Raw genomic sequence first — 139,762 nt, 5'->3', positions numbered from 1 at the left:
TATAAATATAAAATATTTGTTAATTTATAATTTTAGAGATAAATTAAGGAAAATAAATAGAAAATTCGATAAATTGAGAAAATTGGTTCAAAACCATGGGTAGACATGAAACAACGGCCTTATCAGCCACTGTCCACACAGCTTTTCAGATGAACAGTACTAATAATGGTGCTGACAAAACCATCATAAAAATCAGATTTAGTAATTTGGCTTGATTATATGATTAATCAGTAACTTTACAAAAGGAAAATTAGAAAAGTATTATCTATATTGAATTTATTGAAGTAATTATGATTTATTTAAAATATGAGAAAGGTTAGAGAGAGAATATAAAAAGAGATACGAGGTGTCATATTTTATTTTAATTGATTTAAAAAAAAAATTCTTTCATATTTTATTTTGAAATATTTAAAATATGTTAATATAAAATAATATTTTTTTAAATGCTCAATATAATGATATAAATATGGATAGTAGTTTAAATGCAACTAAAAAAAATAACAATGAGGAACGAAAAATTAATAAATTAAAAATTAATATGTGCGAATATCTTTCAGGGTAACGAAATCTTGATCGAATATGTCGACTTTCCAGATGGAACCTAATATAATGTTAAAATGATAACATTGTGAAAGATCGATAATGGATATTTGAATTTGATTGTTGAAGGTTCTGCGATTCATCTCTATCCAAAATATCCATTGTAAAATATTTGGGATATAGCCTCATTGTCTTAGGCATGTAAATATAGTCGCCTCATTCTAAATTTTCCAACACGCATCAATGGTTCCCGATAAATAACCCAATGAATACTAGTAATACTCTATAAAAGATATTCCAAATACCAACAAAACACCTTACAATGTAAAAGAAGATGAGGGATCATCTTCACCTCTTTGAGATACAAACAACATCAACTCACTAAGATAATTTAAATCATTCATCTATCATATCTCAACGTAGATCGCACCTTACAAAAAAAAAAGATTAACAAGAACTCTCATAATTTCTTCCAACAAAACTCGGTTCAAACAACTCAATGAAAAAGAGAATAAGAATCTCATACATTAAAATTATTCATATCCTTTTTTTTATATATAGATGATGTTTGATCAGATTAGATTTAATTTTTTAATTCAAACCAAAAACAAGTATATAACTTTTAAGAATTAAATAGAAGACATTTAATATATAAATAACAATGGGCAATTAAATAAGAGAAAGTAATTAATGATCAACTAATTCTGGTGTTTTTCAAATAAGAGAAACCTCCTTATCCATACAACATGATCCATCCATCATCTTACATAGAAACAAACTAAAACTTACTAAAACTTCTCCATGTGAATTCTAATATTAATTTTTTGAAAACAACAACAATTGACTGAAGAGTGGAGAAGCAAGGGACATAATCCTCTAGACCAAGTCTATCTTATTATGCTGCTGCTGTTGTTGCTGTTTTTTCTCCAATTCAATCGATCCGTTTGTTTCCATGACACGTTTCTTGTCTTCTTCCACTTTGTTGTCACGATAAATGAAGTATAGGACCAGCTGGACCGCTCCTAATAAACTTCCAAAACCATTTGGAACCTACAAATTAATTACAACCATAAGTGTACAAATTGAATTTTTTCAAGAAAAAAAACATTCTAATAACTCACCGCGACAAAAGGGTCTTTTCCTAGAAGCCCATATACGAACCACGAAGTACCACAAAGGAAGACGAATAGCGAAAGGAAAAATGGCATGAACTCGACACTCTTAGTCTTAATCACCAACCTCTATACAATTTGAAGACCATATTAATTGGTAACAAATTGAAAAGAATGATATACATATATAAGTGTGTTTTAATTAATTAATAACTTACCATGATGGAAAGAGGTGAAGCATACATAATAATGGAGAAGATGGCTGCAGCAAATCCGGCAAAGACTTTTCTGCCGTTGCCGTGGAGGGCAAACATGGAAATAAACGCGACGGCGGCGAAGACGGAGAGGATGAAAGTGAGGAGGCCAAGAATCTTGGCTTTTTCTTTCTTTGCTGCGAAAATGAGGAAAATGAGGACGTAGATGCATTCTATGCCGGCTCCGGTCGCATTGATTGTCGACACTAACACGTTGTTCTTCGAAACAAAAGGCAATCCATACCTGTCCAAACCCAAAATTATGTATCAATCATCTAGGTCCAAAATGAAAGAAAAAAAAACAAGGATATATAGTAAAAACAGAGATCTAATGATTATTGTTTTGAAATAGGTAAAACAAAAAAACTGTGATTTTCAAATTATTGAGGTCACATGATGTCCCTTATAGAATTTTGGGATGATTTACCATACTACCCTTATCATTTAAATATCATTAATAAAATCAATACTTTGAAATATAACCTATGATTAATCTATGGAAAAAGGGTTTTTAAGGGTTTTTTCTCAAAATAAAACATAATATATCAAACAACCACCCCTAATCAAGGGTATTTTTGTCAAAAAAGAAAAGAAAAGAAGGTAATTAGAAGAAGAAGAAGATACCAACCAGGCAGAGAGGAGACAGTTGAGGAGGGTCATGACATATGGAATTCCGGAAAAGTCCTCAGTAGATTTGTTTATCAAGATTCTCTTGAAAGTAATCCTGCAAGAAAGAAAGAAAGAAAGAAAGAAAGAAGGAATGAAACAGTAACCAACTTGTTCATGCTTATTGCTACATCATCATCATCATCATAATCCCCTGTTTCTTGATATATTCACAGAGAGAGAGAGAGAGACTTACACTGGAGCCAAGAAGAGAAGAAGGCCATTAACATTTCCTGAAATGAAAGAAAGAAGAAGAAGATGATGATTAGATTACATGTAAGTAGTAGAGAAAAGACATGGAAGAAATAGAGAAGAAGAAGAAGAAACCAAAAATCCCAAAGACGAAATGGACAGTATTCCCCATTAGTTCTTGAACTTGTTCAAGAGTGAGAGAGAGAGAGAGAATAGCCCTAATTGAATCGCAGAACTTCTTCTTATAGCTAGCTCAAAGGGAATGGGGTAGTTTTTATTTTTTACTTCTTAGGCACAGTTAATTTACATGGAGTAAAAACATAAAATAAAAAAAAAAAAAAAATGAGTTACACAGACCTTGCTAAATAAAAACCCTTAAAATAAATGGATGAAACATCCTTAAAATCTTGGTATTTTAATAGATAATAAAAAATGATTAAATGGATTTAACAATAGCTAGATTGAATACCAAACAAGCTAAATGGAGGTGATGGTAAAACATGTATTATTTATTTAATACATGTAAATATAAAATGGTCCTTATCCCATTAATTAAAAAGTTTTTGTGTTTAGTTGTGATAAATTTAGATGGACTAGACAGACAGACAGACAAACTTACTACATACTTACCACCGGTCCGAAAGGTGTGACAAACTTTCTTTTTCTATATATTTAGTAGAAATGTTTTAGTTCTATTCATTCATTCTGTCCATTGCAATACACTTTGGCCTTGTTTGAGGAAGTGGTTTTTTGGATTTTGTCTGGGTTTTATCCAAAAAAAACCTTTGTTTGATAAAAAGTAGGAAAAAACTGGTTTTTAAAATTTAAAGACTAATTTGCCCTTTAACTTTAGAAGATATGGTGTAAGTGAGAGAATGATGGTTTAGAGAGAGGAGATAAAATTAGAGGGTAGTTTTGGTATTTAAATGATAAAATTATTTGATTTGATGGTTGATAAGATGTTTGAGTTTTGGGATAAAAACTGGGTTTTATCCCAAAAACCTCTTCATCAAACGAGGCCTTTGACTCATGGTTGTTTGATCTTTAGTTTTTTTTTTTTTTCAAAAAAATATTATGTTTGATACAAAAAAATTATAACTAGTTTTTAAGGGTTAAAAGTAAAAAAAAAAAAAAAAAAAAAAAAAAAAATTATTTTTAAAGATAAATTAATTTTATATAATTAAATAAAGAGTAATTTAGTATTTAAATGTATAAAATGGTTGATTAGGGCCTTGTTTGAGGAAGTGGTTTTTTGGATTTTGTATGGGTTTTATCTAAAAGAACTTTTGTTTGATAAAAAGTAGGAAAAAACTAGTTTTTAAAATTTAAAGACTAATTTACCCTTTGACTTTAGAAGATATGGTATATGTGAGAGAATAATGATTTAGTGAGAGAATAATGATTTAGAGATAGAAGATAAAATTAGAGGGTAGTTTTGGTATCTAAATGATAAAATTATTTGATTTGATGGTTAATAAGATGTTTGGGTTTTGGGATAAAAACTGGATTTTATCCCAAAAACCCCTTCATCAAACGAGGCCTAGATGATTTAAATTATAGATGAAAGGATGGTTGAGTCTTAGGATAAATTCTCGAAGACCCCAAAAAAATAGTACATCAAACGAGCCCTAATTTATTTTCAAATATTATTATAACCCTAGTAATTTGACTTAATTTATTTTCAAATATTATTATAACCCTAGTAATTTGACTTAATTTATTTTCAAATATTATTATATCCCTAGTAACTCAAATGTTAAGATCTGTTTTTAAAAATTAAAATTCATGATTTCGGTTTGATTATTATTTAAAAGCTTAAGTTAAAGTCCCTATTTCAACTAACTAACTAATATAATTTTTTTTAACATAATATTTATTTTGGGTTCAACGTTCATCTTAGAACTCTAAAGATTTGTATAGTGAGAAAAAATTTGAAAAAGAGAAGTGTAATTTATCTTCTATATTTGCTTACCTTTTTTCTAACAAAGAGATTATCCAATTTCCTAATTTTCTTTTTTTTTCCTATTGCTCCTTATATTCAAAACAATATTTTTTCAATTTTATCATTAATCATATTAAAAACGTTTTAAATTAAAGTCATTACCATTACCGACGAATATAAGTCATAATTAACCTTTTAAATTAAATAAGTAATATTTATTAAAAAATGAATAAATGGTTCATGTTTTAAAATAATAAAAATTATTTAAACACAACGACAAAATATGACATTAAATAAATAAAATGTTACTCAATAAGTTATTGAGCATCTAAGTCTTGAGAAAATAATTAACTCCCAACTGATTCTACCGGTTTTGCTGAACGAATTCAGTAAAACGTCATAATAATAATAGCATTATGAATTATACGCATTGGACGATTACGATAATTGAAAGTTCGACAATTTCTCTCCAATTAGATAGTACATCAAAAAATAATTGAGATAGTAACCCAAATTTATAAACCTACCATATTAGCCGCAACAATTCAAACTTCCTAACAACTATTCAATTACTCGGGCATCACCCAATGAACTCTAGTAATACTCCACGAAAGACTCCATATATACTAGTTACTCATCGGCAAAAGTAAGTGAGTTATCGATTCAACTTATTCGTGACATATACGACAATGACTAAACATAATACAACATTTTTTCATTTACATATTATCCGTAAAAATTTTACCATGAATAACAAAAAATATAATATTTATTACTATTAATTATTGTCTATTTAAAAAAAAAAATCAAACTAGTCATAGGACATCACTGTATTAATTTTTTGAGATGGGTTAGAACTGATGGCAAATAGAACAATTGATATGGTGCACTAGAAAATTATTCGAACATCTCTAGTCTAGTCTAGTCTAGAATATAAATGTTGTCGGTGTAAATATTAAAATTTATTGTTCTATTTCTCACCATTTTTTTTTTCTAACAGAAAGTTAGTAAAATAAAATATATTATAATTTGTAACGATAGACATATATATATATATGGCTTGATGGTTCTTGTGGTAGATTCAGACTTCAGTCCCCATTTTATTTTATTTTATTTTTTAGATGTCAATGCATACACAAAATTATTAATATTATTATTTTCTTTTATCAACTCTTTTAAGTTGAGGTGGGTGATTTTCTACCTAAATATCTCAAGTTTGATTTTATTAAAAACGTTTAAACAAAAATAAAATTTATGAAAAATGTTAGTTTAAGTAATAGAATAAATTCAAATTAAAAATAAAATATTTGAAGCCTCATCAATCATCTCTCATTTTTTGTTTCCACTCTTAATTTTTATTTTCTTTATTCAATTCTAGTCCATTGGTTCACCGTATTATTATTTAATCTTGATCACAACTGAAATATTCTCGAAAATAAAGCAATATCTAGAATTAATTAGGTACCACGTTTTTAATTTTTTTTTATCACATTAGAATTTTGGTCCACATATAATCAATCATGTGACTATTTATATTTTTCAGAATTGTTCAGCTCGATAAAATCTTATCCAGTAGCCATGTATCTAATTATATATATTTTTATCATTCTTTTTGTATATTAATATTAATAATAATAAACTATAAATATGAATATATATAAACAAGAAAAATGATAAGAAACGAAAGATTCAACGACCTGCACAGTTTTAAGTCTATAAATTAACGTGGCATTACATGTGGATAAGAGAGAAATTTTTTTCAAAATGTCCGAAACGCTTATTTCAGGTCCCGAAACTGCTTCATAATGTCCCGAAACAGTCATTTCGGGATAAAAAATTATTTTTATTTTTTTCTTCCCGAAATGAGTGGTTTTGAGACATGAAATGAATGTTTTCGAGACGTGTGAACAACCTGGCAGGCCACCTCGAATTCGTGGATTCACTTTCGTTAAATATTTAGTTGAGTTTATCTTTCTTTATAAACAACAGGACACCTATTATACTTAGGAATGATTCACATATTAATCTAATTGCTTCACAATATTATTTTTGCTCTTTATACTTTTTATGTTTGTGATATTGTTTTTGGTCCTTTATGTCGTTATTTTTTTGGGATTTTAATAGATTGTTTTTTTTTTGATTTTTTTTTTATTTATGACCTATAACACGGACATCTGATTAGGGATTGTTTGGTTAGTTATGGTTTATAGATGACATATGATGGACCCATTCATTCAGAAGATATCCACTAGACGGAAAACCCCAAAGTTTACCCATATAAAGTTTTTGGAACTTGTAACTAGTAAAGTACCCTAAATATTGCATTTTTATTCATATTTCAATTCATAAATATTTCATTTTGGTTTAGTTATTTTTATGTTTTTCATCAATTTTTTATTTCTAAAAAGGGTGGGATGGAGAGGGATAATCAAGCGCTCATCACTTACTATGGTGACGCAAAAGTTTAATTACAAGGATCGTATCATATTAGCCTAACCGAAGGTTATTGAGAAGTTTTCTATGGTGTAAAGTGAATCGATAATGAGTTCTATAGTTGAATGAGATTATTCATTTTTTCCTTTTTTTTAATTTTAGATTATTCCCACAATTGTATCTTGAGATAAATTTCTCAAATAGGTTTGATTTGATTTAAGTTATTTGAATTACCAAAATTTTAGAAAAAAGGTTTCTTTTTTATTTATTAAATTAATTAATTCAAATATTTAAATATTTTTTATTTTATCATTATATATTAATATCATTTAGGTATTTTAATAAAAAAAATTCTCACCAACTCAAATTATCATTAATCATTACTTTTTTTTAAAAAAAAATCTCAATTCAAACAAAATCATATATTCATCATTTATTTATTTAAATAAAGTTATCAAATGGACTCATTATTTATTTATTTTTTATATTTTTTTAAAACTAGATGACTACAAAAAAATATTAGGTTTATAAAATGTAGTTTCATGAAATTTAGGTATATAGAGTGGTGACAGTCATTATAATGATAGCTCCTAATTTTGGGCCCTTTGATAGGAATTAGGAACTAATATTCAAGAATTTCCTTACAATGGGACACGTGTAATCAGGATTTGGGTATTTCATTTTATGTTTGAGAAACTATTTTATTTTTCAAATCAAAATTTTAATTTAAATAATAGTATTAACATCTACATACTATAATTTTTAAAAATTTGAAGTTATTTTGTGATAATTATATATAATATATATTAATTGATATTTAAATAATCATTTTAAAATGATTAATTTACACTAAATTGTTTAAACACGTTAATAATGATTGATTGGCTAAGAATACAATTTATTCAAGATATATCTACCTTTCCCTTTTGCTTTGTCCCCTAGCTTTCTTTCAATCATAATCTCTCTATCCCAATTAAATTAATTAATAAGTTAACATGAGAATAAATATCAAATTCTAAAATAATTATAATTTTGTTGAGAAAACAATTTAAATATTAGCTTATTTAGTATATTATTTTTCTTTATATCTTAAATTTTATAAACAATAGTAATAATAATATTAAAATGAAAGTAAATATAAATTAAAAGGCAAGAATTATATTAGTATAACAATATAAGTTATTACAATAATAAATTAGGTCGATTTCACAATCTTCCTGTACAAGACAAGTCCGCCTAAGGTATAAGACGAAGATCAAGTTTATTGAGGGGAAAAATTGTACTCAAATATCCTACACTACACTCGATACATGGCTTAAAGATGTGTTAGATCGCTTGAACTCTAGGTCGGGCATGTGTTTATGTAACAATGACACTTTATTATGAACAAAGTAAAACGGTTCAGGACTTTAAACCTAGATGACAAAAGAGTGAAGATAAATTTATCCATAGTTGTCGTTTTCTAACTAAGATCTATACATATCCATAATGAGTCACTCTCGTGTCGATTTTGACTTTTGAACAACCTAGCTGGCACAAAGGTATAGAAGGTATGCTTAAACAATAAGAATGCAATGGATATAAGATGATGGAATTAAGGGGCCATGGGTATTGAAAGCTAAATTGCCTTGAAGGGTAGGATGCATTGCCCAAGGCTAATGGTTGTAAAATCAACAACATGGCAATTGAATAATAGTACCAACTTGATATATATTCATTAATTGAATTTCCTTGTGCTAACTCTTAGCATGCTATTATATATATATATATATATATATATATATATATATATATATATATATATATATATATATATATATATATATATATATATATATATATATATATATATATATATATATATATATATATATATATATATATATATATATATATATATATATATATATATATATATATATATATATATGACAATTCAAACACTTGTAGCATTTTGTAATTAATTCTTTTAGATTGTAGAGAGCCCACCAATTGGTTTCCTTTGATCTAGGTAAGTTATTAATTAAATTTGGTTGGACCTACCCTCCTCTTCTTTATAATTTATCATTCCTATTTCTTAATAACTTTTAACCTAAAACATTTCTCAACTCGAGTTGTCCTTGTACATGGTATGATAAGAGAAGGCGACGCATAAATATAACCATATTATCGTAACTCGTAAGAGATAATTATCAAATTATAGATTTCGGTTTCATTCTTTTACATTAGGATATGCTTAATTATGAGAAAGAGACTTATCCTTGAAACGCTATTTGACAACAACTTGTATTATCTAAAATGTTGTTCTTTGTCTGGATTAAATTTTATGGTTAAAAATCAAGTCTCCTAATGTCAAATCATTTATGTTTTTATACCTAATTGAGAAAAAAAATGGCTAAATTTCCATTAGATATTAAATTAAATACATTTTATTATTATTAGAACTTGCTAGAATTTTAAAATTCAAACCCATCTAAATATAATAGCCATCAAATATACTTCTAGAAAAATCAAACATAGTTAAAGGAGAGGGATTTTTAATAAAGTTAAATTGATTCTATTTTGTCTTCTTTTTTTTTAAGAGTAAAATATAGGTAGGTTGGAATGCTGGATATCTCATGTTTTCTACATTATTATTATTATTATTATTAATAATAATAAGGGAGATGGATAATTTGGGAGTGATGAAATTTGGAGGGGAAATCCGTATCACCACATAAAAAAAAATCAAAAAAAAAAAATCAAATTGTGCCTCGTCTCATTTCTCTTATTGTATGGGTTTCAAATTAGATTCATTTTAGTTTTAATATTAGCATTTGGGTTTTGTTAAAGTAAATTTATTTTACTAAGAAATAGATTGCTTAAATAATTTCAATTTATATAAGATAGAGCAAATAGAGGAAAATAAAGCTAAATGAAGACATAATTTATTTGATATAATAAAAGGTTCGAATCCACACCCTATAGTTATGAAATCAATTGTTTCGGACCAGGCTACTTAAGCGGCTTAAGCCAAGACCATATGGAGTAACATGACCGGAGGGACCATAACCGAACACCACTTAAGCCAAGACCATATGGAGTAGTACCACGACTGGAGGGACCATAATCGAACACCACTTAAGCCAAGACCATATGGAGTAGTACCACGACTGGAGGGACCATAACCGAACACCACTTAAGCCAAGACCATATGGAGTAGTACCACGACTGGAGGGACCATAACCGAACACCACTTAAGCCAAGACCATATGGAGTAACTATAACCAAACATGTCAAAAGATTGTCCTTTTTCAGTTGGCATTTAAGGCAATGCAACATCACAAACCTAGAAAAATATTCTATCTTGTTTTTGATGGTCATTGACCCGGGACCCAACCTAATTTTGAGAAAATTTCTAAAAACTATTCTTTTGCTAATTTAGAAACACGCCATACATCATGCAAACTATCGTGAGATCTGTGTTCACGGCATATTTTAGCCAAACAGGAAAATATAAAAAAGATAACAAATGAAACAATAATATTCATTTTTTCTATCATTTTTCTACATGAAAGGCAAGCCAAGACTGACCCGACAAAACAGCTCAGGGTAGAGGCATTGGAGGCTTCCATTTTCTGAACTCAACCAAATCTCTATTCACCACGGTTCCATTATGCAACCAAAAGGTCTCAGTTGACTGGTGAAATCGCCTCACTTTCCTCTGAAGTTCCCACATCACCCCGTTGAAAGCAGAGCAAGACGACGTTGATTCGCGACCATGATAATAAACCCATAAGCATCTCACTCGTCTACCATTAGAAATCATCCTCTCGATTTCTTTATCTGCATAACAACAAAATCAACAACAACAACAACAATAATAATAATAACAGAAAACAATTAACTTAATAAAAAATAACTGACTGACTAACCCGGTATTGATTCTAGGTACTGCAAAAGTTGGGATCCTATACGATTCCATGGCCATTTAATCGATATCTGCGTGTAATCGATAACATTCTGAAACGGCAACTCCACTTGATCCGATATGACAACAGGGACACACTCCTATAGTCAAAATGAGGGTGTTCATATTGCTGCATTGACAAAAGGAAGAGAAAACCAAAACAAAAAAAATGTACCACAAAGAAAGACTCGTAAAAGCGCAAAGTCCACGAGGATTCGCCACGTGGTGCTAGGCAGAACTTAGCATTGGCTAGGTGTTCAAAGTACTGACTCCTACCCAATTTATTAGGGCCACTGAAAGCCAACTCTGGTGATTCCAACTGTATTACAGCACAAATAAACATAAATTACTAATCACTTCAATATCCTTAATAAAAGAACAAACTCAAACAAGTATACCTTATCTGGGTATTGCTTAGCAAGTTCAATCAATTGAAGGCGACCAGCCTTCCCCTGAGCTCGGCCCAAAAAGTTAGCCAAATATTTCCTCTTTGATAAAGGTATAGGTTTCACTAACCCAGATCCAATTTTCGTCATTCCATCATCAACATTTCCAGGTATAATGATATCTTTCCACGTATTGAATGCACTCGTATCTCGTTTATCTGTTCTGTCACCCTGCCAATAACAAGGATTAACAACAATTGGTTCATATTTATACGATCTAACCATCATTACAATTGATTTACCTCCGGAGTGAGTATTATAGAGCGATTTAAGTATGTAGCCCAGGATCTAAACAAGTGAGCTCCAGCACCACTGTCAACGAATAAGATAAGAATCATAACAACTTAAATTAAGCATCAATTGGTACTGCAATTGTTACCTTGGAAAAACGAAGATATGATCGCGGCCTCCAGATAGCCTGAAATACGGCATTTGACTCAATACCTAACAGTAAAACGATGATCAATTGCAGAGAAAATGAAATAAAATTGACCTAAAACTATAGAAAAGAAGTATGAATCACCTTCACATAAGTCTGGTTAATCTCTTTATCAGTTAAACCACCCATCATACGGACACATTTAGCATAAGCAGGCACAAAGAAAAGATCTGCCTCCTCTTTGATTCTTGTTCTATACCTTGATTCTAAAAGCATCCTATGAATTTTAACCTACAATTGATCTAAGAAACATCAAGAAATGAATAAACATCACTGAATCTAACTAAAGATGCATCAAAAATAGAAAATTTTGTCACCTGAGTTCCCCATTGACCTTTAACACAAGAATCGGCGGAGATCTTGCCGTCGCGGCCGCGCATTAGAACTCCTAAACCATCAATCTCGTTCTCATCGTAAACATATACTTTGAGTGAGATATCTGAACCGTATCCTCTTTCCGGCCAAGAGAGAGATCCGGTTTCAGAAAAATGAACCGCGTGACGACGTTCTTGATTTGATAAATCGGCGGAATTAGGGTTGCAAGACGAGAAAGAGGATTGATCGAAGAATCTAGTGAGGAAGAAGGTAGTGACGACGATAGCTAGGGCACCGATCTGGTGAATACGCGTGCAAGGAGTGGTTTGATTATGGCCGAAGAGTCTCTTGTTGTTGTTGCTTAAGCTTCCCATTTTTTTCGGTAAGAGTTATTCCTACGAGACTGATGATAATTCAATGTATACATACATATCTTTAGCTATTAAACCTTCATCAGCCATGGCCGCGAAGGCGGATGCTTTTTGATACTTTCTTCCTCACTGCACCAGATTGATTTGCAGAAGTGAAGCAAAATATTTGAACTTGGGATCAAACTTATATCAATTGTTTAATTCATTGATTTAACTCTTTTTTGAACCATTTAAGGTTCATATATACCTAATGTCATTTGTGCAAAATCTACAATTTATTCTAACAATTGTACATGGGTCCAACCAAATATCAATTAGTGTACTAAGATAGGAATCATAGGATGACAATTATAGTTTTATCGCGCTTTTTATATGAATTGATTTATTAGAGGTTATTTTTCTCTAGTTTAACGGGATGGAATAAGATTATATTTGAATTCCTCTTTTCGAATACTATCCTAATTGTGTAGATTTTTTTTAAAAATGATATAAAAGTGTTCGTAGAGATTCCCAAAATCAAACGAGACGGAGAAAATAAAAAATATTCAAACCAAAATGAAACAAGAATGATAAAAGCGTTATCTCCCTCTCATTCATTCATTGTCAAAAAAAATGAGTTCATAGAATTATCATCCAAACAAAAAATGGTTTCTATATTTTATCAATCTTTTTTAGAATTATTAGAAGAGCCTTTATAAATGGATGTAACAAGACAACAAAATAGTCTTAAAAAAATCCAAAGCCTTGGAAAAAGCTAAAAACCATAATTTGTGTCAACCTAGTAAGAAGGATATTTGACAAATGTTTTATTAATAAACAAAAGAAAGTATTAATGTAAAATAAAACCTAGAAACTTAACCCTTCATTTATACATGAACTTATCTTGCACAAGGATGATATTTACAATCATTATACATTTACAACTTACAACTTTTTCACAAGTTACAAATCATTTAAGAAGACAACTGATATTTGAAACTAATGTTCTAAGTTGCGGTTAGAACTAGAGATCTAGATCTTCCCACCACCAACTTCCCCACTTTTCATGTTCATCGTACAATTCTTTCATCCGCAACTCATCATCTTTCGAAAGTCGAAACCATGGGAATCCTTGACAATAGCACCAACAATACAAGTCTTCTGATCAATTTCTCGCCTTCTCCTTAAGATCAAACAAAACAAGGCAACAACAAGAAACGTGAATAAGAAAAACCCCATAAACGAGAAAAAGACAATAACTATGGCATTCGAATCATTCTCGGGGGATGGAACTATGGATGTAACATTATATGACATTTCTTTTGAAAATTGAATTATAATTATGTGAATGACCAATTGCACTTATTTATACTTGGTTTATTGCAATGCTTCAAAGTATTCCAAAACTTAACCTACATTCTAAGCCTTCTCAATGAAAAATAAAATACTTACAAATTCCGTCCTGTTTTACAACATAAGCAAAAAGGATCTCGTTCCATGTCTCGGGCAGTCCGGGCAGGCACCAATGGCTACAATCTGCAACAGTCGGGTTATCGCTCCAAATACCAACATGGGCATCACTCCGAAATGCACCCATTTGTGTTACACGAAGAGAAGTCACAGAAACCGACAAATCCTTCAACGATTTCATTACAATATCAGAGAACAAATTATGTTCCCGTCCTCTTGTTCTTACTAGAGGCTGTTTCGTCACTTTGCAGGTCTTCCCACTACAATCAAAGGCCAATACATCATACATAATGAATTTATTTTATCTCCAAAAACTAAAACATAAGCAGCATTCATACCTCCAATGAGAAGATTCGAATGTTCGAAAGAATACCATCGTCCTATTTGGTTCAATACTATTTTGAATCCAATTCCCCCAAGTTGTAACTGCTGTTCTAAAAGCATCATGAAGAGACATTCCAAGCTTCAATTTCCCACCTATTTGGAAATAACACCCCCTGTCTGAAAACACACATTAGCCAAATTCAATCTATATACGAAAAAGAACAAGATTACTAAACTAAACATGACTTTACATTTCAAAAAGCTTTGTTGGTGTCCACCAATGAGCTGAATTAAAGATCAAGAAATCAGAATCAACCCATTCATTACTCAAATTATCCAATTTATCGAGCTGAATTGTCGATCTAACCCTCTTCGGAGAATGCTTAGGTACAATCGCGTTAGGCTGCACAAGGAAGATAGAACGATAGAATTCTATCATAAGATTGTATGTACTGAAACGAACAGACAAATGCCTTATCTGTTTAGTAATCTTATTCCCATTTACTTCATACACACTTCTCTTATCTTCTATTCCTTCCATTAACATACATATCATCGATTCCCATTGAGTTCTACCCAAAGAATCACCAACAAACACAACCCTTTTCCCTCTAAGCTTCTCAAGAACACTGAGAACATTCAACTTTGGAATTTCGCAGTTGTTTGGCTTCCATCTCCATTTCAAATAACCAATATCGTTTCTCCCATTAGCTAAACAATTAAAACCCTTTTCTGCAAACGGGCATTGAGATGCATTGTATAAAGGGTAATGTGTTTCATCATAAACCCATCTCCCATCAAAGAAATCACATATACCCTTTGAATGATTTGAATTAAGAATCTCATAGTTCTTGAGAAATGGTTGATGGGAATTGGATGAAAATAGGTACCAACAAGAAGATGCTAAAAAAATTGACAGAAATGATCCAATCAGAAGAAAAGTCCATATTTTGTCAGCAAAATGAGTGAAGGAAACTAAAACCCTTTTGAGATTAGGCCTCAAATACACTAGTGAACTCAAACCTAAAACACCCTTCATCGATCGATGTCACGAATATGCAATGATGGTTAGGTTAATATATAAATGAAACAGGAAATCGTGAAAATGAAGTTAAAACTTAAAAGAAAACCTAGAATTGAAAATTTTCTTTAGAATCTCTTGGATCTAGCAGAAAGTGAAGGTGACGGTTGAACCAAGAAAGGAGTAATGAACACATGCAGTGGTTTTTAAGCAACTGAATGAAATGATTTTGAGTAGAAGCTACAACAATGGCTGCAACTTCAAGAAGAAGAAGAAGAAGAAGAATTTGCATGTCATTGTGATTGTCACGAGATTTATTTATTTTTTTCAAATAATTTTTTTGCGAGAAATGGCAACCATACATTTGGATCTTAGCACAAAAAAGAAAAAAAAATGTTGGACGTGGATACTTGTTGGTGAGAGAAAACACTTTTTATTTATTTATTTTGTTTCCACGTGATTATCTTCTTTTTTTGGATGGGTCAAGTCGGGTTAAGAGATCCATAATCCATGGATCTTCTTGTTACTATGTTAAGGTTTAAGCCTTTAAGGGTTTCATTCATTCAATAATGAATATGAGTTTTAGGTTATTGCATTTTATTAATTATAATAATATAGACTATAGAGAGAATAAATAAGGAAAAAAGCTCATTTAGACGTATGTACTTGTACAACTAGCTCACTTAGACGTACGTACTAATAAAAGATCATTTAAACATATATACTATCAAAAATTGGCTCATTTAGCCTCTTTTAGTAACCATGGTTAACTTTTATTTTTAAATTTATATATTTATTAGTTAAATATTAATATATTTTCTCTCTTTTTCTTTTTCATTTATTATTTCATTTATTACTAATAAATGAACCCTTTATTTTTATCTTTTTTATAATTTTTTATTATTTCTATATGAGTATTTATGATTGATTATTTTAATTTTATTTTATACGCATTCATCATTAATTATTTTAACTCTATATTTCTTCTTCTTTTTTATATATTTTTTTTATATTCACATTTATTATTAAATATTAAACAAAACAATAAAAATCCTTCAATACAAAAATATATTAATTAATAATTAAAAATTGAATAATAATAAAAACTCATTCATCAAACACTAAAAGAGTAATAATCAAATATTAGACAAAACAATTCATTTACTACTAATATAAGTCGTGAATAAAAATTAAATAAAAGATTATTAATTTCATTTTTATTTATATTAAATTAAATAAGAAAAAACCCTTTTTTTCATTTTTATTATATTAAATTAAATATAAAAAAATCCTTCAAAAAAATATAACAGTAAAACATAAAATTTATAAATAAGTTGTTAAATTTAAAAAAAAATGAGAATTTAAGAAATATGAGAAATAAAAACTAATAAAAAAAGATGAAATATAAAAGAGAAATTAATATTAAAATAATAAAAAATTTAAGAAAAAAATAAATTACCTAATTTAATTAATGAAAAAGAAAGAGAGAGAAAATATATTAATATTTAACTAATAAATATATAAATTTAAAAATAAAAGTTAACCATGGTTATTAAAAGAGGCTAAATGAGCCAATTTTTGATAGTACATATGTTTAAATGATCTTTTATTAGTACATACGTCTGAGTGAGCTAGTTGTACAAGTACATACGTCTAAATGAGCTTTTTTCCAATAAATAATAAAAAATGAAAACTGCTTATTCGGTCAAGCTGATTTTATAACAAGTCAAATCAGACAGCAATAAATTAAAATGCCGTGAAAGTTAGGTTATAATAATAACTATATAGCTCCAGTTGGCACACAACGTGGCTGGATATAAGTGTTTATATTTTAATCTACTTCTTCAAATCACTATTTATTTTTTAATTAATGCAGTTGATAAACGAGATCACTTCTTACAAATTTTTTAAATAAAGTTTTAGAAAAAGTTGTCAGCATAATATATGTTAATAATTGGTCAAATTGGGATCTTATTAATGATTAACGGAGATTTTAAAGGAGATTTCGTCCATATCTTTATATCATGCTATACAAAGTTTTAACAATTTTAAAACTAAGTAACAATTTATAAATAAAATTTATAACACTAATTTAATTATCGAATTTCAGCGAGACGAGAGTTTTGAATTTTGATAACCGATTCTTTAAAATTCGATAGTCAAAACCCTCAATTTGCTAAGTTAAATTAGTGACAATGATTTTTTATTTATAAATGTCAGGTATATAATAAATTAATAGTGTTTAAATTGTTTAATTTATATAACTTTGACAATAAATAGTCTAAATGAATAATCGACTTTTTATAATTACTTTTCTCGATGTCAAACTTTTGTATAAAATTACATTCTTTTAACGTTACATTCTTTTTTTTCAACTAATATTTTTAATTTAAACCTCTTAGTTAATGATGGCAATTTAAGACCGCCCCACGATAATCGAACTGAATTGCCTCATTTGAGGCAGTTTTTTTTCGGTTTGATCGATAGTGGATCAGAGATGGGGCGAAAATGGTATTTGTGTCTCCCGCACTGACCCTCCCCGATCTCACCCGAACAAAGGAAAACTATAAATACAATTAAATATATAAAATTACTAATATATTTATTTATTATATTTTATAAGAGTTTTAAAAATATTTCTTTATAATAATATAAAATTTTAATATATTATCATATATATTATATTAAAAGATAAAATTTATATAATTTTTTTTAAAGAATATAATATAAAACACATTATAGTAATTTTGTTTGTAAATAAAGTAAATAAAAAAAATATAAAAAAATATTGATTTTAATAACACTCCTCAGTATATGAAAACCACACACATTTTAACTAACTCTCAACTATAAAAATAATAATTTTTACATTTTAAATTTTTATAATTTATCAAACAAATTTACATCCACATGTAAAACTCACTTCAATGGTCCTAGGATCAGCTCTACGATGAAAACAAGTTATGCAGTCGCCTATGGCCCTTAAAAAAGTAAGGCAAACTATGCAGTCGTCTAGGACAAGTCGCCTAGCCCCTAATGCTATGAACTTTTGTTGACATTGGGAAGAATAGATGGGCTACATCCAGCTAGAACCTGGAAAATTTAGAAACTTATTCTTCTTAATCATCTTCTTGACTTTAGCAGCACTACTCCAGCTTCCAACGTCAGCATAAACATTAGACAGCAACAAACTGCCGCCAACACTTTCCGGTTCAAGCCCCCGCAAGTTCTTTGCAGCAATTTCTGCCAAATCTACATTCCCATTCTGTCTACAAGCCCCCAACAACGCTCCCCACACAAACAAATCGGCTTTCATAGGCATGTTCTTAATCAACTCATAAGCTTCGTCAACTTTTCCACCTCTTCCAAGAAGATCAACCAAACAAGCATAATGCTCTAACCTCGGCCTAATCTTAAACTTACCATTAATCTCACAAAACAGTTGTCTTCCTAATTCAACCTCTCCTTCATGGCTACAAGCTGTTAGAACCGCTGTCAATGTCAAATGGTCAACTTTCTCCGGCTCCTCCTTTACCATCCTGTTGAACAGTTCTATTGATTCTTGCCCATGCCCGTTATTTGCGCAGGCGAAAATCATTGTATTCCATGTCACACTGCTCCTCTCCAGCTCTGATGTTTTCGAGAATAATGATCTTGTTTCGTATATGTAACCGCATTTTGCATACATATCTAGTAAAGCAGTCCTTGTATATGAATCTGATTCAACCCCAATTAAAATAGCATAGGCGTGAATCTCCTTCCCATGTTTAACGTTTGAGGAATTCGCACAACCGGATATCAGACTGCTTATTGTGAATGAATTGGGATATATACCAACTCCTATCATTTGTCTGAATGTGGAAAAAGCTTCTTTATTTCGAAAGTTCTGAATAAACCCGGAAATTATCGAGGTCCAGGATACGATCCCAGGCTCGATGCCATCTGCACGCATAGATTGGAATAATTCGACCAACATTTGATCATCCCCTGCTTGGGAAAAACCAGAAATCAATGTGTTATATGTCCAAACGTTTGGTTTTGGCCCGAGAAGCTGCATTTTCTTGACCAATGAGAAAGCTTCTTTAACCATTTGGTGTTGAACATATCCAGATACCATTGAATTAAAAGCTACTAGATCTTCTCCATCTGAACCATCAAATACCTGTCTTGCATTTTCGATATGACCGCATTTTGCATACATGTCTATCAATGAGGAAGTGACAAAAGGGTCAGTTATGAAGTCTTGTTTAAGGATTAGAGAATGTAGACTTGCCCCTGTTACTGAATCATGAAGGTTTCCACAAGCTTTAAGAACACTTGGAATGATAAACTGGTTGGGCTTTACTATTCCTTCCTTTTGCATATTAAAGAAGAGTTGTATAGCTTCCTTGTGAAAACCATGTCGAGCATATGCGCCAATAAGGACGGTCCAACCGCGGATATTTGACTTGGGAATTTTGTCGAACAGGTGGTGGGCATGGAAAATCTGTTTGCATTCGACGTAGAAGATGATTAGCTTGGAGGCGAAGTGGGTCAGTTGAGCCATTCCATTTATGATTAATTGAGCGTGAAGAACCTTTCCGGGTCGCAGTCGTTGATAACGTTGGCATCGTTCAATGAGATTTGTGTAGAACTCAGACGATGATAATTCAGGCGGTGTTTGGAAATGGGAAACAGATGACATCTCAGATCATAATTGTACGATGAATGGAAGAATATGAGAAGCAGAAAGATGTTACTGGAAACTATAGTCAGGAATAGAATAGAACCCACAAACTTGTAACATTGTGAATTTGTGATAAAAGCATCAAAGAAGGAGGAATTAGTAACAAATTATATTTATCCAATCTCTAATTTAAACTGTTATATGATTAATAACTATTGGATTTTGATCGAATTGTTACTAATCTAATTTAACATTTATATTTATATAATTGCTTAATAAATTTATTTAATTAATTAATGTTTAATATTTTTAATTAAACTTTTAACATTGTGATCAAACATCAAACAAGGACTAGCAAATGATTAACTTCGATCCAAATTATAGTTATCCAATCTTTAAACTATTATATAATTTATAATAATTGGATTTTGATTGAATTAGTACTGTTTTTAGGATATAATTTAACATTTATATTTATATAATTACTTAATAAATTTATTTATTTTACTAATTAATTAATATTTAATATTTTTAATTAATTTTATTTACTTATAATAATATTTTATTTACTTTTTTTTCTTTTTAAAACTTTAATTTATTAATTTTAAATATTTTAATTAATTAATTAAAATTTGATACTGAGTAATAATAATAATAATAATAATAATAATAATAATAATAATAATAATAAAGCATTGCCTAAATAATAATAAAAAATATAATGGTATGGTGAAATAAAATCTAAAAAAATAAATTGAAAAATATATATTAATTTGAATAATTTGAATTATTCGAATTTAATTAAATTCGAACTCATTTCAATCCAAAATATTTAATGTATTTCGAATTAAATTTCAAGATTAATTTGTTTAATGTCATTCACACCTAAATATGAGTAATTCCCTCTTTTAACTTAATAACGCGACAAAAAATAGATAAATAATCTAATCTCCCTAAGGTCTTGGGGTCTTGGGTTCAAGTATATGTAATACAATAAGTTTCGTTAAAATGTGTCTGCGAATTATGCGAATTATTGTTTAACCCGTGTTCTCGCGTAAATTAGTCACACTAAAAAAATCGAAACTAGGGTTATAAATGAGTCAAGTCAAGCTCAAGCAAATTTGAGTTTGAGCTTGACTCAATTAAGAATTTATTAGCTCGAACGAACTTGATTTCGAACGAACTTGATTTTGAACGAACTGACTCGACTATTTAACTAAAAGTTTGGCTCATAGACTCAAAATTGAAATTAAACTTTTAAATATTTATGAAGAAAAAATATTTATTTTAAAATTTAATATTAAAATAAATAAAAATATATCGACTCAAAAAGCTCAACAATTCATCTAACAAATATTATTATATGAGTTTCACCAAAACTTAATCAAAGTCAAAACCCACCTTCTAGTTAATAATATCATTTTCTATCTTTATATAATATACTAATCACCTAAACTACTTAACAAATAGTATTATTTTCAATAAGTTGGTAATCTTTTTCGAGTGTATTTATTTGAGTGGAATAAAATAAGTGGCAGATTTTGCAACGTTGGATGCTTCTTTATGAATCGGTTCCTAATCCCTGCAACTCACTCTGTCTCTCTCTCTCTCTCTCTCTCTCTCTCTGTCTTACTTTTTTTTTTTTAATTTTTCTGCTAAAACTCTCTCTCTCTCTAATTAACTGCTCTAGCAATGAGAACGCCATGGACTGAAACTTTCCTTCCGACGATCGCTAACCGCATCGCCAATTTGGAGCTGCAGCAGCAGCTTTAAATCCAACGCCAAAGTGGCGTTTCGATTTCACCCTTTCCTCAACTCCTTCCGGAGCACCTTCAGAACAAACAGATTGAAGATTCCTTCTCCGCAGCAGCAGCAGCAGCAAGAACACTCCTTTTCTGTCTCCGACCGCCGCCATAAAACAACTCCGGTGAGTCACCGTTGCTGCCAATTCTACTCACTATTGAGAAATCCCCAAATTCCTATAAAATCTGGTTTTAATTTTTGTATTTATGTGATTGAAGATCCTTGAGTTGAGGAGTGGATTCCATTGGTGTTCATTACTCCATTTGAGGGTCAAAATGGAAAGGATCTGGAATACTGATAGAGTTTGTAGTTTTCGGTTAATCAATGTAAGGATTATGATCAGATCATTTCTCACCTTCATTTTAGCTACATTTATTTGGTGTCTATATCTGTCCAAGTCCTCTCATCCAATTCTGAAGGTCTATAAGATTCCCAATTCAGATCATGCAGAAGAAGAGAATAAATGCAATTTCTTTTATGGGAAATGGGTATATGATGAAACCTACCCTTTATACAATGCCTCTCTTTGCCCTTTTGTGGAACAAGGTTTCAATTGCTTAGCTAATGGAAGGAGAGATATAGGTTATCTCAAATGGAGATGGCAGCCTAATAACTGCAATATTCCAAGGTTTGATGTAAGTATGATACTTGAGAAGCTTAGGGGGAAAAGGGTTGTGTTTGTGGGCGATTCCTTGAGCAGAACACAATGGGAATCTATGATATGTATGCTTATGACAGGAGTGGATGATAAGACAAGTGTTTATGAAGTCAATGGGAATAAGATTACCAAAAAGATAAGGAATTTGCGAGTTCGTTTCAGTTCCTATAATCTAATGGTGGAATTCTATCGGTCGATTTTCTTAGTTCAACCTAGTACGTTTGTGTCGAAACGTGCTCCTAAGAGGGTGAAGTCGTTGATTCAACTTGATAAGTTGCAAGATACTAGTCATGAATGGTTAGGTTCTGATGTATTGATCTTCAATTCAGCCCATTGGTGGACACCAACCAAACTTTTTGAAATGTAAGTAATTTACATTTTCGTGTTTCTTGTATTGAATTCGATTGGATTGGATTGGATTGCTAAATGATTATGTGTACTACAGAGGATGCTATTTCCAGGTGGGTGGAAAAATGAAACTAGGGATGCCTATACAAGTTGCTTATAGAACAGCACTAGCAACTTTGGGGAATTGGCTTGAAAAGAATATTGATTCAAAGAAGACACAAGTGTTCTTTAGAACTTTTGAGTCTGCTCATTGGAGGTAAGGCTAAGACTTAAGATCATGATTGAAAAACATAGTAATAATATGGTTGTTTTCAATTTTAGTCAGCAGACCTGCAATGTTACAATGGAACCATTATCGGAAGCGAATGGAATGGAAAATAATCCGTTTTCAGATATTATAAGGGACACGATGAATAATTTGATGATACCGGTTATAGCTATTCATGTAACTCCAATGAGTGCTTTCAGGAGTGATGCACATGTGGGTACATGGAGTGATAATCCAATGGTTCCCGATTGTAGTCATTGGTGTTTGCCTGGAGTACCCGACACTTGGAACGAAATTCTTTTTGCTTATATTTTGAAGCCTGACAAAATGAAGAGTTTCGACTATTGAAGAGAACTTTTGTAAGTGCTTTTACTTCTTATACCTATATATATATAGTTTGGCTAACCTATTCAAAATAACTTGCTTTTAGGTAATAGTATTGATGAGTGTGTTGTTTGGTCTTACACTTTCATTTGGTTTTGTCTTTATTTTTAAACTGTCAATACTCAATAGGGATGGATATATTAGAAGATTCTTTATATTTGTTCTTTTGATTGAACAAAGACCTTCATTGCAAAGAGATGACCAAGTAACTAGTCCATTCCAGTCTGCCGGTTGTTGAAGGATCTTTTGATGAAGAGTTGAGAATCCAACATACTGCTATCTTTAGCAGAATATACCTGAATTTAATAGATCTATTGGATTTGATTTGATTCCAGCAAAGATATATAGTTAATGTTGTATATATATATGTTTTTTAATGTCAATTGTAACTAGATTTTTTTTTTCTTTCATCTAAATTGTCACACTTTGGAGATCCCTTACCAGTTGATGATTGATATGATATCATTGAGGTTAATTTATTGTGACAAGTCTAATACCACTTATTTTATTTTCTAAAATTTTGTAATGTTTAAATAATAGTCACTTCAAATGAAAAAACTCAGACTATAAAAAATTTATTGCAGCACTTTGCAAGAGGTAGGTTACAACCACAAAAACAACAGGAACATTAATCAAACATATAAAATAAGTAAATAATCTATCACCCTATTATTACATTTAAGTTTGTTATATTTTTTAAATCTCAACCATTTACATATAGACTTGGGTGTTAAATATATATATGCAAAAAGTTTAATCTTTCCACATCGAACATCACTGTCTTTCTCCCTCAAATAAGATGAGAAGGAATAACACAAGTTTTCTCCATTGATTCCTTAGCATGCATGTCAAGTCTTTGAAAACTTTCAAGCATTGCTCTCATTCTCCCTACTATATATCTGCAAATGCCCCAAACCCATTCCTCACAACACTAATCAATATATTCTTCTCATACTCATACTCCCTCTTAAAGAACATAATAAGTAATGGCCTCCACTATCATAGTCATTTTCTTTTTCTCTTTTATCGGGTTTTTCTCATGTGCAATTATCGCGGGGGCTGCCACGTTTTTCTTCATCATTAGGAGAAAGCAAAAGAGAACCGAGGAAAAGAAGACTGGTATTGTTCGTGCAGACGAACACTTGAAAATAAAAGAGTCCATTATAAAGGGACCCCATGGTTCGGAAGCCATGACGATTTCAGTTGACGACGACGTTCATTTTGAAGAGATGGCGAAGAAAAGCGAGAAGAAGACTGTACAAGTTTCGGGGAGAAAGCCACTGGACTTGGAGGAAGGAGTATCCAGTGTCTCAAAACACTAAAAATAATCACGATGGTGATTTGTTTATATGATGACTTCTTATCTATATATATTAATTTGTGTAACAAAATAAACTTGACCCCATGGCAATGCTTAATTTGTGTAATAATATAAACTTACCTATTCCATGCATGTATAACCAACTTTATTTATTTATATATGTATATATAAAGTTTCCTATATCTTTATATTTATTTATATTGCTACAACCATAAAAGATAGGTTCATACAAAACAACGCACCTACATGCGGATTATGCACCGCAGGCCCTCGCCACGCATCATGTATTCAAACGCCTTGTTGATTTCTGAAAACGGGACATCGTGTGTAATAAACTTGTCCGCCTCTATTTCCTTTAATAGATTATAGAGGAAAGTTAATATGATTTATCTAAAAACAAGACATACGGACCAAGGAAATTAGAAATTACCCCGTTCATATATTGTTCGACGAGTTTAGGAAGATCAGAACGCGGTTTGTAGTTGCCATAGAAGGTACCCTTTAGTGTCCTCTCATTCAGAAAGTTGACGGGGCTGGTTTTGATCATATCGTCCTTATTGGGCACACCTACTAAAACAGCGACTCCCCATCCCTGTTACAAATGTACATAAAATTCATTTTATCCTACATTATTATTATTAATCATGAATATAGTTATATAATTAAAGCAAGATATATGATTTCATACATCATGGACGCATTCAAATGCAGATATCATTGCGGTAACATTTCCAGTACATTCGACGCTGCGATCCACTCCCCCATCTGTCATTTCAGCAATAACCTGATGATATTTGTAACATCTCAATTTCAATCTCTATACTACACTTTGGATCATTAATTACATTATCATGATCATGATGGAAAAAAAATCACACAAAATACTTGTTTTCAAATAGGCTAATTATCAACCAACCTCTTGAATAGGCTTGCTATGGTCTTTTGGATTCAGAAATTCGGTACAACCAAATTTCTTAGCTGTTAGAATCAAAGAGCAGAGTTATCAACAATCATTTAGCAAAACAGGACACATATTCAACCAACTGTCATCAAATTTCTAGTTACTCACCTGCCTCGAACCTATCCGCATTCAGATCAATTCCAATAATCCTCGAAGCCCCTGATACTCGTGCACCTTCAGCAGCCTGATATTAGTGAAGCAAGTTAACGTTGTAAACCTTATAGATTTGAAGTCGAAAAGATCATTAGTTTCTCACCGCAAGGCCTACAGCTCCCAGTCCAAATATAGCAACTGTAGAACCCTTTGTAGGTTTTGCAACATTAACCATGGCCCCAAATCCTTTAAATTATGAATTCCATGTTAAGATATAGAACAATCAATTCTTTTGATGTGAACATTAAGGGTTATGACTTAGTTATATTGCATACCAGTGCATAGGCCACAGCTGAAAATGCAAACCTTGTCTAAAGGGGCATTAGGATTGATCTTAGCAACGCAGCCATAGTGAACCACAGTGTATTCGCTAAACGTGGAGGTGCCAAGAAAGTGGTGAATTGGCTTTCCGTTAATGGAAAATCTCGACTTGCCATCATTAATCATAACCCCCCTGTCCGTGTTGATCCTCAGGAGGTCACACATGTTGCTTTCCTCAGACTTGCAATGACGGCATTCTCCACATTCACCAGTGAACACAGGAAGAACGTGGTCACCTGGTTGGAGTTCGGTCACGCCTTCTCCAACACTCTCAACAATTCTACATCCCGAAAACAGATCTTAATGAAATACTCTAACTCTTTTAAAAGTTAAATTGATGATTGATCAAAACATAGAAGATAAACTTACCCTGCAGCTTCATGGCCGAAAATTCGAGGAAACAGTGGTGTTTGTCCCTGCAATTCAAAAAGAAGAGCTGGTCATACAATAATAGGTTAATATCTTCTCTATATTTGAGAAGTTGTTCACATCATCAAGCTATTTGATATACTTAGTCACAGAAAGCTGATAACATTCACATATCTCTGTCAGATTATTCCAAATGAAAACAAATCAAAGACAATCAGATTGCAAATTGCAGCTTCAAAATAGGCACATTCCAATATTCTTTGATAGATTCTATCAGTTCTCTCTTAGTATCAGCTTTGTTGAACAGGCGCACGGTTTATGCTCTAACTGAGCTTATGTTTACTTTACTATCATAGCATCTAGTCGAGGTACACCAGATCTATGTCCAAAAACTAAGCGATCGGATCTGATCAGATTTGGATGGATATGAACTTATCAGTTAATCTCTAGCATCTTTTAAATTGCTCAAGCTTTATGGACGATTGTTAATTAACAATTTCATAGACAGTTTACAATGATGCTAATTTCGTTACAAGATTAAAAACTAAAGCTGATATTAGAACGTAAGAAGCTAGAACAAACGGTTTCCTTGGATCGAAGACGTACCTTGGCCTCCCAGAAGTAGATGTCAGTGTGACAGAGAGAGGTGACAACAATCTTGAGACGAACTTCATCCTTCTGCGGCGGAGCCACTTCCACTTCCTCAATCTGCAATGGCTTTCCTGCTTCCCATGCTACAGCAGCTGCACGAATCCTTATGATTGTTATCATTATCGTGGAAATTTCACTATACAGATACAAACAGAAGAAGCTAGTACTGGAACTCAATTACTACCTTTGCAACGAATAACCTGACCAGCTGTATCAGCCATCGATGCTATTATCTATCTTCGTTAGTTACTTACAGTGTGAAGGTGTATGTATAATCCTGCTGGAAACGACGACGATGAATTCGTCTCTTTGGAAAGGCCTGGTTTTATTATAACGAGATGTAACCGCTTCGATTCATTCATATCCCCACGAACGTAACAATAGTGAGAGAATGATTGTATAATAGCTCGACACGTGTGAAAAAATGCCAACTGTCCAATAAAAATATAACAGCTTCACACGTGTATGTATATTTATATAAATATTTATTAATTAAATTTCAATATTATTATGCTTAATAATATTTTCAAATTTCTCTATAAAAAAAATCATTTAAGAATAAAAAAATTTATTTTGGTTGTGAACACCTCCTAATGGGTTTTTTTAAGTATAAGATGGTGCATTGTTTTATTCATTAGTATGTTTTTTTTGTGACATTTTGTTAATTGATATTGGATTTTTCATTCTAAATTTTATAATTTCAACGGAACTCTCACTTTTTTTTTTTTTTTTGGTACGTTTGTTGCTCATACTCGTCAATTGTTTATGTGATGTTTTCTCGAATCTATGTACATAAATTTAGCAGAAAAAAAAATGAAGTTGCTAGATCTAGAATTATTTCTCTTTTAAATAGTCATTTTCTCTCTTATATGTATATTCCTTGATTTGAATGAGTGGTGTTACCTACCATCAACTAGACAATTTCACTATTATTTAGAATTTTTGATAGAATTTCGGACAATACATTAATTTGTTTGGCTTGTAACTCTTCTCGAGTTCTCGAAAAAATTTCAAGATTGAGTTCTATGAAAAAATGTCATCATAATTTTTAATTTATACAATTTTGTTGTATTTAATATTTAGATTCTCATTTAGTTATTATTTTTTATTATTTACAAATTAATATTCTTTATATACAGAATTAATGATAATTAAATAATTTTAAAAAATATTTCTAATATTAAAACACAAACAAAATAAAATAAGTTCATACATCTTCCTCATTTGCTCTGTGTTTCTCTTGAAGCTTTAGAAGTTCCCAAAAATGCCCGCCAAAGAGCATCATCTGGTTTATCTTCCATTCTTTCAATGAAAGCCTTAGCTTCTTCATTTCGTCCTCTTCTAACCAACATATCCACCATACAAGTATAATGTTCCAAACTCGGCTTCAAACCAAATCTCTTCTCCATCATCTCAAAATACTCTTTCCCCTTTTCAATCTCCCCACCATGGCTACAAGCACTCAAAACCGCAGTAAATGTTATTCCATCCGGAACTATCCCTTCACAAATCATCCTCTCAAACACAACAAAAACATCCTCAAACAAACCATGCATTCCATAACCAGACATAACAGCAGACCAAGTAATTGAATTCCTCTCAAGCATTCTATCAAACACCTTCAATGCATCACCAACATCACCGCATTTCCCATACATTGTAATCAAAGCATTCGAATTTGCAGTATCAGATGAGAACCCATTAACCACAACCGCCCCGTGTACCTGCCGGCCGAGTTGTAACGACGTCATGCCTGTAATGGATTTGAGAACGGCAGGGAGAGTGTGGCGGTTGATGGATTTGTTGGATTGGAGTAATTGTTTGAATATTGATAGAGATTTGGGGAAGAGAGTGAGAGATGAGAAGCCTCTGATGAGGCAGTTGTAAAGGAAGACTGGTCGGCGATGGGTGAGGGAGAATATGGTGGTGGCGTCGGACATATGACCGCAGGCGGAGTAGGCGGAGATTAATTTTGATCGGATGAAATCGTTGAATGAGATTCCTGAAATGATGGTTCTTGCGTGGATTTGTTTTAACTTTTGTATGTTCTTTGTTGATGTGCAGAAGTCGAGAAGGGAGGAATTGAAACGATATGGGTCTTTTGGAAATGACATCTTCTGGGTTCTGGCTGACGTTGATTACGCCGCCGTCGGGAACTGTTAACAGATCTTGTGTGAATAAATATTTAGGTTTTTAGCGACATGTAATGTAAGCCAAATCAAAGAAGAAACTTTAGACTGAACCACCAGACAAAGGTTTTCCATTTTCTTATGAAGAAGAAGAGAGCTGCGGGATAGGGTATGTTTTCATTTTTGTTATTTTTATAAATTTTACTTTCTAATCATAACCAAAGTTCAATATTTTTTATTTTTTAAAAGTTAAACATGTATAATAAGAATGATATAACTTATAAGCTCAACAATAACCTAACATAAATAAATAAAATAAACATTTACCATCTAACATATTATCGAATTTGTAGATTCTCGAGATAGGCGATAATTTTTTTGATTGTATTCATTAGATTATGTGAAAAATTATTGGTGTGTATTAGAAAACTGAACTGAGTCAGCTAAATTTGTAGGTCTAAAACAAAAAGGTTATATTCCCATTATTTTCTGTTAAGTAATTCAGTTAGAAAAAAATCGTAGAGTTTTTAACCATCTCAAACGACCTTTGCGAATTCATCACAATGTTATCATGCTAACATTATATCAGGTTCGATGTGGGAAATCAATAAATTGAGAGCTTATTGTCCTTTTAGAAGATTTGCGCACACGTTAATTTTGTATTATTTGTATGATTTTTTACCAATATAAGATTTTTGTCATTATACTTAAACAACTATTCATTTCATAATATAATTGCATACAAAATTGTTATTATCGTAAAGGTTTGAGTATTGAATATCAAATGATAGAGTTTCAACTTAGAATTTTTAGTGCTTGTTTCATGTTTGTTAATTGGAAGGTTTTTTTTCTAAGTTGTGTTTAATGGAAAATAAATATTTAAGTTATTTATTTATTTTATTTTTTAAAATAAAGTAATATATTTTAATTTATAAAACAAAATATGATAGAATATACTAATTTTAAATAAAAATACTCAAATAATCACCTTAAACAACCTCTTAATTGAAAGAAAAAAAATTGAACAAGGTTTTTACACTTGAACTACTTTCATAGGTTAAGGAAGGGATTACTTTATGCAGTTAAAAAATAAAAATATAAAGTAATATCTTATGTTGTCACACAATTCACTATAATGAGCAATATCAGGACATACTTTTAATATATTAATAAAGAAAAGGAACCTTGATATATATAATTTAAAACTACATACTCGTGTAAATTTCAAATCCTAGGTAGAGTTCTTTTCGAATCTAACATAGAAAAGAAATCGCATATTTGACAGAAAACATAGATAGAAACTTAAAACGACTAAAATCAAACAAACATTTCATTCTTCAAGATTGTCGAGTTTGGCAAGCTGTGTCCACGAACAACCGAAGAAAACAAATGCAGAGCTCTCGATGGCTGAGCATAAGGCACCATATGAGCAGCTCCTCTAACAGTTGCAAAAGTTAATAGCTTTCCATATTCAGTTACCCAACCCCCTACCTGTTTTTTAATTAGAAATATAACATTAATGTTTCATTTCTTTAAGGTTTAAAGCATACAAATATCAATATATGGCATAGTTTATCAAACCTGTCCTTTGTGAAACCATGAAGAATATGGAATTGTAACCTTCAGCCCGAGATCATGGGCTAGTTCTCGTACAAGTGTTCTTGATCCCAGCAATGGCACCACAGAATCTTGGTCACCACTGCATTTGTATCGGGTTTGGATCAGTTTAATTATTCGAAAGTAAGACAGAAAAGTTTTAAGAAAATATATATTACCTGAAAATCCAGATGGGAATATGGTTTTGGAGTATCCTCTTCATCAAGGGAAGTATGTTTGTGTTGGAATCATTTTCAGTGTAATTCAGAACTCTGTTTAATTTGAAGCAAAAACACAACATTCAACTCAGCACAACACAACCATGAAAAATTCGAAAGATCGAAAGAAAGAAAGACTCACCCACTACACATGGACCAGATGTAAGGTAAATTAGTTCGATTTGCATGAAGAGCCTTTTGAACATCAGGCATGTTTAAGTAAAACACTCTCTCGAATTCCATGCATACGTCAATTCCAAAACTTAGCTTCGTCGCCTGCAAGCCAATTGCCAATAAAAACATGAGCATAACCAAAGCTCACAATTAACAATGATTGATATATAATATTATCAGATGATACCATTTTGCGCAATCTTAATTCTTGTTCAACTATAGATGGGTAGCAGACATCAAGAATAACGTCGTAATTGTTTATATAGTCGCCAACAATGTCGTCTGCTTTAGAGATTGCATTGTTACATGAACTACTCATATTATGCGGACCACTAAAGACATAATCTTTGAAATCACAATCTTTCATGATAGTGAGTCCAATTTCATCTGAAATCATCCCATGTGACCAGAAGTAGGCGTATGTTGCTGGGACGTCTTGATCCAGTTTCAGAAGTGGATTCCCAATCTGCAGTATAATATACATATGATATGTTGAAGAAGATGAAAGAAAGAAACTAAAAAAGGGGGAATTATCGATCTAATCTAGTTCTTACAGCCAGTCCTTTGATGTTGAACTTGAAAGAATTAGGTTTATTAGATTGTTCATTATAGTCTAGAAGAGCAACAGCCAACTGAGGAATGTAATGTCCTGCATAGCTTTCTCCGGTGAGGAACAAAGCTCTGGACTTGAAAGATGGGAACTTTTCGTACCATTTCAGAAAGAACATACGCATATCCATAGCTGCAAATTAATCAACTAAATTCAAACCGTCTCTCTTTTCTAATCAACTTCAACCTTAAATTGATCAAGAAATTACCTGTGGTATCATCTCCACGAACATAATCTGAAGTGGTGTTGGAATATGACCATCCCACTCCAGCTGGAGACTCGACGAACAGAAGATTCGATGCTAAATTCAACAAAATGCATCAATTTGGAGTTCATTATGATACATAATAAACAAAACTAGATGATTATACCTTTGTTCCAAGACATGGAGTTTCTCCTAAGACCACGACCATCACCACTAGGGAAGAAAGGACCCAATTCAGTAAAAGCCCCACCACCAATTGATGAACAACCAGGACCTGAAATCAAATTATATGAAATACATGCAATGGAATGGTATTACAAAACAATTAACTAATTTTGAAGAAATTTGACCTCCATTAAGCCAAAGGGTGAGGGGATTATGATCAGGATTAGTCTCAGCTTCAACAAAGTAATAAAACAAACTCCTCCCAGCTTCAACATCCACATCAACATACCCACTATACTGTCTAAAACTAACCATAGGCTGTCCAGGGAGGTTTTCCACAAGATCCTCTTTTGGGTATCCATTCACGTAATACATCAAACACATGGTGAGCATTAGCATATAAACCCAACTCAAACTCAAACTCAACCCCAAACAAAAACCCATCTTTCTTTTTTCCCACAACTGAAACTTGATTAGGTTTGAGAATTTCAGTTTGTATATATAGACAAATGAATGTAAGTGAACAAACAGAGGCCACGTGAAGTATGGGCGGGTTTAAGCTAGAGAAATGACTCGAATTTTCTATATATAGATTCATGACGAGTTCCATCATTCTGTATATAAAACTATTCCCGTTATGGAATGAGTAATGATTCTGAATTTCAGAGAGAGACGTTGGGAAACAGCGACTGGGAGAGAGTGCAACGGCGGTGAAGAAGATGATAGGATATTCGGAGTAATAATTGTTCAGATTTCCCAAAAATAACTGATTTTTAAAAGTGTAGAGAAATAATTGAAGAAAGTAACCCCTTAACTTTATTTTAAGGTGGGAATATATATAATAACTTTTAAGATTTGACTTGTATGTAACCAAATAGGTTGAATTGTCAAAATGGGGTTCTTATTGGGTTAATTGAGATTTTGAATTTCTTATTTTAAACCTTACAATCTGAAAAAGTTATAAAATCGATATTCAAAATCTTCACAGTAGTTATTTCATTGACATGAATATTTTATTTATTTATAAATATCACGTATATTAAGACAATATATCGTTTTGGTATAATTTTAACAATAAAAAGTCCAAAATTATGAGATTTGAAATAAGAGATATGAAGTCTCAATTCAATGTCAACAAAGAACCAAATTTGATAAAAAGTCCAAATTTATGAGATTTGAAATAAGATATATGAAATCTCAATTCAATGTCAACGAAAAGTCCAATTCAATAATAATAATAAAAAAAAGTACAATTATGATATTTGAAATAAGAAATTTGAAATTTCAATTCAACGTCAATAAAGAGCCCAATTTGATAGATGTGAACTAAGGTTTTATATATTAATTTATGGAGCAATTTCTTTAAGAAGAAGAAAAAAATAAAAATTAATATATATGCTCTAGGCTCTTATGTACCTCAAAACTTGAACTTGGTTTAACGAGAAAACATCAATAAAATTTTTATTTAAATCAACATTGGTTATGTAAGATACTTGACAACAAAATATTTTTAAAAAAATTTATCAATATTTTTATGTTCAAAATATTTTGAACGAGGTTAATTTTTCTGGTGATTGCCCTTGTCTATCCTTCAAGTGTCTTGTTGCCTTTGTACACTAACTATATGTATCTATTGACAAATTTGACATGTCCTATGCTCAAACTTTTTATTTTTTTTAAAATGAACATGGAGATGTGTCTTTTGGTTTTTATTAAAAGACAATAGTTACACATTGACAAGGGAGCATAGAAAATACTCCATTTCAATATTTGAGATTTACACTTCTGGTTTACTGCCATTTGAAATAAAATGAGAAATTAGTTTGAAGAGAAAAAAAATGGGTGAGGGTGAGAAAGAAAGAAAAAAAGGCAGGCAATGGAAAAGAACGAAGTTTGAGCAGGAAGAAAATGAACGAAGGAGTTGCTGGTCTCCGATCTTCCATAGCTCATTGTCTGCAACCACATTGGCCTTTCCGAGGATGGTAATTTATTGATAAATTATAATTTTGAATGAGACTAACAATCTTCGTTGATGCATGTTCAACTCGCTTTGAGTAAAAGACCGTCAAGAGAGTATTTTCTGATTTCAAGTTTAATGATTCGTCATACTCTAGTCGAGAAGGTTAAAAGTTATTAAAAAAGAGATTTAACAAAATGGGAACACCAACTTTTGATTGGATAGTGATGAAATTTCACGATTCCAAAATAGATTATGTATTCCGAATAATGAGGTTGTGAAGAAGGAAGTACTAGAGGAAGCACACTACTCACGGTATACGATTCACCCGGATAGCACGAAAATTATCGAGAATTGAAAAAGAATTAGTGTAAAACACTATGAAAAGAGAAATACTAATAATGTCTCTCAATGTTTTATAACATGTTGGATCTGTCCAACATAAATTTAGGTTTGAAACGTGATAATTAAACTACATCATATGCTCAATTCTCAGTTCTCAATTATGTTGATATATTAAATTTTCAAACTCTACTAATGCATGGATCATGTCATACAAATGCTTCCATTTTAAAAATATTTGATTTCATAGGCATCTACTCTTATCATTTGTATAACATTTTTATTCTTACCTACATGAATTAATAAGAATGGAAAAAATAATAATATAAATTATATGAAATACTTATAATATTTGTTTGAGAAACAAAAAGTAGAAAGTTTAAAATATGTTCACTATACACACATCCCAAGTAGCCGGAATCCTCCTTCCAAGAAATGCTTTAGACAAAATCTTATCCCTTATGAAAATACAGGGTATGTTGATCCAATAATATTAAATTTATTTGAATTAACCCAATTAATTTGTAAGTTATTTAAAAGTTTATGATAATAAATTTTTTTAATATAAAATTATGTGGCTTTTATAGGTACAACAGAAATAATAAAATAACAGAAATTTATCAATTAGTAAAGTGCATTAATTAAAAAATTAAATGAATTTATATAGAAAGATATTATATTATATTATATTTTTATTTATTATTTATTTTACCATCTAATTTTAAAACACATTAAATAATTGTTAATATAAATATGAATAATAATCAATTTTTTATATTTGTATCATTTAAGCATTTTAATAATTTTTAATTTATCTGTAAAAATATAATAGTTACATTAATGTAATTAATAAGATACATAAACTATCACATCCTAAAATTCAGATTTGACCGAATACTTTCTGTCTTGGCCAAGACCAAACACTCTTGTGATTGAAAATTAGGACCGAGACAAATCTGAGATTTAGGACCGAAGAAATATGTGTTAGGACCGAGAAATATGTGTCAGGGCCGAAGAAATATGTCTTAGGACCGAGAAGACCGAGAGAAATCTATGTCACGACCGATAGGGTCCGACCGAGAGAGTCCGACCGAGGGGATACGACTGATTATATTTTCCACCTCATGCTTAGCCACCTCATGCTTATCCACCTCATGCTTAGCCACATCATTCTTAACCACCTCATGCTTAGTCACCTCATGCTTCAAACCCTTACTTATTCAACATACTGGTGACAAGCAGGTGATCAGCCTAGTTTTCCATCCCATGCTTATTCAACAAGCTGGTGACAAACATGTGACCAGCCTAGTTTTCCATCCCATGCTTATTTAACAAACTGGTGACAAGCAGGTGACCAGCCTATTTATCCTTCCCATGCTTATGACCAGCATGTGACAAACAGGTGACTAACCTATTTATCCTTCCCATGCTTATGACCAGCAGGTGACAAGCATTTTCATTGCATATCCATATCTTTAATGATAAACAACTGTTTTTAAAGAACAATCTGTTTTTCAAAAGATAATCTATTTTTCAAAGGACAATTTGTTTTCCAAAATACCACCTCTTTTCTAAACAAGGATCTGTTTTCAAAAGAAGGATCGGTTTCCAAAGTATGAAACGTTTTATGGAATCATTGTGAACAATGATGTATGAGAATTTACGGAATGGGAGGAGGGCTACTCAGGATGAGCTCTGGTAGTCTAATTCCAAAATATGTGCTGATGTTTCTATTGGGACTGAACTTCTGGGATGAGCTCTAGAAGATCCTACCCACACAGACAAGTGTCGAACCAGGTTGTGGACTTTAGGGATAGACTCCGAAGAGTGCCTATCCAAATATGTGCTCAAACTGGATTTCTAACTTTCAGGATCAGCTCTGAATTATAAAGGGTCAATATGTGCTTAAGATCTTACTGTACTTTCACAAATGATGATATACTTTACAAACCAGCATGTGGATCCAAAGAAGTTTTTAAAATATCTTTTCTACAATCTGTTTTATAACTTGTTGGGTCTTTAGACTCAATATGTTTGTGTGGTGTAGGTACACAGTCATAGTCTTTTTAGGACAAGTAAAAGGAGGCTTGGAGTGGGACAAGGTGCAGGAATGTGTGTGAAATGAGGGACCAAGACAGAAGACCGAGCCCTTTGTTGGGTCTATTATTAAATGTCTGAATTTTATAAAAAAGGACCGTGACTTGATTTTATAAACCGAAATTTTGTAACACCACTTTTTATACTTAACAAACGCTTCCGCACATGTTTATGTTTTTCCGTTTATGTATTTACGTTTTCAAACATCCCTCCTCGGTTTAAGTAGATTAGGAGTGAGGGGTGTTACATAATCTATTTTGTATAAAATAGTTAAAGAAATTATGTTTGTAATAACTTGTTTCTTTAAAAAATAATATTTTTAATGGCTTACTAAAATTAATGAATTCAATTTGATTTTATTTGATGTGTTGTCACTTTTGTTTTATGTTTATCTTCAACTTTTGAAAGTTAAAAAGAATTATGTTTTTAATATTTGTTTTCTTTTGAAATAATTTAATGGCTCATTAAAATTAATGAAATTTGGTGAGAATAGACTCGTCTCAAACAAAAATTATCCTCTGAAATGTGTTTTTTTTTTTTTATATATATTTTAATTTTTTACTTTATTAAAACCAGGGCTTATTCTATGTGAGGGTTGTTAATATAATCTTGAGAATTTTGTAATATATTGGTTAACACTATTTCCACTTGGCAAAATAAATAAAAGTATTAATTATTATTGTAATTTTTTTAATAAATAATGTATTTTTTTAAATTGAGAAGGCTAATAACCGGTTCAAAGTAATAAATAATGATTTATTAGAACAAAATGATTTGTATTTTTTCCTTATAATTTAATATTAAATCATACTAACCTAGTTTTAGATTATATATATTTTGTATAGATCTTAACATTAATTATTATTTTTGTGATTTTTTCCATTAAAAATAATTTATTTTTAAGATAAAAAACATAAATATACAACAAAATAGTTAAAATCTGGAAATCCATTTGCAGAAAACTCAAACATAAGTTAATCAAAATGGGAACAAAAATTTATGAAAACTAGGGTTGGTAGCTCATTTGCATATATTAGGGCTCAAACTTTTCCAGGCTAACTTAGTTTAGAGACCTAAAAGAAAATTTTAGCTCTAAAGGAACATATTCTCGAACTCATATAGAGCCTCTAAACGACACATGTTCGCAAACTGACAAACCAAATATCTAAAGCTCTAGCTTTACTCGATTAATCTTCAAGCTTTTAAACGAGCTCGTTAAGACTAACCAACGAGGCTCAAACCAACTTTTTACTGAGTCGAGATTCGAATAGCTCAAGAGCAAGTTCATTTACATCCTTAATGAAAACAAATGCCCTAAAAATGTCCACAATCCACATAACCCATAAGAGCTGAAATCAACTTAAAGCTCAACTACAAGTCCTCACATGAACAAACTACGATTTCAATAGAGATTATATGATTTGAATGTGAATCGAATATAATAAATCATAAACCCTAAACCCGACTCTTGTCATATAACCTTTATCATGCTTCGGAATAGATGCGAACTAACAGTAAAGAATCAAATGAAGTGTTTACCTGCCACTCCCTTTGCTTCTTATTAAGTGGTCTTCCTTTCCCTGCTTTTTCCCTATTAACTCTTACATCTGCTAAACCCCATGTGCAACTTTTATCTTCAACATCAAATGAAATAAGCCTGAAAACACCATAACTAGTCTCCTTCAACAAATCATCCCCAATTGTTACATATTTAACATGCATAGCACGATGCTTAAACCGGTCCAAATCTTCGGGTATCCTAACTGCCCTCTCAACCCCAGGTGAAGATACCTCTAGGGAAATGTCATTAGGAATAGAACCTGTAAGTTCAGCTTCATTCAACCTTTTTCTATAGGCAGATGAAAATGCCTCAATATCACTCATAGTTGGTGAACCAGACCTGTTAAATGAACTATTTTCAATTTTATAGTTCATAGATGAATCAAAACATGGGGAGTTGGGAATTACTTGTTTGATAACTTCTCAATGCGAACTTGAATTGTGGAATTTGGTAATGAACGAAATGCATATATTTTCAAGTCTCCTTCAAAAGAAAGTAAGACTTTTTCAGCTAATATTAAAGCTTCTTTATCCCATGAAGTTCCTGCAAGTGAGATTCCTCCTCCATCTGCTCCATCACCAGCCTTTAATGGATGAATGTTAATTAACTAATGTAAACATATAAATGGTGAGAAACTATTCACTGATTGAACTCACGTAGGTTTCTGCAATCTCATCTTCAAAGTATTCATCATCATCTTCATCATCATCCATCATATCTTCTATACAGTAAAAAAACTTAACCTAATTTGAAGAAATTCATAATTATATAATGCAAATCGGGGGAGGGAGAAAGAGTTACCGTCTTCTTCGAAGATAATTTCATCTTCGTCGTCGTCGAATAATGCTTCTTCAACTATGCTCGGCTTCAGCGCTGGTTCTGAACCTGATTTCCCGTTTTTTGCCTGGAGAAAGATAGACCACCGGCTTCTCGGGGGACGATGAAATCGATATGACAAAGACGAAGATGAGAGTGACAGGTGAAGATTTTCACGAGAACAGATTGGCCAGGAAAATCCTCCATGGTTGGCTAACGAAGAAGAAGGTGGAATTACAGAGGTTTCTGTGATACTCCAACACCAAACGGTTGATAATAAACTCATTTTCTCTCCACTTGTCGCCTGCATACATAAACGCATCGTTTAAATAAAGAATAACGATGGAGAGCTGAAATTTTGTATCATGAATTGTCTCGAAAATGATACGACAACACGTGATTTGACTTAAATTTAATCTGCAATCACGTGTTCTCACATTATTCTCAACACCATATTTTAACTCTCTATCGTTACTGATGCTAATTAGGAAATGTGGATTTAAGATTTGCGGTATTAGACAACGAGACTACTATATTTTTTATTATTTTGGTGGGCAATTTAGTTAGAAAGAAATAGCATAACTATCCGAAATTTTGTTACCTCTCGCTATTATCATTTTTTCAATTCACATCACTTACTACAGCATTACTGTAATCATTTTACCGTTACCATTACAATTACACTCATGGTTTTGTATGTGTTGTATTCTCAAACAAAGACAAACTTCCTCACATGGAAATCCTAAAAGAAAAATCACAAATCTGAAAAAGACGCTGCTTTAAGCAGGCAGTGGCAGTACTGGCGGCGACGGTGGTGGTGGAGCGATGGCGGTTGCATCAGTCCAGTTGGTTTCACCCCAATGCCAAAGCATGCTCTCCCAATAACAAAAGTCCTCAAAACAAATCTTCAACCGAGGGTCTTGAATTTCAACCTTCCAATGTCCATCCGTGTAATTCCCTTTCTCGGCTTGTCTCCTGTCCCATTCAAGAGACGCCTTCTGTTTCGACCGGAGCAAACAATACTTATGCAAATTCTCTGGCATCGCGTCGTGAACCTTCCACCACGTCTTGTGTGCAACATCACTCGCAAACTCGTGTAATATATCCACATTCCAGTTACAGTCATAGTCACGAAAACAAAGCCATGGTTTTAAACCGAGATAATGTATCACATATAAAACAGGTGGATCCGCACCAAACAGGCTTGTTTTCACAGCTTTCTTCTCTTCCTCATCTCCTTCCCAGAAATGCTTCAAGAAGTTCATGTATTTCGGAATCCTATGCCACCATGTGAAGATCTCGTTCAAGTACCCCTGGTCTCCTCCGTTATACGACTCTATCTCGTTTATATGATCCATCAACAGCTCGAATGTATAATTCGACGGCTCGATAACCATCACACCTGAATTAAAAAGGGACCCATTATTACCCGTGGCTGATATCTCAGGCATCTGAAAAAGGAAATCCATGTTTCGTTGAATAAGCAAATCAGCGTCGATGAAGATTATCTTATCATAATCCGTCAACTGCCAGAGGCGGAATTTGCTGTAGTTCCATTCGTTATAAGCATCTCGTTCAGCTTTCGGGTTTCTTATTCTCTCTATGGTTCGAATTTTCCAGCCAGCAGCCTCCAGTCCTTCACGATGATAACTGCTGATCGTGTCGTCCACAAGTATAACCAGGTCGCGCGTGGAACCAGCCATGCGGATGCTCTGAGCTGCGACGATCGCACCGCAGACATACACGTGTGCTGAATGTAGGATGGTGGCGTAAGCTTCTCGCTTTGGGTTCCCAGAATATGTATTCTCTGTATATGTATAAAAAAAAAGTTGCGGAAATTATATTTTATCAGTTTAACCATCGCCAAAAAAATAAAAATTACCTTTAGCTCGCAGAGGAATTGCAAGCTCACAAGACCCAACTGGGAGTTGTATCATCTCTTTTAATCTGTGAAGATTGGGCTCATATAACCACACACTGCTTCCATGCTCAACCAGTTCATTGTAACTGAAAAGATTTGGAGTTGGAAAGCAATCAGTTACTAGAAGTACAAAGAGTGGATGATAGCCTTTAGCGAATGCAGCTAAGTCTGCAACTGCAAGTTGTAAATGAAGACGGGCAACATCTCTTAACCAGTCTCCTGATTTATTACAAGGAAGTTTGACAGCAACGAGATCTATCCGTGGCTTTCCAGGAACTTTAAGTTTTGGAAGGGAAGGACAAACAGGAAACTCGTAGTCTTCTTCCTCGTCTATCCATTCTGGGTACAATGAATTCCACGTGGTGTTTTTTGAAACGGGATCCAAATGGAGGATAACATGTTCTGCATCAGGAATAAGTTCCTTCCAATGGTTGATTTCACTGTTGTTGAAGTTTAGTATGCCTATGCCTTGATATGCATTTGTACCAGTCAAGCTCTCAGTTACCACTGATATTTGGGCCCAATCTATATCCAACGATGATGCATAACGATGATCAACATGAGGTGTTTCCCTTGTCCATAAATCTGCAAGACTTGGCCTACAAAATATTGATTTTTGTCTTAAGAATCTTGCTAATAGCACACAAAACCGAGAAAGTAATGGTCTGATAGATCAAGTAGAAACCTAGATGCATAATCTGATGGATGGTCTGTGTTGTAAACGGATGGTGAGTGGAAGAGTGTATAGAGTCCCCCCAAAACGACGATGACCAGTATGAATTTCAAAGTGGAGAACCTGGAGTTCCAATTCCTATATTGAAAGAGACTACGATGGGCACTCTTGATTCTAAAAGTCTTTCGCTTGTTTGGTTCTTCACTGCACCATGTATATGAAAAAGAGATCAGTGATTGAACAAAACATTGCATGAAGATTGTGTAGAATGTCTAAATAATCCCAAAACAATACAGTCACTAACACAATAGTTTGAGAATCATATCTGAAGAATAGAAAGGGAATAAGCATGTCACGTGTTACATTATCTTGCCCGGTTTAGAATTGAAGACAAAATCCCTCCAAGGGCACAGAATGGGACGAGAACAAAACCAGCACTTCATATATGCCTTCCAATACTCACTATTCCATGTTACAATTAACTTATATTCAGATTATGTTAATCCCCTATTCATTAGAGATTTATCATTATCCTATTTATCGTTTCTAGTTTAAAATAAGTTCAATTCTTAGTTAGTTAGATCAATATTAACAATAGCTATATATAATCCACATACCTAACTAGTTTCCTAAAACCTGATTATGACTCCAAAATCCCTCCCAAGGCCTTTTCGAGACAACTATGTTACGAAAACAACTCCAATAGCTGATCTCAGGACATGTAAAATGCCAGTTGCTCTCAAATTAATCAAGCTAATTAAGCTTGCCAAAGAATTTCTTCAAATATATATATACAGGATCTCATTGAAAAAGGAAATAATCTCCTGATCTGAACTATAATCACTACAACATCCTCTAAAATCCTATTCATTAGAGATTTATCAATATCCTATTTATCGTTTCTAGTTTAAAATAAGTTCGATTCTTAGTTAGTTAGATCAGTATTAACAATAGCTATATATAATACACGTACCTAACTAGTTTCCTAAAACCTGATTATGACTCCAAAATCCCTCCCAAGGCCTTTTCGAGACAACTATGTTACGAAAACAACTCCAATAGCTGATCTCAGGACAGGTAAAATGCGGTTGCTCTCAAATTAATCAGGCTAATTAAGTTTGCCAAAGAATTTCTTCAAATATATATATACAAGATCTCATTGAAAAAGGAAATAATCTCCTGATCTGAACTATAATCATCACAACATCCTCTAAATTCCAGTTTCTAGCATAACTTTATGCAGTAAAACCGACATCAACAATGCACATTACGCACTTAGTTCATAACAATACAAACAGAAGCAAGCTACGCTAGAACACATACACATCAGTCAACAGTCATCTACGTAGAGAGAGAGATAACGAAGAACTTACACGGTTACGGGAAGTCGGTGACGAGCTTCAGCGGAACTAGGAGTACCGCCAATACTTCCTCTCATCTTCAACAAAATTCAAAACTCGTAGAGACGGCATCTGATCTGAGAACGGACGAAGAAATTCACACAAGATTAATCAAAACGTAAGAAATTGAAAACACTGCTCATATATGAAAACACATCAGAGATTGCAGATTGACGAACTCCAATTTGAATCGTTTTTTCTAGAAAGAGAGACCTAGCTCAGGAATTGGCGTTGAGAATGGAGAGACTCCATTTCTGTATCCTGTAGGCAGTTAGTGTGACCAGAAAAATATACAGTAAGTAAATTGAGCAAGGTTTTATAAAGCGTCGGTTCTAGACTTATAGTCTTTCTTTATTTTATTTTATTTCCATTTTAATTCCAATAATATGGTGGTTGGTTTGAAATAAATTCATTAATTAGCTAAGCATTAAGTAGTTTTCATGAAAATGTAAAGAAATTACCGGTAATTTACGTTGCTTTTATTTATTTTCTATTTTAAGTATACCATTATATATAAATTATAAATTACATTTGGTTAAGATACTTATAATTACATAGGAAAGAGGGTCTCTTTATTAGTTGAAATTTATGATATTATTTTTAATTTAAGAAAATTCATGTGATACAATTATTTTTATGGGATTTATTTTTAATTAACTTTATCATATCATAGCATATTAAATTTTATTAAAAAACAATTTTAATGTTCAAGTTGAGTTTGAAAGATAGAACATTAATTCAAACAATAAATATTATCTTATCTAATATCTACTTTCGAATAAAAATAGATGTTTGAAAGAAAAAAAAATATCCAAAAAGATGTAAGATTTCAAATGTGATAAATTATAAGAATTAAAGTCAAAAAATTAAATAATATATCAAATTTGTAAAAATTAAAATTATAAAATGATCTAAATTTTTTTTAGGTGACTCAAAAGTAGAAGTCGTTTGAGTTTTATAAAAATGAGGGGAAAATTAGAGTAGGTCGAACAAATCAATTAATCGGTGTTGGAAAAATTTCTACTAAATATTTTGAGCGGTAATGAAAATTGTCTTTTTCATTAGTTGATATTCAATGTTAAAAAATGTTCTACTAAGTCATTTACCTGTATAGTCAAAATAATAAGAAACTGGTAAGAGATCTTTCATTAGTTTAAATAACTCATTATTGAACAAATGAGAAATATCTTTCGATCTATAACTTCATCTTTTTTACTACTAAGAATAAACATAAACTCGAAAAAATATCACCAGAAATCGAAATGTATAAAGTTATAAGCAACAGACGACAACAAAAATTATGAGTATTATTCGAATTATAAAAATTTGAGACGACAAATCCGATTCGACTAAATATAGTATAAAATAAAATAAAACACCAACTAAAATTTGAACTGTGTAAATAGAAACGAACCACCGGAGAGGCCAGAATAAAAATGAAATATTACATTTCTTTTATAACTTTTTATAGAGAAAAATAATGTTTGATAAGAAAAATAGCAGTTTTTTTTATAAAGTATTATTACAATATAATGAAATATTTTATTTTTAAAAGAGAGATAAATAGTTAAATACAATTTTAATTGAATTCCAACTAAACAAAATGCCTTTTAATAAACCGCGGTTTGATGATCGGTTCAGTTGGACGGGACGGTTTGATTGATATATGAACCTTCTCTACTTCATTCACAATTTTCCTTTTTTCACCATTGATGCAGATCTGAAGCTTCTCTCAAGCTATTCCAATTCAGTCAATCGAGGACGACTACATCTTTCACAATTGCGACTTCTCAGGAGCTATTCTGATCAATCTAAGTCGTCGTCGTCGTCTGAAATAGAAAGGAACGGAATCACAGACCTCTTTCACATCTTCGACCATGGTGTTGGTAACTGCGGTACGAGATTACATCAATCGCATGCTGCAGGATATTTCCGGCATGAAAGTCCTTATTCTAGACGCCCAAACGGTGCGTACTACAATCTCATTTTGGCAAATTAATTTTTTTTTTTTCTATCTTGTTATCGCATATGTTGTTATACTTTCAAGGAATCTGTTATTCCCGTGGTCAGTTAACCTATAGTTGTTGATGGAACGGAATTTTATTTGTTGGTAGTAGGTGGATGTTCATCATTCCAATTGTTATCAGTTTAAATAGGTCAAACCAGCCTTTATATTGGTTTCTGCGGTTGAAAGGGATTACATTTGAGGAATTTCAGATGCTTTATCACCTAAACTCTGATCTCAGTAACTGAGTTACCTTTACCAGAGATGTTTTCTAGGAAAGATGACAAAAAACACAAATTGGTGGTTTCATTTTTTCAAGCTCCAGCTGATTTGGGTTTTCCAAATGATTCCTTAGCTGAAGGGGGTACTGGTTTGAGTGAATTACAATCAAAGGGTCCGTCGTTAATGAATGCCCAAGAAAAATGTTCTTGCAGAAAATAGGAACTTAAACTACTCTATTGATACTTACTACTAATAATTCACTTTTACCTGTATGGTTTCTTGACGAAGCTATAGATTCAGTACAGACGATACTATGTGAGCTAGAGGAAAACCCAAGTTGAATGTATTTGAACGATGTAACCAGGAATAAAGAAATGGATTACATTTGGTGTCAAATTGCTATATTTTGAATTTTGGGCACGGATGAAGCTTCAGTAAGAACAAGATTTGAGAATGAGCTTTTGTCGACTCTTCCATGGAATAGACCATATTCGTTCTTTTAATTCAAAATATTTGTCACTTCCAGACATTGAACTTGTCAGTATTCCCATCAAAAGATAGAGAATGGCCGAGAAAGCAACTTTGGATTGTGGCGAACCTAGGATTGTAACTCCCTCCCCTCAATCCCATGGAAGGGGACAATGAATAATGCCCATAGGGTCCCATTATGATTGTATTACAATAATTTTAGGTGTGATGCATGTGATATCCCGTGTTTGCTCTTTTTTATGAGAAGGAATAAACCACACTGACACCAAATTTTTTGGAGTTAAGTGTCATTGTGTTAGTGAGGCCTTGATATGGATTTATGGTAGAAGATTGAACACAATTTAACTTCTTTAAAAATTTTAGGGCAATTTGTATGAAAAAAGTTAGAGCCCTGAATTGATTTCTCATGAAAGTTCACTCCCATTTCTTTTTATGTTTAATTGAAGGGTTTAGAATATATCCACTCTTTCTAATAGTGCCCTCTAGTTTTTTGTTATTCTGGCTTCAACTTGTGTTAGAGTTCCTTAAGTCTCTCCCCTTTTCAGAAAACTGATATTGCCTCATATGCTGAAAAGAAAACATGGACATAAGGAGAGGGACTTGATTCTATGTGAAGCACTTTGAGTATCCAATTGTAAAGTGGCACATCGGGTTTTGTTCCTAATTTTCATTTTTTTTCATTGCCTGGTAATTTTGGTCGCTGCTACATGAATGGGAGGGATGTTAAGGGGCATGACCTTATGTCATGGACTCCGGTGAATAATATCGGCATATACATCTTATAGTAACAGAAAGTCATTCTAACCCCAGCTTCATATGCCGAGAATTTACTTATCGGAAAACACGTGTTGAGTGACACCATGCTAGCCCCCTTGAGATATATTTCTTGATCATCAGATATGGTTAATAAGTAACAATTGAACATGTCCATTTAAATTGCTTTGCACTAGAAATAAACTTTCTTTTGCAGGATTTATCTCATATGTGGATTTTTCAGCCATTTATAATCTTATATATATTGAACTGTAATGTTAGCTAAGTTCTTAACAAAAAAAACTGTACTATGTGCATCATATGACAGTAGTGTAAGGACTGTCTGTAGTTTTTGTTACTTCTCTGTTACAGAGTGTAAATTTTCTTATGAATGTACCGCAGTATAATTTACTAAAAAATTGATTACATGCACTGACATTGTAAGCATTCTGTAGGTTAGCATTGTGAGTGTTGCATATTCTCAATCAGAGCTCCTTCAGAAAGAGGTGTTCCTGGTGGAGCTCGTGGATTCCATTTCCAAATCGAAAGAACCTATGTCACACCTTAAAGCAGTTTACTTCCTTCGGCCGACATCAGAGAATATCCAGCTTATGAGGCGTCAACTGAGTAATCCAAGATTTGGAGAATATCATCTTTGTATGTTAGAATTATAACATAGATTCATGTCTCTCCTAATGTTGTCTTCTAGTTGTCAGATATGATGTATATAGAATTTCCACTAAGTCTTCTATTCATCTCTTATGCCGTGCAGTCTTTTCCAACTTATTGAAGGATACACAGCTTCATCTCTTAGCAGATTCAGATGAACATGAAATAGTTCAACAAGTTCAGGTAGTTGTCTTAACAAATGCTACACTTGTTCCTTCCTTATTATATAAGAATTTGAAATAAACTCACTGTACCTAATTAACATGAAGAAACAATGGTGTTTTTTATTTGTCTGTTGTGCTGCCATTTACTCTCCTGCAAATATTATCACTGTTATGACATGCCTATACATCTTGTTTTGTGCAATATATGAAACATTTCTTTTTCATTTTTTATGTGGTACAACAAAATAGCCCTTATCCTATTTTTTTTACCTCTTTTTCTTTACAGATCATTGGGGTTGTTTATTCTCTTAGATTTGACTAGAACCTCACATGCATTTATATAGATTTGGAAGAGAATTAGACAAACTGTTTGTTACTATTTTCTCTCAGGAATTCTACGCGGATGTTGTTCCATTGGATCCTTATCATTTCACTTTGAACATTGTGGCAAATCATATGTATATGCTCTCCACAGTTGTAGATCCTCCAGGTCTTGAGCATCTATGTGATCGAATTGTTGACGGTATTGCAGCAGTCTTTTTGGCATTAAAACGACGTCCAGTAATTCGATACCAACGGACATCTGATATTGCAAAAAGGATTGCACAAGAAGCAGCGGTAATAATTTTATCAGAGCAAAAGTAATAGCTGGTATCTTATATCAGCTTAACAAAAACATATAATTATTTGAATTCTAACTACTACTTATTTTACAACCATTCTTTTTCCAGAAATTGATGTATCAACAGGAGAGTGGCCTTTTTGATTTCAGAAGGACAGAAAGTTCTCCACTCCTACTTGTAATTGATAGGAGAGATGACCCAGTCACACCTTTACTGAATCAGTGGACATATCAGGTACTATCATGTCTGGCATCTCTATTAACCTATGATGTGGTTTCTAAACTGGTCCTTTTTATATTGTTTTGTATATTTAGATAAAAAGTATATGAGTTAATTGTGTCTAAAATATTCTTCGCAGGCTATGGTTCATGAGTTGTTAGGTGTTCAAGACAACAAAGTGGACTTGAGTAACATTGGCAAGGTTTCAAAAGATCAGCAGGTTATATTCTTAAACTATGAGTCTTAGTACATTATATTCTTTGTTGTGGAAATAAGCAGAGTATATTGATAAGTGATATTTTCTCTTTTTGACTCTTGCAGGAAGTTGTTCTATCATGTGAACAAGATGCATTTTTCAAAGCCAACATGTATGAGAATTTTGGAGATATTGGGATGAATATCAAGCACATGGTTGATGAGTTTCAGCAAGTTTCAAAAAGTAATCAGAACATCCTGACCATAGGTTCGTGCTAAACAATTTGACATAGATCTCTAACTTTTTTTTGGCTTAAAATTTTTAATGCATCAGAATAACAACTGGCTGTTAAAATCTTATGAGTTTTACAGAAGACATGGCTAGATTTGTTGATAACTACCCCGAGTATCGCAAAATGCATGGAAATGTCTCAAAACATGTGGCATTGGTAACAGAAATGAGCCGGATAGTTGAAGAGCGAAAACTTATGTTAGTATCACAAACTGAACAAGAATTGGCTTGTAATGGTGGACAAGGGGCAGCATTCGAGGTGCTTAAGTGATCTATTAAGCTTTCAATTAATTTGTGAAGTATTTAGCTGTGGATTTTGTTCTCTTCACATTCATCTGATTTTATGTTATGCTCTTGGTAGATATGCAAATGTTGCTTACATAACTTCTAAATCATCATAGATGCTGTATAAGATAGAGGATTTAGTAAGATGTGAAATAGCAAATGATATATCTGCCTTATAGGCCTGTTTGCGTTATGACATTGTTTTGTTGCAGTAAGCAGTAATGTCATCACATAATAATTTCAAATTGCTTCTGTGCAGGCTGTAACCAATCTTTTGAATAATGACTCTGTATCTGATATTGACCGATTGCGCCTGGTTATGCTTTATGCTCTGCGTTATGAGAAAGAAAGTCCAGTTCAACTTATGCAGCTTTTCAACAAACTTGCTGCTCGATGTCCAAAGTATAAACCGGGGGTAAAGAAACTTAATATAACTGCTTTTTAATTGAAACTTATTCTTGGGGTCATTCAGTTAGTTTATTAGCACTACATGGCATCTTGGATTTTGCAGCTTGTTCAATTCTTGCTAAAGCAAGCTGGTACAGACAAGCGAACAGGGGATCTGTTTGGAAATCGTGATCTTTTGAACATTGCACGTAACATGGCTCGTGGGCTTAAGGTATGTCGTCTTGTAGAGAAAGGAAATGTTTACTTTAAAAGTGTGTTCTTTTGCAAATAACATAGATTTATTATGCTACAGGGGGTTGAAAATGTGTACACCCAACACCAGCCACTTTTATTTCAGACGATGGAAAGCATTGTCAAGGGACGGCTGAGAGATGTGGACTACCCATTTATTGGAAACCATTTTCAGCAGGGAAGGTTTGTGTCAAGTGAATACTTCCTGATTCAATTTTGTTCTGGTATCCTTATTAGGGAAAAGGAATATTTTCTTAATTTTGAGCCCTTTCTCACTTTTTGGGCAGGCCACAGGATGTAGTTATCTTCATTGTTGGTGGAACGACCTATGAAGAGGCGCGGTCTGTAGCTTTACAGAACTACGCTAATACAGGAACTCGATTCATATTAGGAGGTTCCTCGATTCTTAACTCTAAGAGGTATCATCTCTCTTGCTTTCACATGAGTTTCAATCTGTCTCAATCGGGGATAAATTTTGATTTGGTGAAAATGATGTACATGTCAGATTCCTAAAAGATCTTGAAGAAGCTCAGAGAATTTCTAGGTCGACCATGAATGTGGTTTGAGGTGGTGGGTCATGTGGAAGAATAGATATCTGTTCCTGGTAAGAGAGATGCATTTATGACCTCATATTCCCAGTTAAGATGCGAGAAGCATTTTTTGGTCATTACTAGTTATGGTTAGATGTCCGACTCTTAACACTCTTATGTATATATATACAAGACCAGCTGGCATATTCATCAGGTTCCTTTGCATATGCAGAGGTTTCATGGCATTGCTGTTGTTGTAGAGTAGTTGTGAATTGTGATTCTTTTTAAAGCGGTTTCCGAGGATAATGTGTTTACCCTATATTGCGAGTTCAGAGTTTTACCATGATTTTGGCTATTGCAGTATAAGAAATGCTTTATGATTATTAGAGTAAAAAGGCTTGATGTACTTCATTTTCTTTGGACATTTAGGTGTAATCTGAGATATGACTTTTTTCATTAACCTCCATTTTCTTAGGTTTGTACTTTTATATTGTTAGTGGTTATATTATACTTGTTAATGAGGTATGTAATCTAGTTTATTGATACAATTTTAATATTTCAAAAAACTAAAATATGGTGGGAAGAAGGAAGCTAGAAACACCCCAAAAGAAGGGAATCTCTGGCTCCATGTTTACCTCAGCTCCCTTGAGTTGTGTTAGTGCTATTGTGGACTCATGTCATTTTTAAGATTTTTTGGTTTTAATTATAATTTTTTATTTAGAACATTGAGTTCTGCTTTTTCTTGAGTGCGACTAATTCCGCGGGTTAAGTAAACAGTCCGCAAATATATTCGGCTAATTTAACCAGACGAGCGAACCAAAATGGAATATAACACTTTTTTTTTTGTTGCTAGTTTGATTTGATTATAATTTAAGATCTTTTTTTTTGACTTAGTGTTAATTTGTTCTTAATGTGTTATTTATGTTAAATACTACTTTTTCAAAAAATTGTAAATTAATGAATAAAAAAAACTGTCCAATTGCTATTTGAGGTTGAAATATAGATATTTTTTTATTATATTTAATTCAAATTATTATAACAGTTTTTTTAGTGGTATTATTTCAAAATCACGGTAAAAGACAAGTTATGAGTCGATAAATGAAAATGTTAGAATATAAGATAATATATATGTAAGATATTATCACAATTTATATTAAATTTTTTGAGTCAATCAAATAATAGTCTTCTGATACCATATTAGAATAGATAGAGAAAATATTTTATTGAATGTTATATTAAATTAGATAGATTATATATATAGACATTACATTAAACTTATAAGAAATTAATATAATAATAATAATATAATATACAATTATATGATATTATAATAATATCTTACATATATATTATGTTATATTCTAACATATATAAAAGATATTTAGATTTAAAAAATATATTTTTAGTACACAATTTATCCATGGTACTTTTCCCATTTCAATCACATTCAATCTTTAAAAAAAAAAAAACATAAACCTCAGCAAATAATAATGAGAATTATAATTCACTACGTTATTCTCTAATCCAAATTATCCCTTTTGAGGTGATTTTTCTCCAGTTTAATCGGGTTGATCAAGGATGATATTTGTGTCTCACTTATTCTATCCCAAACATCAATGAATACAATTAAATATGTAACATCACCGTATATTTACTTTACTGGATTCATTCCATTATCATTCCTATATACAAATACAATGATCCCAAATATAATTCACCAATAAACACAAATATAAAATAAGAATATAGTACAATATAGTAAATAAATGTGTGAAGACCATCAATAGTTTATTACACATACTAATTAATTAAGACTTCAAACTCATTTATTAATGTCTAAATTCACTCAAATAAAATATCATTCCAAAAATTATTAATTACCATTATTACTATATACCTAGTCAATATCAAGATATATACTTGATCACCTCAATTACAAGGAATTTAAATCTTACTTTAAAAGAAAACTAATTAAAATATTTTATTTCCTTTTTCTCATTAATTAATTTATTCACCTCCCAACGTCAGTGTGGAAAATTCAAAATTACCTAATAGTCCCAACGACAAGTCCGAGAACCTACCAGTCACAATATCTGATGTGGAAAGCGCTGGAACCCTAATCTATTTACACGTGTCATATGCATACTTAAATCAACGGTGTAGATCGACCTGTGATAATATGCACCGTGAGATTATTTTTTAGAGAGAGAAAGAGAAATTCGAAGAAGAAGAAGAAAGAGAGTTCCCATTGAACCCCCAACTGCCGAAAGCAAAGATCAGTTTTTGAATATACGTGTAATTTTTACTCTTTACAAGTGTGTTCTTGAAATTTCAATTCTTTGATCAATCAATCTATATATATATATTATCCGTGGCAAGTTTCTCTGCTTGAGATCCAGTCGTCAAAAAGTCTTCTTTGAGAAGATTTGAAGAAGATTTGAAGAAGAAGAAGGAGGTTGGTAGAATCCGAGGCGTATTATTATTGTCTATATCTTTCGTTTTCTTCGATTTAACGTACCGTTTACGTCTTCAATCTGTTTGTCGTCAATGGGATTTTAACGAGTTATTCGCTGGATTTTCTAGGGTTTTTATCTCTAATATGTCTTCTTCCACTCTTTGCTTGATGTAATCCCTGGTGCTTGACTATAGCTATCCAAGAATTGGTACACTATTTATCTTTATTTTCTATTTTTTTTTGGGTATTTGAAGTATCAATTTTTTCTGCTTTAGGGTTATTTCATTAGGTTCTGGTGCTTTTGGGGATTTAGATATTTGTGATTTAGCTCAGTTGGAAGATACAAGAAACTTGTGTTTATCATATTCATGAGCTATTTATATGTTAGCTCATTAATGAGATGCAAGAAATGAGATTCCTTTGTGTGGCTTCACTTTAGGAGCTCTTAGAGGTTTTCTGTTTATGTGTTTTGTTGTCCTCAATCATGACTGTCTATAGATTATATGGTACATCATAGGAATCGGTTTGAATTACGATGCCAGGTTCAAATTGTTGTGAAGGGTATCATGGTTTATTTTTCATTATTGGATGCGAGTATTCTAGGTGCTACCTTGGACTTGGAGTGTTATATTCCTTGAGCGCAGATATGTATTGCGATTGCTTTAATTGTCTTTGGCGGCTATCTTGTTTTTGAGTTGCGTTACGATTTACGTGTACACTTGGATGGATTTTGAGAATATTTTTGTAGGTTTTATTTAGAAACAATTGCGTATGAGTTTTCATCCTTTTATTTCTGAGATATTTAGTTTTATTATAGTTATTGTAGGTGAAAGAAGTTATTCATGAGATAAAATCTGGTAGATGCATTATCATAATGTTTGAAGGAAGATTCGTATGTAGTCAAAGCCTTTGACATCTTAACTTTTTCAGATGTGTTTCACTAAATATGGAAGGATTTCGTATTAAAGTCATCTTGGCGTAATCGTTTAGACATTATTACCATAGGAAGATTACTAATAATATATTTAGGATTGAGATTTATAGTTAACAATATTTCTTTATCCATGCCATTTTAGTAGCTCAGCTAACCTTAACACTTTTTTTATTGGAAAAACGAGAATTAGTCAATGTAGTGTATCTCAGTGGTTTAAGTGCTTGCTTCATAAGCAGGAGGTAGGTTGCTAGTTCGACCCTTGCTTGGCACGTTCAAAAGGAAAAACCCGAGAATTATCATTACCACCACATTAAAATGGGAAAGTTGCATTGTCCTAACCTTATCATTTTTATAGGTGCAATATTTTTGTCTTGGCAAAAGAATCATTTAATTTGGTATCCTAGCTGTTATTACCCCCAAAAGAAATAAATATATACATTTTTTTTGCATGGAAATAAACTTTTTAATTAAGTGAAGATACTGACTTCCCTTTCCAGCTACTGATCTCAAGGTCTTCGCAGCAGGGGATGTAGAAAACGCGTTCCTTGCATTTCACTGATTTATAGGGACTATTTAGCCTGATACAAAATTAATATAACCCCATCATTGTTTTAATTTTTCCATTCTTCATGATCTAGAACTATTTTAATTGTACACTTCTGGAAACATTTTTTTTGGTTTAAATATTCCACTAATTATGCTGTTTTGCTGATAGGTTGAAGGAGGATCTGGGTACTCTTCATTTCCTTCTCGTTTGGTAAAGACATGGCAAATCCATTTGCCATGTGGCCATTTAGCCTTGGTACAGGGTCTTCATTGCTCTACAGCTGGACAATCTGTAGTGCAGGCATATTTGTCTTGGTTGCACTTTTTCTATCTATGTACCTCATCTTCGAGCACTTAGCTTCTTACAATCAGCCTGAGGTTCTCTCCGTTCCTTAGAGTTATTTTACAATTTAAATCTTTTTTTAATTCACATGTTACTCTAGCTGGTGCTCTTTATCTCGGAATTTAGTTGAATTTTATTATCCCATAGCCATGAACTCACCCAGTCGGGATTTCTGCCAATTTCAGGAGCAGAAATTTTTAATTGGACTAATTCTGATGGTTCCTGTCTATGCACTAGAATCGGTATGATGGATACATAACTTCTTTTAATTTTTTATTTCTTTGCCCTTATTTTACTTGTCTATATAATTTCTTTGCTCATGCTATTGTTGTTCTGCCACGTGTATGGTTAGAAATAGTTAGTATTGATAGTAGTTAATATGTTAGTTAGTCGGTTAAATTAGTATTATAAATAAGACAATGTAATTAGAACGAGGGATTGAATAATGATGATGAATAATGGTTGTAGCATTTATCTCTCCTCGGTTCTCATATTATTAGGGTTGTGCGTAAAATGTTTCATGCAATAATGAGTTGTTTGTTTTACTGTTCACTTCTAATATATTTGTATTTCTCTTTTGTTTACAGTATTTGTCCTTAGTGAATTCAAATGCCGCATTCAACTATGAAATAATACGAGATTGCTATGAAGCTTTTGCTTTGTATTGCTTTGAGAGATATCTGATCGCATGCTTAGGTATGCACTTGGAACCCAGTTACTACCCTACTTGATTCACTTAGAAAATTTCTGTCTTAGATTTTATTCTTCTTTTTTAGGCATTTTGTTATTTCCTAAGAAAAGCCTTATAGTATAATTTAAATCTTTTTACAAATGTTTCTTAATGTTGAAAGGCGGAGAGGATAAAACAATTGAATTCATGGAAAGCCTAGCATATACTGCTTCCAACGTTCCTCTTCTGGAGGAAACTTATGCTTATGGAGTTGTAGAGCATCCATTTCCGTTAAATTGTCTGCTGAGGGATTGGCATCTTGGTTCTGATTTCTATCAAGCAGTGAAAATTGGTATCGTGCAATATGTATGTGTTCTATTTTACCTTAGACTCTCAAACAATTCCATTGCTTGTGTCGAAGTGTTCATGACATGTCTTAGAATTTTTCCTTCAGATGTTATTAAAGATGATCTGTGCAATGTTTGCCATGATATTCCAACTCTTTGGTGTTTATGGAGAAGGAAAATTCGACTGGAGATATGCGTAAGATATCCCTATTTTTCTCATCAAATTCTGCTTAGATCCTGCTGACAGTTTTCTTATTTTAACTGTTGTTACTGCAGGTATCCATACTTGGCAGTTGTTCTCAATTTTAGCCAGACTTGGGCTTTATATTGCCTTGTGCAGTTCTATTCCGTCATCAAACATAAGTTGGCACCAATCAAACCTCTGGCCAAGTTTTTGACATTCAAATCAATAGTATTCCTAACATGGTGGCAAGGCATTGCAGTTGCATTTTTGTTCTCCATAGGAGCTTTTAGAGGGGCACTTGCACAGGAGTTGAAAACTCGTATACAAGACTACATTATCTGTATCGAGGTTTGCTCAAGATGATTCTTGTGTTCAAATATAGTATTGATTGTGTCTGGTCTTAAACTTTCAAGAAAAAAATATATGCAACCAAAATTTGATGGAATTATCTTGACACATTCTCACATGTGCTTTATGTCAATTAAAAAATGAGATTCAAAATCATCATTTTTTAATTGAGTTGCTCCATGGCATAATACCAGGAGAGGAGAGTTTTAGTTGTTTTAAGGACTTGTTTGATCTTTTGATTATTTGAATAACAAAGTGGTTATTTCCAAACATTTTTTCAAGAGGGTATTTTAGTAGTTTGGTTGACGCTTTTCATCAAACAATATTTTTTTGTTAAAATATTCAGATTATTTAAGAACATCAAACACATTTTTGAGTGATGTGATTGATTAGTAGATTGTTGATTGGATAGTGGTCATTTGAAATTATTGTCAAATAACCCACATCAAACAAGGCCTACCCTTACAGCATTGCTTACATGGGAATTCTGTACATTTTATATACAATAGGAGTATAGGACAATGATATTGGTTTGTGTAATTCAGTAATTGTTTCTCTTGGTTTGAAAGAAATTAAAAACAGAAGATGCTATTATATTCACAGATGGTTTTGATGTTGTATTTGAAATCAGATGGGTATTGCTGCTATCGTCCATCTTTACGTTTTCCCAGCTGTGCCATACAAACGGGGAGAAAGATGTGTACGAAATGTGGCTGTAATGGAAGACTATGCTTCACTTGGATCTCCTCCAGACCTAGAAGAGGTCCAAGACTGTGAAAGAACCACTAAGGTTCGCATTGCTCGTCACGACGAGCTGGAAAAGCGACTCAACTTCCCACAGAGCGTCCGAGATGTCGTCGTGGGAAGCGGTGAAATAGTGAGTGTTTCAAACTGCCATAAATAATATCCACACATCTTGTTACTGTCTGTGTTTCATCAGTTTGTAATTTGTTTGTTTTTTGTACAGATTGTCGATGACATGAAGTTTACAGTTTCGCATGTTGTGGAACCGGTTGAAAGGGGATTCGCTAAAATTAACAAGACGTTTCATCAGATATCTGAGAACGTGAGGAAGTACGAAGAACAGAGGAAGAGTTGCAAGGACGATAGTTACGTGATACCTTTGAATTCGTGGAATAAGGAATTCTCAGAAGTGCACGATAATCTTGCTGCTGCTGCAGGAAGTGTTAGCGATAGTGGTTTGCCTAATGCTAAAGGAGGAGGACCATTTCGTTCTTCAAAAGCAACATCTTCTCGGCTTAGATAGCATTTGTTGTATGAATCCGCAGCTGTTTTGGATGACGATGATTCAATGTAAGTGTATATTTATTTACTTTCTTTCTTTTAATTTGAAAAATAAATAGTTTTTTTGCTTAATCTTTGTGTTATTTGATAGGATTATCTTGACTTACACTGATGATGATAAAGTTCTAACTAATATGGTGGCTGCTGCTGTTTTTACTTTTTAACAAAAACGATGAAAGCTGAAGTGGAAGAGAGCAGACAGATTTTACAAACTGTAAATGGATTATTACCTTTTTTTTTTTTTTTTTTTTTTTTACATATTGAGTATTAATTGTGTATGTATATATACAATATTCCTTCTGTATTTTTGTTTCTTTTTAAAGAAGAGCTTTTCATTAAACTAAGGTAATAGTTGCATTTACCATAATACACCTTCTATGGAATGTAAACTAAATACTTTTTTTTTATGATAATTGCAAATTTTCTCATATTTTTTATAGTAAGAATAGTATTTGGTTATGACCTAATATATATTTATTTCTTTAAGTTGGTTTTTATTATTGTGATTGAAGAAGTTTGGTTATTTATTATTTGTTGATAGTAAATTGCAGAAGATTTTTTCAGTTGTAGTACTTCTTGATAAAATTAAGATCCCACATTCATTATTCTTATACAATATATATTTATGTAATAATTATAGCTATAAAAAAACTAATAATTTTTATCTATTTAATATAAAAATGTAAATGATATTTTTTTCCAACTCTTTGACCTTGATCCAAAATCTTATCTTATTCCTAATTTAATCGTTTTTACTAAACTGTGATAAATTAAATAGAAAAACAAAAAAATACATTAAAATAATATGAATGACTTTTTGTTTTGAGAAAAAGTCTTAAATGTCTAAAATTTTGATAGTTCGAATTTCATGTGACACTATTTAAAATTCGAGCCATATTTTATAAAAACAACCTAGTTTAAACCTCAAATAACAATTAGACAATTTCAAATACAATTATTTCAATTTCTTAAATAGTTCTTGTTTCACTAATTAAAAACATCTATACGGACTCTACCAACTTCAATATAATATATTAGGTTTTTACTTTTCTAAAAAATATATATATTACGTTTTTAAATGAATTTCATAGAAATCTTTTTAATAAAAATTAAACATTAAGATCTTTATTTTCTTATTTAATACATAAATATAATATATTATAATATTGACAAACTCACAAGTCACATCCCTCACAATATGTGGTATGAATTCGATTAAATGGTAATCATATGACTATATTAAAATAAAAAAGGAGAAAACAAATTGTACAACTCTTCTTTAAATAAGAGAAATTTCAACACTGATTTTTCAAATAAAATTAAAAAGAACGTGGCTAGATTGAGATATCTCAACTCTTCTTTTAAATAAGAGAAATTTCAACACTGAATCTTCCAATAATATTCTAAACAATGTGACTAGATTGGGACATCTTGATCTTGACTATTCATCTACATAATTATTTATCAAAATTATAATTGGACCCACCATTTCAAACATTTCATAAAGACATCTTGTTGTGTCCAATCAAAATAAGATAAGTGTTAATTTCTTAAAATGGTGTAAAATTCAAAACCACAATTAGTACCTCTTGTTAAAATTTTCTCACACAAAATGAATTGTTTATAGTGGTGGTAGGGTAACATTTGTTACATATATATACTTTAATTATCCTCCTCAATTAGAACAACAAAAATGACACTCCAAGAAGACAAATACAGGTCTCACATCTATGGAGAGGGTGAGAAAAACACAAAATGGAGGTATGGTGCCCCTCCAAACTACGACGCCGTCAACAAGCTCTTCGAAGAAGGCCGAACAAAGGTTTTTTTTTCGAAAAATAATTCATGTTATCTCAAATCAACCTTAAGTTCTTCATCAAATGTTTGTATGTTTGTTTGTTTAAAAGATATGGCCGGTTGGATCTCTTGAAGAGAAAGTTCAAAACCTTGTAAAGACATGGGAGATGGAAATGTTCAACAAATTAGATTTTAATGACTACAAAACTGTTGATCCCATTAACTATAGGTTCAGCCTAAATGGTATAACAATGTTTTATTTAATTATAAACAATACAACTTCATTAAATATTTTTGTATGACATTCCAACAGGAAGGAAACTCGTGAATCTTGAAGAGAAACGTCGGGTATTAGGGAGAGGTTACAACGCGTTTATGCAAACCGCCATGCCTCACAAATTTAGAGGTTTTGACCCCGATCAAGAAACCATTGAATCTGCGCATTTGGCATTCATCACGACATTCAAACGCGGTTTTGCCCTCGAGATTCTTCAGGTTTACTCGGGTCCGCCGGTGATTGTTTACAAATTTAGGCACTGGGGATTCATGGAAGGACCCTTCAAGGACAATGCCCCAACTGGGGAAATAGTTGAATTTTTTGGCATGGCAGTTTTTGAGGTATTATTTAATTATGACATATATTTTGAAGTGAAGTAAATAGAGAATAGATTATAACTGATAATGATTATATATTTATGTATGTAGTTGGATGAAAATGAAAAGATTATAAAGGTGGAGTTCTTCTTTGATAGAGGAGAATTACTTGGAAAGCTAATTACAAATGGAGGAGAGACATCTTCAAGTAATTGCCCCTTCTTGAAGAACACTACCTAATGGATGTTTCTTTATTAAAATATATATTCAATATATATCATTCTACTTATGTATACCTATTTGCTTCTATGCTATGGTGAATAAAATAAATGTGTTTCATTTACTTAATTAGTTATTATTATTGAGGGAAAACAATGAACGGGGAAGGTGATACATTTATCATTCTTGTACATCAATTTTATTTTGGAGATTTTTTTTTCGCTTCGATTTCAGATCCTAAAGTATTATATATTTAATTGTATTTATTAGTGTTCAGAGCAGAATCATGATAAGATTGGGACGGGAACACAAGTACTATCCCACCCTATTTAAGTTAACTAAAAAAAACTGTCCTTAACCAGACAATTTAGATCGGAAATCGGAAATCAAAAGACGAATTATAATTATCAACCCTACTCACGAGCCACTACCTACGGGGATAAATATTACATGAATTAATTAAATTGAAGTTGAAAATCATGATAATGAGATTTGTACTAGTTTCATAAATTGAAAAAAATGTATCATTTTACTTATAATTTATTATTTTAATATTTTTTTTGTTTTTGTCTAATATTTCTATAATATTTATACTAAACTATTTTTTATAAGTATTAACGTTATAATATCAATACCGTATCGAAATCACGGTATATTATAAATATTCAATATAATCGGCATGATATAAAATATTGTATCGCGATTTCCCTCTCTCATTGATTGGATGTAGGTCTTCTATATTTAGATTATATACATGAAATTTAGTTCGGATCATTTAAAAAGAGTTGTTTTATTTATTTATTATTAGTTTAGTTTTTGTAGCATGACGAATATATAATGAATATGATAAGAATCGTTTAAGTATAACAATACTAAAAAAATACCCATCAAACATAAAATTAAGAAAAGCATACATTACCCAACAGATTATTAAACTCATTGGTCATCGAAAAGTATGATTAACTTCCAACCAAATTTATTAATTTTTTTAACGAATATTAGGAAACGTCGTAATAATAACATTAATGGGAAGAATGTCAATTTTACATACCAAGATGTAAGAAGGTGTCAAATTTACTTATTAAGTATCAAAATTCTATTTATATATACTAACTTGTCAAAAAGTGTTAAATTTATTTAAACTAACAGAAAAATTTAACGGAGTTAAATTTTTTGAATATCCACCTATTTTTTATTTGTTTTTAATTTACATTACTTTAATTCTTTTTTCATTTAAACAAAACATTTAAATTTTTCCATATCCATTTTTTCTCTCTCTATATCCAATTCTTCATTTTCTTCTCACTATTCCTCTTCATCTCTAATATAAGTAATCTATTTTTTTTTATGAAATCTCTATTAATGAACTAGCTATGTCGACGTCAAATAATAATATTGTGATGGAAGAATAATCAGTTGGCCAAAAAACTGTGACGACGGTGAAGGTGGCGGAACAACCGATGAAGTGTTCGAGATGCAATTCTCTAAACACGAAATTATGTTACTACAACAACTACAGTCTCGCGTAGCCGATGTATTATGCAAGATATGTAGAAGGTATTGGACAAAAGGTGGGGCCCTCCGTAGTGTATCGATCGGCGGCGACTATCGAAAAAACAGGAAAATGAAATCCTGATCTAGGATTTCAAACGGAGTTCATTCCAAATATTTCGGCGGTTCTTCATCAGATATGATTAATGGTGGGGATAGAAGATGAACAATTAAAAGAAATGAAGAGTTGGGAAGAGAGAGATAAAAAATTGATAAGGAAAAATTTGGATATTTTGTTTGAATGAAAAAAAAATTAAAGTAATTAATGTAAATTAAAAATAAATAAAAAATAGGTGAATATTAAATGTGGCAAAATTTTTAACTCCGTTTAACTTTTTTGTTATTTTAAATAAATTTGACACTTTTTGACAAGTTAGTATATATAAATAGAATTTTGATACTTAATGAGTAAATTTGACACCTTCTTACAACTTGGTGTTTAAAATTGTCATTCTTCCCTAACATTAATTATACATTTATCCGTTTTACCATTTAAAATTATTTTTTATATGTCAAAAATAAATAAATACTGCACCTATGCCCTTGAATTGAAATAGTGTCTTCTATAAATTCTCCAAATCTGATGTTTATACAAAGAGATTCACCAAACCCATCAAAACTAGAAAAGAGCACAGATAAGAAGTTTATTACATGTCTCGATCCACTCAATCCCTATAAAGAAAATCACTAAAATTTAATTAAACTTAGATGAATAAAACATAGAGGACAATAAGTTCATTATCTTTCTCAATCCACTCAATTCCCTTAAGATAAAGTCACTAGTATTCAATTAAACATAGATTAATAAAACATAAGGATGATAATAAGTTCATTATCTGTCCCAATCCACTCAAATCCCTTAAGAAAAAGAATCAAAATTTCATCTACTTTGATACAAACAATACTATTCAAACTGGACCCATCATTTAAATTGACATAAAGACATCCTTTTTTTTGTCCAATCAAACTAAGATGAGCTTCTTAAAGTGGCCAACCTCAAAACTTAGACACCATAAATCTTATATATATAATTATTTCAGAATTATTAAAATGTTTTAAACTAATACATACTACTAAATATCTATATATATACAACACCCAATAAGGAATTGTATATATAAGAAACTTGAATTATCCTCTTCTTCACAGAAAGACAAAATAATGGCGGTTTCAATTGTTGTTGAAGAAGACAAATACAGGTCTCACTTATATGGAGATGGTGAGAAAAATACAAAGTGGAGGTTTGGCGCCGCTCCTAACTATGAAGCCGTCAACAAGCTCTTCGAAGAAGGCAGAACAAAGGTTTTGCTTTAAAAAATCATTCTCAAATCAACCTTAAGTTTCTCATCACATGTTTGTTTGTTTGTTAATGTTGTTTGAAAGATATGGCCGGTTGGTTCTCTTGAAGAGAAAGTTCAAAACCTTGTAAAGACATGGGAGATGGAAATGTTCAACAAATTAGATTATGATGATTACAAAACTGTTGATACCATCAACTTCAAGTTCAGCCTAAATGGTAATATAATGTTTTGTTTAATTACATTGAAAACAACTTCATTAATTAAATATGTTAATTCCAACAGGAAGTAAACCTGTAAATCTTGAAGACATGCATCGAGTACTTGGGGGAGGCTACAACGCGTTTATGCAAACTTCCCTGCCTCAAAACTTGAGATGTTATGATCCTGATGAAGAAACTGTGGAATCTGCCCATTTGGCATTCATCACAGCATTCACACGCGGTTTTGCCCTCGAGGTTCTTCAGGTTTACTCAGGCCCACCAGTGATTGTGTACAAATTTAGGCACTGGGGATTCATGGAAGGACCCTTTAAGGGACATGCCCCAACAGGGGAAAAGGTTGAACTCTTTGGCATGGCAGTTTTCGAGGTACTGTTACTTCAATTTTCTAGTGATTAAATAAAAAGACATAAACTGATATTGTGTTTTAATCATAGTTGGATGAAAAAGAAAGGATTGTGAAGGTGGAGTTCTTCTTTGATAGAGGAGAATTGCTTGGAAGGCTAGTAACGAAAGGAGGAGATGATAATTTACAGGGGGAGATCTCTTCTAGTTGCCCATTTTTGAAGAACATAAGCTAATGAGTGTTTCTATCTCTTTTACCCTATCATAGGTCTCTGTTTTAAAGGACAGTGGCTGAAAATAAGAGTATTTGAAATAAGTTTTCTTTAAGTTCTGTAGTATGTCCCTTTTTCTAGCATCCCAAATTGGATTTGAACATCTTATGTTAATTTGTATGTCAATTTACATGTAGTTTCTTAAGCAACTTTTGTTTCAATGATCTTATGTATTGTGTGATGAAAGAATAAAACTGTCCGATTTGCAACTAAAGATTTTATTTGATTTCTCATAAATTCATATGAAGTCAGAAGAACATTGCAATCTAATCGAAATACGCAGTACAAAGAGTAAAACTTATACACTTTTCGACCAAATAATCTCAACATTTATACCACATCAAAAGACTCATCTCATACATATACTTTGTATACACATATTATTGTTGTTGAAAATGTTATAATATGCTAAAAAGAAGGAGAAATCTTAGGCCAAGTGTACTTAAGCCGCCCAAGGAAGGGTATCCGAGTATGGAGGGGAACCACAATATCTAAAAAGGCCTTCAATTTCAGGGCAGCCATTTGGGTAAGGGATTGAGCGATGAAATGGATCCCGTTTTAGTTTTTTGCTTCTCAATGAACCTGAACATCCATATGGGTCATTCTGGAATTGAGCCCTCACCAAGGCCTCGCCTTTTACAGCTGCTTCCTTTGAAGTTGGTGAAGCTGGAGTGCCCGTGTAGAAGAACCTTGCTTCTGGAAAGCCAATGGCATTTCTGTGTAGATGTGCAAATCTCTCCTCTTTGAAATCATAGCTAACAACCTATTATCCCATATAATAATAAAAGGAATTAAGAACTGAAATTGAAAATTGAGTTCCAACTATAATTCTTTTACAAATTCTTTAAAGCATTTAAACATACAAGAGCACATATGATTCTACAAAGGTTATGTTTGGTTTGGGAAGAATTGGGGGTCCAATTTTATATCAATTGTTTGTTTCATGATTTAAAATAAGAAACTGGAATTATAATTTCAAAACAATAAAGATGGAATTGTACCCCAATTCCAAATTCAATTATAACATTGTAAGTTGTAACCAAACATAGCCTAATGGAATTTTTCTAAAAATTCTGAAGAATGGATGATTATATTATGATGCTTAATGAGGGTCATGATTTTGTGGAGTGAACTTACTGTAATATTTTGAGGATATACACCAGTAAGTTCCCTGAATCGACAGACACTGAAGAGAAGATTCTCAAAACTGTCCCTTGCATGTTCTTCGGTGAGAGCTCTCCATCTAACACTTTCTTCCTTTCCTAAAGAGACAACAAACACGATATAAGAGGTCAACACAGATAATCAGTATAAGTTATCGATAATGTATTAAGAAAGTAAACAAGATTGAACTTACCAAACCATCCTTTTGATTCAGCTACTGACCAATAGCTCTGAGCCTCACTTCTAGGTCCAGCATCTTTTCTAGTCTCACCACCACTAAACAAGAGCAAAGCTGCATCATCCTTGGCTGCTGTTTCTATTCCCTCTTGTATATGTTTCACGAACGTGGATGCTTGACCTGGATTCTTCTGATACGACTCCAAAAACCAAGAATCCTCCTTATCAACTTTCTCGCAATTACTACTTGTGTAAACGGAATGACCAGCAACCATTACAAGATTTTGAAGCTTAGCAAATGGATAAACTTCAGAAACAAGGTCAGGTCTCCTGTAACTACTCATTAGTTTGAAGCCTCTTTCATATTGAGACAGAACTATTAGAACTGTGATCCCAAATGACAGGGAAATGAAGAATACCAACAATGGATGCAACTTGTAATAATAGCGAATACGGTTCACTAAAGATCCAAGCATTTTGGTGGGATGAATTCTTAAACTTTTTGGCTTTCTGGATCTTTTGATTGTACCGGATTCTAGGTCAAAATCTCCTTTTGGATATGCATTAAAGGATTTGGGACTGCCTGACCCAAATGTGTAATTATGCATTATAGATTCAGCCCAGATGATGAATTGTAGTAATAATGGATATATGCATACTCAAACTGAATAGGAAATGATCCGATAGAAATAGTGGGGAATTCCTATGAAATGGGAGATTGAGAGAAAACCCAACAAAGATAGAAAATCAAACAAAAAAACCTAACCAGACAAGAGAATGAGACGATTTCCAGACCCGAATCAATCAAATTCACAATTGCTCTAATGTAAGATCAGATCAGTGACTTTAGCAAGTGAAACTTAACCTCCACGCGTATTTGATGAATTTAATGCAAGATTCTTCATGCGAAGTCGAGTATCTCTTCCTCGGATTCGAATCTGTAAGAAGCTGAGAGAATTTCCGAGGAAGCGCGATCCGAGACGACGACGACTTGGAAAAGGGTGGCCATGGATTGGAGACTTTCCTTTCTATTTTTCAATGTCTGAAATTCATCATCCCTCATCTTATGTTCCCGGAACAAATTACTCTTCAAACTTTCTTATTACTACAAAAATATTATCTACTTTATTTTTTAATTTAAGTTTGATTAAAAATTTGAAAAATGTTTTCCAATTTCAAAATAAACCTTTTTAATTATTATTTCTTTATTTTTTATTTCTGTGTATGTTGTTGTTACATCTTTTCTAATTTTTTTATTTTAAACTTTTAAAAATCTTAATTACAAGTATTTTCATTAGCGACATTAACCATATTTCTCAAACAACAATTTAACTATCGAGACATTAATCATATTTTTCAAACCGCAATTTAACCACCGATTGCAACATTACAACATTACAACATTGTTAAGAGAGAAACAATATTACAACTATTGTAATCGCTGATTAAATTGGAGCTCGAAAAAATATGGTTGATATCGTTTATTCTTGATTTGGGAGAAGAAAGTTGTATTGAGATTCTAAAAGTGTAATTAGAGATGTAATAAATAATAATAAAAAATGATTATTTATTTTGAAAATTAAAACATTTTAAGGACTTTTTAATCACTTTATATTTACAAACTTTTTAATAATGATTCATTTAAAGTTGACTAATCATATTATGATCACCACATACTACTAGGGATGACAATGAGGCAGTTCGGGGCGGGGAATACATTTACTATCCCCGAACTGTTTTTATTTCGAGGATTTTTTTAATATTATCCCCGCCCCGTTCAGTTTTATTCGATTTCGAGGATCCCCGCGGGGCACCGTTTTAATAAAATATTTTATAAAAATAAAAAATTATAAAATAATATTATATAAACTAATTTTTAATATAATATATATTATAATATATTAAAATTTTATATTATTACAAAGAAATAAACTTATCATTCTTATAAAATATAGTGAATAAATAAATATATTGGTAATTTAATACATTTAATTATGTTTAATAGTGTTTGAGGCATAATCGGGGTGAGATCGGACGGGGGACACAAATACCATTCCCGCCCCATTCCCGTTCGGTTTCAGGGGAAAAACCGTCCCAAACGGGATAATTCGGTTCGCTTTTCGTGGGGCGGTTTCAAATTGTCATCCTTATCTACTACCACGGTCGTGATTCTCATAGGAAACAAATGTAATTTTTTTAAAGTATTTTTTGAAAACAAGATAAAGTGTTTACAATACATAAATTTGGTCAGAGATAAAATATTTATTTTTTTTTGGTATACTTTTTATAAACGGGGTAGGGGTTTATTTTCTAAAACACATACATTCGGCCGGAGTAATCCATGTATTTAAAAAAAAAAAAAATTGGATAAATGTTTATTTTCTAAAAAAGAGTGATAAAGGAAAGAAATTTAGTAGAGTGAATGATGTTTTATTATATCACTAGTTTGAAAAAATAATAAGGGGACATAAGAAAAAGAAAAAAAATTATTATTTTTTCACATTTCACCCACATCATTCATTCCCTCCCATACATTTCTTATTTTTAAAACATATAAATCTGATCAAAACTAAAACATGTATTTTATTTATTTATCTTTATGTATTTTTTAAAAAATGGATAAATATTTATTTAATAAAACATTTTACTCAAATTTCTTTATTTTTTTTAAGAGGAGTGATAGAGTAAGGGAATTTAGTGAGGGAATTCGGTGAGGGAATGACGTGGCATCACCTTCATTTGTTGGAAAATGTATAAGTGGGAGGAAAGAGAGAAAAGAGAGAAATTATTTGATTTTTTCAGCGAATAAAATTATGGCACGTCATTCCCTCACCAAATTTCATCACTTAATCATTTCTCTTTTTTTAATATTACCTTTGTAAATATCATTGATTATGCAGAAATCGTTGGATTCTCATTTCTCAGTCACTGAAGCTATGGCAACCACAATCACTGCCGCCGGCGTATCTTACCGTTGTCACTCACCTCTACTTTCTCGCATTAAGACATGTTCTTTGTTTCCATCTCTCTCTTCAATGCTTGGTCTCTCTCACTTTCACCATAAGCAACCTTTACAACCGGCCAGAAAGTTCACGACCCGAGCTGCAAGAACTGAGTCCAAAAGGGTCTCTCTCGGCTTCAGACCTCCACAATTCGAGGTTAACCCATGAAATATTCCCTTTTTCCTTACAATTACCGTTAATTCTCCGACAGAAAAAGTCGGATTTTCCATCCCTAACTTACTTTTTTTCTATTTATAGCTGCCGGAGCCTCTTACAGGAGCAATATGGACACTAGATGACTTCGAAGCATATCCTGCTTTACTGGTATACATAATACATTATTCTTTGCTGTAATATTTCTTAACTTTATGTTCTTATTTAAAATGAGTCCTTATATCCACCAGAGAGAACTATAAGAACAGTGATTGATGTAAAAATTGTTTCTTGTAGAACTAAAGAAGCATTTCCTATGTTAGATCATAGATGCAATGCAACTTGATTAGCCTACTTGAAACACGGTGTTTAAAAGAACACTGATGAGGTCATTGAGACATTGTGCAGGTTATGTTTATTTGCAACCATTGTCCATTTGTTGTACACTTGAAAAAGGATATTGTGAAGCTGACAAATTTCTATATGAAGGTATGTAGAATTAATTATTCTCCATGTCTCATAATCCAATATCTTATAACAGATGGGTCAAATTATTTTAACAGAAAGGGCTGGCTGTTGTTGCAATATCATCCAATTCTGTGATCACACATCCACAGGTTTACTTTTCCTTCTTTTCTAGTTGATCTATGTTGAAGGTATTATATAGTTTGCACAATGTCATCGTTTGCAGGACGGACCGAACTTTATGGCCGAAGAAGCAAAACGATATAACTATCCATTCCCTTATCTTTATGACGAGGTCAGCTAAGTCAGTCCATCAGATAAGGTCACAATGACTATTAATGGCTACAACCCAATGTGTTCTTTTTCAGTTTCAAGATGTTGCTATAGAGTTTGGAGCTGTCTGCACACCGGAGTTTTTCTTATTCAAGAAGGTTATGTGATGTTTGTTTACCCATGTCAAATTATAGTCAATGGAAGGGTCTTTGATTTAATTACATTTTACACACCAATTAAGTTGATTATTGATGTTGAAAATTCAAAAGAAGCCTACTTACAAATACCAATTTATTTTCCTTTTTTTTGTAACAAAAACCTAACATTTAGCTTTGAACAGGATGGTCGAAAGCCCTTTGAGTTGGTATACCATGGGCAGTTTGATGACTCACGACCAAATAATAATGTGCCTGTCACTGGACGGTTGGTTTTTATTTAATTTTGGGTTACTTTTGATAAATGCAAGGTCCTTGTTTTAACTGGCTTAGCCTGTGTGATGCTTCTTTATTATAGGGACTTGAGTATAGCTATAGACAATGTTCTTAGTTTTCAACCAGTGTCATCAGTTCAGAAACCCAGGTACTTCTTAATTAATGTCACCCTCTGCCTTTCGGTAAGCATTGCGTATTTATGATAACAATTTTTTTTCTCCATTTGTGAAGTATTGGATGCGGTATTAAGTGGCACCCAGAATCAAAGCAGTAGGGCAATTCTTTGGTTATTTCATGATATATTAATCTACAATGCTTGAGGAGTGGTGCAATTTATTGATGATTGGGGATCATTCTAGGGTTTGTGTAAAAGTTTCTCTTACTATATTTTATGCCCTCTGTATATTCTTGGCGAACCTTCAATTCCAATTATAATGTAAAAGATTATTGTATCCCTCATAATGTGCCTGTAGTGGTGATGAATTCCTACTCATTATTCTTGTCAATACTATCATTACCCTTCTTGTTAAGGCACATTATTCTAGGCAACATAACCTTACACCATTTACGCTCCATTTGTGTTGAAAAAAAGGCAAATATATGCATAAACTTTTTCTATAGTAGCAAATATACCCGTGTACTAAAAAGAGTAAGATCCTCGAATTTCTTTAAGAGGGTGCACACCGCGTCATTCATTGAATGACCACAATTATTGTCTTTCCTCCATTGTTTATCCCTAGTTAATATGTATTGATAATGCTTTTAAATTTTAATCTTCTTAGTTATCCCCTCCATCATTAATTTTTAACTATTATGGGTTAAAAGTAGGAATGGTTAAAAGTGGGTGAAAAGGATTAAGGGAGTTGGAAACAATGAAGGAGAGAGAACAAAAAATACATTCAATTTAGGTAGTGATCGATTTTGCACCCTAAACCAAAGGAGTTCGAGTGTAATTCTGCTCATTAGTACATTGGTAAATTTGCTCGTATATGCTTTGTGTTGTTGATGAACAAAGTATGACATTGATCCTGATATGCATGTAGTTCTTGGTAAATTTGCTCTTATATGCTTTGCCTTTCTGTGATGAAAATAGTGAGAAGCACTGCCTAGTGCCTACTCTTTAACAGCAACTTCTGATGTTGAGCCTTATGTTAAGTTAGAGTCAAACCAAGTTGTGCCTTCCAATAGGGCCATTGTTTAGAATCAAAACCTACACTCATGAGACGGCAGCTTGAAAAGAAAATGTTTGATGAAGTGCTCTCAATTTCCCCAATGAGACTTTATTCAAGTGCACTTTGGTTATATTATTGTTCACCAACTACCATAATTAATCTTGTCCCTCACTAATGCATTTAAAGTAGTTTCTAGTGTCTCCCATCTTCAACAATGATTTTTGTCTTAGAAAACCAGGTTAAACTGGATAAATTTATAATTGTCAATCATTATGCAAAGAAGCTTCGTGTGGGACTAAGGTTTGCTTTTTTATTCATATTTTCTTTCACAGTATTAACTTTGCTATTCAGTGGGCCTAATGGTTTCTGATATCTTCTTGCTAAAATCAATTAATCTCTCAGGAACATGTGGGCTGACATCAGTAATCTTTGCTGAAATTGATGGTAGGCCATAATCATAGGGCCTCAGCACCCATATATATGTATATATATGTGACCATAGCCTCTTATTTTTGTTTTGTCTGTATCCTTGGGTGGGCCTGTTCTGCCCTGTAATTGATGTTGTCATATCAGTAGATCTTGTCCAAATAGTGCTATGAATTTCCATTTAGTTTTGGGTTCAAGATAGAAAAGTAAACATTTTCTGAATTCTGCCAGCAGGTTGCTCGCATTTTTTCCTTCAATTAGATGATTATGTATCTGGTTAGTTTTAGTTGATCAGGATAATATACGGGATTCTTATACTTCTGGACATGTGAATTTTGCTTTTTGATATCAGGAATTGGAAACCAATGAAATCAATCAATGAACTTTACAATTGACAGTTCATTACAAAGAAAAATGAATCAAATACTATGAGGTGAAGAAGTATTTAGGGAAGATTTGTGTGTTTTTATTAGGGGCTCAGATGATCTAGAGAAACTTGAACAAGGAGCAGGCATTTTTAATTTTTCTACAACCTCTTTCTCATTCCTGATCTCATTGATTATGATTGTGATGTCTTTCATCGTTGGCCTCTCTTCTGGGATGGGGTTGACACAGAGCAGAGCTACCCCAAGGACTTGAACCATCTCAGAAATCTGCGTGCTTGATTGCTGAATTAATTGGCGATCAAGAATGGTCGTGACATCTCTGTGTCTAGCTTGTAGCTCGTGATTAACCCAAGTAACTATGTGCGCGTTCTCAGCTGGAATTCGATGATCAATAGGTTCCATTCCAGTTAGGATCTCAAGCAACACAATACCATAACTGTACACATCACTCTTCTCTGTAATCCTCATGCTGTACCCATATTCTGCAATTTGTAGAGCATCGGTTAGTCATACATTTTATTATGCTGCAATTTCCTTTTAGTTTCAAAATAATCTTTTAAGAAAATGATAAGAATTTATGGATGCATAATGTGTACCAGGAGCTATGTATCCATAAGAACCTGCTACTACATTTGAAGCTTTTGAGCAATCTCTTGATTCCATAATCTTTGCAAGTCCGAAGTCAGCTAAGAAAGCTTCAAAGCACGGCCCTACTAAAATATTGTTGGCCTTGATATCTCGATGAACTATTGGTGGAATGCAACCGTGGTGAAGATATTCCAGCCCTTGAGCAGCTCCGAGTATGATTTTATACCTAGCATCCCAATCTATGAATATCTTCTTTTCGTGCAGTATTTCTGCTAAACTCCCATTACTGATGTAATCAAAGAGTAATAATCTAGTCTTCTGATTGTTGCAGCATCCCAACAGCCGGAGTATGTTTTTGTGCCTTATGGATCCAAGTGTCATTACTTCTGCGCTGAACATATCTCTTTCTAAAACCTCACCTTCCTTTACTGGCCATAACTTCTTTACCGCAATGATCTGTCCCATTGGAGTCTCAACGCGATAAACCACACCTGAATAACCTTTTCCAATAATGTTCGACTCTGAAAGTCTTGTTACAATGTCATCCACTGAGAAGTTCAGCTTTTGGAATGGGATGATTTCCCACTGTAAATTGATGTATCTTTCCTCATCGCTTCTCCTGCAAGCTCTTAAGAATAAAAGTATTCCTAGAGTAACTGTTACAATGGCTGCACTTGTGCCGAGAATAACGAAAATTGCTAGTTTTCTGATGAATTTCTTGGAGTGGGTTTTCCCATGGCATTGGGTTCTGTTAATACAGAGTTTTTCGTTTCCAATGAAAGCAGTGGAAGGGAGATCTTGAAAGAATTTGGTTTCAGGAAGGTAACCTGAGAAATGATTAAAGGATAAATTGAGAGAAACAAGATTGACTAGACTACCTAGTATTCTAAGACTTCCCGTTAATGCATTGTGTGAAAGGTCCAGGTTTGCAAGCTTGGAAAGATTTGAAAAGCCTTCAGGAATTGGTCCTGTTAAATGGTTCCAACTCAAGTTCATGAGAATATCAAGTTCTTGAAGGCGACCAATCTCGTCGGGAATTGGGCCTGTGATCATGTTACTGCTTATATCTAACAGCTGCAAATCCTTGCATTTCCCAAACGATTTGGGTATAACGCCAGAAATTCTATTTCCGCTGAGCTCGAGTTTGTTCAGGGTAGTTAGCTTGCCTAAATTCTCTGGAAGGGGACCTGATATTCTGTTATTTGAGAGATCCAAAATATTAAGTTGAACTAGTGACTCAAATGAGGGTGGAATCGAGCCTTGGAGTTCGTTCCTATGCAGATCAACCATTTCAAGTTCAGTGCAGCTTCCAATCTCAACCGGTATTTCTCCTGTAAATTGATTGCTTGACAACTCTAGAAATCTGAGTCTTTTCAGCAGTCCAATTTCTGGAGGAATCAGACCAGTTAGATTGTTCCAGCCCAAGCGTAGCCTACTCAAGCTAGTGCAATTTCCAATATTGTGTGGAATGTGACCCGTAAATTCATTTGATAGCAGAAGTAATTTTGTCAAGTTATTGAGGCTAAACAGAGAACTTGGAATTGAACCGTTAAGGTAATTGTGCGAAAGATCGAGTGCCTGAAGTTTCTTACAGCTGGCCAGTTCGCTCGGTATACTTCCTCGAAGTTGATTTTGCCAAGCAAAGAAAAGCAAGAGTTCCTTCAGTTCCCCAATGGCAGTTGGGATTTCCCCGGAAATCATATTGTTGTCTAACTCAAGTTGCTTTAAGCTTGACAAGTTGCCAATCAAATGTGGAATTGGACCAGATATGTTATTATTAGACAAGAGAAGCTCCTCCAATTCACCTAAACTGGCCAGAGAAGGAGGAATTTCCCCAGTCAGAGTGTTCAAAGACAAATCAAGCACCTTTAAGCCCGGAGAAGAATTGCCTAAACATTCCGGAATCTTCCCACTAAGATTGTTCTGCCAGAGTAACATTCTTTTCAGATTCTTCAACGAGCACAGCTGCATTGGTATTTCCCCAGAAATTTGATTTTCATAAAGAAATAAATTTTCTAAAGCTGAGCAGTTACCTAATTCAATTGGAATTTCGCCGCTTAAATTTGCTGTATAAAGCGATAGAGTCCTGAGATTCTCCAACTCTCCTATAGTCCTTGGAATCTGTCCAGAGATCCCTGTATCCGCAAGACCAAGGAAGAGAAGGTTTCTGCAGCATGATATCTGCATTGGAATTTCTCCATGAATACCCGGATTTCCTCCTGCCCGAAATATTTCAAGAGCCCATAATTGACCAATCGAGTCAGGAAGTCTTCCAGACAAATCGTTATCGAAGATTTCAAGTTCTCTAAGTTCCAAGCAGTCTCCAATATTTGTTGGGATTTCGCCTACTAGATAGTTAGAACTCAGGTAGAGAAACTGCAGTCGCGACAATTTTCCGATCTCCGGCGGTATTCGGCCTGTGAAAGCATTGAAACTGAGATCCAAATTGACAAGTGACGACAAGTTTCCTATTTCGGGTGGGATATCCCCACTGACGTTTCCATGTGAGAGGACGAGACTCTTTAGGTAACTGAATGAGAGAAACTGAACTGGAAAAGTGGTGAGAAGATCGATGTAGCTTCTTATGTTAATTTCCGAAATATAACCATTGCTGTTGCATTTAATGTATTCCCATTTGCAGGGACTTTGGTCGGCTTGATTCCATGAAGAGAAGAATGTGGCAGATGGAGTGGAGTTAAAGGTTGTTAGCCATGAGAGCAAAGCGACACCTTCCTGGTTCAAAGCAGAAATGGTGGGAGGTGAGAACAAAGAGATGTTGAGGAACAAGAAGAATGTTATGACAGAATTTCTGGACATGATGATGATGATGTTGATGAGGTTGGTACTCTTTTGCTACTGTTCTATATATCAGCTGGTTCCAACTATTGAATTCACTCATATATAAAAAACACTTCCCTCAAAAAGTTCTCTTTATAATAATATTATGGCTTCTTCTCCCATTATCTTGGCTTCATCAAAAACAACAATCGTGACGAGTTGGCACTTTGTTTTCGGTTTTCATTTACCTTGAAAGATGTTAACGAAATAACCTTCACATGTTTATTTATCCCAATAATGGGTTTGGTGCCGCCATAAAAAAATTCTTGATGGCATATTTGTGAATTTCAGTGACATAGTATGATCTATCAACTTTACAGTTAGCATGTTCTTGTTTTGGAGTTGGATGAAGAAACATCCAAAGAAATGACAAGTCCAAATCATCACCAGAAAGAAGAGGTAGACATCACAACCTTTCTTTGCACCATAATATTATTATTATTTAGTTGTTGTTTCTTTGTTGTGGTCACAGAATAATCTATATCTCCCTTTATTATCATCATTATGTCCTTATCTTTTAAAATAATGCACTTCCACTCACAATTAGGATGCGATTAGGATTAGGATTAGGATTAGGGATGTCAATTTCAATCGGTCCTTTAGAATTTTGAGTCGATCTCAAATATTTTTTAGTTTTTTTTTTTTTTAATTCTAGACTCTAGGAATGGTATAAGTTGAAAAAAAAGATGATGATTTTGGGTAAGTTTTAGAAAGTAGGATAGATGGACAATAGGATATAATCAGATCATGGTTTTGTATTATTGCCATCTTTTGCCACTATAGGCTAATGAAATATAGTCCCACTCCCACCATTGTTTGCTTCATTCATGCATGAACCTGCCCACCTCTTACGAGGATAGCGATTCGGATTGAGATCGCGTTGTTCATCTTTCTATTTGCTGTTACTTTTGGTTTTTAATTTCTATAAATGGATCATTTTCTTTATTTTGCTTCCTTTGTAGCATCACCAAATTACTGTTGTGAACTTTGGTGCAGAAATATTTGGAAGTCATTTATTTATGATACATTAAAGTACCCTTTCTTTTTTAATTGAGAGGGTAGATGTCAATTTGTAGGGTATATCATAACATCATTATTATAATGTTTTCAGATTTGCTAGATCTTTCTCTTAGGAATGTTTCTAGTTTTTTATTTATTTATTTTGAAAGTGTATTTTTTTAATTAATAAAGTTGTCGACAAAGTATCTCTATTTCTATCAACATCTATATGACAATGATACTTTATCATTTAAGTGTGTAAATATGCTTATAAAAAAACAAGTTCATATTTGTTTTTTAAACAATGTGATATACTTTTGTTTAGCTAAAATTACTTTTTGTTATTGTTTTTTAGTTAATTTAGTTAAAAGATTAATATAATTTTCTAATGAAAAAATATTTAATTCAAGAATTGCAATTAAGGAGGTTGTAATCCAGCTGAGTCAAACCGAATATTTACATGTTCGAGCTGGACTTGTTTAACAAATATAATGTTCGAGCTGGACTTGTTTAACATATATTTGGACTCGAGCACTGTTCAAACTTTTATTTTAGAGCTCGTTTACAAACTAAAAAAGGTCTTCAAGTTAGGTGAATGATACCAACTATTTCACGTTCAATTTCTAGAATTAAATAGGTTAAATTTTCATCTACGTTCAATTTCTTCGGTTATTTATGTTAAACTTGGTTCGTTTAAACTTTGAAGCGAGTTATACTCATTAAAATAACGAATAAAGTTATTATCGGTTTAGTGGTTTCAAAAATTGTGCACAGATAGTTTGAAGTTTTAGATGAATTTATAAAAATGTCAAATATAATTTGAACTGTTTTATAAGTTTAAGAAGTGCAAAACTTGTTTATAACCAAAATTGAGAACACAAAATGAACTTTTATTATTTGTAAAATATTATTTATTTCAAGATTTTATTTTTGTCAAAAAATAAAATTAATTATGTTTGGTTGAAAAAGTAGTTTTTTTTTATAATTTATTTAAAAAATATATTATTTTTCTATTTTTTTACCTAAATATAAAAGAAAAAGACTCAATTCTTTTTTTATTTTTTATTTTTTTTCCTCTAAAATGACAAGTTGTAGGCTGATAGCTATTTGGGCTATATCCCATTAGCCTAAACAATTTAAATTGTAGCATACAACAAATGAGCCCATAAAAAGGCCCATGAATAATCAAATGATTACCAATAAATTTTCATTTCTTCACCCCCTATCCTTATATAGAATGTTATTGACTTTTATTGTAGCAATATTTAAATTATTCATATAATGTGCATATACCATATTTGATAATAAAACTAATGATAATATCTTCTTAATTAACTTCATAAAATTAGGGTTTAAATCAATAATTGAGCTAATCATGGGTAAATCCCCTACTAAATTAGTGGCAGCTAATGATATATCTATAATCCATACCATACAAGTAACCAACAACTAAAATCTCTCGTAATTTCATGGTTAATTGATTCCATCATTTAAGAGTTTCCATAATCCAAAACTTGTATATAAATAAGCCTTAGCAAATGAATATAATCATCAACATCTATCACAATTAATATATTCACATAGTGTTTTGATATTACAATGGAGAGAAAGGGGAGTTTCAGATTGAGAGTGGTTGTAGTAATGATGATGTTTCTTGTTATGTTTTCTTCAATGCAATTGGCCGATGCTAAGTTTAAGAAGTGTTTCGGAAAGTGTTTGTTTCGTTGTCTTTTGAACGGAACGCCCAACCCTATTTGTGCTGGCATGTGTGTGCCTCGATGCCTAATTCATTTCGAGTCCATTCATATCGATTCTTGCACTCTTTCTTGCTCGTTGGATCAATGCACCAAATATGAAAATGGTACTTTTATTAACTTTTTTTTTATAAGATTATTATATATATAGTTTGAATGATCTATCTCTAATGAATTTTGATATATGTATGTAGATGTGGACAAGGTGGAAAAATGTGTGGGAAGATGTGGTACCATTCAATGCTTAACTACTTAAGTAGTAATTTAAAAGTAATGTTTAATTAGAAGTTAGGTTTTATTTTAATCAATAAGTTACGAGGTTAACAATTATGTAATTATGGAGCTTTAAGGCTAGTATTTTTTGTAATGCTAGCTAGCTTATATAATGAATAAAATGTATTTTTCTCTTATTATTGTTTTTTTTAGTAATTTTAAAACAATTATACACAATAATGTTGCACTATAATTGATACAAAAACAAAGCAAATAAATAATATTTACAAATCATCTCAAACACCTTATAAGTTATAACTAATTTATACAAAATATAAAAAGAAAGGAGATAATTAAATGTTGTATAAAATTTTGATATTCTATAAAATAAAAGTAAAAAATTTAATATGACATAAATTATTAATAAACACAAATATGGTATGATTGTAATATATTTTCTTTTATCTACAAGTTTATCTTGTCTAAAAGATAAATGTTACGAAATTTGTCAATAATTTCATTTTTTTAGATAAGTTGTTTAAAAATTAAAAAGAATTTAAACATGGATATTGTGGAATTAGCTAAATTATCCAAATAATTTTATGTGTTTTTAATATTTAAAACAATTTATCCTTAGAATAAAAAAATATCAAATTATATACTAATATAGAAATACAATCTTAATTTAATTAATATCATTATGTCAAATCAATCAAACACACAAAATCATAAATTATTATTAATTATTTCTCTACAAAACTAATCAATTTTACAATGAATAAGAATAACCAACTCAATAAAATAACATAAAATATTTAAAAAATAATATAAAATCAACTAATCAAACAATATCAGTCATTTAAAATTCTATGAAAATACAAATAAAATCCTATAAAATGTCAATACAACACTGAAAAATGTCAAATTATATAATATTTTCTCCATTTAGAATAAGAAAAATAAAATCCTATATATAAATTCTCTTTCAGCTCCTAAAATATCATCTATATTTCATTTCATTCTCTTAAGTTCTCCCCAAAAATTCAAATCCTAGCAATATTCATTCTTATACATTATGGTTTGGAAGATAATATTTGTGCTTCTCCACAACTCTCGTTTTATTATTAGTTGTAGATTGAGCTTTTAAGGTGCTTCTCACTTTTGATATTTTATAATATGGTGTTTTATATATATATATAAATGATTGAGATAGGAGATTTGGGAGAGGAATTTTGAAATGAAATAATGTTTCACCACATTACTAGTTAGAAATGGATAAAGGGTGAAGAGATACATAATCCAATTCACGAATCAAATCGTTGTACAACTTACAATGTCTTTTAGAAATATTTTTTCATAACATTAATTTCTTTATAATTTATGAAATTTATATTGGATCGTTTCATGAAAATGATGGAAACGAGAGCTTTATCTGGCGAGATGAATATAAAATCAACAATAGCTCTAACAAAGTTTAAAAATATAAGGGATATTTCTAAACCACTTGAAAAAACATATGAATCAAAGTACCCACTAATCCTAAATAATAAGAACCCAAAAATAAGATTAAGATCACATCACTATTGCAAATAAAAGGCACACATGATCATGTGACATGTTTACTCCTCTATTCTCTCTTACCCTTTCAATTATAATTTAATTAGTTGCTTCAACTCTATAACTTGTGTGCAAGCCCTAACAACCCCCCATATCTCTCTCTCTCAAAATAGTTATATGATGACCCAAAGATAGCATCACATTAATTATTGTCCCATATCCCACAAAATAGTCCAAGCAAATTTATGATCTACAATTTTAATTTAAACATTATATATATAAATGGGCATATGATTGATTAATTAATTAATTAGGGTAATATATATTATATATAAATTAGTATTATTAATTGTTATTACAAAATTGTAAACAATTAATTATAAAGTACAAATTAAGATAGAGTTATTCAAAGCCTTTTGAGTAACATGAATTGCATCAATAGTACACAAAGGAAAAACATAGCCATGTGATGTGTCTATTATATATCCAAAGATGAGATGTACACCCAATTCAATGTTCACACTCATTCTTCTTAATTCTTCTCTCCATACCATCATATTTATTATTATTATCACTATTTTTATTGTTTCTATTCAAACAATATTTGGCCAAGTTTTCACTATTAGGGATCATGTAGATTGACATGACACAAGATAAATTGTAATAGAAATATTTGAAGGCTACTCAAATCTTTAGTTTTTAGAAACTTATAATTTGATCAAAAGAACGTTCTTTTATACATAGCAATATTTTCTTGATGAATTCAACGAATAAGACAAAAAAAAAATTGAAACAAAATGAACTGAAATTGGTAAATTTGTTTCAAAATGAACTAAAATAGATAAAATTTATAGCCACAACAATGTTGTTACAACAAACTATGTCAAAAAAAGGAATGAAAACTAAGATATATTTGGGTTCTTAAAACAATAAATTATTCACTATTTAGTTTAATTAGAAAATTACTTTATTATGTTTAATGTTAAGGTATAAGTGAATTTTTAAGTTACTTTTATTGATTTTTTTTACTATAATTGTAATGTTGATATATGAAAATAAATAAATAAATAAATAAAACTATGTCTTAAACATTCAAATCGATCAAAGATAGTTCAAGTGACAAGAGTGGTTTCTAAGAGACTAAAGATCACGAGTTCAATTCTCATTTATAACGTCTTAAATTGAAGTATGTGTCATGATTTGGGACATTTTAGTATGTTCCATTTAAAATTGTTATTTTTATGTATTTTAATGTTTCTTTAACATATTTTGGTGTTAAATAATATATATGGTAAATTACTTGGGTGGTCTTTCAATTACTCGGATAACTCACCGTTAGCTAGCCTTCAAATCATTTTTTAAACAAATTGGCCCTCTAAATAATCAATCAGCTTGATAAGTTAGTGATGCTCCGTAATGAAGTGGCCATGATTTTAACCTTTTCGTAACCAGAATTGATTGTCCTCATGATCTGTCTATTATTATGTTTTTGCTGCTCACGTTGCTTTAATCTTGAACTTTAATTATATCTTCTTCTTTTTTATGGTAAACTGCATTATATGTAGCCGTAAATAATTCTTACCTGATTGTCAATATCTACATCCAGTCGTCTACGTTCTAGTCTGTGATCTATGTACAAAATTTTGATAGTTTTTTCTGCTTTTTTTTCTTCTTTTCTTTAAGAACCATGCATCATAACCTTTCTTTTCTTATTGAATAAATAATTTTAGGAAGAAGGGTAAACTATAAATCTTGAATCATTTAGAGAGTAATATATACATTGCGAAGTGATTAAATGATAGGCATGGCCAAGAATAAATGTGTCACATGGTCATTATAGTTAGAGTCGTTAAACAAACTGAAAAAATTGACAGAAAAATAATTGGTGACTCTTTCTAAAAATTTAGAGGCGATCTGTTTTACAAAATAATTTGGTGGCTAAAAGTGAACGATCAAAGTTATTGGAAAGTCACAAAAGTAATTTGATATATATATATATATATACATATATATGTATATATATTTGTTAAAATCTTAAAAATATCATAAAACTGGACAATATATTTTAAATTTTATATTAAAAATTAATGAGCTGAACTTTTTAAAAATAAAAACTTTATTATTGATTTGCAATCATTTATGTTGCTTAGAGGATATATTAATTATAAGGTAATTAAGACATCAACAAATTTTGAAAAAGTAAAGTAAAAGCTAAAATAATAATAATAAAAGAAGAAGATAATAAAAATAGGAATAATAGCCCAACTTAAAATAATTGAAAAAAAAACTTACCTTACAAAACTAATGGAGTTATTAAGACATAAATTTACCTTATAAAATCATGATATTGGGAATGATAAATCACTATTTTATTTTTTTATTTATATTAAACTCCATATTCAACAATGAGCTTTAAGATATTATTGTTTATTGTGTGTTCCTTCTTTAATTATAAAATATATTGAATGAAAAAAATAAATTATTTTGGATGTGAAAAAGTAAAATGATAATCCGTGACGTAATAACGAATATTATTATAAAGTTTTCACTATATTAAGTGAAGGAATTGATATTTAGAAAAAAAAAATTAATGGATTAAAAAAAAATAATATATATATATATATATACTTATTTATTTATTTATTTATTTATTTATTTATTCTTGCTAATGAACAAAAAATAAATATGTTCATTGCATGACAAAGGCTATTTGCATTATCATTAATTACTGTTTTAAAATATCTCTTCTCTCTAGGTAGCTAGTACCTCTCTCTAAATTCACATCGTGGTGACGTAACAATATCTTCTTTTTTTTATTTTCTTTATTAAGCAATAAATAGGTTGGTTAATTAAGAGATTATATATAATATATATATATATATATATATCATATTAAATTCAATAATAATGGTAAACTATCACTATTAAATAGTTTCTTCGTTAAAAATTATTAAGAAAAAATTGAGTTTATTTAAAAAAATTGATACATGGTAATTTTAAAAAAAATTATTTTTTTAGTAAAATAATTTAAAATTTATTAATATATAATGATAAAAAAACTAAAATATTTTAATATTTTAATTAAATAAATTAAATTATATAATTAATAAGAGATTGAGTTAAGTAATATTTGATTATGATTGAATTTTTAGAAAAATCAAATGGTAATAAAATTTATGCAAATACTAAATAATAATATTTATACTTCTAGAAAATTGTTTTTACTACCCTCGTACAAATTTGGTAATTCAATTATAACATTTTTTTAATAAATTATTTTAATAAAAAAAAAATTATTTAATATTTATTAAAAATTAGTTATTTTCAAAAGTGAGAACTAGTAATAGAAATTAACTACTCTTTTGAGTTTTAGTAAAAGTAATTTGAATAATAGTGAAACTTTTTCCATCTTTATTTTCTTATATTAATATTTAATTTATTTATAGTCCAATAGTGACATATAATTAATCTTATGCTAGTGGTCCATTTATACTGTGACATTTTAGATTAAATTTATAAATTATTTTTAAATACTTTAAAATTACAAATAAATAATAATATTTCTTATTTTAATTAATAATTTGAATAACTTAATAAAATAAATCACATGCAATAGTATAATTAAAATTAAATATAAATAATTATTTGTAAATAAGACTTAAATAAGATATTATAAAAACAAATTGAATAAAAAAATATCTTGTTGAGATTAATTTTGTAAACATAGAGAGAATTTTCATAAATTTATCGGGTCATTTAAATCCAACCATATGTATAAACAAAAATTATAAATATTTCAAATGAACAATTAAAATGAAACTATAAATAAATGAATTATATCCTACACTTTCTCCATGTTACTTTAGAATGAAACCAAAATATTTAAATATCTCTATTTTTATTTATATTGTAAAATCAACTAATATAAATAAGTATATATATAACATATGAACTTACAAAATTAAATTAAATAAAAAAGAAGATATTAGTATCCTCCATATGTATAGTTGATTCCCAAGAACGAGTCGTATAAACGACGAACAATAGCAACATCGGAAACAACCCCTTATTTGTAAGGGATTGCGTCGACGACGACTCCGGTTGCGACGAAGGTTTGAGGTGGAACCAAACTAAGCCTTTAAATGATAGTGTAAAATGAGAGGTAAAGAAAAGAAACCTTGAATAAAAAGGTTTCCATTTCAAGGCCCTGAAAAGACTTCAAATCCTGAAAGATCAAACAAGCCCCAATTTTGATCACTTGATGAAATCTTAGCCATCTGATCGCCTTCATCAGACGGTAATGCACCAAAGTCTTGAAACTGCTGTTGTTGCCCTCCAACCATAGGCAATTCCCACCCAAAACTTGCCACATTTATTGGATCATGCCATAAAATATCTTGACCCGTATTCATTATCTCATCACTTAACATACTCTGCAAACACACAGGATTAAACCCATCATCCTCACCAATTCCAAACATTCCTAATTCACTTTGATTATCATGACCCATATCCGGTACCATCCCTTCAAATACCCGACCCGAATCCCAAACCGGGTCAACATCCCCCATCATCATCATCCCTCCTCCGGTTGCATCATCTTGAATTTCCGGAAACGTGTCCGACCCAGAACCACCGGAAAACCCTGGATTCTGATCCCCGTCTGGACTGTCATTTAGAAATTTAGCGAAAACCGCAGCCAAATCTATGTCGGGTCCATCCGACCCGTTTATAGATGGATCTCCGTTAGCTTGGCCCATGCTATTAGTGGATCCAGGCAAATTAGATCCCCTGTTTCCGGCAGCCTTTGAACGGCGGCTTTTCCGACATCCACCACCAACCGGAACATTACGGAGGGAGCCACCTTTGGTCCAATATCTCCGGCAAGATTTACAAAAGTACCTTGGCTGAGAAAGACTGTAATTATTGTAATAACAAAATTTAGTGTTTGATGAAGCACATCTTGGGCAATTTGGAGCTATTTCCACATTGGGTTTCCATCGCCGTTCTTGGCCGATACATGGCCTAGTTTGACATAGAATTTGGATCCGATCATCATCGCCGGCGCCGCCACCATTAGCTTCTGTTGCTGAATACATCTTATTGTTTTAGAGAGTGTGGAAGGAAAGAGAAGAGAAGAGAAGATATGGAGAGAGAATTTGAAGGATCTATATATAAAAGAAGATGGATTTTTTTTTTTAAATAATAATAATAATTAAAAAAGAAAGAAAGATACAGCCCATGTGTGGGGTTGATTGGCCGGAGGGGAATGGCCGGAAGGGCGGTTAGCCGTTTGCAACAAGGAAGGAGCGTGGGGGCGTGTGGGAATGTGATCGTAGGTTTCCACGTGTCATTTCTTTATTGGGTTATTTGAAATATGATTGATGTTTAAAGTCAAAGGGTGTTCTTTGTTTCTATTATATTTCTAGTTAGGGTTTCAAATGACTATTATACCCACCCAAATTTTAGATAATTTCTATTCAAAATATTTTTTACAAATTATATAGTTAAATAGTAATATATATATTTTTTATTTTTTATTATCGTTAAAATAAAATTTTGTTCTTATAACTTTAATAAGGAGTATCAAATTATAATGACACTTCAAATTAGAAAATTAGACAATTCAATCATTTTGAATTGTTAGAAAAAATATTTAAAATTTTAAATTAAATTTAATAAAGAGTGGAATTAGACAATTCAACAATTTCGAAATATCAAATCTTTTTACTTAAAATATTTAAAGCTAAATTGTCGAATTGATGATCTTTATTAGGGTCAACTGGCCAATTGAGTTACAAATATTTTCTTTCAAACTTTTCAATTTAGTTGTAGGAAATAACGAGTACTATTTTTTTGAGTGAATTTAATAAAACTCAGTTGACTTATTATTTATTTGATTTTTATAAATAAATAAAAGATATGACACTAATTTAATTATCTAACTAACATGTACATTTGTACGAGTAATAATATAAAAATTCGTGAAAAAATATTACGGTAAAAATGTGATAGCATTTTAAATTTTATTTTTAACCGTTTTAAGTTTATGGACGGGTCAACCCATAATTCGACTCAAGTATCCATTTACTCTCACATTGCAGAACAATCTCTAAAACAATTGATACAGTTTGATTCTTCAACTCAATTAGTTTGACATCTAGAGTCGACTTCTTCCCCATACTACGAGTGAAAGGGAAAATGTAAAGACTACCATTAAAGTATCTCACGCGAGACATACTATATTCATATGAATTATGTCTCATATCTCTAGAAATATGACAGAATTCTTCCATTATTACTCACTAATAATAGTGAAATCTATAACGCAGAGTCAAAAGAGAATTATAACCAATTAAAAACTAATGATGAATCACCGCGTTCATCAAATTTGGTGTTGAAATTAAAATATAAAGTGTTATTAGTTGGTTAAAGGGTTGTACTTGTTTTTGTTATGTTGCAAGTTCGAACAATACCTATAACATTTTTAATTTTATTTTTAACCGTTTTATGTTTATGGATGGGTCAACCCACAATCCGACTAAAGTAACCATTTACTCTCACATAAATATCCAAATTAACTACAGCTCTCGACCCGGCATTCCAGACACTTTAAAAATTAAGCATCATTATATATATATAGTTTAGTTAGTTAAAAAGTTAAACTTATATTGTTAAAATATCCCGCGTTCATCAAATTTAGTGTTGAATTTAAAATATAAATTGTTATTAGTCTAGTTGGTTAAAGAGTTGTACTTGTTTTGTTAGGTTGCAAATTCGAACCATACTTATAACATTTTTTAATTTTATTTTTAACCGTTTTAAGTTTATGGGCGGGTTAACTCACAATCCGACCCAAATATCTTTAAAAATTAAGGATAATTTTATTTTTAACCGTTTTAAGTTTATGGGCGGGTCAACTCACAATCCGACCCAAGTATCTTTAAAAATTAAGGATCATTAATTATATATATATATATTAGTTAGTTTAAAAAGTTGAACTTATATTGTTAAAGTGTTCTGCGTTAATCAAATTTTGTGTTGAATTTAAAATATAAAGTTTTATTAGTCTAGTTGGTTAAAGTGTTGTACTTATTTTGTTAGGTTACAAGTTTGAACCATACCTATAGAATTTTTAATTGTTAACCGTTTTAAGTTTATGGGCGGGGCAACCCACCATTCGACCCAAATATTCATTTACTTTCACATATATATATATATCCAAATTAATCACGGCTCTCGACACGACAATCCGGACATTTTAAAAATTAAGCATCATTTTATATATATATATATTTCAGTGAATTAAGTTTTTAAAGAAATGATTCGGGGAAAGAAAATTGGAAAAGGAAATTTGAGAAGAAATTATTTATGACAATTTAATTAGCTGAAAAATTAATAAATTTTTTATCTCTTCTCTTTTCACCTTTATCATTTTTCCACTCTCCCCTATTACTCCTTAATATTTGTACCACTTACTCTCTAAAGAAATTTTATAATCAAAACAATATGAAATTCAATAGTTAATTAGTGATATAAATTTTTATTTATTTATAAATATTACTTAAATAATAAGTTAACAATGTTTTGAAACAATGAAGCAAAACCTTATTTTTATAACTTTATCAATAAAAAAAAATCAAAATTTGAGATTTAAAACAAGATTTCAATATCTCAAATAACCTCCCATATTAACAAATCTAACCTTACTTTTTATAAATAAACTGAAGGGTAAATTGGTAATATCATTAATTTGTAAACCAATGGGCGTCGGCATGTAAAAAAATCTTAATACAACCCCACGTGCAAAAACCTAGATATTAGGACAACCTTATTACCTAGGGATTAACAAAAATAAAATAACTGTATTTAATTCCTTAATTGTCGTTAAACCTTAATAATCTTTCAAAGAAATTATGGGTAAAGAAAACGATTAATTAATTTATATTGGGAAGTTAATTGCGTAGTTTAATTAATTAACATATGCACGTGCTAAGAGAGATACGTGGCAGCTCCCCTCCATCCAATATATATGTATTTGGGAAACAATTTATTATTTATTAAATTTGTCTTTAATTAACTTAATTAATTAAGTTTTTAAATGAGGCCATAATACAATAGTACAATAAATAAGTAATTTAAATGAGGCCATAATACTCCCATTAAGTATATAATTTTTAGATAAATAAGAATGTGTGTGAAACTGAATTATTTTGGAAAATAAATTAATATTTGTGGAATAATTAATTAATATTGGCGAATTAAATAAGCTCTATTATAGTGTAAACTTCACTTCATTCTTGGTTAAATGAATGATACTCCATACTCTCTCTCATTAATTTGATATGAATTAGGTCAAAGTTTCTATATTTAATTCACTTTATAATTATATATGAAGTAATAGAAAAGGAGAATTACATATGGTCAACCTCTAGATCATCTTTATTTTAAGTGTTATGTTAATTGATGTATTAGAAATCCTAAACTTTGTTTTGCATCTCACGAGAAAAAATAATTAATTAAAAAAAGAGATTTTTTTATATATAGTTAATATTAAAATTCATTATTGAAGTTAATTGATGTATTAGAAATCCTAAACTTTGTTTTGCATCTCACGAGAAAAAAATAATTAATTAAAAAAAGAGATTTTTTTTTATATAGTTAATATTAAAATTCATTATTGAAGTTAAGGCCTAACAAATTTATAGGGACTGCATTGTAATAAAATTAATTTATATGATTAGAAGATTTTTGTTACATTTTTTCTAGTTCTTGATAAAAAAAAACAATTTATTATTACTATTTCAGTAATTAATATATATATATATATATATATATATATATATGAAATAATAGCAAAAAAAACTAACAATATAATTCAATGTAGTCCATAGCTTGTTAAAAAAACACTCAATTTGGCATGCCCCATCGTTGGGAATTCTAGACGTGGTGCACGAATGATCAATCGATGAAATTCCATCTAAAGAAAAACATATGAAAACGTGAGCTAATGGAAAACAAATTACATGACCCAAAATAGGTGATCAATGATAAAAATAAAAATTGAAATTTTTTTGAATCATGTCTAAGACTCAAGCAAGATATGTAACGAAATCACATTCTTATTAGTTAGTGTGACATAATAGGAAAAACCTTAAAATACCGCTAGTTAACCATCGATCTCAAACAACTTATAAAATGTTGACCTACCTTAAATTTTAATTAAGAAATTAGAACGATTGTTATGGCTTTTTCAAAAGAGGTGTGAGTGGTCGAATTTGTAGATTTCAATGGAAAATTGTATGACCCAATATTACGATAAAAACATATGTACATATAAAATTGAAAAGGGGAAAAAATATTTGAATCATCATGTGGAGGTTGTGGGTCACTTTCATGAGAGTGATCAGAGAGTGAGCTAAGGATCATTTGTCTTCCACGTCTAGACTTTGTCATACATATATAAATCTCATGTTTGTTTTTCTTCCTAGCTAGAGATGTTAATGTCATGTTGTAACCGCCACATTTTGGACTCATCTTCAAATATCAAGTACAGCTCAATCTTTTCAAAATTTGAAATTCAACACAATATCTTCAAATTAGATCCGACTATACATGCATGCATATAATTCCACGGTTTCCACCCTCCAATGTGTTTTATTTGTTCATATACGTACATACTATATGACACTTCTCATTCGAAAAACTAATCGACACAATTCGAGGTCGCCAGAGCTTTGATTTATTTTAAAGAACAATGATCCATATGCATTGATCATTTTTTGTACTAAAGTTGAATTTGAATTATTTGAATATATATTTTTGTTGCAAGTATTAATTTTATTTCTTAATAAAAAGAAATGAATGGAGAAAACTAGTTTGTTTTAAATAAGATTCAACTTAAGACCTTAAGGTCTATCAGACAATTAATACAATATTATTTCCATTTGATCTACTATACTAAGTTATTTTTAGTAAGCTAACCGATTTTATAAAAATGACACGTCTATATCTATATAAGAAAATGTTTAAAGAAGTAAGTTTCTTATGTAAATAGATTGTTTGGGTTAATTTGACAATTTCACCTCCAAAAGTAAGAATTTTTTGATGTGATAGTCACGTCTGCATAAAAACAAATGAAACCAATGTAATACAAATAATCTGGTTATAATAAGACTTCTAAATTAAAGAAAATCATAAATACTCAAAAGACAATTTTATCGTATATATAAATTAGAAACCATGTGTGGTTATGTATTTTTAATTAATAGTGATTAGATTGGTATATATGTTATATAGACTAACAATTATTAGACTTTCATATTATTAACTTGTAAAACTTCACATCAACATAATGTAATTAATTTGTACCCGCCTAACATTTTCATAAATAGTATTCGAATTGTCACTAGATGAAATAAATGTCATGCATGTAACACAACAATGATTCAATCTCATAATGTTGTCCATTGGTACTTGCTCTAGCTAGCTAGATCCCTCCCTTATATTGCAATATAGACATTAGTATCATTTAGGATGGCTTCAATAGCTAATTATTAATTGAATAGAACTTTTAGATTTGAGAATTATTTAGGTAAATGAGTTGTGAATAAAATACATTAGCTTGCCACCTCAAGTAAATAACAAATATTGTACAATTTTATACGACTCTAAGTACATCTTAATAAATTTAGGAATTACAATTCAATTTTACTTAAATAAAAAGTGAGTCAAAGAAAAAACTAATAGATAATTTTTTTTAAAAAAATGAATTTTCGTATTACTAGTTAAATATGTAAACACAATATTGAGATAAGATATTTTGAAAGCAATTGAAATACTTCAAGTCAATAATGAGTTTTGACTTATGAGACAAGGAGATATTTTTTTTATGGGTATTAAGTCTAAAATATAATATTATTTTTTTAGGAGAATTTTTCAATGATTGTAAATAGGTTAATAAATAAAAACTACACCAAAAAAGATTTATTCGAATGAGTTATTTGTCTTTCTAATTTTGTTAATCTATTTCATCCAATTTAATCTGCCTAAAATAATGAGGCCTTAATTGGCATAATTCAATTAATCTTCATCTCCTGCAACAACTCCAATTTTGGAAAGAAAATGTAGCAAAGAATTATGATCAATATATAAGTTTTAATGAATATTAATTTAAACAGATTTCTAAAATATGATATGAGCTCAACATCAGCTGTAAATATGGTAATCCTTAATTTGGCAAGGTTTAATTATAATATTCCTTTGGTAATCATAAATATAGAAGGCTAATAAAATCAGACCTAAAAAAATTATTAATAAAAAGTAAAATAATTATAATAGGTATCCTCTGAAAAATATGTGAAAACGGTAGGTGAGCTCATTAATCTTTTCGATGATCTCCGAGTTCCTTAATGTTAGATTTTATGTTATGTTTATTCGTTAGTGATATTTTTTTAATGTTTTATTTGTTGTTCTCAAATATTAATCTCATTGTTTGTTAGTGTGTTAAATGACAGGGTCGACACTCGTATTTTTTATTTTATTTTTATTATTATACTTAAACGACTAATTTATATTGTATTGTATAGACTATTTTCAAAAAAACAAATAATAATAATACAAAGAATGACATTTACACTAAACACCTAAATAAATGGTGTATTATTCATTATTATTTCGATTAGCTTCCAATTCAATTTCTATAATTATCAGAAAAGTTTTAACACATACTCTTGTGAACCTTAGAAAATGTTGAATTCAATCAAATTTTAAATTTCATGCCTATAAATCCCTTAATACAAAAAAAAATTCATCTAAATGAGCCTGTCATGCAATTTTTGTACTTTTTTTATTCTATTATTTAAACATTAATCATCCTACGAAAGCAAATAAATGAATGAACTGGTCTTCACCGGCGTTGGAAATTAAAGCTTATAAATTAACAGCAAATTAATTTGACCGGAAAAGTAAAATCATTTAACTATTAAGGAACTTTGAATATATCTTTTCATATGATATATCCTCAAATGAAACCTATAATTTTATTTAAAATTATATTTTATTTTCATTTTTGTGGCTATAAAAACTCTTCTCAATCACTTCATCATCATCATCTTCTCTTTCCTATATATCTTCTCGGGATTGCAAAAATAATGGAGATTTTGGGCTTTCCCAAGGTCATCTTGGTTATGATGATTTCCATTTTTATGGCACTCATTGTTGCTGCTGTGCCTGATCATAGTGTTTTTCCAAATCAAGATATTTCTGGTAAATTATTAATTAATTACAAGTTTAATTAAAAATATTAGGGTTTTTAATGAGTATTTTAATTTGTTAATTTTGTAGGGAGGAGACTACTTGGGGAGTTCAACACGACTGGACGTGGTGGTTATAATTAGCTTATTTTCGATTCAACTATGAATGAATGAATAAATAAATAAATAAAATAAACTCTACCCACTTACCTTTTTAATTACTACTGTTTATGTATGATATTTAATATTGTTGATTGGGGTTGAAGATGCAATAAAAATCTTGTGTTTGTGTTGTATTAATGGTTGATTAATTAATAACTCTCTTAGAACTTGTATGATCTTTTGAAGAATTTTATTTAAAATTTAATCATCAATTCATCTATCTAAATCACTCTAAATAGACCCTACATTCAAAAGAGATGATTTTTTTAGGGTATTTTGGTATATAAACACAAAAAACCTTATAAAACATAAAAATAAAAACCCTTTTCTCAAACTAGTTCTTAGATACAATACTTACTCTAAATAAATAAAAGATTTATTGCTTATATATATAAAAATAGAAAAGAACAAGAATAATGAAAATAATTCTAAATTTTTTAATTTTAGTAAATTGGATAAGATATATTGGGCCGAAGAGAATAGTAAGGAATAAGGATATAATGCGTTAGGTTTAAAGGGCCCATAATTTAATGTTCTACGTGATGAGTCACTCATTTATGTTACTATCAATTATCTATTTTATTAGTGTTTTTTAAAAGTTTTTATTTAGATTGTGATTTTCAAATTGCAATCAGAGCATTATTGTAATTGTTGCAACTATTCAGCCCACAAATTCATCCAACGTTCCATTATACAGAGTTTTGAATTTGGTGTGAATTTATATTTATATGAATTAAATTATATTATTTATCAAAATTCATTTTTTATATTTAATTAATAAAATTAGTTTAAAAGTTTAATCGTTCCCTAGTATTAATGAAAATAAAAAATTAACTCTGTGAATTATAAGTAGGATAGGTAGATATAACACTTTGAATAATCTCTTATGAGAGTATATAATGTTACTAACTGATTGTTCAAAGTGTTAACTCTATTAAATTCATGTATACCAAGATTTATCATTGACTATAAGTTTGTCCAATTTCAAATTACTATTCCAATAATTTGAGACGATCTTGAAATATCTTCTAATAAACATGGTATTCATATATACTTATTTCTCATTTAAACATTTTTTTGATAAAAAGTATTATATTTGTCTAACTAGTAGACAAAATGTTTTTGACTATTACTCATTTTCGTGTAAACAATTACATATTTTATGTTTGCATTTTTGTTACTCATGACATTAGAGTTCAGTAAGCTTATTGTACGTGTTGTTTGTGCCATTAGATTTTCTTGTTGAATCTCTTTAAATTAATTAATGTTATCGAAAGTCATTTATAATATAAAAATATAATACAAATCATGTTGTTATAAGTTTTGTCATAAATAATGAGAATACATCTAATCAAACCACCATAAAATCATTAACAATGACACTTTTAATAGTAAAAATAATAATCAACAAAAATCACGCAAAATATTAAAACTCTATAGACACAATTAATCGAGAAAACTATTTGTCATTTTGATTTTTTTTATTGTCCCTGATTTCAAAAAGGAAAATATCAATAACTATATTACAATAGACAAGGTAATTAAAATACCGCAAAGTTGCATTGACTCTTGAATTATCTAAATATTCTACATTAAACCTTGACTATTAAAGGAAATAACCTATATCTTATATATAATTTTCAATTAACATTTTTTTAAAAGTGATATTATAGCTTTCTTAATATCTCTAAAATGTCACTTTAGGTTTCATCTGAAATTTAGAGGTAACATATTATAAATAAGCAATTGCATTATCTTATGAGTAATTAATTTAGTAAGACTAATTAATTGACATGTGACAGTAAATTTAACAATAGGTTAATGAAAATTTTGCGTGTATTAATCTCGTGTACATGTTGGTGTTTAATTTTCTTCATAGATGACAATTACAATAAGCAAAATAAAAGGCGGAAAACGAAATTTTACCTATTCTCAAACCAAAACTAAAATTATGCTAGTTAATTATAAATCTTTGCAGCCTTCAATAATTAATTATATATGACTAGAGCTATCTAGCTTCAATATTACATTAATAATTTAGTCAAGCCTTAATTTTAAATGAGTTTAATTTTTTGTAAACAATATTTATTCACATAGAGAAACTAACACTATCTCAAACAAATATGATACAATTTAAATCAGATTTAATAAAAATTAATTAGGTTCTAATTCTTTTTTATCAAGATTGATAAATTTGAATGTTCTAGCAACACAAATTAATACCTACCAATATACAAGATATTTGTGGGTACTTAATGGTTGAATTCGAGAATTAAAACGCTTCACATGAAAATCACATTAAAGTTTCACACTGAGAGATAATTTATAATATTTGACTGTTCTAACAAAAATAAAAAATAAAATGAAAGGAAAAGGAGAAGAAGAGGTAAAAAAAAAATAGAAGAGAGAGAACATTAGCTAAGTATTATTTAATTTAGGTACATGAGTTGCGAATAAAATGCATTAGCATGCAACCTCAAGTAAATAACAAATATTAATTGTACAATTTTATACGAGTAGAACTTAATAAATTTAAGAATTAAGACAATTCAATTTTACTTAAAAAAAAACAAAAAATTCCAAGCGAGTGCCACAAAAGTGAGTAAAAAAGTATTAGATAAAAATATTTAATATTGAATTTGGTATTAATAGTTAACTAGATAGACACAAAATTGATATTAGACATTTTGGAAAAAATTGAGATAACATTATCTCAATTTTGAGTTATGAAACAAAGAAATATTATTTTGATGGGTATCGGTCTAAAATATTATATTATTTTTTTGGAGAATTTTTCAATGATAGTAAATACGAGTTAATACAAAAATTATACCAAAATAGATTTCTTCCAATTTAATTTATACCAAAAAAGATTTCTTCCAATTTAATCTACCCTTAATTTGCGTAATTCAATTAATCTCCATCATCTCCTCAACAACTCCTATCTTGGAAAGAAAATGTAGCAAAAAATTATGAAGTCATATATATGTTTTAAAGAATATTAATTTAAACAGATCTCTAAAATATGATATGAGCACAACATCAGCCGTAAATACTGGTAATCCTTAATTTGCCAAGGTTCAATTGTAATATTCCTTTGTTAATCATAAACATAGAAGAGACCTAAAAAATTATTATAAAAAAACTAAAATAATAATAATAATAATTTCCAGTAGGAATGGAAGGCACTTATCAGTTTTGTGTAATGGTTTTATATTATTTTTGTTCGTTGGTTAACATTTTTTTTATGTTTGTATTGTTGTTTTCAAATAGTTAATTTTGTTGTATTTTTTTTGATGTATTTTGTGACAAAATAAACACTCGTGTTTTTTTATTATTTTTATCGTTATATTTAATCGACTATCAATTATATTATATTTATTGTATAGACTATTTTTTTAGTAATAATAATAATATAAAAGATAACATTTACAAGAATATATTTATTTAAAGAAACACACCTAAGTAAATTGTGTATAATTCATTATTATTTCGATTAGTGTTCGATTCAATCTCTATAATAAATCTCGAAAACATTTAACTCAAACTCTACTCAACCTTAGATAAATTTCATCTTGGTTATGATATTGATTTCCACTTTTATGACACTCATTCTTACTGCTGAGGCTGCTCATAATATTTTTCTAGATCAAGATCAAGCTGTAAATTAATACTTTATTTTGTTTTTTTACATGTTTAAAAATATTAGGGTTTTTAATGAGAATTTCAATTTGTTAATTTTGCAGGGAGGAAGCTATTTCGATAATTCAACACGACAGTACAGGTGGTCGCGATGGGATCGAACTATGAATTAATTAATGAATAAAATAAACTCGACCCATGTACATTTTTAACTACTACGGTTTATGTATGAATGTACGATATTTAGTGTTGATTAGGGTTGAAAATGCAATAAAAAATCTACTACTGGTTATGTATGAATGTATGATATTTAGTGTTGATTGGGGTAGAAGATGCAATAAAAATCTTGAGTTGTATTAATGGTTGATTAATTGATAGTTAAAACATTTCTTAGAGCTTAATTGTTCTTTGAATTTTATAAGGTTTTTTCTCTTAATAAACTATTACTTCAACTATAATCATTAATTCATTTATCAAATCATTATTTTTATATTATTAAAACATAAAAATTATCTTTTAATACATTCAAGAAATAGACCAACATCTAAAAGAGATAGTAAAAAAATTAGAGATAATTTAGTACATAAACACAACAAACTTAGTTTATTTTTTTAAATATCAAACAAATATTTTTAGAAAACAGCCTTATAAAACACAAACTCAAAATTCTCAAACGAGCTCTTAGATACAACACTTACATATTGACATATAAAATAAATAAATAAATAAATAAAATATTTATTGCTTATATATATATATAAAATGAACAAGAATAATGGAAACAATTCTAAATATTTTAATTTTAGTAATAATGGATAAGAGAATTGGGCTTGTAAGTGGGCCGAATAGAATAATAGGCTTAAAAGGCCCATTATCTCATGTTTTGGGAGAGATTAAATACTCTAAATTTAGATAATTGTTACAATCAATTTATTTATTTATTAGTATTTTTTAAAATTTATATGTAATAAAATGTTAATTATAAATTATTATCTTTATATATGAATAATTAATAAATAAATAATATTAAAAAAATTCATATTTATAAAATTAATAATTAAATTCATTTATTTGAATAAATAATAATTATTTTAGACTCATATCTTAGTGTTATACATAAATTCATGTCGTTTAGCGAAAATACAAAAATGACAAAGTTCTCAATCTTTTGAATAGAAGTGCATGTGGCTTCATACTCATATTATTTATAAAAATAAAAAAATATTCTTTTATAAATTATTTATAAATTTATAAAATCATAAAACTAAAATTATTTATAAATTTGTAAAAAATAAACATTATTAAACAGGTGTTTTTAGAAAACAGCCTTATAAAACACACACAAAAAAAATACCGCAGCTTACATATTGACATATAAAATAAAAAATTGTATTGCTTATATTTATATATCAAAAAAGAAGAACAAGAATAATGAAAACAATTCTAAAAATTTTAATTTTAGTAATAATGGATGAGATATTGGGCTTTTACAGTGGGCCGGAAAAAATAGTATAGATATCATAAGAGGCCTATTATCTCATGTTTTAGGAGAGAATAAATAATGTGATGAGTCATTCATTTTTCGTCCTTACTCAAAATTTAGATAATTGTTAGTTAATATTCAATTTATTTATTTGTGTGTTTTTACAGTTTTTATTTAATATAATAACCGTGCGGGGGTTTTATTTTTAAAAATGTTAATGATATATTATTATTTATATATAATTAATTAATAAATAAATAATACTAAGAAAATTCATACTTATAAAATTAATTATTAATTCATTTATTTAAATAAATAATATTAGACTCGTATCTTATATTTGTTTCAAAAATTCAGTAGAGTTCAAAAGGGAAGTAAATAATTTTTCTAGAGAACTTACAAACTCGATAAGATATAAAGTAATATTTTTATTTTATTTTTTCACGTCATGACGTGTTAGTGTAATTTTTATCATTTTTAATATAAATAAAAAAAATAAAACAATATTTATTTATTTAAAACTTTAAATATATATATATATATATATATATATATATATAATTAATGTTTAATTTCAAAGTACACGGATTACAACATAACCATACAAATATAATCTTAACCAACTAAGTTTAAAAAAATTTATATTTTATATTCAACACTAAATTTAATAAATGTGGGTCATTTTTAACAATAATTTCAACTTTTTAACTAACTAATCAATAAATAATAAAGTTTAATTTCAAAGTGTTCAGATTGTTGAGTCGAGAATTGTGGTTAATTTATATATATATATATATATATATATATATATATATATATATATATATATATATATATATATGAGAGTAATGCATTCTTGGGCCGGATTGTGAGTTGGCTCGTCCATAAACTTAAAAGTTAAAACGATTAAAAATAAAATAAAAAATGTTATAGGTATGTTTCGAACTTCCAACCTAATAAAACAAAGATAATCAAGCGTGATTGAGATGTGATTTGTCGATGAATAATATGACGATAACAATTGAAAGTGACTAAAAAATATGAATCAAATATTTGATTGACCAAAGTGAAAGTATAAGGTCACTAGAAGTTTATTGAGAAAAAATGAGTTATTTTATCGAAATAAATAAAATATGGAATAAGAATGTCCTATTTTTTATTTTAATATATTATTCGTGATTTATTAAGAATTTTAAATATTAAATAATAGATTGTTATATTAAATTTATTTATTTATATTTTTATCTTGTAAGGTGAATTCTTCCGTTTATATAATAAATATACAATTATCAATGCATTTAGTTGAGTCTTTACAAAGTAAACGTCTTAATTGAAATATAATTATAAACTTTGGTCCTAATAATTGAACATTTTATAAATCTTTATGCCTGTCCAAGTCACTCATTATAAAGATATTGACTTCACCAACAATCATTCAAGTGATTTTAAAAATACTATTCTGTGATAATTACGATTTCAATTAAATCAGTTTTAAATTTATCTTTTAAAAAAGATACACAAATAATTTATTTAATAAAACTATTATTTACAATATTTTAAATTTTCCTACCAATTCTCTTATCTTTTTTGTTGTTTAGGTTAGGTAACAGCCAAATTGAACTATAATACAGTCTAATTTGTTTAACCGAACTGTGTGTTGGGTAATTTTATTCAAAAAAATACAGTTAACCCACCTTATATTTATAATTTTGGTCTAATTTTATTATATGATAAATTCACTTATCATTTTTAATATATATTTACAATTAAAAAAAAAAATATAAGTCAAGCAGTTGAGAATGAGTGAATCTGATTCTGAAAAGACTCGGCTCGCCCGACTCGGTCTTTTGATACTCGGACAACTACTTCAAATTTTGGTACATTCATTAAATGGTAGTTGAGAAATTCAGCTTTAATTTGCGTCAAATTTAAAAAAATATATATTTAAATTTAATTGTCACATTATATTATTATCTTATATTTTCGCAATTCTAAACATATATAAATATATATGACATTAGAATATAAAAAAATCACACTCTTTAATTTTCAGTCAAATAATGCATGAATTATGATGAAATAATTAGATGTCATTAATTGCTATAAAATTACTGTAAAAATATTTAGCAAAATAATACTCCATAAATTTCATAACAAATAATAATTTAAATTTTAATATAAAACATATTAAATTCAAATTTTATTAATGACACAAATAACTCTTAATGACATATTATTTAAATAATTATATTATTAATTAAATTAAAATAATATTTCTGTATTTAAAATTTAAATACCATATTTTATTTGAAATAATATATAATTAAAATACAATTGAATAATTTCAAATTAAGATGCTAAAATAAATAATGAGATTATAATAACAAAATATATAATCTATAGTAAAATTAATTATGAGAGCTAGCTATTTAAGCCTAACAATACATATAAATTATAATGCAGGAAAGAAAATAAAAAATACAAAAAGTAACATAACATATTATCTATCGAACTAACAAATTCTAAATTATAATCATTAACTAACTACTCGATGAAAATAAGAACAATAACAAAAATAAATATTAATAATATTCAAATCAATACAAATGCCTAAATGTTATGATAAATAAAAAAAAATATATATTTTGAAAGAGCTGGAAATATATATTATAAGTAGTTGGAAGCTTAATTAATTAAAGCTTACTTCACTCGTTTGCCGACTCGGTCTTTTGAGAATGAAACCACACAGGACCTAGCTAGAAAAGGTCTTGACCATTGCTCATTTAATTATGACCTACCTAATATTAATTTTAAACCCTCTTTTTTTTTTTTCTTATTTATATTTTCATTTTTATATCTAATTCTAAACTATTAAATAGTCAATTGAACTATACTTAATGGAGTGACACACGTTATAAATCTTAACCAGACTATTCTAATTGACAATCATTTTCCACCGAAATCATCATCAAGACGAAGAGATAACCCACTTACAAACTACTACTCTTGTGAATGTGTTTGGAGGTTATTGTGGAGTATTAATTTGGTTATATATGTGAACTTCTTCGTTAAATCAATGTAATAAGGGTTTAACAATAAGTTGTCACCACGCAATCATAGTTTGATGGATAATGTAACTAGAATTAAACCTAAGATTTTTTGTTAATAGTATTTGGCCAAATAGAATTCTCAAAATTAAAGCATATTGCTGACCACTCTTGTTGAAATTAGATTTTAAAACAATGATACATAGGGTAGATGCGCATTGTTGATTTACTTGACGATATTAGATTGAAATAAATCCTTATTTTGTGTAGTTGAAATAGTTTTTTCTGAATTTTTGCTCAATATTAAAAAATATGACAACGGATTAAGTATGTAGTCCGCAAACACACTTAACTAGGCGCATAACTTGTCGTCTAACAGACTCGAACCCAGGACCTTACGGTTAATATCCACCTATTGTTGTCGCAAACACACTTAACCATTTTTGCTCAATATTGTTTTAGCCGATTTGTTCTGAAATTTTTAGATGATTTATAATAACTAGCATGTATCCCGTGCATTTGCACGAGTAATAATATAAAAGACTGTAAAAAAATATTACGGTAAAATTTTTATGGGCGGGTCAACCCACAATCCGACTCAAGTATCCATTTACTCTCACATATATCCAAATTAAGCACAGCTCTCGACCCGGCAATCCAGACACTTTAAAAATTAAGCATCATTATATATATATATATATATATATATATATATATATATATATATATATATATATATATATATATATATATATATATATATATATATATATAGATTAGTTAGTTAAAAAGTTGAACTTATATTGTTAAAATGTCACGCGTTTATCAAATTTTGGGTTGAATTTAAAATATAAATTGTTATTAGCTAGTTGGTTAAAATGTTGTATTTGTTTTGTTAGGTTGCAAGTTCGAACCATACCTATAACATTTTTAATTTTATTTTTAACCGTTTTAAGTTTATGGGCGGGTCAACCCACAATCCGACCCAAATATCCATTTACTTTTACATATATCCAAATTAATCACAGCTCTCGACCCGGCAATCCGGACACTTTAAAAATTAAGCATCATTATATATATATATAGATTAGTTAGTTAAAAAGTTGAACTTATATTGTTAAAATGTCACGCGTTTATCAAATTTTGGGTTGAATTTAAAATATAAAATGTTATTAGCCTAGTTGGTTAAAAGGTTATACTTGTTTTGTTAAGTTGCAAGTTCGAACCATACCTATAACATTTTTAATTTTATTTTCAACCCACAATCCGACCCAAGTATCCATTTACTCTCACATATATCCAAATTAACCACAGCTCTCGACCCGGCAATCCGGACACTTTAAAAATTAAGCATTATTATATATATATAGATTAACTCGTCAATAAACAAGTTTCGTTCTACGTCATTCTTTTCCCTTTTTCATGTTTTGTTTTCTATGTATTAATATATTTACTATCCTTCTTTATCTTAGTATCGAAAACATTTTAAATGGAAACAAAATATCATGGTTGCGGGGTTATGCCAATTCTTTGTAATTCAGAAATTTTATTTTTGTCTAAAACATTGTAAAATGAAATTTAAAGTGATTTTTCTAGTTGGTATATGATTATATTTTGAAATAATGATACATAATATATTATTATATTATTATTTTTATAACATAATTTAAATTAATGAAATTGTTGTACTCTTTTAAAAAAAAAAAATCAATACAAATAAAAGTTTATCAAATTCATTACTAATTTTGTATCAAGACTCCACGTTTTTATTATTTAAAAATAAATTAAAAGTTTCAAATCAAATTATGTTTGTCAAATTATTTTTAAATAAATATATTTTGTAGAAACATAACCAATCATTATAAAAAATTGATAATTAAATATTTCATAGGTTTTTGGTCAAACTCACGCGGCTACTTAAAACTTGAACAAGTCTATCAATTTTGTTTTTTTATTATATATTATATAGGATCAAATAACAAAACAGCTTATGGACTTCAGAATATGTACAAATAAGTCCCTACATTTTCAGAAGTTAAACAATTGTCATTACATTCTACAATTCAATTTATATTTTGCCTTTTGTAAAATTCTTGTCAGGTGTCAGATAAGTCCATAATTTTTAAATAGATAATAGAATTGACTTTTAAGAAAAACAAGCCGTGCCCACATTATTTTATGAATAACCAATAAACAAATTATTCAATTAATAAAAAATTACTATGATTTAAATCCGTATTATAAATAAATAAATAAAACTCATATTTAAATATATATCAGATAAAATATTAATGTTAGTGATGAAATATGTGAATTTTATTGAATCTAAGAGTTTACAAAATATTAATGTATATTCTCAAAATTGTAGAAGATTTGAGAAAAATAAATGGTATATACAACTTAACTTATTTTAATTGGAAAATTTTCTAAACTATTTTAAACCAGTAATTTCTCAATATACTTATTAATTATTCAATATATTTATTTAAAAGAATACAACAAAGTTAGATTAGTTAAGTTTTTATGTACGAGTGACCCTTAAAGAAGATTTCGAGTCAATTAATTATTGGAATGTTAATCATGACCACAACTCGTTACCTTAAAGTTTAGTAGGCTGCTTTATCGGTGTATTGTAAGGCATGGTTCTTTCATTGTATTGTTTTTGTATTACTTTGTTATTTATATTGTACCTTTTGTTTGTGCTATCTTGAAAGTCATTTGTAATGTAAAAAAATGAAAAATGATACAAATCAAGATGCTATAAGTTTTGTCATAAACTATCGAAAAATACCTCATAATACAAACAGTAAAATTACGAACCATTACAAGGTGGATACTAACCCTCTAAAAGGTGGATACGAACCCTAAGTTCATGGGTTCAAACCCGTCAGGCGGCAAATTCTGTATCTAGTTAATGGTTAAGTGTGTTTGCGGGCTACATATTTAATCCGTTGTCCCATTATTTTTTTTACTTATTTTCCAAAAAAAAAATTACAAATCATCCTGCAAAGTATAAAAACTTTATAGACACGAAGAATCGAGAAAACTATTTGTCATTTCGATGTTTCTTTTATCGCTCATAATTTCAATAGGAAAAATCCCAATAGCTATTTTACAATATACAAGGGTATTTCATGGTTTTGTCATCTAGTTAGTTGGGATAAGGTTAAATGTTTAAAAGATCAATGAGGTCTAGATATTCGAGTTCTTATTTTTTTTATAAAACTCTTCTATCAAGATGGTGTAATAAATTTGCATTGGAACCGAATAGTTTTGGGGCATCGATAATCAGATGTAAGTTTGGCCTAACTGGCTCACCAAAATGTCTAATTATCTCAGGGACGTAGCATTTAGAGGGGAATTTATCCAATGTGGAAAAGTGTTCGTGAGCAGTCTAGATTTATTGTGGGGGATGGTCTTCGATTAGAGTCTGAGACGACATTTGGTGTAGTGTCAAAAGTCTAGTTATGACGTATTCTGAGTTTGCTTTCATTGCTATATATAGAAATGTCACAGTTAAGAACATGTTTAATCATCGGTCTAGTGGTTTCACTAGCCGAATTATATATAAAATGAGATTAAACATTATATAGATTTTGTCTCATAATAGAGTTTTAATTTTGGTATGACGCAAACAAGTGTCACCGTCTGAACAAGACATTATGCGTTGACAAAATATGGATAGTTTCCATGTGGGGCTTTGCACAAGTTGTTCGTTAAAATGATTTCATATAATTTTTATTGGGAAAAATTTTGGGAGTCAATGATTCCTCAACATCTCGTTCTTTGGATGGAGCATTATTTATGGTGGAATTCTAACATATGATATGTGCATGAAAAAAATGTTGTATTATGGTTAGTCGTGTCGTATGTGTTAAAAAGAGGTTGAATCGACAACTCATTTACTTTTTTGCATTATCGAGGGATGACTAATATTTGTAGTCTTTTGTGAAGTATTACTAGGAATTATTGGGTGATGCCCAAGTTTTTAGGTAGTTGCTGATAAGTTTGAATTGATGCAACTGATATGACATACCTACATATTTGGGTTACCATCCCAATTATTCTTTGGCGGACTATCTCGTTGGAGAAAAATCATTAAACTTTCAATGATCGTAGTCGTCCGATGCGTATCATTCATAATATTATTATTATGTTTTTTAAGATTTGTTCAGAAAGTTAGTAATGTTTGTCGAAGAGTTAATTGTTTTTCTCAAAGATCTACGAGCTCGATAACTTATTAAGTACTTTTTTTTTTATTTGTTATATATATATATATATATATATATATATATATATATATATATATATATATATATATTATATATATATATATATATATATATATATATATATATATATATATATATATATATATATATATATATATATATATATATATATATATATATATATATAAAAGGATATTTAAAAGAGCACAAAGTTACAATAGCTTTCCAATTATCTAAGTATTCACATTAGACCTTGACTATTAAATGAAATAAACTATATCTCATGTTTAATTTTCTATTAACATTTTTTTAAAAGTAATATAGTTTTCTAAATATTTCTTAAATGTCACTTTAGGTTTCATCTGAAATTTAGAGCTAACTTATAAATAAACAATTGCATTATCTTATGAATAATTAATTAATTAGTACAAGTGATTTGATTATAACTATTCAATGCATTAGACTAGTTAATTAGCATGTGACAGTAAATTTAATAATAGGTTAATGAAAATTTTGTGTGTAATTAATCGCGTGTTCATATTGGTGCTTAATTTTCTTCGTAGATGACAATTACATGTTGTAAGCAAAATAAAAGCCCGAAAGCGAAAGTTTACCTATTCTCAAACCAAAACTAAAATTATGCTAGCTAATGATAAATCTTTGCAATTAACCTTCAATAATTAATTAATTATATATATATATATAGCTAGCTTCAATATTACATTAATAATTTCGTCAAACCTTAATTTTAAATGAGTTCAAATTTTATTTTATTTTTAACCATGATTTATCATTATCTCATTTAATTCATATATAATAAAAATCAATTAGGTCACATTTATTCTTTTAGATAAATACCATTTCTTCTTCTTTTTATTGAGATGATAAATTTGAATGTTCTGGTAACAAAAATTAGATATGGCAATGGTATTGTTATACCTGATCTACGGGTACTCAATGATTGGATCCGAATCGGGATAGTAGGGTGCACAACTCAAATCCGAAATTCGACACTCGATTATATTAATATTAAAAAATAATTTTTTAAGACATAGGTGACATTTCATGTCATATTATTACAATAATTACAATTAATTTAACATTTATTTTACTTTACCCACATTTTAGATTTCATTTTTTAATAGGAAAAATTATGTATATCTCAACTCTTTATATCTTTATTATGATTATATTTTTAAAATTTTATATTATTAGTTTTAAAATTATTTATATTTAATAAAATTATGTTTTACATTTTAATCAGATAATATGGTATTCATCGGGAATCGAGTACCCGACATAAATAAATAATCGTCAGAGTTGGGTAATAAAATAAAAATTGAGTTTGAGAATGAGAATAGATATTAAGTATGATAATAGTTTCTCTAACAAAAATAAAAATAATTAACTATAATAACATACTAAACCCTCAAAAATGTCAAATCAAATTCTCTAATAATAAGTTCAAATAATCAATTAATTCAGCCTGGCAATATTAAATGACTCGATCAATCTTGGAATAACATGATCATAAGCAAATTATCATCATGACCATTGTCTCCCATGCAATACAATTGTAAATCATTTAACAAATTTGATTATCATCAATAAAATAAGCAGTTCATGCCAATGTTCTCGAAGTTATTCAGGTGTATAATCAAATTGATTCATTTCAAATAAATAAAAAAATAGATTTAAATTGTGACTATATATATATATATATATAGAAGAAAGAGATAGGAAAGCAACAGTCAAGAATTAGTGAACACGAATACATTAAAATAAGGAAAACTTGCATAAAGAAAATCTGAATATTTTTTGACTTTTATACCCAAAAAGATCTAGAATAAAAAGCTAGCTAGATATATAGTAATAATGCAATGACTAAGAATCTTCTTCTTTTATGTGAAAACACAAATACTAACCTATATAAACACAACTTATTTCACACCATACATAGACTTTGATTGATCATATATTCAAAACTTTATAACCTTTTCTTAAAAGAAATTCAATGTATTATGATATAAAAATCAGAATCGTTTAAGTCTAACGACAAAAATATAAGTGCTCAAAGTAACGTCAAACCCATTAAAAATAGAATTGGTTAACTATTTGAGAAACAATAACAATATTGATTATAATGATAACTATAACAAGGTAAGCATAAAAAAAATGTAAATTATAAGTTATACTTTTTACTTTTTATTTTTAAATAAAAAATCATGCATATAATAAAAGATAGCTAGTTTAAATGTATCATCAAAATCATGTAATAAGAACTAATCAAATAAAAATACTTATAAAATAAAAACTAACATGAAAACAAAACAGAAAAGTGAATATAATTTATTTATTTTAATACAAACTGAATCATTCGAGTATAATAATGAATCCACATATGCCAAAATCATAAAAATTGCATTAAATAAATAGAAAATATCCATCACTGACAGGGCTTAAAAGAATGGTTGTATCATGGTTTTAAATGATACACATACTCCTCTACCAAATACACAAATGAAAATTAAATGATAACCTCATTTAATTCTCAAATATTATCAACCTTGAATATATTATAACAATATATATATATTACAATTTATAAAAACAAAATATTGATCAGTATATATAGTTCATTTTATGATTGATAATTAATGATTTTTTTTTATTTTATCTAAAATTAATGTTTTGGTTGAGTTGTTTTTTTTCACAATTTACCTAAACTAACAAAAATATGAATCACTAAAATGGTTTATTCAATTCAAGAAAAATAATTTATGAATTTAAGTTTTTATGATTTTTATTAATTAACTCATAAATAATTTATTAGTCTCAAATAGAAAGAGTCTTCCTTACACAATCTAATATATCTTGAATTCGATTTTTATTATTTGAAATGAGTCATGATTGTGGCGTTATAATATATATTTTAAGAGAAGAATCAATAATTCAATCCCTACTTTAGCACATTTATTTAAGGAATAAAAGAAAAATCAAAGTGTAAACTGATTAGAAGAAAATGATATTATTAATAAACTTAAAATTAGACATCTTATTCTTATCTAGATTTAAAATGAAATAAAAATATTTTTTCTACATCAGCAAGGTCAAGTGTGACATGGCATGAAATTTCTATTTATTGGAAAAAGAAAGTGTGACGTGGCAGAGAGCATATAAGAAATTGCCAATTTTGACAAGTTCAAACAATAAGTAGACTACGAAACCGGCGCTAAGACTCCCACCCTACTTTGTTACCCCACCCAACAAGTAACAATTCTTACAATTATACCAATATATTTGATCTATTATTAATAACAAATGTACTTATTATTATACTTGTATGATCTAATTATTAATATGTATCTCCAACTTTGACTCCAAATCTAAGTATTTTAAACTATAGAATCAAAATTATTTGACATAAATCTCTAAATAAAAACTTATTTATGATTATTTTTTAAATTTAAAAAGTTATTATAGTCATTTTCGAGTTCAATTGATGGGGAACAAACTTGGGTTAGGTTGAGTTTAACATGAACCTGTCATGTTTAGTAATTCAGATAAAAATTTCTAACTAATTTTGTTTATTTGTAATTGATCTGAACCCAATTCGATTTAACTCGATGAAATTAATATCACATATCTCAATTTTAAATTAAAATGACATAAACACAAAAGAACTATGAAGATAAATTCGTTTTAATAAACTCTACAAAAGAAAATAAGTGAGTGAATAGAAAATGACAAACACACAACTCTTAAAAAAATTGTAAATGGATTGACCTATCTTTTATAGGTCATTTCAAGTCAACTTGACATATTTATTAATCAGGTTAAACGGGTTTAACTCATAACCGGATTTAATTTTCTTTTTATGTAGGGTCTAGTAGTGTTTTTGTGTTGGTAAGAAATTGTGAACCATATAAACAAATAAATAGGGTCTCAAATTTACTTATGTTTTAGTAAAAAAAAAAAACATAAATTTCAATTTTTTCCACCATTCATCCAATTGAACTAAGATTGGAAACATTATAATTGTATTATATGTATTGAGTACTTTAATTTATATAAAAATGAAAATTTACTTACGTCATTACCCAAAATTCAGAGGTTATTTTTGTCTTTTAATAAATTAAATTATAACAGCATTAAATTGTCCAAGTCTCTTTAAATAGCACCACCGGCCCTCATTAGCAATCAGATCTGCAGATGCCTTTCTCTCTCCTATTCTCTGCCCAGACTGCCCGGAATTCCCCTTTTCCTCCTCTCTCAAAATCCGATCATTGCCCGTTGACTATTTTAATGAATTCGCCGGAATTTCCCACCGGAAAATCCCCACGCCGGGAACTCCAAGGTCCAAGACCCACACCCTTAAAAGTCCGTAAAGATTCTCACAAAATCCGTAAGCCACCTGTAGCTCCGGCAGCCCAGCCGCCTTTTCAGCCGGCTCAACCAAGACAGCCGGTCATAATCTACACTGTCTCTCCTAAAATAATCCACGCCGATCCAAGCGAGTTCATGAACTTAGTCCAACGGCTCACCGGCGCTTCTTCATCTTCTTCCATGGTCACAGCTCCTTCTTCTTTCTCGCAGTTTCATGAAACCGGAGCAATTTCACCGGCGGCAAGATTTGCAGCAACGGAGAAAACGAAATTGTCGCCGGAAAAACAGAGAGGTCATCATTTGATGAACGAGGAATTGGGTATGTTTGATCAGGTACTATTGGAGAGGACGCCGACGGGAACTTTATTCCCCGGAATTTTGTCTCCGGGACCGGCGTCTCTACCGCCGATTCCGTCGAAGATGTTTCAATCTCCGGCGGCGGCGGCAGATCCAAATCCTTTTAATACTATGTTTAATGATTTTAGTCCTATGTTGGGAAATAGTAGTTTTATGATTCCAAGTCCATCTAATTATTTTCTATCGCCAAAATTTTCATCACCAACGACAACAACAACTCCATCTATGGACATTTTCAATAATTTCTTTGACTTGTAATGTTTGACCTAATTCTTTTTTCATAGACAGATATTGATTAATAGACATGTTTTATATTTCTATTTTTATGCTTCTGACTTTTTAATATTTATTTTGTTTGCAAGTTGTGAATTTATTATTTGTACCCGCTTTTATTATGCCGTTTCTCTCAATTTTAATGTAACACTGAAAATGTTACATGTCACATAATAATATTTTCAATTTTAACATGATGTTTAAAAATCACTCTCAAGTAATCTAAGATGATGGTATTCCGAATGTATCTTCATTCAATACACAAATAATTCAATGTTTATCTGTCAACAATTTTTCGCATCTCATCTCTCTTTTTGGCACTAACTCAACAGGCTCTTCGCGACAAAATTATTGTTCTTGTTTTCTTTGTTTAATTGGTTGTATTTTAAAATATATAATCATTTTAACCCACTAACGTAGTTAGGGTGTCGAGAATAGTTCTTTAGAAATCAAAGAAATAATAAGTTTGATTTTCACTCCGAACGATTTAAATTGAAATAGTGGTCATGATTGTGGGTCTTATTATTCTATTAATATAAAATTGATTCAATGTTATTATAATGTCTATTAGATTACATTAGATAATTTTTTGTTTTTTTTCCAAGGTGCCTCAGAGCCTCTAGGGTGGTCCTTATCGTGGCTGTGGCTGTCTAGCTGACCTCACCCTAAGGTCGGTCCTGTTTGACATACTCCTCATAAGACTTCATATATAGTCTTTGGCGATGAAAAATGAGATGAATTGACAATATTGTTTAATTATGATATGTGATTATATTTAAATCAATACATTCAAAACATCTCTTTTAGTCTTCAAGGTACTATTAACAATCATTAATACTAAATGAGTCTTTATTTTTTTTTTTCTATTATTGGTTGTACTAATTTTGTTTAATCAAATTATAAACTACCTTATTTAAAAATGAAAAAAAAAAAGATTCAACTTGTACTAATGGATTAAGCATTCCCATCTTTATATAATCAATAATTCACATGTAGATAGATATATGGATCAAAACTTTAACATATCCGGGTAGGTTAAGTGTTTATATATTGATAGAGAAGGGACAATATTTTTATACTATGAATCTCAATTTATATGACTTGTTTGTTTTTCTATATCTATTTGTAGATTGGTTATTACTCTGATTAACCAATTTTGATTATAAAAAGAGGTTGTGTAATTCAAACAACTGAAGTCACCACATGATTTCCTAAGTATTATTAATTATGAGAGATTGAAAATATTGAATATTTAAATACTTAGTTGAAGAAAAAAGAAACAAGAAGGAAGCGACAGGAAGAAAGAGTTAAATCATTATTATTATTAAGATCTTATGATAGAATGATAAATCAAGGGTATTTTTAAATGTTATTATCTCAGTTTAGGGCCTAGTTGATTTTTTTTTCATTTTTTTATTATCTATTTTAGTAGCTTATAAACTTTAAGAGAAAGTGACCGACAACCCAAATAGGGTTCTAATTATTTTAATGTTTTTTTTATTTATAGTTTAATTCTATAAAAAAAAAATATACATATATTTTAGTTCACAATTAAATTAGAACAATTATAAAATATATCTATTATAAGTCTATAGCCTTTACTATTAAGATTTTTATAAATTTCTCTTTACCAATATTAATTTTAATTCTCATAATTTGGTTCTTTTTTTTCTAAAGAAGAATAAAGAATAACATAATACAAATCTGAACACTTACCGCGAGTATCACAACCAATCAAACCGAAAATCCGAATGTTATGCCGAGTTTCACATCAAATCAAACGTATGATTATCAAAAGAAAAAAAAATGATAATGCGAAATAAATAGACTAAAACAATGAACAAATCAGCACTGCCCCCACAAAACCGAAAAAATGAGAATCAAATATCAAACCATCAATGAATTTTTTTGTCTACCTTAATGCCCAATGCAGTTAAATGAAACCGAATCAAGACACAATTCTAAAGAACATCGTCAAGCCTCTACCAATTTGATTACTCTTGATTTAATATTTTGGCAATTCATTTAAACTATTTAAGTACAAATCAAAAGTTTTGGCCATGTCCATTTGTTAAGAGAGTTAGCTTTAGTCCATAACTCAAAAAACATGATCCAAATTACACCTTCAACTTCACATTAGTACAAATTAATCAAAAAATTGAATCCAAAATCAAACAACAACATGAACAAACTAACGAATCAAATCAAATCAACTCGAAAAATGTGTACTTGGCGTCAACCAAGGAGAACCCACATTCTCCAAACCACCATCAGATCTCATCAACTGATCAGAATCCTCATGAACAACAGACAAAATACTAACCATCGGTTTCCTCGCCGGCAGAATCGGCAACGGCGCCTCCCCTTTAACCATCCTCGCCGCCTCTCTAACCATCGGTCTATCATCTGCTTTAGGATGAACACAAACCAATCCAACCATCAACATCCTCTCCATTCCCGCCATATTAAACCTTCCATTCAATCTCACATCAACAGCCTCCATTAAACAACCTTTTCCCCACAATCCCCAAACCCAATCCGATAACCCCAACCCACCTTCATCCACTGGTTTTCTCCCTGTCGCCACTTCTAAAACCACCATCCCAAAGCTGTAAACATCGGTCTTAACGGTTGGAACACCCAAATAAACATACTCCGGCGCAAGATAACCCATTGTCCCCGCCGGCAGTGTGGCGTCCCTGGTCGAACAGCTGTGATCATACGCCTCTGCTAAACCGAAATCCCCGAGCTTGGGGATGAATTCGTCGTCGAGCATTATGTTACAGCTTTTTACATCTCTGTGAATGATTTGACGTTCGCATTCTTCGTGAAGGTAGACTAACGCGGATGCGATTCCTAGGATTACCTTTACTCGTTTTTCCCATGTTAGAAAACATAATAATGGATTGTTTGGTTTATGGAGAATTCGAGCTAAGCTTCCGTTTGGCATGTATTCATAGACAAGAACAAGTTCGGGTCCTTCGCAACACCAACCTTGAAGCTGGACGAGATTCTTGTGTCTTAAGCAGCCGACAACCGTTGCTAATTCTGTCGCGAATTGGTTTCGGAGAGAACCAATTTGGGTTACTTTGCTGAATCTCTTGACCGCGACTGTCCCGCCGGAGGGGAGTGAGCCTTGGTAGACGACGGCGGATGCTCCTTCCCCGATTATCATCTTCCTGTTGAAACCTTTTGTAGCGGATTTAATCTCCATCAAAGATAATCTTTTGGGTATTCTGTTTTTAGCTTGGAATCGGGTAAATTGTCGTTCGTTTTGTACATTTGATTTGATTCTTCTTCTCTTTATCACGCACCAAGTGCATAACCCAAAAATTGCACATACAGATAAAAGGACTATGATCAAGCCAACCGAAAGCAGGGCGAGTTCGAGCATGCTCCTGCCTAATTTACGATTATTCGACAACCCATTTTCAACGTATAGATCATTGTCATTCTGTGAGCACATGAAACAGTCTTCTTCCGAAAACGAAAACGAATCTTCCATTGACATTGTAGAAGGAAGTGCGATAGAGGATTTGAAACGCCATTCATCAAGCAGGTGGAGTGCAGAACCTCTTCCATTAGAAGCAGAGAAACCCACATGCATAAACTCCTTAAAATGCTGAGAAAGATCAATGGAAGCCACGAGTAATGGAGTTAAAGGCTTCATCTTAGTATACCCAACCCAAACCATAAGTTTCTTATCTCCATCTTTATATTCAACCCAAGCTGTCATTTTCCTATCACTTCTTAAATCAATACCTTTAGAAATCAAATTTACAGAAACTACAGATACAACTGAATTTAAATCAATCCCAATATGATTATCATTCACATCCTGTAGTAAAGGATCGAAATTAGTATCGAATTCGACAGCAAAGAATCTATCTTGACTTTCTGGTTCCCAATCGGGAAGACCCATACGACCATACATTAGACTGAAAGAATCGATATTGGATGTAATCAAGAAAGCAAGACCGTCGCCGAATGGGCAGAGAGGAGAATGGGAAATTGTGAATGAAAATCGGCAAGAGAAAGAAGATACGGATTTGTTGTTGTATGGGTCAAGAAATCGAATCGGAGAAACGTGGAAAGCTCTGCCGATTCCTGATGAAGAATTGGGTGGTTGGGCACAGCTGCGTTCTTGGGTTAGGCTTATGGAACCGTTTCTTAAAACGGCGCCGCCGAACAGAGTGACGTTAATTGAATTTGAAAAGGGTATGAAAGACCGCGAAATTGAATCGGACGAGAGGAAGAAGATGAAGATGGTGAGGACTGAGATGAGTGGAGATGGAGAAGAATGCATCGGCTTGGCTCGGCTCGTTCATCAAGTGATGGATAATCGTAGTGAATTTGAATCTTTGATCGTCTTTCATTACATCGATGGTTTATGTTGCAGAGGAGAAAACTGATTAATATTTACTTTAATATTTGAAATCTCAAAATTATAAATATGTTAAAATGAAATATAAAATTTACTTAAGGGTTAACTCAAGTAAGATTTTGGTCCAAGAATCTCAAGAAGATAAGTTAGATGTATAGATTCTTATTCTATCATACTTATCAATTATAATATTGGGGATTTGTTATCGATATTATCGGTGATAGATTCATCCGGTTTTGCTGTTGTTTTTTTAAATTGTACATTGATTTGGCTCGTCTAAACTGCGTTGGACATGACGTCAAACAATTTTTTTTATCGACGTTTTGGTACTTGGTTCTCATTTCTTCGGTTTTATGGGTACCGATTATTTAATCTTCCCTTTAATCGGTTTGTTTAGAATTTAGTTGAGGGTGGGACTCAGATAACAATTGTATTATTTTGGGATTTTTTTCTCCTTTATATTTTTTTATGAAATAATTTTTATTATACAATACTTGATTTTCTCAAATGAATTTTTATCCATCTTCTTCCTTTATTGCAATATTTTATTTTCTTTATAAATTTATTATATTTATATATAAAAAAATACAATTCTCTCTAATTTCAATTTTTTCTCAATTATTTTAAATAATTGTACATTCAAATTACATTATAGAATTTAGAACTTTTATATTTCAAAAAAATACTTAATTTAATATACAAATACATTCAAATTTGTAAATCATAAAGTTATGTATTTTTGTATGTTTATAAAAAATAATTATCAAATTTATTAGGTTACATTTTTTTTAATCACTAAAACCACTCATTTAAGAATGCGCGACGGACTCGAACCCAGAACCTCATACGGGGTAAGATATAAGCCCCATCGGCATTAATGAAATGATACACATAGGGCAGTTAAGAAAGGCTACTTATGGACTTTATAGGCTTGCCTGGTAAGTTCAAGAATACTTGTTGCCCTGGATGCTTGGTTTCCAGGCCGATGCATAATCTTCTTATCCGCGCAATCAACGTGTATCGTTACTTTGCTTTAAACGTAAAGCAGAAGGATGTTGAAAATATATATTTCTTGTTACTACTAGGTTAGAAAGGAGATCAATATATATATTTTGTCCCTTTAAGAAAAATCAAATATGATTAAAATTATCATAATTCCAGTTTCACCCAATTCAAAATTTAATTTTCATTTAATAAAACCGATTTAACCTCTCTTGTTGTCACTAAAATATAAGAGGGGTCAATATATACGTTTTGTCCCTTCAAATATAATTAAAATTATGTTAGTTCCAGTTTCACCCAATTCAAAATTTGATTTTCATTTAATAAAAATGATTTAGGTTAAAATGTCATATAAGAATAGAACTTGATAATATTAATACAACTAGTCATATTATCTCTAAATTGATTCCCACTAAAACGACATCTTTCAAATACTTATGAAATATCAAAATTAATTATATTAGCTGAAGTCCTAATTAGGTTATAATATGTAGTAACAAATAAGGAATAGATACATAATCTAGTATTTATTTTCTCAATTAACTTTAAAATGTTACAACACAATCAGACAGAGAATAATCCAAATCTCCCAGTCAATAAGGAATAGACAGACCCTTTTTAAGCAAAAAAAATTCAATTCATTAAGTCTTGGGACCAATAATAATAAATAGTACAGAAAAGTACAAGAGAGTATTTTATATTTTTCAAGGCAAATGAATGGGAAAAATTATTATTATTTTCTTATTAAGGTATAGAAAACTCTTTTAATTAACAGCAAAAAATAGATAAATTGCATTTAAAATTGCAATGAAATTATGAAATGGATTCTTTAATAAGGATATATCTAATAACTACAACAAAAAATAAAAGTTATAATAAAATGATTCATTTGTCACTTGAATACTAATTCATATAATAAATTCTTTAAGATAATATTTGTATAATTTGTTTCTTGATATTGAGAATATTATAAGATGATTTGTTGAAGAAGTCTACAAGTCTTTTGTTTGTTTCTAGATATTGAATTTATTTTTAAATTGCTAACAAATTCCTTAACATATATTTCATAAATCACAAAAAGAAATACATCATTGGATTCATCTCCTCTACATCAATTCTCAGCCTTGTAAATAGATCTTTCTTTGGGGTTATCAATCCATGATGACTAGTACAAGATGACCCTCAAACTTCATATTTATTTATTATTCATAAAAATAAAAATAAAAATGGTTCTTCCAGCTTACTAAAGGTCTTACTTGGATTATTTGAATATTTTTAAAAAAAATTATCATATTTTTATATATTATTTAATTAATGAAATTATAAAAAAAAATACTAAAAGATTATTATTATTATTTTTTGAAAGAATAAAATTTTAAATTAATCTCGAAAATCGCAACAAAATGGTAAAATCCATAAAAAAAAAAAAAAACAATACAATATAATTAATTATGTTATAATTTGTCATAAGTTATTTATAATCAATTAAAATTAAAAAACAGGTAAATATAATTTTTTACACAAACGGTTCCAATTGATTTGTTTGTCCTTTTACGATCGTAGTGGTTGTCTTGTCTGAACGAAATTTATACATTTCCTTTCTATACACGGTTAATTAGGTTAATTAGGGGTGTTCAATATTTGGTCTGAACCGAATATCCGACCGAATTCGAATTCACCGAATTCGAATAAACCGAATTCGAATTATATTTTCGGTTTTCGAATCGAATTTTAAACCGATTTGAATTCAAATACGGTTTTCGGTTTGGTTTTCGAGTTTAGGTTTCAACTCGAAAACCAAACCGAAAACCGAATTCATTTTTATTATTCATTTTTATTATTTATTTTTATTATATATTATATAACTTATTACATATTATATATTAAATTACATGGCCTCTTACTATATCTCTAAATTAAATCCATAATTCCTCATTCATTTTCCCCTTTCTCTAGCTATCCACACCTCTCAACCGCCATATATTGTTGTCGTCGACACTGTTTTACTTTCGTCGTTCAATTGTCGAATATATATTGGCGTTAGCCACTAAGCTAAGTTTGCATGATTTATATTTTTTTTATAATTTAAGTAGATAAGATCTCTTTAACAACTTATTTATTTTGTTAACTCTTTTAAAAAAAATTATAAGTATGGGATGTTCTTTATTTGGTCTAAACCGAATAACCGACCGAATTCGAATAAACCGAATTCGAATTTAATCAAATCGGTTCGGTTTTCGAATTTGCTTAAAAAAAATAAAAATTCGAAGAACCCGAACCGAAAATTCGAAGAACCCAAAAACCGAATCGATGAACACCCCTACAGTTAATCGCCCTATTTATCTTAACTTATATCGTTTCAGTGCATTTTACAGGCTTATCCAAAATATGCTTATTACAGTCCCTTTGCAGATTTTTTATCAAGTTTGTAAACCATATCGGTGTTATAAATTCATTGTTTTAGTTTCAATGCAACTAATTTTTTTCCACCAATAATTTAAAAAATATTATTTATCTTAAAAAAATAATTTTCAATTATATATATTTTTACTAAAAAAATGATATTTAAATAACCTAATCTAAATAATTGAATTATTTTGTTTACTTGTAACATACTTTTCACAAATGTATAAACTTACTTATTCAACAAAAAAATAAAATCATAAAGAGTTTAAATAATATTTATCCCATAACAAATCGACCAAATATTATATCAAATATGTATTCTTGCTATATTCTCTCATTTGTGATTTACAGCTGTAAAAATGATATGTAAAAAAAAGTAAAAACAAAATTATTATTATTGGTTTGGGTTTTGAAATTTGACCGAGTCAATACGGCATTATATGTGTGACTTTAGTATCATAACTCGCCAAACACGATTTAGAGTTAACTCGTAAAACCTTAATCAGATCTTTACACATCTGATACATACCTCCGCCGGAGCAACCACTCTGCATCACCATCAACACCTTCGCCACCGCATTACTCTTCATCGCCACCGCCATCGCCGTCGCATTTCTAGACATATAACAAACGCTCCACAAAACCGCCACCCCGTTCTCCGTCGCCTCTCCCGATGTCGATTTCGTCATTATTCTCTTCACCACTCCAGAAACGCATTTCTCATCTTCTCCAATCGCCGATCTACCTTCCGTACATGAAGAAACCATCTCTAGAAGCTTCATAATCTGTTCGATCACCGGCGCCGTTGTTATGGAGCTCCATAGAATGTCGCCGGCGGTTTTCGCGATACCTTTTTGAATTAGATCATGTTTTACTGTCTTCCTTGATTTTGATATTGCTATCAGGCATGATAATACAGCTTGTTTCGTGATCTGATCATCAGTTTCGATTAATAAACAGTATAATACCTGTAATAAGCCGATTGAACTCTGTGATTCAGAATCTAACGAAATGGATTCCAAAACCCTAGCTGAAGCGATCTTCGAACTAGTTTTTCCTCTACGAAGAACAATCAGAAACGATGACAAACAATCATTAACCAATTTATTCACCTTATCAACTCCAACTTCGATTATAATCAAAGCTAGAATCTCAATAACCGTTTCTAAAATCTCAATTTCTTTCACATTCTTCTTCAGAATTCTAACCAACGCAGATACCAGATCACATTTAACCGCCAAAAACTCACGGTTCTGATCCGAAAACCTAGCGAAATCTGATATTGCGGATAAGTTATTCAAACGAAATTCAGAGTTTCCAGTCTCGATGTTTCGAATTGAATATGTGACCTGTTGTTTTGAGATCAGTTGAGAAGAACATGGAGTGGAATCCGGAGAGAGACGGAGGAGTGTGTCGGAGAAATGGCGGATGAGATTTCGGAGATTGAGATTTGGAATGATATCAGTTGATTGAAGAACTTGCATTGTAACTGGACAGGTGTTGTGACCGGTTTCGAGCCAGGTTTGAATGCTGGATCGGTCGTAGGTAACGCCGGTGCAAAGACTTACCGGAGATTTCATCACATCCATTGAAATTGGACACCGGAATGGCGCCGGAATTGTAACGTAGAGATTGCTTTTCTTTCCTTTCATTTTTTTCATTTTTCTTATCGATTTCAGTTTCGGACTGAAATGGGGAAGAATATATATATATATATATATATATATATATATATATATATATATTAAGTAGGGAGGGGTTTATAAAGGGTAGTCAAATTTTAGACTTTTGATTAGCCAATCAGAAACGTTGACTATAGTCAAACTAAAAAAAATATATAAAAAAAAGGTTTTCTCCTTTTGTCAAATTTTGTTTTCTAATATTTTGAGTTTTAATTATTTTAAAATATTTGATTGGATCAATATTTATATGTAAAAGGTTTCTAGCATCCAAATGTGTTTGAGTTATATTCTTTTTCTTCTGAGTTATTGTTGTGTTTTAGTTCGATTTGATATGTGTTTAGTTGGATAGAATCATTTTTAAATTCAAATAATACTTTCAATCGTTTATATGTTATTTGTTGTTCATAATCTCTGGTTAATAAGTGATCATTTCTCGATTTTGTATCCGTCCTCTTTTTTAAAACAAATAAGCTGAAATAATTGAATCTCTAAATTTTTTTTATTTTTTTTTAATAATATATATAGATATATGAATTATTATCATTTGTATGAACTTTTTCAACTTTATTTATCTCAACTAATTATAATTTTAAATATCATCTGAAATATTTAGTAGAGAATTTTTCTTTTCATTAGTTTCTCTACCGTTTCATTAGTCTGTTCAAATTACTCTACCCCTGTTCTTATTGTTTAAGAATTTAAATGAGTTCATCTTTTTAAGTGAGTGACTCTCAACAAACTGTATTATATTATTAAATATTTTCTATTGAAAGTTTTATTTTTATAAATTATTTTTACAATTTGATTTTTAGATATTATTTTGTATTATTATTTACTAATTAATTTTTTTATAGGTAAATACTTATAAAAAAATTATAATAATTAAAAAACTAAAACGACTTCACATCTAAGATATCCACTTCAATTTAAGACATTTATAATGAAAATCGAACTCGTAACATTTAGTTTTTAAACACGAATCTTATCGTTCAAACCATCACATATATATTCTCTATATTATTATATCATGGAAGTGTTTGATTTTTTACAAATAATCAACCATTAAAGATTAATATGTCTAGCTCCTAATTAAGTAAATTTTGATCTGAGTTTTCAGTCAAACCTCTCTTTGAATTTGAATATATTTTTCCAATTTAAGATGTTCTTCAATCTGGAGGTTGATCAGTTTAGTTTTAAGATGGCCAAATCTTGATATTTTTAATTGAAAACTTAATATCTTTTAAGACTCTTGATAATGTTTGACCAGCCACATCTAGATCTACCTACTGTTTGAAATTATTTTCTTTGTATAATTTACATATAATTTCGGTTTCTAGATGTAAAAGCTCACCATTGTATTCTCTCACATTTATGTTATGGTCTTTACTTAAATATAATAATAAAAAAAAAATCATTTTTTATACTTTTGTAAGGTTAAAGTTTATATTAAAATATGTCTAAAAAAACATTTAAACTCAATAATACCCAACCCTCTTAATTAAACCGTGAGGAACTTAGAAAAAAAAATTAAAAAATCTAAAATCAAATAAATTTTGTCAAAAGGTTAGAAAATTTGGCACTACAATGCCATGAAAATTCAAACACGCAAAGAGAGAGAAAAATAAAGAAAGTCTTTTAAACGATTACGTTGAATTCTAGGTGATTTATAAAATATTTTATATTTTATATTCAATTAATATTATTTTAACCTACTGTTTCTGGCCTAAAATGTTGAGTTTGGGTCTTGTGGGTCTATTTATGTATATGATTTTATTGAGGTTCAAACCTAATAGTCTCATATATATTTGATTTTTAAGTACTCTTGTTTTATGATTAATTAGATTAAGTTAATAAATAATAAGATTATAGATTTGTTAAAGATAATATAATTCACTATCTACAAATAATTATTAGTTTATTTTTAACTTAAGATAATTGTTATTACTCCAATATTTAAGTTGTTTAATTAGGTTATCATTTATAAAATAAGTATTAAATTTGTCAATCTATTTAATTTAAAATATGAATTAAGTTCATTTATTAATATAAAGATAAATAAATTTTAAATTCATTATTAATTCAATCACATTTTTTTTATTGTATTGCACGTTTTTATTAATCTATATATATATATAATGATTCTTAATTTTGAGAGTGTCCGAATTGTCGAGTCGAGAAATGTGGTTAATTTGGATATATATGTGAGAGTAAATAGATATTTGGGTCGAATTTTGGGTTAACCCACCCATAAATAAACTTAAAACGGTTAAAATAAAATTAAAAATGTTATAAGCATGTTTTGAACTCGCAACCTAACAAAAACAAATACAACTATTTAACCAACTAAGCTAATAACACTTTATATTTAAAATTAAATACAAAATTTGATGAACGCGGAACGTTGTAACAATATGTTTTTATCCGTGTACATCGCACGAGAATCTTCCTAGTTTTATTAATAAAGGTTATAACAATTGGCGACACTATTAATATATATATAATTTCATTATAAATAAAGTTTTCAGCTTAACAAGTTTAAAAAAAAAATTAAATATTTCAATTTTTTTCACTAAGTGCATATTAAATTAAATAGAATGTAGGTCCTAAGATAATAAGTTATTTTTTTCTAAAAATAAACTCTTGTAGAAAAAAAAAATAAAAGAAATAAAGTTTGAATAGAAAAATGACAAGCAAAAGAATGGTATTTTATTATTTCAAAATTCAAATAGTGATTAGAATGAATTATTTTGAATTAATTAGGTTGATGATTAAATTTAAGTATTATTTATGGAATCAAAATCAATGAAATCCAGTTGTTCTCTTCTGGCTATTATATTATAATCAACTTTATGAGTTTCTGGTCAAATGCATTTCTTTTTATTTATTATATGTTTGACCAAACTAACTAAACCATTATTGTAAGTACAGTAGTAGCTAACAAATTAACAACTATCTTCATTCATTTAATATGTTATTTTCTGTCTTGTTTTCATACGTTAAATTAATTAATAATTGGAAACTTAAGATAGAGTAGCAATAAAATTGTGGTCAATTATTGAAAGGTAGAATTAGAATTTTTAATTTAACTTAGGTTACTCCTAATTAAATAGTTGTTTCTCCTGAAATGAAATTGTTTTGTCAGATTTTATTTAGATTTCATATATTTTTTATAAAACTGTGTGATTTGGTATAATAAATATGAAAAAGATTTTTATTTGTCGTCTTATTTTTAAAAGTTTGAAAAAAGTTGAGTTTCTCTCTAGGATGATATAAATAAAATAAATCAATATCGAGAATAAATTTTAAATTAAAAAATATTACAAATATTCTGTAAAATCTTATGTTAGAGTGATTTTGTTTTAAAGTCTCAAATTGATAATATTGAGAGACAAAAAAAAAATACTAGTAATAATATACAATACAAATTATGTAGAAAAATATTTTTTTTTATTAAACTTTTATTTTTAAAGAGAGAAGAAATTGCATTTTGTTAGTAGGTTGCTCGATATGTGTAAGGAGAAAGAATTTTGAGCACGCCAGCAAAATAGAAATACATGGTTAAAAGTCGGAGATAAAAACACCAAATTTTTCCATGAGATCTCTAACGCACAAGTAATGAATAATGTGATCAATTTGATCTCGATCGAAGGGAAGTTCATGATAGTGAATCAGAATCTCTACGAGTATTATTAAATTTTATAAGAATTTGTTTAAGGAGTCATTTAAGGTCAGACCTAAATTGAATGATATTATTTTTTTATTCCATTAGTTAAGCGCAAAAATATATGTTGGAGGCTCGATTTTTGTTGGAAGTGGTTGAGAAGGCCATTAAAGGATGTGGAAGTGATAAAGCGTCGGGATGCGACGAGTTTGTTTTGACTGTTTATAAAAAGGCGTGACCTTTTCTTAAAATGAGAATTATGGGTTTCTACTTTGATATGTCTTATTCGCAAAACTCTAGAGACTATTGATGTGAAGAACTTTAGGCCTATTAGTCTCGTTTCATCTTTCTATAATATTGTCACAAAATGTTTTGCCCACAGATTGAAAAATGTATTAGAGACAGACATATCTAGTAATTAAATAACGTTCATCAAAGGTCGTCAAATATATAATGTTGTATTAATAACAAATGACTGCATTGACTCAGCAAATTCAAGAGATGACAAATGTGCTTTTGTCAAGTTAGACATTGAAAAAGCATACAATCACATCAATTGAAAGTTTTTGTTTGATGTAATAAGCAAAATGAGAATGGGTGCGAAATGGATTGGGTGGATTAGATTTTGTATTTCGACGACTAAGTTTTTTGTCATTGTTATTGGTAGTTCTTAGGGATTTTTCGAGAGTTTCTGAGGGATTAGTAAGGGTTGATCTACTCTCTCCTTTCTTGTTCGTGATTGTTATGGAAACTCTCTAAACGTTCGTATAAAACTTGGGATTCATCCGTGGAGTGAGTTGTGGGTCATGAATATATTCTTTTTCTATATCATATTTGTTTTTCGCTGATGACATGCTTTGCATGGTTAAAGTTACCTACATGAATTTTAAACACCTTCGGGATATTATATGGGTATTCGGTGCATGTTTTGGTCTTCGAGTGAATCTTATTAAGTAAGACAACTTTTTCTAAGATCTTATTTCGAATAGAAGAAGGATGTTGCTGGCAAATGTGTTGGGATTCAGAATTGGTGTTCTTCCATCAACATACATTGATACGCCATTGAATGCTAAATTACGATCCAATGATTTTTGGGACTCAAATATCACTAAATGGAATGTAAATTGTCTATATGAAAACGTAAAATAATATCGAGAGGGGGTAGTTAATCCTCATTAAGAGTGTATTGTCATATATGCCCACATATATGATGTCTTTATTCATTCTTTCCAAAAGTGTGGCAGTGAAAATGGAGAGAATAATGTGTAAATTTCTATAAGGATTCTCTATCTCATTATTTTGTCATTTAGTTAGTTGGGATCAAGGAGGTTTGAATATTTGAGATCTTATTTTCTTTAATAAGGTTTTTCTTTCAAAATAGTGTTGTAGATTTGCAATGGAACTAAATAGTCTTTGGGTATCGATGATAAAATTTAAGTATGATTACGACTATTATGTTTGGTTTACAAAAATGTCTAATTATCCACCAAAGTGTAATATTTGTAGGGAATTTATTCTACGTGAAAAAATTTCATGAGCAATCTAGGTTCATTGTAGGGGATGGTTCTTTGATTATTTTTGAGACGAAAGTTGGTGTAGTGTTAAAAGTCTAGCTACGGCATATCATAAACTTGCTTCATTTGCTATATGTAGATTTTTCACAATTAAGGACATGTTTGATACTCGAACTAGTGGTTTTGTTGGCCGAATTAGATATAAAAAGAGATTAAACATTATAGAGAATTTATCTCATAATAGAATTTTACTTTTAGTATGACATAAACAAGTGTCCCCATCTGAACAAAACATTATGAGTTGGCAAAACATTGATAGTTTTTATGTGGGGCATTGCTACAAGTTGTTCGCTAAGATAAGTTCATATATTTTGTTGGGAGAAACTTTGGGAGTTAAAGATTATATCCAAGATCTCATTCTTAGGATGAAGTGTTATTCACGGTGGAATTTTTATGGGTGATATATGCATGAAAAATGTTGTATTATGGTTAGTCGTTGTCGTATGTGTTATGAAAAAATTGAATCAACAACTCACTTACTTTTGCATTGTCGAGGGGTGACTAGTCTCTGGAGTCCTTTGTGGAGTATCATTGGAATTTATTGAGTGATACCCGAGTCATTGGGTAGTTGTTGAGAAATTTGGACTAATGTAGCTAATATGGCTGACCTACATAATTGAGTTACCATTCCAATTATTTTTTGATGGACTATCTAGTTTGAGAGAAATTGTCGAACTTTCACTAATCGGTCACCCAATGCGTATCATTTATAATGTTATTATTATGATGTTTTTTTAGATTCATTTCGGAAATTCGATAGAGTCCGTCGGAGAGTTAATCGTTCTTCTCGAGAACTTACGAGTTCGATAACCTATTGAGTAATTTTTTATTTGTTAGTTTTAGTTTTTTATTTTTTTAATAATTTTCTCTTCATTTAATATTTTTTTTGTTGTGTTCAAACGATTTTCATCATTTTTAATATATATTAATTTAAAAAAAATGTTGCATTAATAAAATATAGTGTTTTAATTGATTTGATCAAGTGTAAAATAGTGTTTTTTTATTAGGTCTTCTATGTTTTGCCTTATTTTACATGTTGGATGTTTAATTGTGTGTTTTTTTAAAATTAATTATCAATCATTCAAATAAAAAAGTTACATACAAATTTTAGTTTTTACAAAATAACATTTATAAAAATAAAATAACTAAATAAAAATTTAGATATTAAATAATATTATAAATTTGCAATAAATAAAATTATAATAAAGAAGATCCATCAATCTTATAAATTTTAAGGATGACTCTAAGGATAAGTAATAAAGTAGAAAAAGTCGAAAAATCAATTAAATAGTTTCGAAAGTATTTTCACAAAAATTTCTGAATGGTAATAAATATTATCTTTGACCGAGGGTTGGTAAATAATATCGAAAAATATTCTACCAAGTGATAATAAATAATCTATATATATGGTAAAAAAATATGAAACTAATAAAAATAATGGGAATATAAAAGTTGGAGGACCTCCAACTAAAATATATGTTTATTGAATTTTTATTGGAAAAATAAAAAATAATTTTAGATTTGATAATTTCATGGAAATAGACTTAAGAAATGATTTTTAAGACAATCGGAGTGTATGAGTAGCAAACAATTCACTAACCGATAATAAATAATATTATTTGAATTATAAAAATTTGAAATAAAAAACAAGATATCGCATTAAAATATAACACAAACTCAAATTTAATTGATTATATAATCAAATTTAATTGATTACAGAATCTTAATAAAAATAAACATTTCAACTACTTTGAAGTTTTGTTTAGAGTGAGAAATCTTCTTCTTTATTATCTTCTTTATATTAAAATATATATAGTCTAGGTTATATTTGTGTGAGGAAATACTTATCTTTTTATTTTATTTGTACAGTTCTAATTTTTTTGAATTGTTATTTTTTATTTATAGTTTTCTAAGGTATTTAACTGTTCTTTAATTTTTTGGTATTTTGTTTTAGAATTTTATTGATTTTATTTATTTATTTATTTTTGTGAGAGGAAATGTATTTATATAAGATAAAATTTGAATTTTGAATATATGTAAATCCACGCCATATATGTGACCCTAAGCACTGTCTTATTGTAACTGGTTTGCAATTATATATATCACCTAGTAGAATATTTTAAATATATATTTAATTAATTGCATTTACATAAATATAAATATATATGATCATGTTTGAAAATACGAGTTAGAGTTAAATGAACAAATATTATTAAATTTGTTAACGAAAAATTATTTATTGAAATCAACGTAAAAATTAATAATTTTAAATAAATTAAAAAAATATCCGACCAAACCCAAATCCAAACTTTTTTTTTTTTAAATGAATACTTAAGATGGTCCTAAAAATAATAATTTACTTGTGAATGTTTTTGACAAAAGTTTATTTATTGTGTAAGATGATTAAAAGTATATTAATATATATAAAAATATTTTAAATAAATAAATAATAGTTTAATTGATATAAATATATAATTGATAAGCAAATAAGTTGAGTTGTCTGACATGACATAAGATTATAAGATTAGTAATATGGAATGAGTCAAACATATTGTATTTTGATCAAATGTAATATAAAAACAACACTTTGTAAAACATAAAGTATATTTTTGAAAATTGTCTTACTAATATCCATAAATTAATCAGCAAACTCACCACCTAGATCTTAGCTTAATGCAAAAAATTAAAATGTTTAATTACAAAGATAAGTTTAACAATTTGAGACATTGCCAATATGTAAAACGAAAGAAATGATAGACAATTAAACTTTCATCCCCGAATCAGACGATGTATCTGGTCGACCAACAACATTGTATATCTCGTAAACACTAGCTTTTCGGTTCTCCTCCCTATCTCGTCGACTGCATTAACAAAATATTATAAAACTATAAACTAAAAGAGTTATAAATGAGAATCGAATAACTTAAATACAAAAATGTACAAATTCACACCTGAATTGCACTTTATTGAGATCTAGGGCTCCATCAGTGTTAGTCTTGAGGATTATATACACACCAGAAGGTTCATATTTTTCAATCCAATCTACCTTGTTCATTTCATTCCCATTATTATTATTATTATTATTATTATTATCTCCACCTGTTGTAACTGGTTTCATGCTTGAACAACCAATCATCATCTGTCCACTCCAGAAATGAAATTAATTCTATATATATTCATTCAAAATCCATTGAAATATTCTCAAAATTTCCAAAAACCAACCTGAGCAGTAAGAGACTTAATCATCATTTCATCTTCAACAGATAATTTGGTTCGAGATGACCCTTTTTCTATCTTCCTTTGCTTTTCAACCTTCACTTCCTGTAAGTACTCACAACATACATGACTCATTATCATCAATATGATCAATATGATCAAGAAAAGATAGTAAAATCCATGATATATACTTCTTGTTCTTCATGGTTTGTTTCCTTGACATTAGAAATATGATTTGATGAGGGGACTAGCAATGGAACTGAATCAGGGTGAATTGGTTTATGGGTCAGGTTGTGACAGTGAAGGTACTTGACAAGAACACCCATCCAATTCTTTTTTTCCATGCTCTGCCTTCTTCTTCTTCTACTTCTTCTTGCTGTTCTTCTACTACTGTACTTTACAAATCTTACATCTATAATTCTATATATAAATTGAAATTCTAATTAAAGTTTGTAATCCAATATTCACATTCACGTTTGTGGTAAGGACATGCTTTATAAAAAGAGAAAAATAATTAGTCAAAATGAGGTAAGAGATTAAACCCTTTCACCATTAAAAGCATTCTCTGCAATTCAATTTCAATGGCCTTTGTGCTACCTCACTAGGACTAAACCATGAAAAAGTAAAAGTAAAAGTACAAGTAAAGGTTAGAGCTTCTGTTTTATTTTGGGATTTTTATCAAAAACTCAATCATCTTATCATATATATTTTTTTTTTGTAACTATTATTAACTTAATTTACAAACTAAAATATTTTTATTTTACTTTTATAAAATTAAAATTTTAAATATAAAAAATATCATAATAATTCAATACAATAAAAATTCAAATAATCTATTTTTTTCATTAAATAATTTTTTTAACCATTCATAACCAACATCAAACAAGCACTTCTTCTTTAAACAAAAAGGAAAAGAGGGGACATTTTTTTTTCTTTGAACATACTAGTGTTGGATTTGAAAAAAATTGTGATAAAATTAAAGAAATAAAAGATGAAAAATTATGTATTTTATTGAAATTAAACTAAATTGAAAAAAAATATAGAATAATTTCACCTGATTTTATTAAAAAAGAAAACAATTTGGTGGGCTTCGAGCCTGTAGATCAGACTGTAATACTTGAGCTCTCAATTTTTGAACCGAAGCAATAAGTCTAAAAACGAAGAAATCATGTTAAAAGTTATATATTTTTGAATTTTGGTTAAAAATAGATCAAACGGTTTAACCGATTAATAAATAAATCAAAATTTGGTCGAGCTGAATTGTCTTAAATAGACTCGGCTCTTAAATAGACTCACGTGGTCTCTTCTTTTATAAGCGGTAAATAAATTTGTAGTTTAACTTTATTGTTTTTTTATGTTGATGTTATGTTAGTTTGAAATGAAGAGATGTGATATTAATCAATCGGGTCAAGTGAATTAAAAAAAATAGAACTAGTTTTAGGTTAATGATTTTAACCCGAATTATTAAATAAGTTAGTTTTAAATTAATATCATTCAACCGATTGACCTACTAACCCAAGACATCATGAACTGACCTAAATTAAATACCGATAATTTATCGACTTATTTCATATAGAGAGAAAACGTTTGTCTTTATTTCCTTACTACGCCGGCTTCTTTAATTTTGCCTCTTTAAACATATTTTAATGGATTTACAAAATTTCCACCTGTTTAATTGATCATCAAATATGTTTGTAATCAGGAACGGAGTAAAAAAATATATACTTTCAAACAATTTTATGTATCCTAATTTTTTAAAGTCTTGTATGGTGATTAGTATTTTTTTTTTTAAATATATTAAATAATTGTTAAACATATAAAAATATGTTAAAGTTGTAAACAAAATATTAAACATCACAAAATAAATATGCTAAAAGCAAAAATTGTTCAAACTTAAACGGATTAAAATTATAGATCAAATAAAAAAACAGATAAATAATATATAAATTGAACCTCTACATTGTATTTCAATATTATATTATAAAATTTGTATCTATATATCCTTATTCCTTAATACACAACTTTGAATAATACCAAGCAATTAGCAATATATATTTATAAAGTCATTTATAAATATAATTAAATATAAATAACATAAATAGCCTCACATTATTTCATTCAAACTATTTTCAATTATATCATTTAATTTATTAACAAAAATATTAAAATACTTTTTTAATTATTTTATTATTATATACATACTTTAACTCTTTTAACCAAAAAAATAAAAAAAAATAAATAAAATACATCCTATCAACATTTTAAAAGAATCCCTATCCTAACAAAGCTCTATATGTTAAAATGTAACTTAATAATTATAATTCAAAATATTTTATATTAATTCATTTATTATATTTACATAAATTTCAGTATTTTGTTTGCGGTCAGGAAATTCAAAATATCCACAAGACCTTTTGATGATCATCATTTGTTGCTAATAGTAAAGCTGATAATTGTGTTTCCAAATTAACAAAAGAATCAGAAACAGTTAACAGGAATCGAATCTCAACAGAGAGAGAGATGAGGATTAGAAGAAAGATCTAGAGGCATCAGAGTATTTTGAAAGGTGAAAGAGAGGACACGATTATCAGAAAGGAATGAAGGAGAAGTTCAATTACCAGATCATCCAGCAAAGAATCAAAAGCAACAGGAAAATCTCTATTTGCAGAATGTGTTCAATCAAGCTGCAGATCCTACTCTTCCGATTTTTCACTCTCTCTCTCATTAGAGCTCTTCTAAGCAAATACGTTTCTCGTATCCACTTCGCTTCTTTCTCTAGAACCTTCATTTCGTCAATTAGCATGATTCAGCCACTAAGTATTACGAAATGCAATCAAATTCACTCCAGTAAACGATCATGCATCTATAGATCTAACTATCTATCTATGATATACGTATATCATGTTCGTGATCGTCTACGAGATTCCAGAAACAAGAAGGTGATGAGATTTGGACACATTGAGAGAAGAAAGCAGATGTGCGATCAACAGTACACTTATGCATCTATCTATAGATCGATCCATCTATCTATCAATCTTCATATACGTATATCATGCGTTCGTCTACGAGATTCCAGAAACAAGAAGAAATACCTCAGATTGAAGACGATGAGATTTGGACATACTGAGAGAATAAAGCAGATGTGCGGCTTTCACACAACGAATCGACGTTTCCAGTTTCATTGCTCCGTCTTTCCGATCTCTCTCCATCACTTGATCCATTCGCACTCTCTCTTTCTCTCTATGATTTGAAAACCTGCATTCGTCTCTTTCCCGCGTTAGGATTTGAAAACCGCACTCTCCCTCCACCTTTAAATATGAACTCGCGTAGGCTCATATAATTTTATCTTATTAAAAGTATACTGAATTATTATATTATATTATAATAATTCACTTTTTATTTAAATAAACTATAATAACTTATAACAAAGAAAGGATAAAAAGTAAAGCATTGAACAATTTTCCTAGTTTAATCGTAGACTGGTACTGTTGTTATATATATATATATATACACTAAAAAGATAGTTAAGTTTAACCATGTCAAGAGGAATGAAGAGACACAATCAAAAACAAAATAAATTTTAAATATGTAAATGAAACGAAGATTAAAAAAAACAAAAGTAAAAAACTAGAGACTTTCACTTATCAATTTTGGTTTCTGGTTAATAACCTACTACCCAAAACCTCTTGTGGAAGAGGGGGACAAACCTCCCTCGGATCTACGAGCCACCTGCCCCGAAATCGATGATCTATCTGACCCACGAACGTTGTATCTCTCGTAAACCCTTTCTCGATTCTCTGACCACCATGTCTCCGCTTGGTTCTCCCCAAACCTTCTTCGGCTGCATTAGTTAACAAACCAGAATTGGATTAATGATAATAACATGGAAATTACGATAATTGTTTAAAAATATGTTTTAACAACACACCTGAATCGCACTCGTTTAAGATCTCGGGTTCCATCACCCAGAGCCATAAGGGTTATATATACACCAGGTTCATATTGCTCAATCCAATCTGCCTCCACTTGATTCCCATTATTATTATTATTATTATTATTTCCAACAGGTGACAGCGGCGGTGGTGGTGGTGCGGCTGCAGTAGTAATAGTAGTAATAACTGATGTCACTCTATTATCGCGATCAGTAGATTCATTCGGGACAGTAGCTTCTACACCTTCACCACTTCCGTTTGGAAATCTGACATCTGAACTCTCAGTTGGATGATCTCTCGCCAATTCTCGGGGAGTAAAGGGATTGTTTGTAGAATCAAAACCTAGCCCCAAATTTCCATCGACGTGTAAATGAAGGCCATTTGTCTCCAAACCGTTTGGTAGTGGTAGCCTCTCAGCCAAATCTTTGAGCTATACACAAACAGACAGACTCAAAAGGTATGTTCAAGTGATCAAAATGAAAAATGTCAAACTAACCTGTGCGGTAAGAGACTTAATCACTTCTTTTGCAGCTTTAGATCGACTGGATTCTTCTGTGGCGAACGCTATCGCATCCTGAGCTCTCTTCGTTTGCTTCTGAAGCTCTAGTTCCTGTTGCTCACACCGCTGCCTCAAGCTATCAACCTATACACATCATCCTTGGTTATCACGGAGTACATAAAATTGAAAATACTAAAACAGTGACATTCCATACTTGTGATCTTAACATTTGAACTTCCTGGTTTAAAAGATCATTAGTTTTCTTCAAACTATCTGAAATGCTTTTGGAGAAAGAAAGCCCAGAAGTAGTGGGGACTGGGGTAGCTGATCGAGGAGGACTAGGTCGCCTAGAGTATGGCGAGACAGATCTCGAACTAGCAACGGAACGAGTCGAAATCGGTTTCGGTGGTGCCATCCAACGATCATCTTTTAGTTGAGAGGAACGTCCTATAGAGAAGGCATCGGTGGCTCTCTTCCCTTGCTTAGCCGCTTTATTATCGAGTTGCTTAATCAAATCAACGTTATAACTAACAGAAGATTTGGCGGATCTCATATCACCTTTCTCCAACTTATCCTTGTTTTCACCGGAAAGTCGCGGTGCAGTAGAAGTCCTCCGGTCAGTAGCAGCCGCTTCAGCTACTTTACTCAATTTTGCAAAACAAGAATCACACACTCGGTAGGGTTTATTCGGACTAGGAGCCAACGCTGCTCTCGACGCTTTCCTGGAACTGCAAGAATGACAATGAACTAATCCACAATTGTAACAGTTATGCCTCTTCCGAGTGAATCCGAAAGCCTGCCGACAAGCCGAACACTGAGACTGCTCTGCACCTGACACCCATTTATGAAGACATATAGCCATAGTGTAATGCGAACCGCAAGCAATAAACTTAACATGGCGATCCTTCAAAGCATCAACGAGAAACGGGGTTTTCCTATCGTCAATATCCCCATGACCTAACCGCCCGTTCGTTCCTTTCCCCCACGTATACACTTCATTCCTCGTAGTTAAAACCGCAACATGATAAGCACCGCAAGAAACCTCCTCAACCGATTCGTGAAGAAGTTTATCCTCCACCAAACAAGGAACTTTCCCGTCAGATTGAGGATTCCCGAGCTGCCCGTAAACAGTGCTTCCCATGGTGAAAACATGGCCTGAAGTAGTTAGCCCGACCGTCAAGCTATGCCCGCAAGCGATTTTATGGAAATTGTAATCAATGAGCGCTGGCACACATGTAGGCTTAAGTCGAGGCTCCTTATCTCCTTGTCCGAGTCTGTTTTTATCTCCATCCCCCCACGTAAACAGCTTCCCCGAGGAAACGCTAGCACTCGATTGCGTAACAATAACCTCAACAACCGCAGCAGTGTGCCATACCCCGCAAGCAACCGCAATCGTCCTCAACCCTAATAACGAATCAACCTCTCGAGGATAATAAACGCTTTCCTTATCGCCGTGGCCTAAAACACCGAACGTCCCATCGCCGAACGTGAAAAGCTGACCCATCGACGTTATCAACGCAGTGTGCCATGGCCCACAGGTGACGGTTACCACATGAAGTCCCTCGAGAGGGCCCGAAACTCTCTTGGGTATCCAATGGCTAACGTCGGTTCCATGACCGAGAAGCCCGGTGTTATATGTCCCGTCACCCCATGTATAAAGCTCGCCCGTCATTGTTACAGCGCAAGTATGGAACTCGCCACAAGCAACGTAATCAACCGTGGAGAACGTTAAGGATTCAACCAAACGAGGCTGAACGACATCCTTAACAACACCATGGCCGAGACGACCTCCAGATTCTTCTCCCCATGTGAAAACTTCGCCCTGTTTGGTAACGAGCGAGGCATGCCGGACCCCACAAGCAATATGGTTTACGTCTAGAACTACGCTTGATTCTAGAAGCCTTGGAAGTAGAACGTCTGCTCTTGAGCAAGCGGTTTTATCAGGACCAAGCTGCAGCAAGTTATCGCAAGTGACTTCTCCCCATACGTATACGTCGCCTAAAGCATCACAATCGTCTGGACCAGAGCCATGACTGGATGTGCTTGGTTGACTAGATACACTGACTCGAAAAACATCGGAACCAGAACCTCTCGCTTGCATATTGCCTTGGTCCAAAGAAACATGTGACCTTTCGGAGAAGAGAGAGTCTTCTGGCTGATAATTCTTTGGAGATGAATTGGTGTTTGAACTGATGGAAACCTCTGGAGAGCTAGTATCCCGGTTGATACTAAAAGAACTGTCAGTTGGACTATTTGATGTCAATTCTTTGTTATCCTGAAACCAACAAGCAATGATCAACTTCTACATCAAAGAATGACCACAACAGATGAGTATTGAATAAAGCGCGCAGATTTAGGCCGTGTTTGACAGTGGTTATTTAGATTAATTTCAAATAACCCATTATCCAGTCAACAATCTACTCATTAATCACATCATTCAAATATATATATTTATACCCTTAATAACCTTTTACTCAAATAACCTGATTTTCAATAACCTAAATCAAACAATGTTATTTGGAAACAACCACTTTATTATTCAAATAACCCTAGATCTAACAAGGCCATAACATCTAACGTAAATAATAATAAAAAGGAAAGAAATGAAAATAGTAGTAATTCAGATATTACTTCAGGAGATAAGTCAATCAGCAATGTAAAACTAAGTCCAAACCTATGGAGATTTTTTATTACTATTGAGACAGAAGAAATTAACTCAGTACTTCTATCACCATGAAATTTCTTAAATGGTTATGAACTTAAAAATATGTTAAATCCTATAATAGTTAACTGAAGATTAGGAATTTATTTACTTCAAAATATAGTCCTCCGTCACTCCATCCATCAATTTTTGACCGCCCACCTTGGCCAGCAGATATTAATGCTTTTAAGCCAGCAATCCAAACCTCTGCCTCAACTCTATCCTTGCAAATCTGCAAGAATGAAATGCCATGTGCACACTTTAAACTCTAGTAGAGATGATCCCAGTTATAAGAGAAAATGTCTTATATTCATCACCTACCAAATCAAGGGATCGTTTTCCTTTGTTGTATATGAGAGAAAAGGACAAGTAGTCCTTTTCAGGACGCAAATATCTGCGGAAAACAACCTGGTAGATAAAAGAAATTAGGCGTATGGGAAGAGGATAATATATGAACTAGATATCTTTACTATCAACATTTTGAAATTAAAAAAAAATTAAAGAAAACACCATATATCATACAGTTCTTTGACCAGGAATTATCCTTGCAATCGAAGCTAACTTCAAACTTTTCTCACCACTACCAGAAATCCAAATCAGAGATGATTCGTCCTGCAATTTGATGAATGCAGTCAGTTTTTTCTCTTTTCTTTCTTTTTTCTTTTAGTAAACAATAGTAACACACTTTAAACAAGTTTATTGATTAAAGGACAATGGTATCAAAAAACTAATCTCCCAAGTTCATGGGAGCAGTTCTGACAACCAAATGTTAATAATTCAAAGAAACACTGCCCCGTGACTAGAGGTTACACATTTGTGAACCCTGAGCATTGATGAAATAGAATTATATAACAGATAATTGTGAATACAATACTATGTTAAGTACTAAACTACTAATATAAAAAGAGTTGTGTAATTTTAAAATCTTGACTGTAAATCAAATGTTAACTGTCAGCATTCAGCAACAATGTGATAGATGTTGATTTCTTGGTAGAAGATAGATAGAAGTTGAGATGAGAAATAGAGAGAAATAAGGATGACTTGGGATGAATACAGAGAACTGAAAAGAGAAAAGACTGATTTCTTGAATAATTTTGACCACCTGTTGATGTACATAGTAGCAATATATATAGCTAATATGATCCTAATTGAACTCTAACTAATTTGAGTTTATATCCACTAACCTACCAACTCTAATTAGATAACTAGTATGTTTAGCTATTTGTAATTATCTAACAAAACTAACTATCCAAATCTAAAATCTGATTTACAATGATATGGCCATGTGTCAAACCCTGAATTTATCTTTACCACAATGATTTGGCAACAAATAAGAATAAATGGATCACAAGTGATAATGATTATCAAAATTTTACACAAGAAACAACTCAATTAATTATTAACTAGTGAAGCTGGATGGGAAAATAACACTCTACTTCAACTAAACGACACAAATGATTCATCACTACTCCTTCTAACTACAGAAACATTGGGACTGCATATTCAGCTGAAACACTTATACCAGAAATTATCATATTCATTGCTCGAAAGCATTCTTGAATGTGCTAATACTAATTAGATGGTGGAAGATTATACACTGTCAACATAAATCCTTATCAAATAGCATGCTGAAGGGTACATTAATTAGTCATCTTCTAAACAAATTAGTGTAAACCAGGACAATACTCATTACCAACTCTACTACATTCATAGCAAGCAGTAGGACTCGAGAAAGAATCTTACACTAGAAAGCCTGAATGGACAAAACTTAGGCTTCCCCTTCCGACCATACTTAAGTAACTGAGCTCCCTTCTTCAAAGCAATAATCGCCTGCAAAATGTGGAAGTATAATTACAACCTCAAATGCTGAAAACTGTGTGTAGAAAAGAAAAAGTAAGCCAGCACTTAAGCAGAATCATTGATTGTCATTCATCTAACTAGACAATTTACCTCTGCAAGTGCTTCATAATAGATTCTACTGAAAATTACTCAACGGTCTGGTGCATATCTCATCATATAAAGAAGAGAGAAATGTATTGCACTTGAACAAGGAATTCTATCAAGTAGAGTTTCTTCCCAACATCACATTTTCTAGATCCCTAAACAAAAGGCTTAACCATCCAGCCAGCTCTTATCATACTAAACATCATCATTTTCAACATATAAGATTCAATAATTGAGATATAGAAGATATAAGGAACATAGCATATTATATAATACCTGTTCGATGTCACGGTCGGCATTACCATAGCTAACAAGATCTGCCATTCCATGTGAGAGATTTTCCGTAACACCACCACCCGCTGCGATTGGTCTCAGTTGTTCCGATCATCATCAACGACGACGACGACTATAATTCCGTCCGTACTCCACCATCAACATTCACACCCCTAAACTATTCCTCTTTTTCTCTGGCGACCGACAAATGTCACCAGGAAACCGACCTCCACTGTTTTAAGTCCAAAATTCACAGATCTATGAATCTAATATAAGTTCAATAAATCACTTTGCCGTCCAAATACCTAATATATAGAGAAAACCTGAGTCAACAGCCTAGAAATCACCGGTGAATGATCCGAACTACGGAAAACGTCATCCGAGGCCAACACCGTTAACGGCGAACGGCGAGAGATTGCGTCTAGGAAAGTTCCGGTCCGGTGCCGGAGCTAGCGAGGCGCAGAGAAGATGAGAGAGAGGAGGAGGAGAGAGAGAGAGAGAATCGGATTTAAGTTGCTGGTGGCGTCCGCGTAAAAGTGCAGGGTCAAAGAACAGCAAAAAAGCAAGAAGTCGCCTGAGAAAGAAAAAGAACTGACATGACAATTATAATTACCATTCTCTTTAACTTCAGACAAAAATATATATATTAAAATTAAAGAGAATATTATACCTTATTTAATTATTCATTATTATTTTTATTTATTTATTTAAAAAAAAACATAACATTTAAACTAAAAATATTGTTTTATTTTCAGTATTTTTATAATATATTATAAATCATATATTATTTGATTTTTAAGTTTTTGTTTTAAATTTTTTTACCTAAAACTTAAATATCACTCTATCAATCTAATCACTATTATTATTTATCAAAATACCAAAATTATAATTTATTTTATTATTTAAAATTAAGGTATCTGATTTCTAATAAAAACGTTTTGAAAGAAGGTTGAAGGTAATTTAGTGTTAGTTTTTATAGTCGTAATAGGCATAATGAAATTAAGAACGAAATCAAGACCACGAATCTGACGTGATATCATAAAAAAAAAAAAAAAATTAACATGTTCGGAACATTTTAATAAAATGTATACTGAAAATCAAGTTTAAAAAAATATCTCAAACATCGCGAAGGATCTGTTGTCCCCTTAGATGACTCATAGGCTGATTCTTCATTTAAAATTAGTGTATTTTAAACACTTCTGAAAGGTCCATATACTTTTTTTTTATATACTTTTGAAGGATGGATCAGTTTTGAAACATCATATCCTCCCTCCCAAACATAACAAAAATCTCCTGAACATAACAATTTTTTTGAAAAAAAATAAAATTAAAAAAAAAAAAAATCTCTCTTACACATGTGACAGGGCACGTCGAATTTATAGTCTTACTTTCTAGTTCTTAATATTAAAAAATATATATCATTCAACATAGCGATAGAGAAAATAAATAATATATATTTTTTTCAATAAACACATAATCATTGAAATATTTTTAGAAAATTATAAGACCCAAAGATTCAAAGATCAAATAAACACTTACATATCTTTTGATTTCATTGATATGGATAGGCACAATATATGTAACATTATGAGATATGCATGACCTTAGTGATGGTCATGTCATTTCTTTTTTTAGAAATTTTCTTTAATATGTTTTTTTACTGCATTTCTTATCTGGGACATCTTTAAATATTTTTAAAAAAAAAACTCACACAAAATACAAATATGGACTCTATACAAAATTTTAAAACAAATACAATTTAAAGAGTGGTACAACTTAGGGCTCAATGCTCTCTTCTTATTTGTTATAATCTTCTTCTAAATTATTAGATATTTAAAAAGTTCATTCATATTGAAGAATTACAATAGGAATTCATTTGAATCTTTGATATGTACTATTTAAAATAATTTTATCAATTTAATTGTTTTTTATCTTTATTTGGTTGACTTTTAAAAATTAAAATATTTGAAAACATTTATATTATTAAATTTGTGCATGTATGACATATCTATATATATATTAGTGAAATAAACAATTTTTGTTTAAAAGGAAAAAATAATTGTTTGCTTTCAATCAAATTAGGTTAGTATATCATTTCTAGAGTAAAACAAAATATGAAATGAAATTAAGGTAGACTATCTCACTAACTATAAAATTAAAATAATTATTAAGTGGGTTAGCTTTCTAGCTAACTTTGGAGTTCTGAACAACCTTGTTGGTTACTATTTAAAAATAATATATTGAATAAATGTATGAGTTGTTTTTTGTATGGACATAGTTAATATCGTGCTATAGTAACAATGTAATTATTTTATTCATGTAACTTAAATATCATAATATTTGTAATAGTTTTTATAAGGTAAATGTTCTTAGTAAGAACAAATAAATGGAACCCACAAGTAAATCTTTAATTTTTAATGCTTAGATATAGAATAATGATTTCATTCATGAGTTTATATTAATTAAAATACTTAAAAGCATATTTAGAAACTAAGTATTTTTATTTTTAATATGAAATGAAAATGAATTAGATTATAGTTTAAAATGTTTAATTTAACCATTAAACAATGAAAATAAATTAAGTAAAAATACAAATTACAATATTCATGATATGTTAATCTTATTGAGGAAAAATAGTAATTACTTTCGTTACATCCATATGATAATCTCTCAATTTTGATCAATCTATTTATTAGTTAGTCACATTTTTATACCAAACAATTTTGTTTGTTAGGGCATGTGAGATTCAAAACGTTTACATGTGGTTCAAAATACATCACACATAGTCAATTTAATATCACACATCCTCATTTATTTGTTTCATATTAATAATTGACTAAATATCTTATCAATCATTAACATTTTACTCCAAATACTCTTAGGTTCATCTCAAAATCAGTTTATTTGAATAGGTTTAATTTAATGAATAAACAAGTTTAAATAATAATAATAATAATAATAATAATTAGTATGATCCTTCATGATATACTAACACGTTCTTGTCACTTGAATTATCTTAATGAATTATTCAACTTGTTAGGATATTATGATATAACGTTATAAAATAAATTATTTAAATAAAATTAATTTTTACATAAAATTAAAAAATAATAATAAAAGATTGTTAATTCGTTGAACCGACTTTATCACCATTCACCAAAATATTAGTGTTGTGATGATAAAATCGGTCAAATACGATAATTTGAAAACACGTCAAATCATTTTCATCTAACAAAAAATAATAGAGAAGACATCACCCACTACATCTCTGTAATACCTTAAATATCTCATCACTCCACTCCACGACATTTTGATTCGAT

General features: G+C 30.3%; 25 protein-coding genes across 31 annotated transcripts; 8 read left to right on the top strand and 17 right to left on the bottom strand.

Annotated features, from left to right (window-relative positions):
* Positions 1 to 1,253: 1,253 nt before the first annotated feature.
* On the bottom strand, positions 1,254 to 2,994 carry LOC124945532 (bidirectional sugar transporter SWEET1). Its single transcript, XM_047485986.1, has 6 exons — positions 2,900 to 2,994; positions 2,769 to 2,805; positions 2,535 to 2,630; positions 1,871 to 2,150; positions 1,662 to 1,781; positions 1,254 to 1,590 (listed from the first exon to the last, which is right to left on the bottom strand). Exons 1-6 carry the CDS (start codon positions 2,934 to 2,936, stop codon positions 1,417 to 1,419), a joined length of 744 nt encoding a protein of 247 aa, XP_047341942.1. The 5' UTR covers positions 2,937 to 2,994; the 3' UTR covers positions 1,254 to 1,416.
* Positions 2,995 to 10,577: 7,583 nt separating this feature from the next.
* LOC124944893 (probable glucuronosyltransferase Os03g0107900) lies at positions 10,578 to 12,793 on the bottom strand. Its single transcript, XM_047485243.1, has 8 exons — positions 12,291 to 12,793; positions 12,058 to 12,204; positions 11,914 to 11,978; positions 11,777 to 11,846; positions 11,487 to 11,705; positions 11,264 to 11,407; positions 11,054 to 11,189; positions 10,578 to 10,964 (listed from the first exon to the last, which is right to left on the bottom strand). Exons 1-8 carry the CDS (start codon positions 12,660 to 12,662, stop codon positions 10,726 to 10,728), a joined length of 1,392 nt encoding a protein of 463 aa, XP_047341199.1. The 5' UTR covers positions 12,663 to 12,793; the 3' UTR covers positions 10,578 to 10,725.
* Positions 12,794 to 13,494: 701 nt separating this feature from the next.
* Positions 13,495 to 15,765, bottom strand: LOC124944442 (protein trichome berefringence-like 7). Of its 2 annotated transcripts, XM_047484695.1 has the most exons (4): positions 15,249 to 15,765; positions 14,684 to 15,164; positions 14,447 to 14,605; positions 13,495 to 14,368 (listed from the first exon to the last, which is right to left on the bottom strand). In XM_047484695.1, exons 1-4 carry the CDS (start codon positions 15,469 to 15,471, stop codon positions 14,068 to 14,070), a joined length of 1,164 nt encoding a protein of 387 aa, XP_047340651.1. In that variant the 5' UTR covers positions 15,472 to 15,765; the 3' UTR covers positions 13,495 to 14,067. The 2 variants fall into 2 exon arrangements, with proteins under 2 accessions (XP_047340651.1, XP_047340650.1); XM_047484694.1 differs by having other exon boundaries at positions 14,684 to 15,764.
* Positions 15,766 to 18,379: 2,614 nt separating this feature from the next.
* On the bottom strand, positions 18,380 to 20,210 carry LOC124945879 (pentatricopeptide repeat-containing protein At5g59600). The gene has a single exon (XM_047486399.1). It carries the CDS (start codon positions 20,135 to 20,137, stop codon positions 18,530 to 18,532), a length of 1,608 nt encoding a protein of 535 aa, XP_047342355.1. The 5' UTR covers positions 20,138 to 20,210; the 3' UTR covers positions 18,380 to 18,529.
* A 1,553-nt stretch (positions 20,211 to 21,763) lies between these two features.
* LOC124945117 (protein trichome berefringence-like 7) lies at positions 21,764 to 24,065 on the top strand. 2 transcript variants are annotated; one of them, XM_047485495.1, is made up of 5 exons: positions 21,764 to 22,046; positions 22,141 to 22,943; positions 23,026 to 23,184; positions 23,250 to 23,555; positions 23,710 to 24,065. In XM_047485495.1, exons 2-4 carry the CDS (start codon positions 22,198 to 22,200, stop codon positions 23,542 to 23,544), a joined length of 1,200 nt encoding a protein of 399 aa, XP_047341451.1. In that variant the 5' UTR covers positions 21,764 to 22,046; positions 22,141 to 22,197; the 3' UTR covers positions 23,545 to 23,555; positions 23,710 to 24,065. The 2 variants fall into 2 exon arrangements, with proteins under 2 accessions (XP_047341451.1, XP_047341450.1); XM_047485494.1 differs by having other exon boundaries at positions 23,250 to 24,065.
* A 501-nt stretch (positions 24,066 to 24,566) lies between these two features.
* Positions 24,567 to 24,902, top strand: LOC124910049 (protein TRACHEARY ELEMENT DIFFERENTIATION-RELATED 6-like). Its single transcript, XM_047450674.1, has one exon. The coding sequence runs from the start codon at positions 24,567 to 24,569 to the stop codon at positions 24,900 to 24,902; it is 336 nt and encodes a 111-aa protein (XP_047306630.1).
* Positions 24,903 to 25,120: 218 nt separating this feature from the next.
* On the bottom strand, positions 25,121 to 27,491 carry LOC124945046 (alcohol dehydrogenase 1). The gene is made up of 9 exons (XM_047485414.1): positions 27,312 to 27,491; positions 26,706 to 26,752; positions 26,291 to 26,616; positions 26,119 to 26,201; positions 25,971 to 26,046; positions 25,818 to 25,879; positions 25,590 to 25,685; positions 25,332 to 25,493; positions 25,121 to 25,254 (listed from the first exon to the last, which is right to left on the bottom strand). Exons 1-9 carry the CDS (start codon positions 27,474 to 27,476, stop codon positions 25,144 to 25,146), a joined length of 1,128 nt encoding a protein of 375 aa, XP_047341370.1. The 5' UTR covers positions 27,477 to 27,491; the 3' UTR covers positions 25,121 to 25,143.
* A 1,085-nt stretch (positions 27,492 to 28,576) lies between these two features.
* On the bottom strand, positions 28,577 to 29,107 carry LOC124910048 (putative pentatricopeptide repeat-containing protein At1g56570). The gene has a single exon (XM_047450673.1). It carries the CDS (start codon positions 29,105 to 29,107, stop codon positions 28,577 to 28,579), a length of 531 nt encoding a protein of 176 aa, XP_047306629.1.
* Positions 29,108 to 30,787: 1,680 nt separating this feature from the next.
* LOC124945475 (serine carboxypeptidase-like 42) lies at positions 30,788 to 32,912 on the bottom strand. Its single transcript, XM_047485920.1, has 9 exons — positions 32,639 to 32,912; positions 32,455 to 32,562; positions 32,292 to 32,384; positions 32,028 to 32,215; positions 31,661 to 31,939; positions 31,442 to 31,575; positions 31,261 to 31,353; positions 31,067 to 31,184; positions 30,788 to 30,976 (listed from the first exon to the last, which is right to left on the bottom strand). The coding sequence occupies exons 1-9, from the start codon at positions 32,895 to 32,897 to the stop codon at positions 30,803 to 30,805; spliced, it is 1,446 nt and encodes a 481-aa protein (XP_047341876.1). The 5' UTR covers positions 32,898 to 32,912; the 3' UTR covers positions 30,788 to 30,802.
* A 5,196-nt stretch (positions 32,913 to 38,108) lies between these two features.
* On the bottom strand, positions 38,109 to 39,575 carry LOC124945724. Of its 2 annotated transcripts, none has more exons than XM_047486212.1 (4): positions 39,212 to 39,575; positions 39,067 to 39,128; positions 38,818 to 38,993; positions 38,109 to 38,749 (listed from the first exon to the last, which is right to left on the bottom strand). In XM_047486212.1, the coding sequence occupies exons 1-4, from the start codon at positions 39,546 to 39,548 to the stop codon at positions 38,335 to 38,337; spliced, it is 990 nt and encodes a 329-aa protein (XP_047342168.1). In that variant the 5' UTR covers positions 39,549 to 39,575; the 3' UTR covers positions 38,109 to 38,334. The 2 variants fall into 2 exon arrangements, with proteins under 2 accessions (XP_047342168.1, XP_047342167.1); XM_047486211.1 differs by having other exon boundaries at positions 39,067 to 39,131; positions 39,212 to 39,574.
* A 294-nt stretch (positions 39,576 to 39,869) lies between these two features.
* LOC124910522 (putative UDP-glucuronate:xylan alpha-glucuronosyltransferase 3) lies at positions 39,870 to 43,544 on the bottom strand. Of its 2 annotated transcripts, none has more exons than XM_047451176.1 (5): positions 43,434 to 43,544; positions 43,194 to 43,297; positions 41,833 to 42,024; positions 41,109 to 41,746; positions 39,870 to 41,033 (listed from the first exon to the last, which is right to left on the bottom strand). In XM_047451176.1, the coding sequence occupies exons 2-5, from the start codon at positions 43,256 to 43,258 to the stop codon at positions 40,006 to 40,008; spliced, it is 1,923 nt and encodes a 640-aa protein (XP_047307132.1). In that variant the 5' UTR covers positions 43,259 to 43,297; positions 43,434 to 43,544; the 3' UTR covers positions 39,870 to 40,005. The 2 variants fall into 2 exon arrangements, with proteins under 2 accessions (XP_047307132.1, XP_047307133.1); XM_047451177.1 differs by having other exon boundaries at positions 43,400 to 43,486.
* A 1,314-nt stretch (positions 43,545 to 44,858) lies between these two features.
* On the top strand, positions 44,859 to 50,688 carry LOC124910523 (vacuolar protein sorting-associated protein 45 homolog). Its single transcript, XM_047451178.1, has 13 exons — positions 44,859 to 45,187; positions 47,145 to 47,346; positions 47,462 to 47,541; positions 47,913 to 48,140; positions 48,254 to 48,379; positions 48,504 to 48,584; positions 48,686 to 48,827; positions 48,932 to 49,110; positions 49,396 to 49,551; positions 49,648 to 49,755; positions 49,837 to 49,958; positions 50,063 to 50,194; positions 50,281 to 50,688. The coding sequence occupies exons 1-13, from the start codon at positions 45,098 to 45,100 to the stop codon at positions 50,339 to 50,341; spliced, it is 1,707 nt and encodes a 568-aa protein (XP_047307134.1). The 5' UTR covers positions 44,859 to 45,097; the 3' UTR covers positions 50,342 to 50,688.
* Positions 50,689 to 52,565: 1,877 nt separating this feature from the next.
* On the top strand, positions 52,566 to 57,896 carry LOC124945645 (protein LAZ1 homolog 1). The gene is made up of 10 exons (XM_047486114.1): positions 52,566 to 52,760; positions 54,410 to 54,618; positions 54,769 to 54,825; positions 55,171 to 55,279; positions 55,435 to 55,619; positions 55,708 to 55,796; positions 55,877 to 56,132; positions 56,764 to 57,009; positions 57,100 to 57,446; positions 57,529 to 57,896. The coding sequence occupies exons 2-9, from the start codon at positions 54,460 to 54,462 to the stop codon at positions 57,397 to 57,399; spliced, it is 1,401 nt and encodes a 466-aa protein (XP_047342070.1). The 5' UTR covers positions 52,566 to 52,760; positions 54,410 to 54,459; the 3' UTR covers positions 57,400 to 57,446; positions 57,529 to 57,896.
* Positions 57,897 to 59,101: 1,205 nt separating this feature from the next.
* LOC124944750 (pathogen-related protein-like) lies at positions 59,102 to 60,176 on the top strand. Its single transcript, XM_047485089.1, has 4 exons — positions 59,102 to 59,259; positions 59,345 to 59,477; positions 59,548 to 59,852; positions 59,940 to 60,176. Exons 1-4 carry the CDS (start codon positions 59,131 to 59,133, stop codon positions 60,066 to 60,068), a joined length of 696 nt encoding a protein of 231 aa, XP_047341045.1. The 5' UTR covers positions 59,102 to 59,130; the 3' UTR covers positions 60,069 to 60,176.
* A 2,551-nt stretch (positions 60,177 to 62,727) lies between these two features.
* Positions 62,728 to 63,800, top strand: LOC124944749 (pathogen-related protein-like). The gene is made up of 4 exons (XM_047485088.1): positions 62,728 to 62,900; positions 62,982 to 63,114; positions 63,182 to 63,486; positions 63,555 to 63,800. The coding sequence occupies exons 1-4, from the start codon at positions 62,760 to 62,762 to the stop codon at positions 63,696 to 63,698; spliced, it is 723 nt and encodes a 240-aa protein (XP_047341044.1). The 5' UTR covers positions 62,728 to 62,759; the 3' UTR covers positions 63,699 to 63,800.
* A 220-nt stretch (positions 63,801 to 64,020) lies between these two features.
* LOC124944748 (uncharacterized protein C57A10.07) lies at positions 64,021 to 66,083 on the bottom strand. The gene is made up of 3 exons (XM_047485087.1): positions 65,092 to 66,083; positions 64,872 to 64,996; positions 64,021 to 64,497 (listed from the first exon to the last, which is right to left on the bottom strand). The coding sequence occupies exons 1-3, from the start codon at positions 65,681 to 65,683 to the stop codon at positions 64,177 to 64,179; spliced, it is 1,038 nt and encodes a 345-aa protein (XP_047341043.1). The 5' UTR covers positions 65,684 to 66,083; the 3' UTR covers positions 64,021 to 64,176.
* A 1,898-nt stretch (positions 66,084 to 67,981) lies between these two features.
* On the top strand, positions 67,982 to 69,929 carry LOC124945367. The gene is made up of 9 exons (XM_047485793.1): positions 67,982 to 68,233; positions 68,336 to 68,401; positions 68,639 to 68,719; positions 68,794 to 68,847; positions 68,922 to 68,990; positions 69,064 to 69,126; positions 69,309 to 69,391; positions 69,482 to 69,547; positions 69,631 to 69,929. The coding sequence occupies exons 1-9, from the start codon at positions 68,012 to 68,014 to the stop codon at positions 69,671 to 69,673; spliced, it is 747 nt and encodes a 248-aa protein (XP_047341749.1). The 5' UTR covers positions 67,982 to 68,011; the 3' UTR covers positions 69,674 to 69,929.
* A 1,424-nt stretch (positions 69,930 to 71,353) lies between these two features.
* Positions 71,354 to 74,955, bottom strand: LOC124945366 (LRR receptor-like serine/threonine-protein kinase RGI2). Its single transcript, XM_047485792.1, has 2 exons — positions 71,980 to 74,955; positions 71,354 to 71,865 (listed from the first exon to the last, which is right to left on the bottom strand). The coding sequence occupies exons 1-2, from the start codon at positions 74,786 to 74,788 to the stop codon at positions 71,417 to 71,419; spliced, it is 3,258 nt and encodes a 1,085-aa protein (XP_047341748.1). The 5' UTR covers positions 74,789 to 74,955; the 3' UTR covers positions 71,354 to 71,416.
* Positions 74,956 to 83,427: 8,472 nt separating this feature from the next.
* LOC124910632 (dof zinc finger protein DOF3.5) lies at positions 83,428 to 84,458 on the bottom strand. Its single transcript, XM_047451303.1, has one exon. The coding sequence runs from the start codon at positions 84,429 to 84,431 to the stop codon at positions 83,532 to 83,534; it is 900 nt and encodes a 299-aa protein (XP_047307259.1). The 5' UTR covers positions 84,432 to 84,458; the 3' UTR covers positions 83,428 to 83,531.
* Positions 84,459 to 108,355: 23,897 nt separating this feature from the next.
* On the top strand, positions 108,356 to 109,219 carry LOC124910284 (protein MKS1). The gene has a single exon (XM_047450912.1). It carries the CDS (start codon positions 108,365 to 108,367, stop codon positions 109,151 to 109,153), a length of 789 nt encoding a protein of 262 aa, XP_047306868.1. The 5' UTR covers positions 108,356 to 108,364; the 3' UTR covers positions 109,154 to 109,219.
* Positions 109,220 to 111,211: 1,992 nt separating this feature from the next.
* On the bottom strand, positions 111,212 to 113,586 carry LOC124944379 (L-type lectin-domain containing receptor kinase S.6). Its single transcript, XM_047484626.1, has one exon. It carries the CDS (start codon positions 113,472 to 113,474, stop codon positions 111,378 to 111,380), a length of 2,097 nt encoding a protein of 698 aa, XP_047340582.1. The 5' UTR covers positions 113,475 to 113,586; the 3' UTR covers positions 111,212 to 111,377.
* A 3,627-nt stretch (positions 113,587 to 117,213) lies between these two features.
* LOC124910263 (U-box domain-containing protein 28-like) lies at positions 117,214 to 118,633 on the bottom strand. Its single transcript, XM_047450890.1, has one exon. It carries the CDS (start codon positions 118,619 to 118,621, stop codon positions 117,386 to 117,388), a length of 1,236 nt encoding a protein of 411 aa, XP_047306846.1. The 5' UTR covers positions 118,622 to 118,633; the 3' UTR covers positions 117,214 to 117,385.
* A 7,833-nt stretch (positions 118,634 to 126,466) lies between these two features.
* Positions 126,467 to 127,507, bottom strand: LOC124944446. The gene is made up of 4 exons (XM_047484699.1): positions 127,285 to 127,507; positions 127,100 to 127,198; positions 126,829 to 127,016; positions 126,467 to 126,738 (listed from the first exon to the last, which is right to left on the bottom strand). The coding sequence occupies exons 1-4, from the start codon at positions 127,435 to 127,437 to the stop codon at positions 126,639 to 126,641; spliced, it is 540 nt and encodes a 179-aa protein (XP_047340655.1). The 5' UTR covers positions 127,438 to 127,507; the 3' UTR covers positions 126,467 to 126,638.
* Positions 127,508 to 129,476: 1,969 nt separating this feature from the next.
* LOC124910819 lies at positions 129,477 to 130,353 on the bottom strand. The gene is made up of 2 exons (XM_047451505.1): positions 130,186 to 130,353; positions 129,477 to 129,875 (listed from the first exon to the last, which is right to left on the bottom strand). The coding sequence occupies exons 1-2, from the start codon at positions 130,312 to 130,314 to the stop codon at positions 129,708 to 129,710; spliced, it is 297 nt and encodes a 98-aa protein (XP_047307461.1). The 5' UTR covers positions 130,315 to 130,353; the 3' UTR covers positions 129,477 to 129,707.
* Positions 130,354 to 130,523: 170 nt separating this feature from the next.
* On the bottom strand, positions 130,524 to 136,997 carry LOC124910247 (PH, RCC1 and FYVE domains-containing protein 1-like). Of its 3 annotated transcripts, none has more exons than XM_047450869.1 (10): positions 136,748 to 136,997; positions 136,446 to 136,674; positions 135,969 to 136,055; positions 134,748 to 134,837; positions 134,547 to 134,633; positions 134,338 to 134,457; positions 131,739 to 133,799; positions 131,522 to 131,668; positions 131,022 to 131,455; positions 130,524 to 130,934 (listed from the first exon to the last, which is right to left on the bottom strand). In XM_047450869.1, the coding sequence occupies exons 2-10, from the start codon at positions 136,491 to 136,493 to the stop codon at positions 130,766 to 130,768; spliced, it is 3,243 nt and encodes a 1,080-aa protein (XP_047306825.1). In that variant the 5' UTR covers positions 136,494 to 136,674; positions 136,748 to 136,997; the 3' UTR covers positions 130,524 to 130,765. The 3 variants fall into 3 exon arrangements, with proteins under 3 accessions (XP_047306825.1, XP_047306826.1, XP_047306824.1); XM_047450870.1 differs by having other exon boundaries at positions 136,766 to 136,997; XM_047450868.1 differs by having other exon boundaries at positions 136,446 to 136,997.
* Between the last annotated feature and the right edge of the window lie 2,765 nt (positions 136,998 to 139,762).

The sequence above is a fragment of the Impatiens glandulifera genome, chromosome 7 (genome assembly GCF_907164915.1).
Source record: "Impatiens glandulifera chromosome 7, dImpGla2.1, whole genome shotgun sequence".
In the NCBI taxonomy this organism is placed as follows: Eukaryota; Viridiplantae; Streptophyta; class Magnoliopsida; order Ericales; family Balsaminaceae; genus Impatiens; species Impatiens glandulifera.
Note: the sequence above shows the minus strand (reverse complement) of the source record. Positions and strands in the feature narration are given on the sequence as shown.

Coding starts and splice junctions, on each gene's coding strand:
- LOC124944749 (XM_047485088.1), top strand. CDS start 62,760: ATGGCGGTTTCAATTGTTGTTGAAGAAGACAAATACAGGTCTCACTTA. Junction 62,901..62,981: donor TCGAAGAAGGCAGAACAAAG/GTTTTGCTTTAA, acceptor GTTGTTTGAAAG/ATATGGCCGGTTGGTTCTCT. Junction 63,487..63,554: donor TTGGCATGGCAGTTTTCGAG/GTACTGTTACTT, acceptor TTTTAATCATAG/TTGGATGAAAAAGAAAGGAT.
- LOC124910247 (XM_047450868.1), bottom strand. CDS start 136,493: ATGGCAGATCTTGTTAGCTATGGTAATGCCGACCGTGACATCGAACAG. Junction 131,669..131,738: donor TTCAAATGTTAAGATCACAA/GTATGGAATGTC, acceptor TGATGTGTATAG/GTTGATAGCTTGAGGCAGCG. Junction 130,935..131,021: donor CTTAAACGAGTGCGATTCAG/GTGTGTTGTTAA, acceptor TAACTAATGCAG/CCGAAGAAGGTTTGGGGAGA.
- LOC124944442 (XM_047484694.1), bottom strand. CDS start 15,471: ATGAAGGGTGTTTTAGGTTTGAGTTCACTAGTGTATTTGAGGCCTAAT. Junction 14,606..14,683: donor CCAACAAAGCTTTTTGAAAT/GTAAAGTCATGT, acceptor GTTTTCAGACAG/GGGGTGTTATTTCCAAATAG. Junction 14,369..14,446: donor TTCGAATCTTCTCATTGGAG/GTATGAATGCTG, acceptor CTTTGATTGTAG/TGGGAAGACCTGCAAAGTGA.
- LOC124945879 (XM_047486399.1), bottom strand. CDS start 20,137: ATGTCATCTGTTTCCCATTTCCAAACACCGCCTGAATTATCATCGTCT.
- LOC124944446 (XM_047484699.1), bottom strand. CDS start 127,437: ATGGAAAAAAAGAATTGGATGGGTGTTCTTGTCAAGTACCTTCACTGT. Junction 127,199..127,284: donor CAAACCATGAAGAACAAGAA/GTATATATCATG, acceptor GAGTACTTACAG/GAAGTGAAGGTTGAAAAGCA. Junction 126,739..126,828: donor CTCAATAAAGTGCAATTCAG/GTGTGAATTTGT, acceptor TTGTTAATGCAG/TCGACGAGATAGGGAGGAGA.
- LOC124910263 (XM_047450890.1), bottom strand. CDS start 118,621: ATGAAAAAAATGAAAGGAAAGAAAAGCAATCTCTACGTTACAATTCCG.
- LOC124944750 (XM_047485089.1), top strand. CDS start 59,131: ATGACACTCCAAGAAGACAAATACAGGTCTCACATCTATGGAGAGGGT. Junction 59,260..59,344: donor TCGAAGAAGGCCGAACAAAG/GTTTTTTTTTCG, acceptor TTTGTTTAAAAG/ATATGGCCGGTTGGATCTCT. Junction 59,478..59,547: donor CTATAGGTTCAGCCTAAATG/GTATAACAATGT, acceptor ACATTCCAACAG/GAAGGAAACTCGTGAATCTT.
- LOC124945366 (XM_047485792.1), bottom strand. CDS start 74,788: ATGTCCAGAAATTCTGTCATAACATTCTTCTTGTTCCTCAACATCTCT. Junction 71,866..71,979: donor TTATGGATACATAGCTCCTG/GTACACATTATG, acceptor TACAAATTGCAG/AATATGGGTACAGCATGAGG.
- LOC124945724 (XM_047486211.1), bottom strand. CDS start 39,548: ATGCGTTTATGTATGCAGGCGACAAGTGGAGAGAAAATGAGTTTATTA. Junction 39,132..39,211: donor AATTATCTTCGAAGAAGACG/GTAACTCTTTCT, acceptor TTTACTGTATAG/AAGATATGATGGATGATGAT. Junction 38,750..38,817: donor ATTGAGAAGTTATCAAACAA/GTAATTCCCAAC, acceptor TTCATTTAACAG/GTCTGGTTCACCAACTATGA.
- LOC124945645 (XM_047486114.1), top strand. CDS start 54,460: ATGGCAAATCCATTTGCCATGTGGCCATTTAGCCTTGGTACAGGGTCT. Junction 54,826..55,170: donor CTGTCTATGCACTAGAATCG/GTATGATGGATA, acceptor TTTTGTTTACAG/TATTTGTCCTTAGTGAATTC. Junction 57,010..57,099: donor TCGTGGGAAGCGGTGAAATA/GTGAGTGTTTCA, acceptor TTTTTTGTACAG/ATTGTCGATGACATGAAGTT.
- LOC124910522 (XM_047451176.1), bottom strand. CDS start 43,258: ATGAGAGGAAGTATTGGCGGTACTCCTAGTTCCGCTGAAGCTCGTCAC. Junction 42,025..43,193: donor CACCGACTTCCCGTAACCGT/GTAAGTTCTTCG, acceptor TACATGGTGCAG/TGAAGAACCAAACAAGCGAA. Junction 41,034..41,108: donor AATTCCTCTGCGAGCTAAAG/GTAATTTTTATT, acceptor ATACATATACAG/AGAATACATATTCTGGGAAC.
- LOC124910819 (XM_047451505.1), bottom strand. CDS start 130,314: ATGGATCAAGTGATGGAGAGAGATCGGAAAGACGGAGCAATGAAACTG. Junction 129,876..130,185: donor CTCATCGTCTTCAATCTGAG/GTATTTCTTCTT, acceptor GACGAAATGAAG/GTTCTAGAGAAAGAAGCGAA.
- LOC124944748 (XM_047485087.1), bottom strand. CDS start 65,683: ATGCATAATTACACATTTGGGTCAGGCAGTCCCAAATCCTTTAATGCA. Junction 64,997..65,091: donor TGAATCAAAAGGATGGTTTG/GTAAGTTCAATC, acceptor TTGTCTCTTTAG/GAAAGGAAGAAAGTGTTAGA. Junction 64,498..64,871: donor TATATCCTCAAAATATTACA/GTAAGTTCACTC, acceptor ATGGGATAATAG/GTTGTTAGCTATGATTTCAA.
- LOC124944893 (XM_047485243.1), bottom strand. CDS start 12,662: ATGGGAAGCTTAAGCAACAACAACAAGAGACTCTTCGGCCATAATCAA. Junction 11,847..11,913: donor CATATCTTCGTTTTTCCAAG/GTAACAATTGCA, acceptor ATTCGTTGACAG/TGGTGCTGGAGCTCACTTGT. Junction 10,965..11,053: donor GTACCTAGAATCAATACCGG/GTTAGTCAGTCA, acceptor GTTGTTATGCAG/ATAAAGAAATCGAGAGGATG.
- LOC124945367 (XM_047485793.1), top strand. CDS start 68,012: ATGGCAACCACAATCACTGCCGCCGGCGTATCTTACCGTTGTCACTCA. Junction 69,127..69,308: donor AGTTTTTCTTATTCAAGAAG/GTTATGTGATGT, acceptor AGCTTTGAACAG/GATGGTCGAAAGCCCTTTGA. Junction 69,392..69,481: donor AATGTGCCTGTCACTGGACG/GTTGGTTTTTAT, acceptor TCTTTATTATAG/GGACTTGAGTATAGCTATAG.
- LOC124945532 (XM_047485986.1), bottom strand. CDS start 2,936: ATGGGGAATACTGTCCATTTCGTCTTTGGGATTTTTG. Junction 2,631..2,768: donor CTTCTCTTCTTGGCTCCAGT/GTAAGTCTCTCT, acceptor TCTTTCTTGCAG/GATTACTTTCAAGAGAATCT. Junction 1,782..1,870: donor CTTCACCTCTTTCCATCATG/GTAAGTTATTAA, acceptor CAAATTGTATAG/AGGTTGGTGATTAAGACTAA.
- LOC124944379 (XM_047484626.1), bottom strand. CDS start 113,474: ATGCATTCTTCTCCATCTCCACTCATCTCAGTCCTCACCATCTTCATC.
- LOC124945117 (XM_047485495.1), top strand. CDS start 22,198: ATGGAAAGGATCTGGAATACTGATAGAGTTTGTAGTTTTCGGTTAATC. Junction 22,944..23,025: donor CCAACCAAACTTTTTGAAAT/GTAAGTAATTTA, acceptor TGTGTACTACAG/AGGATGCTATTTCCAGGTGG. Junction 23,185..23,249: donor TTTGAGTCTGCTCATTGGAG/GTAAGGCTAAGA, acceptor TTTCAATTTTAG/TCAGCAGACCTGCAATGTTA.
- LOC124945046 (XM_047485414.1), bottom strand. CDS start 27,476: ATGATAACAATCATAAGGATTCGTGCAGCTGCTGTAGCATGGGAAGCA. Junction 26,753..27,311: donor TCTACTTCTGGGAGGCCAAG/GTACGTCTTCGA, acceptor TTTGAATTGCAG/GGACAAACACCACTGTTTCC. Junction 26,047..26,118: donor TGGGAGCTGTAGGCCTTGCG/GTGAGAAACTAA, acceptor CACTAATATCAG/GCTGCTGAAGGTGCACGAGT.
- LOC124910048 (XM_047450673.1), bottom strand. CDS start 29,107: ATGACGTCGTTACAACTCGGCCGGCAGGTACACGGGGCGGTTGTGGTT.
- LOC124910284 (XM_047450912.1), top strand. CDS start 108,365: ATGCCTTTCTCTCTCCTATTCTCTGCCCAGACTGCCCGGAATTCCCCT.
- LOC124910049 (XM_047450674.1), top strand. CDS start 24,567: ATGGCCTCCACTATCATAGTCATTTTCTTTTTCTCTTTTATCGGGTTT.
- LOC124910632 (XM_047451303.1), bottom strand. CDS start 84,431: ATGTATTCAGCAACAGAAGCTAATGGTGGCGGCGCCGGCGATGATGAT.
- LOC124945475 (XM_047485920.1), bottom strand. CDS start 32,897: ATGGGTTTTTGTTTGGGGTTGAGTTTGAGTTTGAGTTGGGTTTATATG. Junction 32,385..32,454: donor CTCCATGTCTTGGAACAAAG/GTATAATCATCT, acceptor TGTTGAATTTAG/CATCGAATCTTCTGTTCGTC. Junction 30,977..31,066: donor CATGGTTTCACAAAGGACAG/GTTTGATAAACT, acceptor ATTAAAAAACAG/GTAGGGGGTTGGGTAACTGA.
- LOC124910523 (XM_047451178.1), top strand. CDS start 45,098: ATGGTGTTGGTAACTGCGGTACGAGATTACATCAATCGCATGCTGCAG. Junction 48,380..48,503: donor TGAATCAGTGGACATATCAG/GTACTATCATGT, acceptor TATTCTTCGCAG/GCTATGGTTCATGAGTTGTT. Junction 49,756..49,836: donor ACATGGCTCGTGGGCTTAAG/GTATGTCGTCTT, acceptor ATTATGCTACAG/GGGGTTGAAAATGTGTACAC.